The 140,521-nt window shown below is 47.4% G+C and overlaps 9 protein-coding genes across 13 annotated transcripts; 5 read left to right on the top strand and 4 right to left on the bottom strand.

The window, feature by feature from the left end:
- Positions 1-5,117: 5,117 nt before the first annotated feature.
- On the bottom strand, positions 5,118-7,021 carry SPAAR (small regulatory polypeptide of amino acid response). 2 transcript variants are annotated; one of them, XM_069474420.1, is made up of 2 exons: positions 6,820-7,021; positions 5,118-6,407 (listed from the first exon to the last, which is right to left on the bottom strand). In XM_069474420.1, exons 1-2 carry the CDS (start codon positions 6,894-6,896, stop codon positions 5,783-5,785), a joined length of 702 nt encoding a protein of 233 aa, XP_069330521.1. In that variant the 5' UTR covers positions 6,897-7,021; the 3' UTR covers positions 5,118-5,782. The 2 variants fall into 2 exon arrangements, with proteins under 2 accessions (XP_069330521.1, XP_069330522.1); XM_069474421.1 differs by having other exon boundaries at positions 6,853-7,021.
- A 2,565-nt stretch (positions 7,022-9,586) lies between these two features.
- On the bottom strand, positions 9,587-9,943 carry HRCT1 (histidine rich carboxyl terminus 1). Its single transcript, XM_069472137.1, has one exon. It carries the CDS (start codon positions 9,941-9,943, stop codon positions 9,587-9,589), a length of 357 nt encoding a protein of 118 aa, XP_069328238.1.
- Positions 9,944-33,152: 23,209 nt separating this feature from the next.
- Positions 33,153-34,091, top strand: LOC138387395 (olfactory receptor 13J1). The gene has a single exon (XM_069474419.1). It carries the CDS (start codon positions 33,153-33,155, stop codon positions 34,089-34,091), a length of 939 nt encoding a protein of 312 aa, XP_069330520.1.
- An 8,544-nt stretch (positions 34,092-42,635) lies between these two features.
- LOC138385970 (olfactory receptor 13C7-like) lies at positions 42,636-43,622 on the top strand. Its single transcript, XM_069472136.1, has one exon. It carries the CDS (start codon positions 42,636-42,638, stop codon positions 43,620-43,622), a length of 987 nt encoding a protein of 328 aa, XP_069328237.1.
- A 3,862-nt stretch (positions 43,623-47,484) lies between these two features.
- TMEM8B (transmembrane protein 8B) lies at positions 47,485-72,545 on the bottom strand. Its single transcript, XM_069474418.1, has 13 exons — positions 72,038-72,545; positions 67,347-67,536; positions 66,762-66,969; positions 59,829-59,962; positions 59,275-59,543; positions 58,348-58,673; positions 56,357-56,450; positions 56,061-56,184; positions 55,833-55,975; positions 55,378-55,556; positions 49,048-49,194; positions 48,768-48,884; positions 47,485-48,522 (listed from the first exon to the last, which is right to left on the bottom strand). Exons 1-13 carry the CDS (start codon positions 72,543-72,545, stop codon positions 48,187-48,189), a joined length of 2,775 nt encoding a protein of 924 aa, XP_069330519.1. The 3' UTR covers positions 47,485-48,186.
- Positions 72,546-75,151: 2,606 nt separating this feature from the next.
- Positions 75,152-82,696, top strand: FAM221B (family with sequence similarity 221 member B). The gene is made up of 7 exons (XM_069474417.1): positions 75,152-75,307; positions 75,416-75,884; positions 76,070-76,213; positions 81,466-81,576; positions 81,770-81,967; positions 82,161-82,280; positions 82,659-82,696. Exons 1-7 carry the CDS (start codon positions 75,152-75,154, stop codon positions 82,694-82,696), a joined length of 1,236 nt encoding a protein of 411 aa, XP_069330518.1.
- Positions 82,697-85,776: 3,080 nt separating this feature from the next.
- HINT2 (histidine triad nucleotide binding protein 2) lies at positions 85,777-87,911 on the top strand. Of its 2 annotated transcripts, none has more exons than XM_069474415.1 (5): positions 85,777-85,915; positions 87,087-87,227; positions 87,325-87,429; positions 87,534-87,606; positions 87,727-87,911. In XM_069474415.1, the coding sequence occupies exons 1-5, from the start codon at positions 85,835-85,837 to the stop codon at positions 87,816-87,818; spliced, it is 492 nt and encodes a 163-aa protein (XP_069330516.1). In that variant the 5' UTR covers positions 85,777-85,834; the 3' UTR covers positions 87,819-87,911. The 2 variants fall into 2 exon arrangements, with proteins under 2 accessions (XP_069330516.1, XP_069330517.1); XM_069474416.1 differs by having other exon boundaries at positions 85,791-85,915; positions 87,716-87,772.
- Positions 87,912-88,693: 782 nt separating this feature from the next.
- On the top strand, positions 88,694-91,483 carry SPAG8 (sperm associated antigen 8). Of its 2 annotated transcripts, XM_069476584.1 has the most exons (7): positions 88,694-89,109; positions 89,223-90,165; positions 90,289-90,463; positions 90,658-90,703; positions 90,784-90,898; positions 91,019-91,081; positions 91,198-91,483. In XM_069476584.1, exons 1-7 carry the CDS (start codon positions 89,075-89,077, stop codon positions 91,390-91,392), a joined length of 1,572 nt encoding a protein of 523 aa, XP_069332685.1. In that variant the 5' UTR covers positions 88,694-89,074; the 3' UTR covers positions 91,393-91,483. The 2 variants fall into 2 exon arrangements, with proteins under 2 accessions (XP_069332685.1, XP_069332686.1); XM_069476585.1 differs by lacking the exon at positions 90,289-90,463 and having other exon boundaries at positions 90,789-90,898.
- A 118-nt stretch (positions 91,484-91,601) lies between these two features.
- NPR2 (natriuretic peptide receptor 2) lies at positions 91,602-108,724 on the bottom strand. Of its 2 annotated transcripts, none has more exons than XM_069476581.1 (22): positions 107,242-108,724; positions 106,239-106,444; positions 100,665-100,778; positions 100,268-100,403; positions 99,955-100,049; positions 99,598-99,730; positions 99,297-99,381; positions 98,683-98,812; positions 98,447-98,521; positions 98,161-98,238; positions 97,839-97,943; positions 97,646-97,717; positions 95,738-95,897; positions 95,413-95,568; positions 95,165-95,333; positions 94,859-95,005; positions 94,284-94,407; positions 94,041-94,109; positions 92,615-92,789; positions 92,446-92,544; positions 92,092-92,183; positions 91,602-91,956 (listed from the first exon to the last, which is right to left on the bottom strand). In XM_069476581.1, the coding sequence occupies exons 1-22, from the start codon at positions 107,906-107,908 to the stop codon at positions 91,891-91,893; spliced, it is 3,153 nt and encodes a 1,050-aa protein (XP_069332682.1). In that variant the 5' UTR covers positions 107,909-108,724; the 3' UTR covers positions 91,602-91,890. The 2 variants fall into 2 exon arrangements, with proteins under 2 accessions (XP_069332682.1, XP_069332683.1); XM_069476582.1 differs by having other exon boundaries at positions 98,683-98,803.
- Positions 108,725-140,521: the final 31,797 nt, after the last annotated feature.

The raw sequence follows: 140,521 nt of genomic DNA, 5'->3' as shown, positions 1-140,521 counted from the left end.
GATTTGCCAGCCCGCCCTCCTGTTGGGGTGTAGGCGGTTTCTGACTTGTCACTATTACAGGTCCCATCTGGGGAGCAGGGGTTGCAGGTCTCTGCCTCTCCAGCTGTGTCTGCCTTTTCAAGTGTCATATCCTCAGGGGAATGAGGACCTGGCAAAGCACAATGACCCTTTTCTACTCCTTGGAACAAGTGGTTTCCTTTAAGGAAGGTATTTTTCCGGCAAATATGTTATTTCAAGGCCTTCTAGATTCCAGAATGCAGCCTGTCCCAGAGAGAAACACCACCCTGGTTTCGGGGCGGGCAATGTGGAGAAAGAGCAGGGCGGGATGGGTGAAGGGGGCCTCTACCCCCTGCCCTCCTGACAGCTGGGTGTTAAGGATCCCCCCACTTTCAGACATCCTCTAGACAAGGCAGGACGGGATTCTCATCTCCCCTGGATGACCAGGGAAACTGAGGGATAGAGGTAGGGCCAGGATTAGCCCTTTCCACCGTGCCCGGTAGGGCTGGGAGGGAACAGAGCAGGGGTCTCACTGCCCTTTGCCCCTGGTGGAGCTGGGGTGGAGCCCCAGGACATGAAGGGGAGCCAAGACCTATTGCTCAGAGTGGCACAGCCCGTCTCTGCTGGTGCAAAGCCTTGGGACTGATGGCTCAGGGCTGATGTCTGTTAACCCAGAATTCTAGCCCTCAACAGAAACGTACTCATGGGCTGCCCATTAGAACTACAGATGGCAAAGACCTCTTTTTTCTTCGAAGCCAGAGAGGCAGGTGGGGGCAGGTGTCAGCAAGGCTTTTGCTCAGGCAGAACTGGCCAAATCCGATACCCTGGCTTCCCTTCCTCCTGAACATATGAGATGGGTTCTGCTGAGGGTTTGCCTGGTGCAGACACCGTTTATGGAGGAAAATGACGGTTTAGCATTGCTCCTGCAGGTGCGGCATAGGCCCGAAGTGGCTCACATCGGTCCCCTCCTTGTAAAATGGAGGTTATGGGGTTGCTGTGAGCACTGATGACAAGATGATATATGGAAAGCATTAAGTGCCTGGTGCACAGTAAGATCCAATAAATAGAAACTAGCAACAGCGGTAGAATCGGGAGAACGCTAGATTTGGAAACTGGCAGGCCTGGGGCCAAGCCTAGCTCCAGGCGACCTTGAGCAGCCGCTTCCCTCACTGCCACCAGATAAACACTCCCAGCCTCGCTGGCATGTTGGTGCCAGCCTAAGTCTCGTCCTTGCACTGCCGCCCCTCCTGTGGGACAGGGGGACGAGCCCACCCTTTCACAGAGAGGGCTTGGGGCAGACTGCTGGGGCCCACCCTCTTCTCACACTGGGGGCTGCACTGGGGAGGGTGGCGGGAGTGCCTCGGCAGACACACACCACAACACATACAAACCACAACACACACAACACAACACATACCACAACATACACACCCACCACACACATACCACAAAATACACACACAACACACACCCACCATACACACACCACACCACAACATATACACACACCATGCACACCACAACATATATACACAACACACGCATACCCCATAACATACACACACCACGGTACATACACACCACACACACACTCACACAAACATACAACAGACACACCACAACACACACAACATACACACACACCAGAACGCACATCCCACAATACACACCACAACATACATACACCATGCCACACACAACATACACACAACACAGCACACGTGCACACCACACACACACTGACACAAATACACCATAACACACACACAACACACACATCACATACACACCACACACGCCACACACACTCACACAGACACACAAATATACACACACTACACATACCCCATATACACACATCACACACACCACACACACACCACAACATACACACCACACACACTCACACAAACACACCACACATTCACACTCAACACAGCATGCACACCACCCCATATAAATACACACGTACAACATACACACACCACACTGCACACCAAAATACCCACCACACACAACACATAACACATACACTCTAACACACCATACGCACACACACTACATACCACATACCACATACTCACACTCTAACACACCAAACACACCACCCCACTTATACACACATATACACCATACACACATCACACACACACCACTCACACTAGACATACCACACACAATACACACACTCACACAAAAACACACAGCACACGCTCATACTCTAACATAGCACACACACACCAGATACACAGCACACACAGACCCAGACACTCATACTTTAACGCACCACACACACCGCAACATACACACACACCCCCCACTGTGGGATTCTCACTAATGCCATTACCAACCCTCATAGTGCAAAAATCTAGGGACCTCTTCTCTGTGCACCTTTGCCGGCCCCTGCTGCTTTCAACCGCTGACCCTCCCCCCACCAGAACCACCCTCTCCCCAGCACCATTGCCAGATAAAATGCAAGATGCCCCATTAAACTGGAATTTCAGTTTCTGGGACATACTTACACTGAAACATTATTTGTTACCTATCCGAAATTCCAGTTGAACTGGATGTCCTGTATTTCTCTTTGCCAATCTGGCGGCCCCACCCCTCCGTCTCTACCCCCCACTCCTCGCCTCCGGTCCTGGCTCTCATCGCTTCCCCACCGTTTGTCAGCTGCTCCAGGGTGTTGGCCTTGACCACCTTTTCATCTCCAACTCCCTGCTGTCTGGGGACAGCTTCTCCAACCTCCTCCGACCCACCTCCACCTGGGGCTGGCCTCATCAGCGTCCTCCAAGGATCTTCTCCCAGCTCCTGCTACAGGAGCCACCTCTGCCCTGCAGCAGCAGCCATTGCAATGTGCTGTGTGTCGTCAGAGACTGCACCTGCCCGGCCCGACAAGTAAGGCTGCCTCTGTGCTACCGTCATCGTCCACTGAGTGGAAACATGCTGGCCAGGTGTGGCAAGATGAGCTTCCCTCAGGAGCTGGCTGCTGTCCAGCCTCATCTCCCCGTGGCTGGTCAAGCTAAGCTGCTGACTCCCTGCCCTATCTGTTCTCTGAACCTTTGTTCATGCTGTTCCCTCTGTCTGCAATACCCTCCCCCAAATTCTTATTGAAGTCCCCTTTCTTCTTCAAGTCCAGCTCAAGAGCCTCCTCCTCCCAGGTTCCCCTGAGTCTCCCAGCTCTCTGTCCCCTGAGCACCCAGAATGTGTTATCTGTAGCCTTATCCAGGAGTTCCCTGAGTCCGAATGTCCAGTTGACTCCTACACTCCTTGGACAGGGCCTGGTACACAGTCAGTGCTCAGTTAGTGTTTACTGAATGGAGGAGTGAATGACTGAATAAGTGAATGAATGATGGAATGAATAAATAAATGCATGGGTAAGTGAGGAAGTAAGACTCGGAGCAGATAGATGGGTGGGTATAGAGACGGGCGGGTGAATGGATAGATGGGTGAGTGGATGGATAGGTGGGTGGGTGGATGATAGGTGGGTGGGTGGATAGATAGGTGGGTGGGTGGATGGATAGGTGGGTAGGTGGGTGTAAGAGCAAGTGAGCAAATGAGGAGAACTCAGGGCTTGACAGATTGCCTGTCCCCTGAGCAGAGGAGCCCTACCACTGTCATTGCTTTGTTTTCATAGTCCTGTGATTCCAGCCTGTAGGAATCAGGCCCAGTGAGGGACTGACCCAGTGAGGGCTGTGGCCACACAGTATAAGAGCAGAGCCTTGGGCCTGGCTCCCAAAAGATGGCTGCCCTGGAGCAGAGCTGCCTCTGCCTGCAGGTAGGGGGAGGCTGCTGCCACCCTTCTGCCCTTCCGGATCCTTCCAGCTGCCTCTCCCACCCTGGGCGCCGTGCCCATGTTTTTCTTTGTGTCTAGACACACTCATCCACTTCTGACTGGTCTAAGTACCTCTGAGAACAGGACCATTCCGTTCCTGTGGAGACACACTGCCCAGGTCCCCTTTCAAGGAGGGACTTCAGGCTGCCTGGGTTGCGAGAGCTGCCCTGCCTGAGGTCAAACCCGGGGCTGGGGGAACTGAGAGACAGAGCAAAGGTGGGGGGACATTAAGGGCCCGCATCCTCCTCCTTCCCCTCACAGCTGTTGATCTCCAGTGAACATCTTGCTCCCAAACTTTCAGAGTTCACTTTCAGAGACACAATCTGCAACAGTTCACTCGGTCTCCATGGCCTTCCTGCATGTGGCCAGTGCCCTTCCACCAGCCCCAGCTTGGGGGCTCTAGGGTCCAGAGTGACCAGGACAGGGTCCCAGGAGTTCCTGTCCCTGGGCTGAGCCCCTCCCCTCCCCATCAGTCTGACTCCCTCCCTGTACCACCCCCGTACTCCTCTCCAGCCCCAATTCTCTCTCTCTGAGAGCCCTTCCTGTGGCAGCCACATGGCAAGGGCAGCCTATCTGGGCACCGTTAGAGGCCAGAGCCCCCCTCAATATGCAGGTCCCAGGAGCCACCCATTCAGGGCCAGATGCAGATGTAGGAGCCAGGAGACTCACAGTTTTGCACCCTTCAAACTATAGTCTTTAACACATTAACTGCCATGTGAGTTGTATACAACTCACACTAGTTTGAGCCCGGGGCTTTGTGAAACATACGTAACTCACGTCTCTTCACCTTGGGAGCCATGTGAACTATTTTTCAAGTTGCATATAACTCATGCACAGAAAACAATAAAAAAAATAACAAATTTTTTCATTAAATTAGAAAGGATCATTTTATTTTCAAAGTTTTTATTCTATTTTTGTAATAAAACTCCACCACCCCAAAGAAAAAAATCTTTTTCTAGTGCAATAGTCAATGTGTTAAATATGGCATGGCATTTATTCCATGGCCACAGAGAGAACAGATTTTCTATTAATAAAAACTGAATACCTCTTTATTTGTGATGAAAACAAGAGCTTTGTTACATGGGCTGAATGTAACATAAAATTTTAACTTTTTTGGAATTATCTTTCAGTCCATGATTTTTGTATCATTCCGAAGTGACGCAAGTCACTCACATTCTCTAAGAATAGAAGTGACCTGTTAAAATATTGCAATAAAATATCATTCAAAATATGTTTCAAAGTCTGCTTTCTGGCTTTCCTGTTAATAAAACATCTCGTACTTTCTGTGACTCTTGTTTTCTCTTCTGCTTCTTTTTGTGGTTTTCCAAACCAGATTTGGAAAGACCCATAAAAGGATAAGCACTTCCAATTACAAAATAAATCATTTGTCCCCAGGAAGCAGCTTTTTGGTTTCAGAATTTCAAGACTGATTTCAGGCAACTGGCAGGGAGCAGGGAGCAGGCCTCAGGGTTGGGCTCTGCACAATGTGCAAAATATTTCATGAAGGGCACAGATAAGAAGTGGTTTCTGAAAATGTCCACTCGGGGGCGCTGCTTCCTCTGGTGGCAACAGAACCAGTGTCCCAAGCACTCTGTTTACAATAAATCCCAGTGATGTGTCAGTGCCGGGTGTAGATCAGCAGAGCTGGCCCGCCACGCAATCCCACGCGGTGTCTGTTCACCGACTCCTGGGGCCCCTCCTAAGCCCATCCTGTGGGTGGGGCCCAGCTGAGCTTTCGGGTCAGAGCTGACTCCCACCTGGCCACAACACGGTGGGTCCCCCAGGCTGGAGGGCACAGCAAGCGGGGACGGGAGGAGACGGGGAGACACAGGATGCAGGAGGGGAAGGACAGGGATGCAGGATCAGAGAGGCGGGACGCCAGGGAAGGCTTGCTGAGGGGTGAGTGAGTGTGACCCACCAGCAGAGCAGATCCCGAGGGACTGTGAGGCCTCACATGAAGGTCCAGAAGTCCCGGGCACTGGGCGCTGGCGGGGCGTGGCGGCCGGGCCCCGTGAAGAGAGACGCCTCCTGGCGAAACGTGGCCACCGTGAAGCTGCGGCCAGGGCCCCCCTGAGGATGCTGGGTCCTTGAGTCACAGCTGAAGCAGCAGAGGACACAGGTGATGGCCACAGTGACCATAAACAGCACCACCACCACCCCAATCACTGCCGTTTCCATGGCCCGTGTGGCCGCTAACCCGCTCAGCAAACTTGGGTCCTCCCGGAGCCTCAGCCCCACATCCATCGGCGGGCTCTTGGTGGTGGGTGTCCTGTGCTCCTCCAGCCACTCTCCCTTGGCCTTCCAAGAAGATGCTGGTCTGAGGCGCTGGGTCGTGCCCGCCCTCTGCCGTGGGTCACCCTCATGTGGCCCTACTGCTCCAATCTCAGATGATCGCCATTTTCTAAGCCTCCGGCCAGGCTTCCAAAAGCTGTGGTCAACTCCATGGCAGCTTCTAGAAGCACCACGTCCTGGATGTTGTGAGCAGAAGATTCCCTGGACACGGAGGAGGTGGGGACGAGGGGGCCAAAGACGCTGCTCAGAGGGAGCCTGGCCAGTCCTGGCCCTCCGGTGACGCCTACGGATTTCAAGAGCGATTGTACACTCAGTCAAAAGACAAAATACTCCCCCTCCTGCGGATCCAGGGGGAGCGGGGCTCCTCCCTGGGAGGGACCTTGGGCCAGTACAGGGACGCAGAGGGAGAAGAAGGCAAGAGCCAGCTCTGGACAAGGTTGAGAGCGCTCACGGGTCATCACAGGCGCCCTGGCCTTCAGCAGAGGTTGGGGACAGGGGCACTTTGCATTTGGCCTCCTTCTCTGCATGTTGTAGGGCCGTGCAATTTAGACAGAGCAGGGTGTGCTCCGCTGGAATCCCGGCCCCTTCAGTGACTGCAGGGCCTGGGAGAAGCCTTCTTTGGTGCAGGCCTCGCCCAGCCCTCTTTGCTGCCTGCTCAGGCCCGCTGCTCACACCCAGGTGCTGTGGAGACTTACCCTGGACGCCTCAAGGACCAGCCCTGGCTGTACCTGGTGCTGTGGCCTCCTGGCCTGGTGGCCGCCCCAGGGACCATGACGCTCCTCCCTGGGTGCTGCAGCCTTGGTCCTGCTTGGAACTTGGCTCGGAGATGTCTGAGCAGCTGTGAGCACTTCCTGAATTCCTTCCTCCAATTGTGAGTGGGGGCCCAGGACCCGCACAGCTGCCTTCCTCAGTGACAAGCTTACCCCACCCCTCCCCACAGCAAGCCATTCCTGCTCCGCCCCCTGGGGGCGGGGAGGAGGGGAATGAGCCAGGCCTGGGACACTGAGTTCATCTGCCAGAAGGGGCTCCATCGGCCCTCGCCAGGTCAGAGCCCTCGCACACCTAACAGCTCTTGAAAGGACACCAGCTTGTTAGCTCCACTTTGTCCGTGTTCTGAGACGTGCAGTAGTAAGAAACAGTAACTCCAGGTACTGGACACAGCCAGGAATTGTCTCATGTGATCTGCCCTGTGTCTCCATCTTACAGACAAAGATGCTGATAGTCACAGAGGTTAAATGACCCACCCGCCCGTGGCCTGTTGCAAATTAGTCGTGATATCTAGAGCCCCAGACAGCCCAGGAGGGACTTCCCCCACCCAACTCCTAGCTCAGCGCTCCTTCCAGGTACCACGTGACCACACAGTGATCACCTGATTCTGCAGTTTTACTGATCAGGGTGCAAAGAAAGGCTCAGAAAGGCCCAGAAAGGGCAGAGGGCTGGCCCGAGGTCACACAGCCTGGGTCCTTTTCAATTTCTCCAAGGCCTGAGGGAACTTGCTTTAGAACCAGGGTTAGGAAACTCCTACACACAGAATGGGAGAGTTGACTTTTCAGAGAAAATGATGCCCTGTCATGTTCTCTCTCTTTGCCTTGGCTAAGGTGACTGGGCCGTGGGGGCCTTGGCGCTCCCCTATGGGCAGCCTGCTGTGGGCTGCGACAGGAGGCAGACTCCTTGGGTTACTGGCACGAACTGGGCTGCCAGAAGCAGAGGGAAGGAAACGATGAGCTGATCTGTGCCTGTGTTTCTGACTGAATTGCCAGCATCAGGTTGGGGGGTAGAGGGCACCAGGAGGCTGTGTTTCAAGCCTGATCATTTGTTCCTTTGACTTCTTTGCCTGTTCTTCGTGGGTACGTGCAGTTGTAGGCCGCCTGCTGTGGGTGCGAGTGGTTCGGCATTTTTACACTAGAATGAAGGACGATGGCTCAGCCCGGCTGTCTTCTGCCTTTATGGGTTTCCTTTTCCATTTCTGAGATTTGGAGGAACCTCTTACCCTGATTTGATTCATCTGTAAAATCAGGGTGGAGATGCTTCTGGCTGGACTCGAGGGACACTGCAGAGATAGAATCAACAATGCACTTCCCATCTCAGAAACCTAGTGTGAATTTGTGTCTGTCCCCCTCTGTCCCCCTCCTCCAGCCCTCACAGAGAATCTACTAGGAAATAGCAAGGAAAGAGGACATTCCATTCCAGGGAGTCACCAGGCCCCTGGCTTCCTGGCCGGCTCCTCAGCCCTGCCGGCTGCTTGCCTGGCCCCCGGGCCTGTTCTCCCCCCACTGCCCACCCAGCTCCCAGGCACAGGCCGAAGCCTCAGAACCAGACCTCCTTCCTCACCATGGATTCCACCAGCTGTTCACAGAGTATTTTGGGAACAAGAGGGATTTGGCAAGGGGGAGTCTTTCTTAGCCATCCCATTAGGAAAGAGGAAACTGAGACCCAGTGAGGCAAGCACTCTCCTGAGGGCACCTAGCACCCCAGCTCCCCATCCTCCAGTTTCAAGGACTCCACGCCCTCCCTCCTAGCCCGCCCGCACACACAGGCACCAGCTCGGGGCAGGCTGGCTGGAGACTCAGGCTGGGCTGACCCTGGCCAAGGAAACTGAATTCCACGCAGCCTATGGAGTGGGGCTTCCCTGAGTCCGGAGCTCAGTGTGCCCTGGACATGGGCTGGAAAAAGGACAGTAGAGCCCTGGGGAGCCAGGCTCAGCGGCTCGCACACTGCTCTGAGGCCCCAGACTGTCCCACAGGAGGCCACAGCTCCTCTGGTGCACAGAGGGCCCTCCCTGGGAAGGGCTTCATGCAATCCCTGAATCCTCCCGCAGGGCTCAAGCAGAGCCCACCCAGTTCTCTCCATTCCACGCCAGCACGGAGCCCGGGGCGCCCCAGGCTGAGCTCCAGGCAGGCACTTCACACCAGAGAGGGAGGTCACAGGGCAACACAGCCGCAGGCCTGGCGGCTCCCTCCCTCCCACTGTGTCGCAATCAAGAGCCTCTTCACAAAAGCTCCTTAGTGGTTTTTATTTTCCTGGACTAAGGCACCAATGAATTGACTGTGAGCCCCATACTGCCTTCTAGAAACCGAAAGGGCATTCTCAGGGCCTCTCCCGGTGACCGCCTGAGAGGCTTGCAGCTGCCTCTTGAAGAAGTTGGAAGATGAGCACTTCACACCCACCTGTGCGCTGGCTCTGCCAAGACACCCTTGTGACTTCTGGGGCCCACTGGGAGTTATAGTCACAAGGTGGGTGTCCAGTCCCAAAGGACCACCCCTGATCTCCACCCCCAAATCCCCAGTGTCTACAGGGCCCCTCAGCGTCCCTTGGTGCACTGGGGCATAGTATGCAAATGAAGCCCCACAGGACCCAGGTCACAGTACCCTCCTTCACTCCAGAGATGCATCCCACACGGCGGGTCCACTTGTCCTGGCAATGGATGGCAGGATGGCAGGGATGGCATCTGCGGTGGTGGCCTCAGTGAGCGTGGCGGAGGTGCTGGCGGTGCGGGTGGTGGGCGTGGGGGTGGTGATGATGGAGGCCCGCGTTCCGCACGTGAGACACATGGCCACGAGGATGGTGATGGTGAAGGTGAAAGTTTCCTGGGTGGCGCTGGCGCCGGAAGAGCCATGGCTGGGCCCACCGGACTCGGTTTCCCCCTGCAACAGGACGGTTCCTCTCCACATCATGGTCCTGCCGTCCATGGAAAAGGCAAGTGGCCAGCAGCAGCAGCAGCAGCAGGACAGCCACCACAGCGCCCAGGATCCATCCCGCGGGGGCCGTGCTCCCCAGCAGGCCTAGCACCTGGGAGCTGGATGGGCCCTCGCCGCTCATGGCTCCTTGCTCAGCCTCTGCTCAGCCCTCACAGCCACTGGACGGTGTTGTCTCAGCTCCTTTGGGCTGGACAGCAGCCAGGGAATGTGGGCGAAGTCTGTTTGGACTGGAGCTGCCGGCCAAGGGCAGGGCTGGGCTGTCATTAACCCTGCGGAGGCCTGGCAGGGAGGCCGGGAAGAGACAGAGGCACTGTCGGGCCTGGTCTGGTTGAGGGAAGAGGCCTGAGTGTAGAGGTAAGAAGTGGAGGCCTGCTCCACTCTGGCACCTGGCTAAGGGACGTTCCCCCTCTGGGCTTCAGTTTCCTCCTGTAGGGACAGTATAGCACAGAGATTAAGAACATGGGCTGTGGAACCACACAACTCACTTGCTCTGTGATTGTGCACAAATTACTTAACCTCTTTGTTCCTCAGTTTCCTCTTCTGTGAAATAGCTAATCCTACCTTGCTCCCAGGGTTTTCTGAGGATTAAAGGAGTTGAGATACATAAAGCACTTAAACCATTTCCTGTCACATGCTTGTCATTGATACTATTGCAATGGATTCAGACTAGGTTACTTGGGAGATGTTGTCATCTGAGAGTCTGTGATTCCCATCCTCCCTTCCCGTAGCCTGCAGAGTCCTCCGGGGCTAAGAGTCAGGCGCTGTCAAGTGAATTATCCTGAGTTCAGGGAGGCAGCGCAGGCAGACTTTCACTATCTGGGGAGGTCCTCCGCCCTGCTGGGTCTGGGAGGCAAGAGGGTCTGGGTGTCAGCCCAAGGTTGCTGGGAGCCAGGAAGGAGGATGCTGGGCTCAGAGGCCAGGCCCCAGTCCCAGCCTCCCGGCTGCCAGTTCGACAGTCTCAATTGGCCATAAAGGGTATGCTCCTTGCTCTGTCCCACGCTCCCTGCCCAGCAGCTGTGAATGCCATTCCTGCCTGGTGGAGAAATTAGAGCAGCCAGGATCTGAGCAGTCACCCTCTCCTCCCCTTCCTGGTCCTGAGTCCCATCCTGTTCCCAGGCATCAGGGACAGGCACTCACTCTCCCTAGGCAGCCCTTTCTGCTGCGTGCTTGTTGGGCTGTTCTGGAAGCTCTTCCTCACATGCAGTAGGGCCCCCAAAGCCTCAGCTCTGTGTCTGGCTCCCCAGGGGTCCCCCAGGCTGTGTCTCTGCCCCTCCCTCCCGGCTTCCCCTGGGTCTGTGCGCATCTCCCTGCCACCTGGAGGGATGTCTGCAGGCACCAGCAAGGCTGCTCCGCACTCTGGCAGCAACTGCACCCCGGGGACCTTGGGCAAACCCCTTCCCCTGACCCAGCCTGTCTCCTCCTCTGTAGGAGTCCCAGGGCAAGAGGTGACCTCCAGGGACCCTTCCCCGTCTGACTCAATCCTAGCAGAGTTCTCTCAGGGAGGCCTTAAACCTTTAGTGCAAACCCTCACTGGATGAAAAGGCTACGCATTCCCTTCAACCAAATTGGGCTCAGGGGGGCAGCAGGTCTAATGAACCTTAGGGCTTCTTTGGCCCTGGGGGAAGTCACTTGAACTTTTAATGATGCTGGAGTAAGAATTCCTCCTGCAGACTGCTGGGGCCCCGGGAGCCCAGCTGCCTTCCCTGTGGGGGAAGTTAAGGAAGGAAGTCCGCTCTAAGGAGGAGGAGGAGGAAGTCAAATGGAATTTTCTTCTTCAGAACTTCTCCAAGGAGACTCCCACTCCACACCAGCTGGAGTCGGGGCAGGGGCCTGCAACCTGTGGACTTGAACTTCAGTCAGCACAAATGGCCCTTGGAACCACCCAGACCCAGCCGTCACTGAGCGATAGGGAAACAGAGGCCAGAGAAGGGAAGGGACATGCCTAAGTTCCCCCAGCTTTGTGGGCTATTGTATACAGCAGGTACTCAATACAGCATCAGTGCTGCAGTGAGGGGGCTGTCCAGAGCGAGAGCCTGAGATCAGCCGGGGGCCTTCCACAGAGACAACGGGAAGAGGATGTGTGGGTGTGGATGGGCCTGAGGGGCAGGGATTGGGGGGGACCCCCACACACACGATATCTATTTTCTTAGGTGCAGGTTCACTCCCCATCTAGACAGAGGATAGGATCCCAAGGCAGACATTTTCCTAGATGCTTTGGGCACTCGGGGCGAGGGGGCCAGGCATTGAGACTACAGTCCTCCAAGTGACTTCAGAAGTGACAGAACCTTCTTGGAAGCTTGACTGGACACAAGGGCTTGCAGGACTAATGACTTTAGAGAAACCGTGGCTACATCTAGGGATTCCCTGCCTTAGAAAAGCTGTTCTGTGGCCTTGTCGTTGTCTTTCTCCCCCAGGGTGTGGCCTTCCACACACTCCACAAGCAGCTTTCCTCACTAAGGAACCAGAGTTCCAGACCACAGGGCCGATGGGCAAGCCTTTGGATGGGTAAGCTCTTATTTAGCTTCATGCCCATGCTTTCCAGGGTGCACAGGCTTGTGAATATACTTGCATGCATGTGTACGCTTGTAAATCAGCATTACACCAGCAATTGTGTGTGCCCACACTCGTGTGCATATGCACAAGTGCTTACAAGTTCCAGGCGAGCTCACAAACTGCTTGTACTAGCTGCAGGGGGTTCTTGGTTGTGCAGCAATAGCAATCACATTGTTTCCACTAATTGGTGGCACCACCTAGTGGTGACGCTGTAAATAAATCAGTTCTGTATTCTGTCGAAAGTTACTGTATCCTGATTCTTATTTATAGATCATAATTTGATCTCATGCATTTAACTCCTCTCTATTCCAAATTCCCATTGAAATGGACAAATAAATTAAAAGATGAAAGATACTATTCCACACCTAAAATCCGTAAAGAGTTGTGTAAAGCTTAACGAATTTCGACAAGATAGAGTGCAAATGGAACCAGGTTGATGGACGTATGACTTAGGAAGGGCACTCCTGGGAAGTAACGGAGGATATGCCCCAGAGGAGCCTCCCTAAAACCTACAGCTGGAACTAGGAACAAGGGTGAGGGGGGCTCAGGCAGGAAACAAATTGAGCAACATTGGGAACTGCAAGTGTCTGCTCACAGAGAAGTTGGCCAAGGTTCAGCCCATCTTTTGATTTGCACAGAAAAGCAGGGACATTGGCCAGCAGGTCCCTAACCCGGGTGCTCACGCCAGTTAGAGAAGGGAGACATCCTGCCAGTCAACCTCGGGCTGCCTCAGCAAACGCTGAAAAGAAGTTGCCCAACACAGCAGCCAACTTCTCTCCTCTTCTCGGAAGCTCTGCCTGCCCTAGTCATGGCCCACGGGATCTCCCAATCTAGAAAATTAAACTATAATCAATATTTCTTCTTTCCCCATTGTCTGGAACCAACATGCTTGAAAACAATCTATGTAATCTTTTACAGAAGCTGTTTCGAATCCCAATCCCAAATAAATTAGATCTAGGTCCCTCCAGAAAGTGAGCAAATAGAGAAAAATAATTAGACATGTGAAAAAAGATAAAAGGTGTTGTATCCTTATCACTAGGGTTACTGGAATCTAAGAAATAAAAAACAGTAAAATTCCCTAATTTATATTCTGAGTACGATTCCAAAGTTCAACCTATATATGAATATGGGAAAATATGCAAAAGCAAGAAGTTTGTTTTAGATTAAAAACCAAATCAGGCAAGGGAATCTTCCCTATAACGCTGAAAAAATAAATAAATAAATAAATAAAGAGATTAAAAGAGAGTGAAAGAGAAGAAAAGTCCAAAAATCAAATATACTTGTACAATAGACATTTTAGAAGCAGAGAACAGAGCCCATGGAGAAACAGTCATTAAAGAAATCAAGAAAACTTCCTGGCCTGAAGAATTAAGTCTTTACATCAAAAGGTACACTTAGTACTAGGCAAATTATTTAAAGAGGCCAGATCATCTACGCATATCCAGGTGAAATTTTAACATTAAAAGGATAAAGAAAAGCAAAATGCTACAGCCACTATGGAAAACAGTTTGACGGTTTCACATAAAACTAAACACACCCTACCATAAAATCCAGCAATCATACTCTTTGGAATTTATCCAAATGGGTTGAAAACTTATGTCCAACAAAAATTTACGTATGTATATTTATAGCAGATTTATTCTTTTTTTTTTTTTTTTTGAGACACAGTCTCACTCTGTGGCCCAGGCTAGAGTGCCGTGGCGTCAGCCTAGCTCACAGCAACCTCAAACTCCTGGGCTCAAGCAATCCTCCTACCTCAGCCTCCCAAGTAGCTGGGACTACAGGTGCGCTCCACGATGCCCGGCTAATTTTTCTATTTTTAGTAGAGACAAGTTCTCACTCTCGCTCAGGCTGGAGCAGTTTTATTCATAATTGCCAAAACTTGGAAGCAAATGACATATACTTCAGTAGCTGAATGAATAAATAAACTGTGGTACATCCAGACAATTGAATATTATTTTGTGCTAAAAAGAAACAAGTTATCAAGTCATGAGAAAACATGGAAGAACTTTAAATGCATATTACTAAGTGAAAGAAGACAATCTGAAAAAGCTGCATATGACAAATGTGACTATATGACATTCTGGAAAAGGCAAAATTACGGAGACAGTGAAAAGATCAGTGGTTGCCGGGGGCTGGAAGAAGGGAGGAGGCAGAACACAGAGGATTTTTTAGGGCAGTGAAACTATTGCATAAGACACTATCATGGTGGATACATGTCATCATACAGTTGTCCAAACCCACAGAATATACACGACCAAGCATGAACCCCCATGTAAACTATGGACTTTGGGTGATAATTGTGTGTTAATGTAGGTTCATTGATTATAACAAATGTATATAGGGGAGGCTGAGTGGGGCGAATCTCCGTAGCTTCCATTCAGTTTTTCTGTGAACCCAAAACTGCTCTAAAAACTAAAGTCTATTTTTTTTAAAGAAAAAGGATAAAGAAAACAATCCTAAAAACAAAAATAGGAGTTGTTTAAACTGATTAAAAAAATAGAGAAAGAAACTTCTTATTTTTTTAATTTACATCATTTCCTTTATAAAACTAGCAAAACCCTGATACCAAACCTAACAACCCATAGCACAAAAACAATACAGACAAGTCTCAAATTCCTTACAAATAAATATAATAACATATTTATATCCCTAGAAGAATATTAGGAGACTAGTAACCCATAAAATTTATTCTAGGAATGTGAGGGTGGTTTCATACTTTTAAAAATCTATTGTTGTACTTAATTATATAAATAAATAAATAAATAAAAGCACATAATCATCTCAACAGATGGCAAAAAAACTGCTTGATAAAATTCCCTCTGCATTCCTGATAAACACAGGCGTACATCATTCGATCGAGTTTCACTTTACTGCACATTGTAGATATTGCATTTTTTACAAGTTGAAGGTTTGTGGCAACCCCCATGGAGCAAGTCTATTGGTGCCATTTTTCCTAAAGCATGTGCTCACATCATGTCTCTGTGTCACGCATCTTAGTAATTCTTGCAATATTTCAAACTTTCTCATTATTATTACATCTGTTATGGAGATCTGTGATCAGTGATCTTTGATGTTACTATTATGGTTGTTTTGAGGCATCATAAACTGAACCCATATAAAATGGCGAGCTTCATCAATAAATGTTGTGTGTTCTGACTGCTCCACCAACCTGCCATCCCTCCATCTCTCTTCCTCTCCTAGGGCCTCTCTATTCTTTGAGATACAATAATATTAACATAAAGCCAATTACTAACCCTACAGTGGTCTCTCAGTGCTCAAGTGAAAGGAAGAGTCACACGTCTCTCACTTGAGATCAAAAGCTAGAAATGATTAAGCTCAGTGAGGAAGGCAGGTTGAAAGCCAAGATAGGCCAAAAGCTATTCCTCTTGCACCAAATAGTTAACCAAGTTGTGAATGAAACTGAAAAGTTCTTCAGGGAAATTAAACTGCTGCTCCAGTGAACACACAAATGATAAGAAGGTGAAACAGCCTTATTGCTGATACGGAGAAAGTTGTAGTGGTCTGGATAGAACATGTGAGCAGCCACAGCTTTCCCTTAAGCCGAGCCTAATCCAGAGCAAGACAATATCTTCCAGGGATGCCTGTATTACAAATGAGCAAAAAAATAAATAAAAAGTATACTATTAGGAGGATACTCTCTTAACATGGTTAAAAGGAAAAATATCTCAAACCAGTAGCCAACATGATTAATGCTGAAAAAAATGGGCATCCCCCTTAAAACCAGAACAAGCTAGCATGCTTGTTCTCACCATTTTTACTTAGCTTAGTACAATTAACTAAGAACATATAATAAAAGGTAGTAATATTGGAGATGATGTGATTTCATATCTAGAAAACTTAAAAGAATATGCTGGAGAACTAATGAGTTAGATAATTTAAAAATAAAAATACAAAAAGAGGCAATTTTCCTACATAATAGTAATAATTAACTCAAAAACATAAAGACATCATTGAAATTGAAAACAAAAAGTATAAAATTTCTAAGAACAAACTTAACAAGAGATGTGGAAGACCAATATGGGGAAAAAAAAAAAAAAAAGCAGCACTTCACTGAGAGTCGCAAAGGAAGACCTGAATAACTGAAGTGACACACCATGGGTCTAAATGGGAGAAACCTGTATCATAAGTCCAGGCTACACTTCAGTGGATATTGATCCTGTGAAACTTGCAAACAACCTGCTGCAAGCGTCTGTTGAATGAGTTGTTATATGTGATAGAGGTAATATTTTGAAAAATATTAACATGCTTTTTTATTTTGCCTTTCTAAGTATGTGAGTTTCTTCCTAGTTGGTCAAGGACATCCATCTGGGGAGAGATTTGAATTATTACAGAAAGAATGCAAGGAGAAGGAGTTACTATGCAATTGTTGGCCTTCAAAATAGGCCTTTGCCCTGCAAGTGAAGCCATTTTTCTGAGAAAATTTTCCAAGTTCTTTTTTCCTCCCCCTTTCAACATACTGACTCAAGGACCAGGTGAGGACCTGCCCATTGAGTTGTGTCTAATGTAGAAAGCCATCCCATCCCACGTGTGACGGCCAAGTAGCAGAGGTTTGAGGCTATAAGGTAGATGAAGACCATGAATTCCAGGCCCAGAAGGCTTGTCCCTTTTGGCCCCAAGGAATAAAGGGAAGGAGAGAGAAGAAAGAGGCATGGGGTGCAAAACGTGCAAGGCCGCCCCTGGGGGGCTCCACAACTAAATGGAGAGACCGTAGGAGGACGGGGGTGGAGATGAATGAACTGAGGCACTGGTGTTAGCAGGATGGGGAGAATGGTCTACAAAACCTGCAAAATCTGAGTACTCATGAAAACATGACCCCATTTGCACATAGGCTAGTTAGGGCTGTGAATGTTCATGTTACGAATATAAACGTGCATAGACAAAAGTCTGAAGAGCTACACAATGCACTGTTACCCGGGCTTCTCTCTGAACAGTGAGTTTATAGGTGATTGATTGTTATTTTGGCATTTCTATATTTCTAAAACGTGCAGCAATAAACATTGTACTTGTATAATAGTGAAAGCAACAAGAGTTATGGCAGCTTTAGAAAAATATTCAGAAAGAATTCTACTCAACCACCCAGATAGAATAGGTCTGAATGATAGAATAGGTCAAGTGACCCCCTGCATCACCAAAGATGAGAGCAGCCAGACACCAGAATCATACGCTCCATTGGTGTCACTTTAAAGATGCCAACGAGTGGAAGAGGTGTCCCAGATTAGCTGTCCTCAGGGACATGTGGGGGCTGATTAATCCAAGGGGACTGCTTTCTCCCACCTCTCCTGGATATCGTGGGCTTCTAGACATGCATATGCGGTAAACATAGTAAACTTTCTTGAGCCTCAGTTTCCCCTCATGCTAAATGGGGCAAAACTTGGAAACGGGTTGAATCTATGCAGTCTAAGTTTCATTGCTCTCTGATTTTGCTCACTGTAATTTTCTGAAACTATTATCTAAGGATAATTGTGACACTTAGAATTATATTCATTTATTTAACTAGTGTCTGTTGAACCAGGCCCTGTGTTTGATGCTGAGGCTGGGGAGAAAAAAAGACACAGTCCACGCCCTCCAAGAGTTTTTTACCCAAGACAGGAGACAGAAATAGAAATTACTTCGACACTGTGTACATTCTAGGACCTAATTGTTCACAAGAAAAGCACAAAGGAGAGTCATTCATAAGTGATAAACGCCTTTCCTTTTCCTTCCCAACAGACTATTTTAGTAATTGCTTCAATAATTAAATTTTACAAACTTATCTCATTTAAACCTCACAACAAACCTACTGTCCTCACATTACATATGAGGCTTAGAGAGGCAAAGCACTCGCTCTGAGTTGGACAGTAGTAAATGGCTGAGCTGCCTCTAACCCAGCACAATGTCGCGCTAGGCTGAGAGACCTGAGCAGAAAGCTTGCCCTCTGAGGGGAAAGAGAAGCCATGTCTGTCTCTGAGAATCCACAGGAAAGGAAATTCGGGCTAAGGGCACAAGAGGATAATGAAGAGGAAAAGAAAAGAACCTTTCAGATGCTTTTGTCCTAAATTTGCAAAACTCCTGATTAGGCTTTCCTAGAACAATGTTCAAAAGACAGTCATTTCCTGAGGGGGTTTTCAACCTATCCTACACACACTTTCAAAAAAAAAGTCTTCTAGAAAGTAGACAATGATCAAACAATGGTATGGAGAGATGGACAGACAGACAGACAGATATATGATGAAGCTAATGTAGCAAGTGGTTAGCAACTGTAGAGACCGCGTGTTAGCATGTGGCTATTCACTGTACAATTCTGTCAGCGTTCCTTTATGTTTGAAACTTTCCAAACACGAAAAATGTTGGGAGGAAAAAGTAGGCAATAGTCAAGTGCGTGGTCCCACCTACTTGGGAGGCTGAGGCTGGAGGACTGCTTGAGGCCAGGAATTCGAGAGCAGCCTGGGCAATATAGTGAGACCCTGTCTCCATTAAAAAAAAATAGGTAGCAATAGTTGGGGGGAAAGTAGGTGAACAGAGTTTCCTAGTGCTGTCCGATATGGTCGCTACTAGCCATATGGCTATTAGGCACTTGAAACTTGGCTAATCTGAGTTGAGATTTCTGTAGGTATAATACACATTCCAGATTTCAAAGACTTAGTACACAAAAGAACATAAAATATGTCATTAATAACTTTTTAATTCTTGTCTACATGTTGAAATGATAGCATTCTTTCATATATTTGTGTTAAATATATTATCGGAATTCATTGCAACTTCTTTTTACTTTTTTAATGTGGCCACTAGAAAATTTTAAATGACATCTGTGGCTTGCATTGTATTTCTACTGGACAGCACCACACATTGTACCTGGTGCTCTGGACCAAGCCCTGTGGTGGGGGAAGCGGAGATGAATCAAACCCAGTCACTGACCTCAGAGAGCTGAAGCTCTGGGTCCTGGGAACAAGACAGACCTAAAAACATCAGATGATTTCAGCACCTTGTTATCTCAGTGGCTTCCGTGCTTGTCGGTGTCCACTTAATGCCTTTGGATTAGGCTTGGGGCATAGCCACTTTCCTAGAGAACATGCGGATATATGTGGGGACATTTGGGATTATCAAGATGACTGGTTGAGCAGTCGTGTGCAGAAGCCAAAGATGGCAAATACCCTGCAATGAGTGTGACGGTCCTGCAGGAGGAAGACTTGTCCTTCCTAAACACCAGTAGTGCATCTGTTGAGAAACCAAAAAGTAGAGGCCAAGTAACACACCTCTTTGTGCCCTCCGCTTGAGGACTCTGAGGCCTATTCTCCAACCTGCACTGGGACATCATTTCTACAGAGGCAAGAACGAGGAACTTCCTGGGACACTAAGTCACACAATCCAACTGCATGCCTCTGCACAGGTAGGGAAAACACCTGGGACGATCCAGAACACCCAAGGGCTTGAGTCCCAGCAGGAAACTTGACTGGTTATGAAGACTGCAAATAGCAGGGTTCAATTAGCCTGGCTTAATTGGCCTTCCGGGAGGCTGTTCCCCAGAGCTCAGCACACCAGCCTTTAGCATCAGGCCCTAAAATGCCACAGCAACAGAACATTTCCGGGGGTGGTGCCCAGTGACAGCGAGTCATTCCTCTGATATAATCTTAGGGGCTGGAGCTACGGAAACTGGGGAGCTTGGGTGGGTGTTCCACGCAACTCAGGTTGAAGGACTTGGAGGTCCCAAACCTCAGCAGACCCCAGAGAGCCGTGGCTGAGGAACAAATGAGGATGTGAGGACTTAGAGAAGAGAAGAGGAGCATGGTCAGCTTGTGAAAGGATCAGAAATCCATTCCCAGAAGAAGGTACAGAGGTCCAGGCAAGAGATGATGGGCGCCTGTGCCACCACAGAGGCAGGGAGAGCAGCCGGTGGAACAGATTTAAAATATATTTTTGAGATGGAATTAAGAAGACTTTCTGACTCATTTGATGAGAAGCACTGAGGAGAAGGAGGAGCTGAGTATAGCTCCTGTGTATCCGGCTCAAGCAACTGACTGGTAGAACAGGCAGGAATAACTCTGAGAAACTTGCGGTGAAGAGGAGGAGAGCTGGGAGGCAGCAGCTGGAGGGCGGGTTATAGCGAAGAGGGTTTTATTATAAATGTGCAAGAACATTGAGCTTTATATTCTCAAGAGAGTCACCAGGGGAGAAAGCTGGGATTCAGAGAATAAGGTCCTTGAAGAAGAGAGAGGTTTTAGCGTCAGGGACAGAGGTGGGGTGGGATGTTCTGAGATTGATTTCCGGTCTCAGTGCCTGATGTCATGAGCCTCCTGGTCACTAGAACCTTGAAGTGACCTTTCTTGGGCTTCATTTCTCTCTCTTTATACCCACATTTAAAAACATTTTTAAAGCTATGTGCCGTTTACCAGAAAGGTCTAAAACACAAGTAAAATTACAGAAAAGTAGAAAGCAAAAGGATAAAAAAGATATGTAAAGCATATACTAACTCAAAGAAGGCTGGTATAATTATATTAACAATTAAGTAAATTTTAACACAAAAAAAGATAAAGAGGGTCTCTATATAAACATAAAAGATTATTTTTGGCTGGGCACGGTGGCTCATACCTATAATCCTAGCACTCTGGGAGGCTGAGGCAGGAGGATTGCTTGAGCTCAGGAGTTCAAGACCAACCTGAGCAAGAGCGATACCCTCTCTCTACTAAAAATAGAAAAATTAGCCAGGTGTGGTGGTGCACACCTGTAGTCCCAGCTACTCGGGAGGCTGAGGCAGGAGGATTGCTTCAGCCCAGGAGTTTGATGTTGCTGTGAACAGGACTGACGCCCCGGCACTCTAGCCCAGGTGACAGAGTAAGACTCTGTCTCAAAAACAAAAAAAGATAATTTTCACCAGGAAGATCTACCAACTCTAGTCTTATAACATAGTGTCAAAATATATAAAGCAAAAATTTATAGAACTATAAGAAGAATTTGACAAATTCACAATAAAGAAAAGGATTCTAACACATATCTTTAAGTAATTGAAAGCCAAAAAGTCAGTCAGGATTTAGATTTGAACAAACTAATTATGAAGCTTGATAAAATGGGCATATATAGAAACACTACCCTCAACAAACGACACAGTATTTTCAAGCACACAGAAGATAATTATGAAGAATGACCAGAGAGTAGGTCATAAAGCAATACTCAAAAAATTTTAAAGGATGGGTATTACACAAACCACATTTGATGACCACAATGAAATTACATTAAAAAGCCAGCTGAAATCAATTAAAAAAATTAAAAGATTTACCCAAAAACCTACATTTGTTGGGAAATTAAGAAATATACTTCTAAAATAATTAAAAGAAATAATAATGGGTTGGGCACAGTGGCTCACGCCTGTAATCCTAGCACTCTGGGATGTCGAGGTGGAAGGATTGCTTGAGGTCAGGAGTTCTAGACAAGCCTGAGCAAGAGTGAGACCCCCTCTATATTAAAACTAGAAAAAATTACGTGGGCGTGGTGGTGTCCACCTGTAGTCCCAGCTATTTGGGAGGCTGAGGCAGGAGGGTAGCTTGAACTAAGGAGTTGAGTTTGCAGTGAGCTGTGACGACACCACTGCACTCTAGCCCAGGGAACAGAGTGAGACCATGTCTCAAAAAAGAAAAGAAATTAATGAAATATAGAATAGTAAAACAATAAAGAAAATCAACAAAACCACAAGTTGAAAAGATCAACAAAATTTCAAAACTTTAGTTAGATTAACCAAGAAAAAAAGAGAGTAGAATCAAATTACTAGAATCATAAATGAAAGAAGAGACATTACTACTGACCTTACAGAAATAAAAAGAATTATAAAGAAATACTATAACAATTGTTTGCCAAAAAATTTAGATAACTTAGATGAAATGTACAACTTTCTAGAAAGACAAAAATTACCAAAACTTACTCAAGAATAAATAGAAAATCTGATTAGACTTATAATAAGTAAAGAAATTGGATTAGTAATCAAAAAGCTACCCACAAAGAAAAGCACAGGCCTAGATGTCTTCACTGATGAATTTTACCAAACATCTAAAGAATTAATACCAATTCTTCACAATCTCTTCAAAAATGTAGAAGTGGGTACCAAGAACATTCAATGGAAAAAGAATAGTGCTTTCAACAAACAGTGTTTGAACAACTGGACATCCAAATGCAAAGAATAAAGTTGGACCCTTATCTCACACCAAATACAAAAATAAGTCAAAGACCTAAATGTAAGAGCTAAAACTATAAAATTTTAAAAGTGCAGGAGTTTTCAAATAAAAGGAACAAAAAAAACTCAGATAAGAATGAGCTTGGGACTTCCAGTGGGGAGGGGGCAGGACCCCAACCCATTCGTGCCAGAAGTGGTAAAAATGAAATTAAAAAAAAAAAAAAAAAAAAAGAATGAGCTTGGCTTGTTTAAGGGAAGAAAAGAAGGACTATATTGTTAGAAAAAGAGAGTGGAAGGGGAGTAAACAAGCAGGAGAATGGAAGAGGTGAGCACCACCAGGCAGGTGGTCTGGGGTAGATGACACTGGATAGGATGAGGTGGTAGTAAAAAAGGAGAAAGGCAGGCAGATTCGGCACATGATTTCCTGGTGGAAACAAATAAATAACTCCATTAAAAAGGGGGCAAAAGACATGAACAGACATTTTTCAAAAGAAGAGATACAAATAGCCAATGAGCATATGAAAAAATGCTTAACATCAGGCCGGGCGCGGTGGCTCACGCCTGTAATCCTAGCACTCTGGGAGGCCGAGGCAGGTGGATCGCTCAAGGTCAGGAGTTCGAGACCAGCCTGAGCAAGAGCGAGACCCCGTCTCTACTAAAAATAGAAAGAAATTATATGGACAACTAAAAATATAAAAATTAGCCGGGCATGGTGGCGCATGCCTGTAGTCCCAGCTACTCGGGAGGCTGAGGCAGTAGGATCGCTTAAGCCCAGGAGTTTGAGGTTGCTGTGAGCGAGGCTGACGCCACGGCACTCACTCTAGCCAGGGCAACAAAGTGACACTCTGTCTCAAAAAAAAAAAAAAATGCTTAACATCACTGATCATCAGGGAAATGCAAATTAAAACCACAATGACATACCACCTTACTCCTTCAGAATGGCTATTATTAAAAAGTCAAAAAACAATAGATGTTGGTGTGGATGCAGTGAAAAGGGAATGCTTATACACTGTTGGTGGGAATGTAAATTAGTACAACCTCTTTGGAAAACAGTATGGAGGTTCCTCAAAAAACTAAAAATATGCACTCCTGAGATGTTAATGGAAAGAAAAGAAAACTAAAAATGGAACTACCGTATCATCTAGCAATCCCACTACTGGGTATATATTCAAAAGGAAATCAGTATGTACAAAGAGGTACCTGCACTCCCATGTTTATTGCAGCACTATTCACAATAGCTAAGTTATGGAATCAACATACTAAGTGTCCACCAGCAGATGAATGGACAAAGAAAATGTGGTATATATACACAATGTAATACTATTCAGCCATTAAAAAGAAATCCTGTCATTTGCAATAACATGGATGGAATTGGAGGACATTATGTTAAGTGAAATAAGTGAGTCACAGAAAGACAAATACCACATATTCTCATTCATATGTGGAAGTTAAAAAAGTTGATCTCATAAATAGCAGAATAGTGGCTACTAGAGGTTGGGAATGGTGGGGGAGAGAAATGGCCAGAGGTTGGTTAATGGATATAAAATTATAGCTAGATAGTGGGAATAAGTTCTAGTGGTCTATAGCGGCAGTCTCCAACATTTTTGGCACCAGGGACCAGTTTCATGGAAGACAATTTTTCCATGTACTTACTGGGGGGATGGTTTTGGGATGATTCAAGCACATTACATTTATTGTGCAGTCAAACCTCTCTGCTAATGATAATCTGTATTTGCAGCCACTCCCTAGCGCTAGCATCACTGCCTTAGCTCCATTTCAGATCACTGGGCATTAGATTTTCATAAGGAACATGCAACCTAGATCCCTCGCATGTGCAGTTTACAGTAGGGTTTGCACTCCTATGAGAATCTGATGCCACTGTTGGTCTGACAGGAGGCGGAGCTTATGCGGTGATGCGAGCAATGGGGAGCAGCTGCAAATATAAAGTTTCACTCACTTGTCCACCACTCACCTCCTGCTGTGTGGCCCAGTTCCTAACAGGCCACAGACTGGTACCGGTCCAGGGTCCACAGCCCAGGGGTCAGGGACCACAGGCCTATAGCATGTAGGGTGACTACAATTAACAACAATTTATTGTATATTTTCATATGGCTAGAAGAGTGGATTTTGAATGTTTTCAACATAAAGAAATGATAAATGTTTGAGAGTATGGTATGCTAATTACCATGGGTTGATCATTTCATATTACATACATGTACCAAAACACTACATTGTATCCCATAAATATGTACAGTTATTATATGTCAATTTCAAATAATAATAAAAGCAAAAGAAGAATTTTTTTGTTTAAACATGTACAAGTTCTGTCTTCCACAACTTTTCAGGAAACTCTCCAAACAGCTGTTGAGCCTCCAAACTGGGCTGGTGCCAGGGACTCAAGATCTTTCTGGACCAAAGTTGGGACATAATTTTCTGATTTATAAGTTTACTAATATGAAAAGCTATCCAGATTCATAAAAGTAAAACTACATTTGAGGGTCTACTCTCATTGGAAAAGGCATAAAGATAATTATAAAGCTTAGTGAAAAGGACATAGTGAACGGACTGCTGGATTCTGAGAGAATAGATTCCTTTAACACAGTTACGGTCTTTTCCCTCAGGGTCTCCTAGGAATGAGAAACTAGCAGAGGCCAAGGAAGCAAAATAGATAGACACCTCACTGAGGCACACAGATTTTATGTTTACCAGATTCCTAGATCTATGACACTGCTGCCATAGTCATCTGCCTGGGCAGGAGCCATGGAGTCCAGGATTTCACAGCTGTTCCAACCCCATCCCCACAGGTCATGGAGAATGGCCTAATGGCCACCAGGGGGCGCCCGGGAGCTGGAGCAGGTTAGCTCACCTCAAATCAATGCAGAGTCCATGACAAGGATAACCTGACAAGGAAGAAGGGTTCATCCCAGAAGTACAAAGAGAATGCAACATTAGGAAAAAAATACCTGGATGTAAATCACTTCATTAACATATTACAAGGAGAAGAACCATGTGATCAGGACACAATAAAAGACTTGGATTAATGGAGAGACAAACAATGCTCTCGGATGAGAAAACTTGATTTTGTAAAGATGTCAATTCTGTCCCAAATTAGCCAATAAATTAAAGGCAAAGTTCCAGAAGAATTTTTATGAAATGTGACAAGCTGATTGCAAAATTTATCTAGAGAAGAATATGTGCAAGAATAGCCAAGAAATTATTGCAAAAGGCTGGCAAGAGGGGATTTGGCCTAGCAGATAGCAACAGAAAGCTACAAATCACTATAAATCTATAGTAATTAAAACAATGTGGTGTGAGGACAGCAAGAGACAATAAAATTTCTTTAAAACGTAACAGTGCATCCAGAAAGAGACTCATAAACATACTAGAAATTATTACTACATGATAAAGGTGGCATTTTTAAATCAGTGAGAGAAGAATGAACTTTACAGTAAATTTTGCTGTGGCAAGTAAATAACCCTACCTCACTCAATAAATAAATAAATTCCAGATAAATTAAGATTTAAATTAAAAAACAAAATTTTAAAACTTTTAGAAGAAAATATAGAAACAAGGATGTATTTAAAATGTTGGAGATATGATGCAAGAGAAAAAAAAGAAAAAGAAAGAAATCTGACTATTCAAAATAGTCAAACTTCTATGCAAGAAAAGATATCATAAACAAAAGAGGCAAGTGACATAAAATGTCAGTTCAAGGTTACAGTGAGCTATGATCTGACCACTGCACTCCATGCTGGGTGACAGAGCAAGACCCCATCTCCTAAAAAAAAAAAAAAGAAAGAAAGGAAGGAAGGAAAAGGGGCATAGCAAAAATGATAAATAAAATACGTTTAACGTTTCTAGTAATCAGAGAAATGTAAAATAAAACAGCAAGACGAGGCCGGGCGTGGTGGCTCACGCCTGTAATCCTAGCACTCTGGGAGGCCGAGGTGGGCGGATCGTTTGAGCTCAGGAGTTCGAGACCAGCCTCAGCAAGAGCGAGACCCCACCTCTACTAAAAATAGAAAGAAATTATATGGACAGCTAAAAATATATATAGAAAAAAAAAATTAGCCGGGCATGGTGGCGCATGCCTGTAGTCCCAGCTACTCGGGAGGCTGAGACAGGAGGATCGCTTGAGCTCAGGAGTTTGAGGTTGCTGTGAGCTAGGCTGACGCCACGGCACTCACTCTTGCCTGGGCAACAGAGTGAGACTCTGTCTCAAAAAAAAAAAAAAAAAAAAAAAAAAAAAAACAAAACCAGCAAGACGTCCTTTTTCATCAATCATAATGCAAAATCAATTTTATTTTATTTTATTAATTCACATTTTTAGAGACAAGGTGGTCTCACTATGTTGCCTGGGCTGGAGTGCAGTAGCTATTCACAGGGGTGATCATAATACATTACAGTTCTGTCACCCCAGCTAGAGAGCAGTGGTATAATCATAGCTCACTGCAACCTCAAACTCCTGGGTTCAAGCAATCCACTTGCCTCAGCCTCCTAAGTAGCTGGGACTTTAGGCATTTGCCATCATGCCTGGTTAATTGTTTCAATTTTTTTTTTTTTTTTTTTTAGTAGAGGCAGGGTCTCACTCTTGCTCAGGCTGGTCTTGAACTGACCTGACCTCAAGTGATCCTCCTACCTCAGCCTCCCAGAGTGCTAGGATTACAAGCATGAGTCACTACTCCCAGCCTTCATGAAAATTTTTAGATTTTTTGCATCAAAAGGCAATATCAACAGAGTAAAAAGGCAAACCACAGAACGGGAGAAAATATTTTTAAATCAAATATCTGATAAAGGATTAATATCCATAATATAGAAAGAACTCCTAAAACTCAACAAGAAAAACCAATCCTATTAAATAACGGGCAAAGGATTGATTTTCAACAAATTGCCAAAACATTCAATTGTCTTTTCAGTAAATATTGCTGGGGCAACTAGATATTCACATGCAAAAGAATGAATCAGTTGGACACTTACTTCATACCGTATGCAAAAAAACTGACTCAAAATGTATCTAACACCTAAATATGAGTTAAAACTGCAAAGCTCTTAGAAAAAACTATAGGCATTAATCTTTGTGACCTTGGATTAAGTTTCTTAGATATGACACCAAAAGCACAAGTAGAAAAAAAAAAAAGTTAAGTTGGACAAAATTGAAACTTAAAACTTTTGCACTTCAAAAGACACCATCAAGAAACTGAAAAGATAAGCCAGGCACAGTGGTTCACCTCTGTAATCCTAGCTACTCGGGAGTCTGAGGCAGGAGGATCACTCCAGCCTGGCCAACAGAGCGAGACCGTGACTCAGGAAAGGAAGAAAAGAAAGAAAAGAAAAAGAAAAGAAAGAAAAGAAAAGAAAAGAAAAGGAGGGAGGGAGGAAGACGGAAGGAAGGAAGGAAGGGGAAGGGGAGGGAAGGGAAGGGGAAAAGAAAAGAAAAAGAAAAGACAAACCACAGAATAGGAGAAAATTTTTGCAAATCACACATCTGATAAGGGACTTGTATTTAGACTATGTAAAGGACTCTTACAATTCAATAATACAGAGACAAATAACCCAAATTATAAATGGGCAAAAGATCTGAATACACATTTCTTCAAAGAAGATATACAAATGGCCAGCAAGCATTTGAAAGATGCTCAATGTCATTAGTCATTAGAGAAATGCAATTCAAGACCACAATGAGATACCACTTCATTCTTACAAGGATGGCTATAATCTAAAAGGCAGATAATAACAATTGTTGGTGAGAATGTGGAGAAATCAGAACTTTCATACATTGCCAATGGGAATGTAAAATGATACGGCCATTTTGGAAAACAATCTGGCGGTTCCTCCAAAGGTTACACACAGAGTTACCATATGACTCAGCAATTCCAATCCTAGGAGAATAGCCACGGGAAATGAAAATATATGTCCACACAAAAACTGCTACACAAATGTTCATAGTGGCATTATTCATAACGGTCAAAAAGTGGAATCAACCCAAATGTCCATCAACTGATGAACATACCCATACAGTGAAATATTATTTAGCAATAAAAAGAAATTAAATACTGATACATGCTACAATATAGATGAACCTTGAAAACATTATGCTAAATAAAAGAAACCAGTCACAAAGGGACATATATCTTTTTTTTTTTTTTAGACAGAGTCTCACTCTGTTGCCCGGGCTAGAGTGCCGTGGCGTCAGCCTAGCTCACAGCAACCTCAAATTCCTGGGCTTAAGCGATCCTACTGCCTCAGCCTCCCAAGTAGCTGGGACTACAGGCATGCACCACCATGCCCAGTTAATTTTTTCTATATATTTTTAGTTGTCCAGCTAATTTCTTTCTATTTTTAGTAAAGACAGGGTCTCGCTCTTGCTCAGGCTGGTCTATCTTATAATTCCATTTATATAAACTGGAGGAGGCTTAAGAGGAAACGGGGAGTGACTGCGAATAGGAATAGGGTTTCTTTTGGAAGTGATAAAAATGTTCTAAAATTAATTGTGGTGATGGTTGCACAACTCTGTGAATATACTAAAAACTATTGAATTGTACATTTTAAGTGGGTGAATTCTATGGCATTTAAGTTATAGCTCAGTGAAGATGCTACTTTTAAAAAGAATTAATTATTGATACATACAACACGGATGATTCTCAAAAATAACTCTGCTGAGTGAAAGAAGCCAGATTTTAAAGCGTACATTCTGCATAATTCCATTTATGCAAAATGCTAGAAAATGAAAGTAAGCCACAGTTACAGAGAGCAGATCAGTGATTGCTGGTTGGGGAAAAGGAGGAATGGATTACCACGGGGCATGAGAAAAACTTGGGGGATAGTAGATAAGTTCATTATCTTGATTGTGGTCATCATGACTGCCTAGATATGTTAAAACTCATCAAATCATATGATTTAAATACATGCAATTATATATCGATTATCCTTCAATAAAGCTGCAACAAAAAACATACTAAAAGGCCCTGCATATATTAATAGATGATCACAAGACCTATTTCTATGTAGAGCTACACATATGCAAATGATCAGGAGAGTATCTGGATACAAACACATAAAACTAATAACAGTGGTTACTTTGGGGAAAGGGAGTGGTTTGAGGGGTACATGGAGGGCGTGAAAAGGGTGTGTCACTTTTACGCTACATACTTCTGGACTCTTCAAATTTTTTACAAGAATGTTCTATATGTCTTACTTGTGTAAATAAATAAAATGCTAATAAAGTTACCTGTGATTTAAAAATAGTTACATAAAAAGGTAATGACAACAATACCCAGGTCCAAAATAAAATGACCCTATTTTTTAAAAAAGCCCTTAAGGCTGCCCTGCGGAGGCACAGACTCAGAAAACAGGAAGGAACCTCCCTCAGGAAGTATGTTCCGAGCAGGGAGGAGGGGCCACGAGGAGATGAGAGGACCTGGTCAGACCAGTTTTGCAGTGACTGAGGGGGCAGGATTCAAGGGTGGACAACTCAGTGTCAGAGTCAACCCACGGCCGTGCTTCTGCATCGTTGAGTGAGGTGCCCGTCCCCTCTCCAGTCCGTACAATGAGGATCGGTCAAGACGGCCAGCAAGGACTGTAATTCTGCTGTGTCTCTTCATCCTGTCCGCTCCCCTATTCCCCCTTGTCCAGATTTTGTACTTCTGGAAGATCCCTATGAGAGTTGAGCCAAGACCTCTAACTCCCCACCTGGAAAGCAACTCTGCCAATCATTTGTTCACTCATTCATTTATTTTTAAATTTATTCATTGAAACTTGCTTCTGCATTCATGTGATCGCCCATCCATCCATCCATCCATCCGTTGATTCATTCCATAAACATGCCTGGACCAGCATGGGTTGGGGCCTGACCGAGGAGGATGGATCCTGTCCCTGAGCCACTTTCTCCGACTTTCCCACACCAATTAAGATTTCTAAATAGACTCTGTGTAATTGGGTCTTTGGGACATCATCCCTGCAGCACCCCACAGTGTCTAAGCTGGGCACATTTCCTCTCCTCCCTCTAAATCGCCTCGGGGATTGCGCAGTCCCTTGGTGCACAGAGAGCTTGGAAAGGTGGCGCCTGCACTTGGCCCGCCTGCTCCCCCGGGGGCTGTCGGGTGCAGCTGACGGCCCACAGGAAAGCACCGGCCACTCTACTGCCTAATTCTACAAAACCTGCCACACTTTGGAGAACCCTACTGACTTCGAAGCACTTTGTATAATTCTACCAAATTCTAAAAGATCCATTTAATTCTATTGAGTTGCAAATACTTCACTGAATTCTACAAAAGTCCAGGCAGGTTTTCACAGTTTGGAAAGCTGGGCCAATGTGAAACCCTGTGTCCTGCCCACCGAGATTCCCTGCACAGAGGAGGCTCGTGCCCGCTTTTGTAACCTGTGTCCCCCTAGCTCCAGACAGAGAAGGTCCCTGGTCTCAAATCCTCTGAAGCGTCCTCCAAGGAGCCGGGGACATGATCGGAGGAGCCTGAAGGTAAGTGAGGAGTGGGGACGCCGAGGCAGAGGAAGGGGTCAAGAGCTCTGAGAATTACTGTGGCCTTGGCTTCCCTCTCCAACTGACTAAGCAAAGCTGGGCAAGCCCCTTCTCCTCTCTGTGCCTCAGTTTCCCCATGTGTAACGAGAGGGTGGTCTAGCTGATCTGTGAGACCTCTCCCAGTTCTGCCAGGGTATCATCTAGGCTGGGACCAGCCCATGTTTGGCAGCCAGCTGCCCATTCCCAGTCTGCCTTAGCTACAGAAAGTCACAGCAAGACAGGGAGAAGTTGGCTGTGCCAGGGTGGGAGACATCCTGTGGCCGGCAGGAATAGGCACCTGGCAGGGAGTGAGTGAGAGAGGCACAAACACGGGGCCATGAAGCACAAAGGAGAGAGGGCTCGGGGTGGCCTGGGAGAGGTAAAGGAGGGCTGCCTGGGCAAGGTGCCATTCAAACTGGGTTTTAGGTGGCATTCAGCCAGGAGAGAGGTAAAGACAGGAAGGACCTTGTGAGCTCTGTAGACAAAGCTTCCTGGCCCTGCTTTGGGAACCAGAGTTCCACAGCATCTGGTCACATCCGTCCTCCTTCCCTCTTTCCCCAGGTGCCAGCCCCCAGCTGAAGGAGAGAAGAAAGAGCCAGGAGACTCAAGTCCTTGGCACACGGGCTGGGAAGCAGACGAGACACCGGGCTGGTGTGTGACCCCTGCTCTGGGGCTCCCCTGTCCTCCTGGCTCACTCCAGTTGGCTCCCTCCCCTCAGACTGCTCCTTCCTAGTGACGCCCCTGCAGCTCCTGCCTGGCCGTGGTCTCCATGCACCTCCTTCCAGGGATGATGCCATCTGCTTAGCTCCCTGAAGCCCCCTGAAGCCCCCTGGCCACACAGCCAAGGGCATGCACTGCAGGTTCTGGGCGTGTGTGTAAGAGAGCGAGAGAGCGGTGCCTATGCACATACACTCATGTGAATGACCACACACGTACACGCATGAGCCTACGTGTGGCATATACACTCGCAGGCACATGTGTACCTGTATGTCACACAGGTGTTTGTGCATTCACATGTAGGCGAGCGTGTATGTAGTGACCATATGTGGGTGTATGTATATCCCGATGGCTACTGATGTTTCCTGGTGACTTTAGGGGATAAAGTGTAGTGTATGGAACCATGAAAAGGGGAGGCTGTGGCCTGACCCAGTCACTGGGCAGGAGGGAAGGCACAATGCTGTCTCCGCCTCACCCCAGCCCTGACACAGTGCCTGTCTCTGTTGGCACTCTGTTAAATGGGGGTACCCCTCTGGGAACCCAGATGAGTTTTCTAGCTGTGCCTTGGGGAAAACTGGCAGCTCACACTCCTCCTGACCCCATGGTGACTCTGGACACTGTCAAGTTGAGGCAAGACCTTCTATCTGAAGCCCCAAGACTAGATCAGAGATTTCCTTGCTGCAGAAATGACCCTTAACTCCCAGAGGTAGGTCTCAGTGTGTAGGGCAGAGCTCTGGAGAGGAAGGAGTATCCACAGGGGCCATGCAGCCTGGAATCTGCTCGGTGCTGGAGGCCCAGTGACACCCAGAGAGTCCACATCAGGAAGGATTTAGTGACCCTTTGAGTGGCCTGACAGCAAAAAAAAAAAAAAAAGAAGAAGAAGAAAAGTGTATACATGTTAAAGCTTACGGACCTCTGATCCAGCCCATTGTTTCCCAAACTACGTTGATACCTGCAGTAGATTAATGTGTGTTCTGTGAAAGGGCGATGCATGGTCAAAGAAGTTTGGGGAGCATGCGCTCTACACTGCTTTTGGAAAGTTACAAATTACATTGGCATATTAAAGGCTCTGAGAAGTACTGCAGTAAAGAGCTTTATTTATTAATCCAGAGTTGCCTCAAATTGATTTTTCAGATTGCCTGCTAACATTTCCATTAACGTTCTCTTAGGGAATGCTGATCTAAATCAATCTTCGTTTTTCACATGGATAAACTGAGGCCTAGAGAGGGTAAGGGGATTGCCCACAGTCACAGAGAGAAAGTGTGACAGTCGTGGAAAAGACCCCAGCAATCCGCCCCTGTCCCAGAAGAGGCTCTGTGAGCTTCCCGCCGCCCTGCACCCTCTCTCCTTCCATCCCAGCTGCGCGTCCCTTCGGAACTCTTCAGCATGGAGCCGGTCAACAGGACAGGGGTGTCTGAGTTCTTTCTGAAAGGGTTTTCTGGCTACCCAGCCCTGGAGCACCTGCTCTTCCCTCTGTGCTCGGCCATGTACCTGGTGACCCTGCTGGGGAACTCAGCCATCGTGGCGGTGAGCATGCTAGACGGCCGCCTGCACACGCCCATGTACTTCTTCCTGGGCAACCTCTCCATCCTGGACATCTGCTACACATCCACCTTCGTGCCCCTGATGCTGGTCCACCTCCTGTCGTCCCGGAAGACCATCTCCTTCCCTGGCTGTGCCGTCCAGATGTGCCTCAGCCTGGCCACAGGCTCCACGGAGTGCCTGCTGCTGGCCATCATGGCCTACGACCGCTACCTGGCCATCTGCCAGCCACTCAGGTACCCCGTGCTCATGAGCCGCCGGCTCTGCTTACTGCTGGCGGGCGCCGCCTGGGTCCTCTGCCTCCTCAAGTCGGTCACGGAGACAGTCATCGCCATGAGGCTGCCCTTCTGTGGCCACCGCGTGGTCAGTCACTTCACCTGCGAGATCCTGGCAGTGCTGAAGCTGGCGTGTGGTGACACCTCGGTCAGCGAGGCCTTCCTGCTGGTGGGCGCCATCCTGCTGCTGCCCGTGCCCCTGACATTCATCTGCCTGTCCTACACGCTCATCCTGGCCACCATCCTGAGGGTGCCCTCGGCTGCCGGGCGCCGCAAAGCTTTCTCCACCTGCTCAGCGCACCTGGCCGTGGTGCTGCTTTTCTACGGCACCGTGATCTTCATGTACATGAAGCCCAAGAGCAAGGAGGCCCACATCTCTGACGAAGTCTTCACCGTGCTCTACGCCGTGGTCACGCCCATGCTGAACCCTGTCATCTACAGCCTGAGGAACAAGGAGGTGAAGGAGGCTGCCAGGAAGGTGTGGGGCAGGGCACAGGCCTGCAGGTGAGGGAGGGCGGGACTCTGCACTGGTGGCCTCCTGTTAGGTGAGGCCGGCACACGCCAAGGCCAGTGAGGACGAGAAAAAGGCAGCACACCGGGTCCCCCGATCCTGCTGCAGAACAGCTCCCAAATAGCCCTCTGCTCCTGCCCCGCCATCGCCCTGAGCCACACCACCCCCTGGGCCTTCACACCTGCCTCCTGCTGTCTCGAGACTCCAGTCTTTTCCCTCCCTCCAACCTGTCCCCCATGGGGCTTCCAAAGGGCGCCTTTATTTTATTTTTTTTTTTTCAATTTAATTTTACAGAATCAAAGAATCTAACAGTATATCTTGTTAGATACAGTATGTCCTCATAATGTATACATTATTTCTTGTACAATGATATGAAATAATATGGGAAATATTCATGATAAATTATTAAGTGAACAGTGCAAGTTAAAAACAATAGTTTCATATTTTTTTCCCCACCCCCCCTTTCCCGAGTCAGCACCTTCAAGTGTTACCACTCCCCAAACGGTGCGCAATGCACTCATTGTGTAGGCATACCCCCATCCCCTCCCCCACCCCCCACCTCAGTCTGATGTCCAATTGGTGTCGTTTCCAGATTTGTATTTAGGTGATGATCAGGGAAACCAATTTTCTGGTGAGTACATGTGATGCTTGTTTTTCCATTCTTGGGATACTTCACTTAATATAATGGGTTCCAACTCTCTCCAGGAGAACCATAGAGATGTCGTATCTTCATCATTCCTTATAGCTGAGTAATATTCCATGGTATACATATACCACAGTTTACTAATCCAATCATGTATTGATGGGCATTTGGGTTGTTTCCACATCTTTGCTATTGTGAATTGTGCTGCTATAAACATTTGGGTACACGTGCCTTTGTTACAGAATGACCAAAGGGCGCCTTTAAAAAGCACATGTGATCGTGTCACTCTTCTACTGAAACCCATCAGTGGCCCCTCCCTGGTCTCAGGACAAAGTAGAAGCCCTTCAGAGCAGAACCCAAGGCCCCCACGGCTGGCCCTGCCTGGCTCTCTCCCCGACCCCTCCTAACAGCCGCACAGCCGCCAAGCGTAGCCTTGGCATTCCCTGCCCTGCCCGACAGTCCCTGCCCTGCCCTCTGTGCGATTCTTGGTTCTTTCCGGGAGGCAGCACAGGCCCAGCACACAACTCCGTGTAAAAGGACTGCCTGACTCTGCAGGCCCAGTGCAAGCCACCTCCACAAGGGGCCACCCACGTTGCTCCTCTCCCTGTGCCCTTCCTTTGTTCTTTGTTTTCAATGTTACTCCAAGAGCAAGGTTCCACTCTGTCCCAAAGTCCAGGCTTGCCCAACCTCAGGCCCTACACAACTTTCCTAAAAAGATACATGAGCACGTCAATGTAGGGGTGATAATGGCAGGGCCTAGAATCCTTCCCAAATCTGAGCAGAGCTGGGATGGAGCCCACAGATGGCAGAAAAGGCCACTGCCAGGTGACAGCAGAGGCAGCAATGAGGCCCAGAATCCAAAGTTCCCAGATCTGCCTGGCCCTGGGACACCAGTCACCCAGAGCAGCCCAGGACCTGGAGTCCCCTTACCCCCACCCTTCCTAGCAGCAGCAGCAGCTTCCAGCAGCCTCACGTGGCTTTGGGAGGCTTGCTCTACCCCTCGCCATCCCATCCTCTGGGATCCCGCTATAGCTGCCCCTTCCTGGTTGGTGCTCAGGCTCTCCGCAGATTTCCTTTCTGAAAACTCAGCGAACACACAGTGGAAACGGACTCAGATCCACAGAGCATTTCCATCCCCTGCCCTGGCCTGGCCTCAGTGGCACCATCGGTGCAACGGGAGAGCTGGGCTTGGCTTCCAGACAGCAGTCCCACTCTCCTGCCCCGGCTGCAGGGAGCAGCCGCCTTGTGAGCCCTCAGTTCCCTCCCAGGGCTTCTCCTGCCTCCTCTGCTGGTGAGAACAGGCAGAGGACAGCAGCACGGCCCGAGGGCAGAGACACTCAAACCTCTCTGACCACGCCAGGCTGAAGGCTGTCAGTGGCCATGACGTTCTGTGGGTCTTGGATGCAGGACAGGAATTTGAACTGTATTCTGCGGGCATTGGGGGTTTGCAATCGGATTTGCTTTTAGCAAGGTCACTGATTAGATTCTATGACAAAATATTAACTAAGAATTTTCTCCTCTGGGTGATGAGGTTACAGATAACTACTATTTTCTTAATTATTCTTTTCAATATTGTCTAATACTTCTACAATGTCCATGACTTTGAACTTAAAAAAACAATGTTAAACATTTTTAAGAGATGGAAGATCACCTTGCCCCAGAGTAGAGGACAGACGAGAAGGGCACCAGCCTGACGACAGGGAAGAGAGGGCGCTGCTGCAGTCACCCAGGCCCTCGTCAGGCCTGGCCAGGCAGGCAGTAGACGACAGAGGGTGGCACCGAGAGACACTGGGGAGAGATACGTACATAAACATTTGGGAGACAGAGATAAAATATTGGGGGTTACAGTTGACCCTGAACAACCCAGGTGTTAGGAGGACTGACCCCTGTGCAGTCGAAAATCCATGTATAACATTTGACTCCCCAAAAACTGAGCTACTAATGGCCGGCTGGTGACCAGAAGCCTCACCGAGAACATAGACAATTAACACGTACATTGTTTGTTATGTGTATTATATTCTGTATTCTTATGATAAAGTAATCTACAGAAAAGAAAATGTTATTAAGAAAATCATAAGATAAAATGTATTTACTATTCTTTAAGTGGAAGTGGATCATCAAAAAGGTCTTCATCCTCATCATCTTCATGCTGAGTAGGCTGAGGAGGAGGAGGAAGAGGAGGGCTTGGTCTTGCTGTCTCAGGGGCGGTGGTTCACCCAGGAGTTTTTTCCAATTGTCACAAACCTCCAAAAAATGTCCCCATATATTTATTGAGAAAAATACACATGTAAGTGGACTGGTGCAGTTTAGACCTCTGTTGTTCAACGGTCAACTGTATATATATCATACGTGTAAAATAATATTTGGGAGCTAGATATATAAAATTCAGGATTATGGAGGTAGATGAGGGAGAGCGAGGGCTGCGGGTTGACGCCTGGGTTTCTGGCTTATCTGGGAGGGTCAGATACAGGTGCCACCCACTGAGACGCTGAGATGGGGGAGATGACAGCAGCGGGTGGGGGCGGGGGAGATGATGATCACAAGTTTGTCTTAGGCCTGTTGAGTTCGGGTTGTCCCTGGGGTAGCAAAAGGGCAACGTTCTATGAGCAGATGGAAAATAAGTGGCAACAATCTTCCCATCTTTTACTTTGACCTGTGTTCTTGACAAACGTTCCAGAAGAAAACCATAGTGTAATATGAAATTTTGCAACTTCTGCTGCTTTATTTAAGGCTTCTTTTTAGTCTCGAAACTGTGTCAAGTTGTTATTTTTTATTGTGAAAGAACAGGAAGGGGAGAGGAGAGGAGAGGAGAGGAAGGGAGTGAAGGGGAGAGGAGAAGAAAAAAGAAACCTGTAAAACCTCATTTGCCTGGCTACATCCCTGACTTAATGAAGTCCCTCACATGTACACGTCACATCTCACACCTTACAAAGCGATTTACTTTCTCTAAGCGTTGATGAATCCAGGTCCCCACAGCAACCCTGGAAGGAGACGACCCATTTCACAGCCCAGACACCCAGGCCTGGTGAAGGGGAGTCGTGGGCCCAGAGCCTGTGGCATCCAAAGGGCAGGACTACAGTGAGACCCAGTCTCCAGGTTCTCTGTCCAGCATCTCTCCTGTGCCCGCCTCACCCGAGCAGGGCCCCCCTGGGGCAGGGCAAGGAACCTGGAGTCTCTGAAGCCCAGGTCCCACAGCTGCCAAACATGCAACTTTCTGTACTTGCAGAGTTTGAACTTTAAATTGGGCGGGGACTGCAAGGTCCCTGAGAGCAGGGAGAAAGCGGGCTGTCTATGCAGCAGGGGAGCAGGAGGCTGGTCCTCGGGCCCCATGGGCCCTGGCCCATCCAGGCACAATGCACCTGCTGGTAATGAACTCAGCACCTCCAAGCCTCAGCTCAGCCCACCAGGCTCTAGCTCCCTACATACGCTTGGGCCACGGGCCAGGATGTGGGAGGTAAGGAGAATTCGTCTGCCATGTTGATTATTCTCATGAAATCTTTTTAAAACATTCTTAAAATAGAATATTTTCTTAGGAAAGGGGACATAATATCATCTACCACTTCCTATTTACCCATGTGCCAGGCTCCATGCTAAGAACTTTGCATGCTTCATCTCGCTGGATCCTCAAAATAAGCCCAGAAGGAAACACTATTATCCCCACGTCATAGGTGAGAAGCTGAGGCTGAGAAAACTGAGCAGGAAGCAGGGCTGGGACTTGGCCCTGGTCGGTCTGACTCCAAGCCCACCCTCAGCCCCTCTGCCACACGGCCAGGAAGCGGCGAGGCAGGACCCAGATCTAGGCCTCTCGGGGAAGTTGTAACTGAAGCTTTCTTGTTATGCCCCTTTCCTTTCTTTTAAAATAACGTATTTAAATATTTTAAAATAAGTATTAAATTGTTAAAAAATTAGATTCATCAGCCAATGAGATTGATATATTTACCTTGCAAAGTAACCCCAGGCCTACCAGACCTCAGGTTGGAAGTTGCTAGAAAGATGTGAGGCACTGTGTCAGAGGTTACAGAGTACCAGAGGTCACCTAATTGAATGGCTCCATTTTGTCAGGAGAAACTTGACCAAGGTCATATAGCAGAATAGGAACAATGGCCAAGAATCAAACCTGGGTCCCCTCCCTCCCCGCCCAGGGCTCCTTCCCACATCACTCTGCCTCTCGGGAGGTGTACAGGTGAGGAGTGGAACTAGATGACTATTTTCAGAGACACTCAATGTCCTATCACTTTGTGACTCTGGTTTTCCAGGACATGACAGTGTGTGACGTTGACAGGCAGATGCTGAAGCAGCTTTCTGAGTGTACTGGGAAGTGCCACTGTGCCCAAACGCAGAGGTGCAGTATTTCTAGTTCTCTTGCTTCTCGGCATGTGGTAGGACTCCACAGTGCCAGTGGGCTGCGGGCAAACGTGACATATGTCACTTCTGGGTCAGAGCAAGATGCTCCAGTGTGTCCTTCCCCAGTCATAATAACTGGTGATGTCCCAGAGCCTCCATCTGCCAGGGTCTCTGAAGAGAGCCCCCTGAAGACCCCCAATAGACATGTAGCATGAGAAAAAAATAAACCTTCATCATGTTAAGCTGATAAAATTACGAGGTTGTGTGTTACTGCAGCATAACCTAGCCCATCCGGAGTGACCCACCAAGGGACTAGCAGCTGCTCCCTGATGTCCCATCCTGTGCCCATGCTGCAGTCAAAGCTATTGGCAACCCGGCAGCATGGTATTATCTAGAACAAACTTATTTCTTTGGGGCCATAAGCCTGTGGTCTCATGGGCTAGCTTTAATTTCCACGAATGTGTTATGATCAGACTCTTGTGAGGAAACCCACCACACTCCTGATGTAGCTCTTCAGAGAGGGCAGCTCTTACTACAGGTAGGAGACTGGAACCCCGAAAGCTCTCCTAGGAATCACGATGGCTGCACCATCCTGTTGGGGGGGGTGTATTGAAGGGAGAAGGGGACATAGATCTCAAGGTAAGACACTGGGATCAGGATTTTTGGCAGAAGAACAGCACTGGATCTGAACAAATGGTCAGGTCAGTTCAGTTCATGGTGATCACTGACAGCTCCTGGCTGTGGCTCCCTGGCCCACAATGAATCAGACACAGCCCTTCTACTGCAATAGCTCGCAGCACAGTCAGAGAGAGACACACAACAAACTAACCACAATGCAAGGCAGAATGGAACGAGCCTGCTTCAGTAGCTGTGTGCCCCTCCTGCTGCCAGGGTGGTCAGTTCTATGGAGGCATCACAGAGAAGGTGGTGTGTGAGTTGAGCCTTGAAGGGTGAGAAGAGAAAGGCCATTCCAGCCCGAGGAAACTGCCCAGAGGAGGGATGAGCCTGGAGCATGCGGGCTTTGTCTGAACAGTGTGGGGTGGCCTGGTGAGGCTGAGGGGGGAGCGGGTGTGAGTCAGGAGGGCAGCCAGAGCCTGCGCAGACAAACCCTCAAATGCCTCCATCGCCCACTTGCTGTTTTGGAGAGAGGCAGGGGTGATGACGAGAAATGCAGAGCCGCTGGTTTCCCAGCCTTCACCTGCTTGAAATGCCCCACACCTGTGTTGATGCCAGACTTTGAGATGAACACAGGTCTTTTTGTAACAACACACCCAGCAGAAACAAAGCCCTTATAGATCTTTCCAGATTTCAGGTTTTACTTCATCTTTACATCCCACACTCAGATAGAATCTCAGAGGTCTACAGCCCAGAGAGAGGATGGGAGGTGTCCAAGGTAAGGAGAGAGTGAGTGAATGATCGTAGACCCCATGAAGGCAGAAGCCACATGTCTCTGCTATATTCCCAGTTCATAGTAGGTGCTCAATAACTATTTGTTGAGTGAGTAAATGAATGAGCCATCACACCCGGGCAATTCTTTATCTTTTTGCCAAACTTCAGCAAGAGAAACTCTACCTGTAAATGTTCACGTGGAGATTTAAGGTCAGTAACTGACCCGGATTAACCAACTGCCCCTGCATGTTCCAGAAACTGTCCCCCTCATAATCACCCTGATTTAGAGTAGTGGAAGGAAACCTGGCATAGGCTCTGGAGAAAGAGGGCATCATGAAAGACACTGGAGCCCTTGTCCAGGAGGGGGCTGGTTCAGATCCAGCAGGCACCTGTGGCTGAAGACGCAGTCTTCTATCTGTCTCAATAGCAATCTGTTACTGCACCGCCCTGGGCAGCACCTGCAAGTGTGTGTCTCCTCCGAGCTACACGGCATCCCCAACCTTCAAGGAGGAAACCGAGGCTCAGAGAGGTCAAGCGACTTGGTCGGTATCACAGGGTAGTTCGTGCTGAAGCTGGGAGGCAAAGCTGGGGTCTGGGATCATGCATCCCATGTCTGCTGAGCGTCTGCCCTTGGCGGCACTCGCTGTATGAGGGGCAGGGAGGAAGGAGGCAGAGTGCTGATCTCCAGATGTAGCAGAGAAGACACAGTGACACAGAGAGACAGTAAGGGATGCGGGAGCACAAGAAGGGAGCAGGTAACTCTGCAAAGGGCAGGAGGGAGAAGAAAAGAGACGTGGCACTGGCCTTGAAGAGTGAACAGGACACCCCACTGGGGAAGGGAGGAGGACGTGCCTCCAAATTGGGCAAAGATGTAGAGCTGGGCAAAGACATGTTTTATTTAGAAAAGGGTGAGCACTGTGGCCCCTACAAATGGTGGGTACAATTAAGCAGGAAGAATGAGAAAAAAAAATCCAGCCCAGAAGGACAGACAGGGCTCCATCACTATCAGAGAAAATTGGCCTCACAGCCAATCTAGGAATTGGTGGGGAGGCAGAATTATATATTCTGAATGAGAAAAGTTCACGCTCAGCTCCTGTTTCTCCTTCAGACCAGGGTCCACTTGGCCATGAGACAGCTTTCCAGTCCTAACAAGACTATTGTGCTTTGGAGACACTTGGGCTCCCTCCTGTGAATACCTAACATTGGCCTTTCCCTCAGAGGCAGGGAGACCAGCTCAGCAGGACGATGCTAGCTACCTGGGAGAAACTTACAGCCTCTTCCCATTCCTCCCTTTATAATTGATGACTGACCACGCCTCCGCCAGATTAGCACCTGGCTTTCCTCCTCGTGTGGCATCATTGCCGATATCACTTACCCTAGAAAGCAATATGGAAGCCAAGAAGTGAGTCACTTGGCTTTCATGAACAGGGTTAAATCCTGTGACCAGTAACTCTATTAGGATATCTATGTTTTGATGTCCTTTTAAAAATCAATGAATGGTTTGTGATTCCTTAAGGAGAGATGACCAGCAATCAGGCTTACATGTCCCGTGGAGCTGAAATGCTTGACCTGCATGACCCAAAGGAACACTAGGTGAGCATTATCCACCACGCACCTGCCTTCCAGAGCTCATCTCACTTAATTCAGGGAAGGGGGGCAGCACCTTTGACAGGTCCACTTACCTTTCTCACTGCTGTAGCCCCAGCACCTGATATAATATCTAGCACAGAGTGGGCACTCAATAAATTATATTCAGTGAATAAATGAACCTGAAATACTATGGACATAATAATTCAGTCATATGAAGTCATAACTTAGAAAAGATGCTTCCTCTTAACAGCCAAGAACACTTTAGATTCCAAAGAAGCATGTCAAACATGAATCCTACTCTGTTGTCTCCCCTGCGCCCCGGGGCGAGCAGAGACAGGACCAGGGGACTGGGATGTGCCACGTCCTCCCGTGTTTTGTGAGCAGAACTGCAGAGCGGGGAGGGCCAGCATACAGACCTGAGGTCCTACTCTCTCATTATACAGATGGTGAAACCAGATTCCAGAAAGGGAGGCTGACCTGCTGCAGGTCACACATCCAGGTCACCTGGCTCCCAGGCCAGCTGGAGCTTTTTCCAAAAAGCTCTGTGGTCCAGATGGAGAAGGAGAGGGAATGAGATGAGTGGAACAAACCAGACAGCTGTGACGGAATATGTCCTGCTGGGGCTACATGGGCACCGTAAGCTAGAGGTGGTCCTGTTTGTGCTGTGCCTGGGCGTCTACTTGGTGAACGTGCTGGGCAACTCCCTCCTCATAGGGCTGAACATACTGGCCCCCTGCCTGCAAAGCCCCATGTACTTCTTTCTCAGCAACCTCTCCCTCATGGACATCTGTGGCACCTCCTCCTTCGTGCCTCTCATGCTAGTCAACTTCCTGAAAGCCCGAAGGACCATCTCCTTCCCTGGCTGTGCCCTGCAGATGTACCTGACCCTGGCGCTAGGCTCTACAGAGTGCCTGCTCCTGGCCATGATGGCATACGACCGTTATGTAGCTATCTGCCGGCCACTTAGGTACCCGGAGCTCATGAGTAGGCAGGCGTGCATGCAGATGGCAGTGCTGAGCTGGGGGACAGGCTTTGCCAACTCGCTGCTGCAGTCCATCCTTGCCTGGTGCCTCCCCTTCTGTGGCCACAATGTCATCGACCACTTCTTCTGTGAGATCTTGGCAGTGCTAAAACTGGCCTGTGGGGACATCTCCCTCAATGCACTGACAATGATGGTGGCCACAGCTGTCCTGACACTGGCCCCAGTCCTGCTCATCTGCCTATCCTACATTTTCATCCTGGCTGCCATTCTCAGGGTACCCTCTGCTGCAGGCCGGCACAAAGCCTTCTCCACCTGCTCTGCCCACCTCACAGTGGTGGTGATTTTCTATGGGACCATCCTCTTCATGTACTTCAAGCCCAAGGCCAAGGACCCCAATTTGGATAAGATTATTGCATTGTTCTATGGGGTTGTGACACCCTCACTGAACCCCATCATCTACAGCCTGAGGAATGCAGAGGTAAAAGCTGCTGCTGTAGCTCTGCTGGGGGGCCACCTGCTCTCCAGGAAAGTGTCCCACTGTCACTGTTGCTCTCCATCTCTGTCAGTCAGCCCAGGCTAGGTTATGTGATGTCGTGACCTCAAATCTTCAGTGGTTTAAAGCCATCAAGGTTGGTTTCTCGCTCACGCTGCAGGGCCACATGAGCCTGGCTAGGGTTCTGCTCTGATCTGTGGTCTTCATCCCCCTGGGACTCAGGAGGACAAAGCAGCTACCATCTGGAACACTGCTGGTCACCATGACAAAAGGAAAAGGAGAGTAACAAAGCCTGCACTGACTCTTAAAGCTTCCACTCAGAAGTGCCACGTGTTACTTCCATTTACCTCTCATGGGCCAACAATGGCAACAGCATGGCACATGACCCTCTCTGACATCAAAGGGGAGGACAAGCACAGCTATCATGTGTCTGGGAGGAAAGAGAGAGAGGACTGAGAGCTCAGTGAATAGCCTAATGACCACCACACCATCCTCCAGAGTCGACCCAAGAGCTACTAGAGATTTTGCTTCCTTTTCCCCGACCATCCTTCAAGGACTGTCCTGCACCCTTCACGTGGGCTGCTGCCAGGTTCATTGTCCCAAGAAAGCTCAGGTTAGCTCACCTGCAGTGGTTTTGTACTGGGTCAACCAAACTAGGTTGAAGTGTGTGCTTCCCAGAATTCTCTTCCCGGTATGGGTCTGAGTTAGGGGTGACCAGAGAGACATGTGCACGAGATTTGGAAGGCAAAAGTGCAACAGCACCACACACTGCAGGAGTGTTCACATGCTGTCGCTAAGTTGCTGACTCACCTCGTCAGTGCAGCCTGTCCAGTCCCCACCAGATCACCTCCTTCAACTGTCTGAGTCCTGGGTCAAGTGCAACTTTATGACAAAAGGTGCCAGCTTCTCCTGCAGGTCACTGGTGTCACTGAGATTGAAGGCATGAGAACCAGACCAGGTTCTAGTCTGTCCTCCTGGGCTCTAGTTTGCCCTTATTCCCCTGCCTGCACATCCAGCCTTCCTTCCCGACTGCCAGCCCCACTCACCTGCAGCAGCTCAGGCCCAGCCCCAAATGCAGAGGTAGCAGCTTTGCACAGACTTCTCCAACTGCTCCCATGACAGCATAGGTCTAATTTCTATAATAAACTCCTTATATCACTCATAGTGGTTCTGCTACTTTGGTCAAACCTCATTGATTCATCACTCTTCTGATCAAGAACCTTTGATGGCCTCCATTACCAAAGCATTAAGTTCAAATTCTTCAGCTGAGTCGTCAAGGCCCTCCAGAGAATCTGGCCCCACCTGCTTCTTCAGCCTGATTTTCCACTACGCCTTTCACATGGGCCGTCCCCTCACTACGTCATCTGCACCTCCTGCACCTCCATGTCTTTGCTCGTGTTGTTCTCAGATGACACCTGGGACCAGTTTTCAAGCTAGCCTAGACACCATCTTTGTCACTCAAGCTTTCCTGTTGCACTTAGAGATTGTTCTCTTTACATCCTACAGCACTTTGTCAGGACCTTTCACTCGATACCTATCCCATCCTGACTGGCATTTGTGACATTTCACCACCATGTGAACTCCTCAGGGCAGGACTCAGGCAGGTCTGACTCATCCCTGCAGCTCCCACAGAGCTCTCCCTGTGGAACGTTTGCTGAATGGAACCGTCACTTGGAAGCCCTAGCAACATCACCATCTAGGGATTGAACCTTTTGCTGCTGAACACACTCCAGGCAATTATATGTGGTCAGGGGTCTTAGTCCAGTTGTGCGTACAGATACGTGCAAGAGAGCAGCACTATCCACTGGCCAAAGCACCGTATTCAAGGCAGGTGGGGGTTTGGATCCTTGGCTCTCCCCCATGGAGACAAGTCAGGAGACCAAGGATCCCCATTTTGGGAGCCAGGAGACCAGGGTTCCAGGCCTGGTTCAGTGGCTATGCCCACTTCCCACCCCCCACCCCAGGAATCCCAAAGGTACCTCAAACTGTCCAAAAATGAACTCATCATCCCCCCATCCAAAGTGGTGTCACCACCTCAAGGAATGGCACCATCACACCCAAGTCGGAAACATGGCGGTCATCCGAGACTTTCTATTGTACCTCATCATCCCATGGATCCAATTAGTCATTAAGTCCTACAGAGTTCATCTCCTAATAGCTCTTAAATTGGTCGTGCCTTTCCAGCGAATTAATTAAGAAGCCTTCACTATTTCTTTCTCAAATACTGCAACAGCTGTGTCACTGCGCACTGGCCCTCCAAACTCTCCCTCAAATCCATACTCTGCCCCAGCCATCAAAACACCAATCTGATCAGGCTACTCTCCTGCTTAAATCTCTCCAATGGCTCCTCATTTCTGGCAGAATAAAGGCTAGACCGCCCCCTATCTGTCCACGCACAGATGGCTGCTTTCCTCCACCACCCCACTCCACAAACACACACACACACACACACACACACACACACACACCAGGCACAGGAGTTCCCTAAGTATCAGTCTTTCCTGCTGCTCTATCTTCCCCTTGCTGTTCCCTCCCCATGTCCAAACACTTGGTGACCTTTAATGACATATATTGGACATGCATCATGTACCAAGCTAGGCACTGTACTAAGTGTTCTAAGTGCTTTGCTGACTGGGGATTACATGGAATGATGGAAAACTCAGGGGAGGGATGCAATATGGATTCGGGTGATCACAGAGAACACTGTCCCAACATCTTGGCATTATGGAAACTTATTTAATCCTCATTAAAATACCCCCCCCCCTTCTAGGGAACCCCTTCTGACTCCTCCTCACTGGGTGGGGTGTGTCCCAGCTCTGTCTCTCCTCTTCAGTGCCCTCTGTGCTCTGCTGACCCTGTCCTGAATCCCAGCTATTCATGTCCCAGCATACTAGTGACCTGGCTGTATACATCTTAATGTGATGGAATAATATTTCTGGGATAGGAACAGACACCCAGCCCACACCCCTCGCTCCTTCTCACCATTCAGTTGGCCACACCATTCTCTGCCCAGTGGCCCAAGGAAGAGATGTGATTGCAGAAAACAGAGAACAAAAGGATGTTTTCCTGACTTTTGCACTTCAAAAGCCTAGGCCCTGAAGGGAACAGAAAAGACTTAAGGCATAGATAAAAGATTTGGGAGACAGGGTTAGTGAAAGTAAGGCTTCTTCACATTCATATTAACAAAAGGGGGAGGAAGAGAGAGGAGGGAAGTAGTGAGAGTACTGGCACAGAGGGTACCCAAAGGGAGGGGCCCTGGATAGGTTTGCAGGATTTAACAGATGGAGCAACTCATGCCTTGTCTGTCAAGTAAAACCCAGAACAGAACCCCAGAGTAGAAATGGCTTCAGGGTGTGTCTGGGTAGCCAAGGCCTCAGATAACTTCATGGGTCTTTGCATGTGGACGGATGTGGTGGAGAAAACCTCAGGACTGAAAGGCTTGTGCAGATAAGAACAAGAAACCTCCCCGTACCCAGATGAGCTGTTGGGACCTCTGACTGGGGACCAGGTGGAATGATGGAAATCTCAGGGGACAAATGAAGTATGGACACTGGTGACCACAGAGAACACTCCTTAACATCTTGGCATCATGTAAGACCCTCAGAACTCAGCTATGACCCTTGTGGAAAGAGAAGAAACCCTGAATTGACCAATAATCTTTTCTGGCACTCAGGAAAAATAGGGGCTCAAAATAGAAGTCATATTGTTGTGATATTTCTTGCACATCTGAGATGTGTACCTGCTACTCCAATTTCCTGGGATCTCGGCTTCCTTCTGTGTTGGGTGTGGACATCACAAGGGAGGTTTGTCTCACTGATGTAAGTAATTTCAGCACATGCACACACATGCACACACCTCAGCTATTGCGCACTGAGATCAACAGGAATTGAGGAACAGGCATTAGGAAGTGTTTGGAAATTAACACAGGCGGCAGATGAGAGGGAGGCAAGTGCATACATGGTGGGCAGCTCCCAGCAGCTCATTCTGGCTGGACTCCCATCACCCCTGCTGATTTTCTCAGACTCCCTCTCCCCTGCCCCTTCCCCACACCTTTGACCCCAGGAAAGAAGGCAGCACACAACCAGCACATACTTCATTGGAGACACACAGACTCCACCTGCATCAACTCAGGACACCAGCCACCTCAGCCAGCCCCAGCCCCATCCATCCCTGCAAACCCTCCTCCCCAGCACAGCACAGCCCAGAAGCCACCCCTGAGAAGGAAATCTGAGGCCACAGTGGCTGAGCCTCCGGGAAAATCTGGAGACTCAGTTTCCCCAAGATGGACTCCATTTCCTTTGGAATGATGCCATGTTCCTGACGGGGCTTTGTCTCCCTGAGAAGGAATCCATGTCGTTAGGAGGGTTCCATATCCCTGGGAGGGACAACTTGGTCCTGAGGGGGCTCTGTGCCCTGCATAGGTTCCAGTCCTTAGGAAGGACTCCATGGATGCAGGAGGACTCCAAGCCCTCAGGAAGTTCTCCATGTACTGGGAAGGGCTCCAGATCCCTGGAAGAATTCTATGTCCTTGAGAAAGACTCCATGTCCTCAAGAAATACAGCTTGTCTCCTGTTCCTTGGAGGGCTCCATGTCCCCAGGAAGAACCCTAGCAAGGGTTCATATCCCCCCAGGGCCAGGCCCAAAGCCCCTCTCAGCTGGCACAGATGCTGCTGACAGTGGCCCCTCCTGGGCCCACAAGGCCCAGCTCCTCCTGCTCATTGATGCATAGCTGGTAACCACAGCCCCGGGCCCGGGCTCCAGACGGGACCCGGTGGTCAGTCTTGGCACGAGGGGGCAGCAAGAAGCCCACACTGCCAGCGATGAGCATATGCCAAATGCTGTGAATGTAGAAGTAGTTGTCTCGGGTCTCCACAAAAGCATAGAGTAGGACGGCACTGCCTGCAATAAGGCTGCCCGGGCATAGGTAGAAAAGCCAGCGGCGCCACGTGGGTGGGTAGCAGTGCCGGCGGCGGACGCTGCGTACTGTCTGGGGGAGGCAGAGAAGTGGGGCTCAGGAACACGAGGCCCTGGAACTCAAACCAGATCTGGTCACCCTCAGGCTTCCTCTGAGCCCCAGTTGTGACCTAAAGGCACCTGCCAAGACTGGAGTGGGCACCGTGAGCAGCAGGTGATGATGACAGAGTCCAAGCCCACTTTAAATTGGGGACCAGATACCCAGGGCCCTACACCCAAGCCCTGCTGAGACCCCCCCACAGCCCTCCCCACCCTTACCCAGGCTGTGGCCAAGATCCCCAGGGCGAAGAGACTGGGTCCAAGCAGGTTCCAGAGTCCATGCCGGTCAAGCTGTAGCGCCATGGACAGCAGCATAGCCCCCAGCAAATACAGCACCTAGAGAAAAAGGACCCTGGGGCTGGACTAGAGCCAGGCGACAGCACTCCTGGGGCTGGGCCAGGATGGCAAGAGGCACTCGGAAATGCCCCCAGGGAGAGGTCAGGAGTGGATTTCAATAGACTTGGCTATGGGTGCCCCCCTGGGCCCACTCTGGACTGACCTGTTTGACCACAGGCTGTAAACGAGCCATGGCAATCACAGTAACCCACACGGACATTAAGGAGCCCAGGAAATCACAGAACTGCAGCACATCGTAGTCCATGATGCAGAAAACCACAATGCCTGGCTGGTCACAGGCATGATAGAACTGGAGGAAGAAATGACAGACATTGAGAGAACTTGAGGCAGAGGTCCAGGTATACAAAACTGGAGGAGGAGGTCACAGGGGTGGTATGCTGCTGTCAGAGAAGCAGAGGAAATGCCTGACTCCTCTACTCCTGAGAAGAATGCGGTAGGGAGGCCTGGTCTGCTTCATCAGCTGTATGTATCTCGCAGCCCTGACCCTGGTCCTCCCCTTCCTCCCCTTCCTAACCTTTCTGGAATGTGCTGTGCAGTGTGCCAGGCCAAGGGGTCCAAATGACTTAAGCTGAGGCCAATTCTATCTCCTTATCATGGGCCCCACCTATAATCCCCAGCCCTGGCCCAAGCTCTGGGCCAGCGCATACCCCAAACCTCCCCTCCATGTCCCAGCTTCCCCTGATAGCTCAAACTCTGAACAGAGCTTCACTGTCAGGACTTACAGTAACTGGCCTTCTTCATCCCCCCACCCAATGCAGGCAGGGGGGTGCACAGTAAGAAAAAAGGCAGCTCCTAAGGCCATGGAGAAAAGCATGGTACTCACACCATGGGGAAGAGTATGGAGAGGGGACCATGGAGAACACAGCAGAGTAGGCTGTTGAGGAGGTTCAAAGGGGATGCAGGGAACACAGGTGGAACTGGATCAAGCTATACTGGGCATCCTAATTCAGGAACCAAGGTCTGCCATTAGCCCCCCTTGGTCTGTGGCCCCAACCCCTGTGTCTCTCTGGACAATACCATGGCTTCTGGCATCCTGCATTCTCTTATTCATGCAAAGGGTTGTCCAGGGATAACCTGTGCTGTATTTATCTTAGAACATTTGCTGTCACCTTTCTCAGAATTTCTAGGTAGAATTTATGTGATTTCAGTACTTACTGATGCCAGACAATAAGAACATGCATAGCTGTAAGGATGTCTTTGGCGCAAAGATCATGAGAACACGTATCCCTCTGTGGACTTCCTAGTGATCATGTGCCTTATGAGCCCATCAAAAAGAAAAGATACTGGACCGGACGTCTGAGGACAAACAGCTCCAGGTTGAGAACAAACATCACAGGGGCATGCTCACTCCTCTCATCTAACATCCCCTGCTCCACGTCAGGAAGATTGGGTTGTTGTGGTGATGGAAGCAGAGTTAAGAAAATGAAAAGGCTATGACTGGGGAAAAAAGGTTCTGACCTATATAAACTTTATCAAAATATACTCATTGGAGCTGACTGTGAACCATGTCAGCAGACATTAGGAGATCAAAAAAGTTTCTTAAGATTCTGTGACTCAATCTTGATCTTCGTCCCCAGCATGTTACCCCAGGTCCTCTGGGAACCATGGCTACTGAAGATATCTTGTGGCAGCAGAAACAAGTTGGTGTAGTTGCAGACAGGGTTGGGCTACAGTACATCAGGCTGAAATGAAGCTTGGGCAGAAGACTGAGTGCTGTGGCATCCAAAGATGGCCTTTGATGTGGCTTGATCATTGACGGAAGGGGTCCTTTGGGCACTGCTTTCAGCCCAGGTCAGTTTCTTTATCATCTATTAAAAGGCAACCCTTAGTCACGGGGCTCTGATCCCAGAACAGAGGTAGCCTTATAGACCTCAGTGAGACAGGTCCCCAGGCCCTCCAGAGGCATGTCCTTGGGTTGGGGGTAGAAGGCAGGGACATACAGTCCACAGCTCAGGAAAGAGATAGCTGAGCAATACCACAAGCCCTTCACTTACTGGCAACAGGGGGGTCTCCAAAACTTTGGAAAGGATGGAAATCGGAGAAACCAGTCTCCCGTTAGAATGAGTTATAGTTGAGAATGAGAAGGTGGGGGCAAGGTCAGGAAGAATGACTCAGGAAAAGGAATATTATATCCCAAACTCATATCACAAGCAATGACACCCCAACCTTAATCAAATAGCATCCCCCGCCCCTTAGGGAAAAGCAAGAGGGAAAGTGAACCAGGTTTGCTGTGAAAATTGACAGAATTAAGCCCAAATGCAGGGTTGCCCCCAGCAGAACTGGAAAACGCACCCAAAAGTCAGTCTCTAGAGACAAAGGATGAAAAAGAAGTTGCTCTTGTTTCCTTTGATCCCATTAAAGATTTCATCTGGTCATTCAAATTGCAAAAATTATAACTTCAACAGACAAAGGTGGAAAGGGAGAACTTAGGACCTTAGAAAAAATAAAATAAAATGAAAAGGAAAATCTAAGGATATTTATTGGCATTGGGAAACCTTGAGTTTCATTCCTTTAAGCTGTAAGACTTAAACATGGGAGCCTATCTTCTTTCTTTTCCTTCACTTTGGAGATAAAGAATTTTGTTCCTGCAGGATGAGACTGCCTAAGAATGCCTAGACTTCTGAAAAGGCTTGTTAGTTTGGGAACATGGTTGGTTCCTTCATAATATATTATTAAATTGAAAAAATAAGTTCTTACTGGGAAATTTTCAGAGATTTTTCTTGTGGGTCCATATCAGCATTAGAATTAATGTTTGAATATGCCTAAGAGATTTTTTTTCAATTCATTCTTTCTCTTATATATGCTGATTCACTGGGAGTTAATTTAGTTCCTAAACAAATCAATATTTGGGTCTTTTTCTATTTTAGCTATAGGACATTGATTGTTCTCTGCCTCTAAGACCAGACATAAGTACTATGGGACACTAAATTACCCAATATTGTTTTATGATCTGAGTTTTATTTTAAAGCACTAATTTTGCACTTCAGGCTTAACCAAGGACTTGGCTCCATGTGCCTGACTTTCAAGTGTATAAAAGGAAATGCCCAAAAGGTTCTGCAAGAGGGACTTACAACAAATCTTTCAATCTCAGATAAGGAAAGATATATATCAGCAGGAAAAAGCAAAGCTGAATCACCAAATACTGAAGACATATTAGAAGAATAATTAATTGAGTGCTATCTCCTAGGAATTTCTCTATACTGAAAGAAGAGGAAAGAAAAATGGAGATACTGTCTCTAGAGTGGAGAGGTTTTAGGGAAATCATCTCACTAATATTACATGACTGGTTGTTCACCAAGTATACTAAAAGGTCAAAGAGATTGTTTAAGGTTGTGAAAAATCCACAGGGGTAGAGTTAAAATCGCAGTATGAGGGAAGTGTTCCACTAAAAACTATGGGCTAATTTTTAGATTGATATTTCTTTTGTCAGCAGCAATAAAAAGTAGTAGAAACTACACAGAAAAACCAGGAAATTTAAGAAAAGAAATTTAGACTAGAAACTGGCTTCTATTAATATAATTCCAATCTAAGTTATTCCAATCTAACTTCCTCAGGTTTGGTCATTATTTATGAAGTAATTTGGGAAAATTATCCTAAATTGTTTTTTTCCTGTGGAATTCCCATTTTTATAGCTATAGTTCATCTAATGCTCCAAAATGGAGTATGCAGGCACCACAGAATGTAAAACTACACATGCAAACATATTTAATCCACACAAAGACTGGGATATTTGCACTCGAGAGATAATGGAACTTACTGTTGCTCTCTTGTTTTCTCTTGGGAGCAGTTATGGGAGTTTGCCAAGGGACACCAAGAATTACTTGTGACGGTCTGGGGAACAGCAGAGGTCATGAGGAGGTGGGCTCACAGCCAGGATGTGAGCAGTCAGCAAGGAAGGCTGATGTGGGAGCTGATTCTAAGGGCCTGAGCAGCACCGTGAAGGATCTGTGGCTTGGACTGTATGGGTTAGAGCTGCACAACCGAAATGTTTGATACATTTTCCCTGATGGTTTTTTATACTTGGTTTGGTTGCATTTTTTTATCTCCTGATTGGTGCTTATCTTTTAAGAATTTGGGGAAAGCTAATAAACCAAGGTCATGTGTTTCTGTACATAATCTAGGATTTATGGGAAACTGAAGTCAGGTTAGAAATTTATCAACGCATGCTCACTGCCCTGGTGCGAGGGGGCAATGTGGTTTAGTGAATACACGTGAGGCATCTGGAGTCAGCCTGCGTGAGAACCGTGGCTCACCAAGATTGTACAGTAAAATACTCGCTGTCTACCTCAGGCAAAGTATTTAACTTTCCCTCATCTACAAAAAGAGATAATAATAATTATAGTGCTATCACAAGAATTAAATTAGCAGTGTCTGACACATAGCACACATTCAGTAGATGCCATTTTGCTGTTATCATTATCTGAATTGTTTGGCTACAGACAAAATCAAGTGCTAAGTTTCTAGCCTGTTTTTGTTTTCTTACATATAATTGACATCTATAAACTCCTGAATTAAAGACCTACTATCTGTTCCTATGTCCTGGAGAGGAACAGATGTGCTACTCCTGGGTAAAGACTGTCCTGGATTATTTGGAGACAAGGAAGGTAATTGTCATCTACCGTCCTGGTACTGACGGCTGCAATATGACCAATGGGTCCTTAAATGGACCCTGCTGCAGAATGAAATAAGTCTCAGTGAAGAATGGCAAAGGAGGGACAACAGGGAAAACTGCTGGGGAAACTGGAGGACCAGCAGCTCTGTGTTTTGGCTCATGTGGAGAAAGAGCAGGGGTTAGAATAGGACTTAAGGCAACACCTCAAAGCCAGTAGCTTTTCCTTATCCTTTGGCCGTATTTAAGAAAGCGGGAGCTCTTTATGTGGTGCCAGGCACTTGAAGCTCTCCCAGTGTTTCTACTAAGGTCTTTTTTCTTTCAGGTTGATATGCCACTGTATCCAAATGAAGAGTCATCTAGCAGTGAACACTCTGGAGCCAAGTCCAGAGAATGAGCATGCTCTCCCCACATGCTCTAGGCTCCTGACACACTTAGGTGCTCTTACTAACAGCGAATCACATTAGATCTACATGTAGCCAAGAGTGGGCTGGTGGAACAGCTGTTGCTAGAGAATTTGGTGAGCCACAGTATAAAGGGCATCTGGCAATATGAAAATGATAGTGTCTAACATAAAAATAGAATGAGGCGCTGTCGCAGAAGGTATAAAAGGAGCCAGCCAAGCAAAATTGGAATATGTTCTTCTCACCCAGCTTAAAGGACCAAGGTTTCTCTACGCAGTATGGTTAGAGCCTACTCTTCCTCATCTGTGGGTGAACCCCTGGGAGGACTCGTGACCCTCGGTTTCAGCACATTTGCCCTCTGCTTTCTCCCAAATGATAAGTAGGATTTTAATTTGGACATATGTCTGATCTAGCAATGCTGGATGCCAGGGAGGCATGTCTTGGTTTCTGTGATATCCTTGTCGCCAAGGCCTCAGGACAGTCTGATTCCATCTAGGAGTTTCGCAGCGCTCACAGGCAGACACTGTACATCACAAGATGCCAAGAACCCAGAGATGAGATGAACAGATCCCTAGATGCGGCACCTCAAGGGGAAAACAGTCTACTTAGGGGGTTAAGTCACATTATAGACTCACTTCTCTACCTTTCCTTATATCTGTGATGCCTGCTTATAACATGAACTCTTCTGATTATGAAGGAGTGGGAAAACACAGGGAAGGGACTGTGGAAATTCTGTAATGGGAGGAGAGAGTTTAAAATTATATTAATCTTCATCAAAATATACTCCTTTGAGCTGGGATTTTATATCATACTGCCACTTTCCATAATGCCTCAGGACACAGTTAAGTCCAAAAAATTTCTCAGGACTCTTGAGAATCAGACTGTCCTATAAATTGCCCAACATAGATATCCCCTCTATCTTCCAAAGGATGCCATGAGAAATCAAGGAGGCCTGGTGACTGAATGGGGGGGACACCATTTCGTATTATAAGAACAAATATGTTAAAGATGTAGAAATCTCCAGTACAATGCAGAACATGCCAGAGCAGCTAAGCCCTCACAGCATGAAAGACGTGATGAAGGTAAAGACAGTCCACGCAGGTGTGGATGAAAGTGTAGATTTCCTGCCCCTACACAGAGAACAGGAAGGTGTAGACATAGTTCCATACTGTAGGACAGTTTCTCAGCCAGTGTGTTGAGTAAAGGTCTCCTCAGCCCTCAAGGTGGACAGAGTGTGGGGCAGCTGGAGGCCTACACGAATTACATGAAGTTGCAAACAGCTGTGTTCATTTACCCCAACGTGCCTTACACAACTTACCATTTTCTATGCATGCCACGATAGGTTAGAAGCACTGCTGTAGAAGACATCCCCAAACCCATGGAGAACATGGTGGAAATGTAGACTCTCACCCACCACCACGTACAAGGACACAGTGAAGACAGAGACGCCACCACATACCGTGGAGAAGAACATGGTGAAGGTGTAGACAGCAGCTTCGAGCACATATCGGCTCCGAATGGCCAGGACCACAGGTGGCAAAAACATGAGGTTGCTCAGGCAGAGCAGGAGTGTGGACAGCAGCTGGAATCCATAGGAGAGCGCGTCCGCACTGTCGGTACAGCCCCAGCCCCGCCACCCTGCGGGTGACCGTAACGGTGGAGAGCGCACAGGGTGGAAGAGGACAGACGGAAGCCACGGGTTCAACAGACACTTCTGCTCCTGGCCTCTCGCCAAGCCCGATGCCATGGGTATCACCCTGGCTCTGGGCTCCCATTCTCTCCAAACCCATCCCAATTCAGGTTGGTCCTCCCCGCCCCTCCGGCCTGCCCACAGACCCACACGTCCACCCCTGCCCAGGCCACCGAGGTCACCCCCAAAGCCCACACGGCCCACTCCCTCGCCAGCCCGCTCACCAGCCTTGCACTCGCAGGCCGCGTACAGGTAGTTGTGCGTGCGCAGCAGCTTGCACTGGCCGTAGGGCCCGCAGTCGTCCACGCACGGGGAGAGGAAGGTGCGCAGCCGCACCTCGGCTGTAGCGTTGCGGCACCGCACGAACCTGCGCACACACGCAGTCACCTGGGGCCGCAGGTCGCCCCCGCCCCCGCCCCGCCCTCGCCCTCGCCCTGCCCCGCGCAGCTCACCGAGACCCCATCCCGCACAGCGAGCGGAGGGCTAGGAACCAGGTCCCCGTTTGCGGGAACGGGATTCGCAGCCTGGCCACTCTGGAGGTGGCACTGACGGAGAGGAGGAAGCCGGCCAAGGACTCTGAAGAAAGAAGGGAGAGGGAACAGTGCGGGAGGGGGGCGGTTAGTGTAGGGTCAGGACCCAAGGACCCTCACTCACCTGCCCCCACTTCCCTGAACCCCCCACCCCGTTCCGCCTCCATCACCCCCACCCCCACTTCCTGCCTCCTCTCCTCCCCCATTCCTCACCCCACCTTTGGAACAGGTCACTGCTGCATCCCCCAGGCTCAAGGGCACCTCGTGAGTCAAGCATCCGAACACTGTCACATTTTCCTGGTGCACGGAGCTCTGGGAAGGGCAGGCATGGAGGTGACCACCACCACCCCCGTTCCACCCTCCAGCTCCGACCACCGCCCCCGCCAGACTTCTACACCTGTTAACCCACACCTTCCTGGGCTCTCCACACCAAAGCTGCTCTCTCTCTTCCAGCCTTGGAACAGAAAACCTGGAAAACACCAGATCCTCCACAGCAGAAATCTTTCAAAGACTGATGAGAAGGCAAAGACCAATTTTGAATCTTTTCTTTGGGCAGAATTGTTTCAATTCTGTCCAAGCAAGAGAGAACACCCTCTTTTTCAGTCCTATCTAGCTTACTGGGGGAGAGGTGGGGCGGGAGTTGTTGCTGGATTTAGAAACTTAAATAGTTATGGACAAAGTAATTGTCAGGTTTCCCATCATCTTCACCTGGACATGAAGGCAGGAGGAGTGTAAAGAAACTCACTCCTCCTTGGGTGAAATGATCCTAGACACAAAACGGTGGTAACAGAATGCGCAAGAGATTAAATGTAGCAACCTGGCTGGGATTAAAAGAAACCAGATATCAGCAAGAGTGAATGTAAGGGGCTGTCTACAAGAATAAAGGTAACAGGATGCCATAAGCTCACCTCAGTCAAGAAAGATTTGAGGCAGCTTATTAAATACATAAAACAGGATAAAATAAATGCATGAGGGAAACTTAATTAGGATAGGAAAATAAAGTCTTCCTTAATGTGGGCCATATATTTGATACTGACTTCTAAGAAACCAAAGTAAAGGAGGAAGATTCGTGAGTACATGAGATAAAAGTTAATCAGAGTCTCTGGAAAATCGCAGCATCCAAAGGGCAGCTTCTCAGATAAATTCTTGTTGAAGGAGCACTGTGAGTTGTTATGAATTCTGTCCTCAACCACAGGAGTTTCATACAACTTGCTTATAACTTCCCTTAATGCAAACCCAGAGCAATATGCCAAAGTATTTAGTATTATTCAGTGAAAGTCATTCTAGGAGGAAGCCAAAAAAAAAAATGTCCTCTAGCTATGCAGTTCTCTGATCCAAATATCCAGTCTGATCCAAGGGGAAAAAATCAAAATATTTGGAGGGAAAGATAAGAGCAGATGTGCCAATATACCTTTCAGAATAAATAGAACAGGCTGTCTGAGGTGTGTGGCAATGTCATGGCATACAGACAGGTGGAATGTAAACATGCTCATTAATGGGAATGGACAAGAATGCAGAGAGGGAAAGGGTGAGGGGCTGCAGAGGGGCTGGGCCTCTATTCTCAGAGTACCGAGAAAGAAAGAATGCGGGTGAGGCTGTCCTCTAATTTGGGTTCTACAGTTTCAAGGTCAAATCAAGACCTCACTGTCATTGCCCAAAGGCATGGTAATAAGCAGACACAAAGTACATACAGTCTTAGCCAGAACAGAGAAAGAATTTGAGTACAAAAATAAGGAACATCTTCAGATTGAAGAGCCAGCTCCGTCCTGACTTAGCAGGACCACTACAAAGTTTGAGCCATGTCCCATAAAAGACCATACCAAGCCACAGACCAGGCCTCAGACTGGTTAATGGGAAAGTGGTCTTTAGCAATCAGAGCTGTTCAAACACGGACTGCATGGCCTCGAGAGGTGATGAACTCCCCATCACAGGAGGGATGCAAGAAAAAGTGGAAACTACCATAGAGAAAGGCCGTTTATACTTGGGAGGTAAGCCTACAAAATTGGGAAAACTCAGATTACTCTGACTTGACCATTCATAGCAGAGTCAATACTCAGAGCATGTTTGTTGACCGGAATTGGACTAATTGTCAGGATGGGCGGAAGTAACCTGGACAAGCTTCCTGGAAGAGGTAAGGGCCCCCACACCCCTGCCACCTTCCCCTCCGAGCTCTCCCACAGGGCACCTCCCGGCTCTCCACAAAGAGTACCACGTTGAGCTGGAGCTCCAGGCTGAGGACGCCTCCGCTGTCCAGCACTGGCAACAGCCTCAGGGCGAACACAGCCGGGCGCTCCGGGGGAAGGGCCACGCTGGGGCCAAAGAAGATGTAGAAGTGCACGGAGAAGGTGTCCAGCTCATTGCGCAGAGTCGGGCGCACCGGCCAGCAGTGCTCAGGTGGGGATGTGGCCCCAGGCCCTTCCACAGGAGTTCCGAGGGATGGCGGCTCTGGGGGCAGTGGCTGGTTGCCCAGTGACTGGGGCATGTTCATGGCAGCTCCAGGGACTAGGGCACGGGACAGGCTGGGCTGCGGACATTCTGTGAGCAGAGGAAACCAGAGCTGAGGTCTGCGGCCCGCAGAGCCCCAATCTGACTCATAACCCAGGTCTAAGCCAGACAAGATTTAGCAAAGGGTGGGGAGGAGTAAGAATTAGAAGCCAATGTCCCTTGGGAGTGTAGGGCATCCACAGTCACAGGGGTTTCCTAGTGACAACTAATGTTACGTCATGTTGGAGGGACCCAAGGTCATCTACCCCTCTCCAAGGGCAGTGAACACACTGGTGGGACAGATAACTGTGACGGGCTGTCTCACTGCCTTGCACTGGTTTGGGCAAGGACAGTATCCCAGAGGTCCTGGCTGTCCCTGCCTATCCCAGGAAACTGAAACAGAGATTAAATCAAGGAAAGTAATGAGGTCCTTCAGTTGTCCCAAGTCAGGTACAAAAAAAAATGATCTGAAGGCCTTCCCTTGACTTGGAGCTCCAAGTGGCAGGACTTCAGGGACTGTGATGGAGCCTGGGCACAGTAGGGGACATTGTAGGGATGTGGCCGAGGATCACCGAACACAGCCACCCAAGTCACTTCCCAGCCATGGATGTGTGCACAGCCTGGGTGGCTGGGGCAGATGTGGGGTTCTGACCTTGCAACCGCACACACAGTTGGAAGCGGATGGTCCTGCCAGAGCCCCGGGATGGTGTTTCCACACGCACGTAGACCCAGTGTCCCCAAGGGGGCAGTGCCAGCTCCAGCTGGCATACTGAGGCACTTCCACAGGCCACAGAGCTTGAGTTGTGCAGGGGTGGGGCCTTGGGACGTAGGCGCAGTGTCAGGGGACAGGCAGACACCCCACGGCCCCCCACACACACCAGCTGCGCCGAAACCCTGTACGTGAAGCTGGGCACGAAGACCCTGGGCAGAGGAGAGGTTGGGGGTAAGAAAGGACAAAGAGAGGTGAGAGGAACGCCAGAATGAGGGGAACGCTAGGAAGAAGGGGGCACGGAGAGGGCAGGGGACACAGGGATACAGCAGGCCTTGTCAGGTCTTTCCCTCCGGGAAACAGGGAGGCAGGGATCCCGCCCACCCTGGGGGGTCTGGGTCCAGTCTGGCCAGAGGGAGAGCAGGACCAGGCAGGCAGGCTGAGAAGCCAAGAGAAGGAAGAGGGAAAGGGCCAGGTTTGGGGAGTAGTCGACTTACTTGTACAGGGCTGAGCGATTGTGGGGGGAGAGGGTTTGCTCTGAGGGACGGCCAGGAACCAGCACAGCCACGTCCAGCAAGCGCCGGACAATCAGCTGCGGCTGAAGCAGGTACTGACACTCATCCTGGAGACCCTGAGACAAAAGCAGGAGTGGCAGAAGGAGAGACAGCAGAGGTGCTGCTAAACCAAGGCAAACAGAACCTGCTGGACTGGCCAGGGAGGAAGCCCCTTTGGCCTCCTGCTCTGATGGAGGTCTCTCTAAGCTCTGGGTCCTTCCTGCCTGGGCAGTCATTTCTGATCACCTCTGTCCTACCTCAGTCTGCAGGGTCTGCTGGCTGTTTTTGGACTCAAACCCAGGCCCTCCTGACAATAGGCCTCGCCTGCCCCTTACCCCAGTCTAACCCCTCCTCCCCGAGCATTCCTGGCCAGCCCCACAGCACTGTACTCTCTAACCAGCCCATTCTCCCACCAGGGCCTCAGGAATTCAGAACACCGGCTCTCTGAGGGGCACTGGAAAGCTCCTTCAAGGCCTCCAGTCCAACCCCCTCCATCACCACCACCAATCAGACCCTTCAATTCCCTTTACTCCTCACCCTGCACCCTTCCACGTGCTTTAACACCCCTGATGAAGGGCCATTCACGACCTCCCAGGCCACCTCCAGACTATTAGCAGTTTGAGAACATGAACCTTGTCTTATTTTATTTTTGTTCCTCCACACACAAAGCCTAACAGAGAGTGCACACCTCACAGATGGATGTAATAAATGAATCGGCCCAGCTGGGAGCAGCTCTGACCTTAAGGAAGCCAGAGCCCAACATCTTTGACTCCCCTCCCTCCACGCTGCCCTCAGGGAGCTCCCCCACAGTCTGCTCCGTCAGCCTCAGACTGTGTTTCTGCTCTTGCTGGAGAAGAACCACCATGTCTCCCCCAGCTTCTCCTCTCCTGGATAAACCCCTGGCTCCTGCCCCTCTACCCTGCTGACACCACCCCTGGCCCACACAGCCTCCTCACTCCTCAGTGAGCACTTTTGTTACTGTTCCCTTCTTCAGCGTTTGCAGCTATAAAAGCCCTACAAACCTCACAGTTTAGAGGAGGCAGGGACTCCTAATTAGGCTTCTCTGACCTTCTGGACAAATGGCTTCATGCTGGCCCAACAAACCAGAAGCCACTATTCACTTATGTGGTTATTCTGACCAGGACATACTCCAGACTCTGTTCTGGGACAAAAATTCCAGGCCCTGACATCCCACTGAGTCCCGAGGCATGGAATAAGCCGGCCAAGGCACTGGCTTCCAGCCAAGCTCCACAAGGCTGGAAGGGGGTCTGTGCCTTTTGCTTCCCAGCATCCCCAGTGCCTAGCACACTAGCTGGCTCACGCCAGGTGCTAAAGTAGCTGTTGAGTTAAAGAAGGCTGACCTAGTTGCTCAGAAACTTCCATCTCTGATAGCCAAAGTAAATGTCCCTCATCTTTGATGTCAAACCCTAAGGACCAGAAATACCCTCACAGGTCATGTCATTGACCCCATCTCCTAAGGCAAGAATCACCACCACAACAATCTTGCAGTGAATGAGTCCCAAGGGTAGGGGCTCACACTCAGGAGGTGGCTATCTCCTGGCTAGACAGTCCAGGGGAAGAAACACTTGGCTCCACGTTTTGCTTATGGTTGACTTAACCAAAGGATCAGTGGACATGACCTATCTGGTTAAGATGTGCTCCTTCCTTAAACTGTATAACATACACATTCAGTCCCCCTCTCTTTATGTGGAGGGAGTGTTCAGTCAGTGGATACAGGGACCTTCAGCCTGTGATGGGGCCAGAGAAAGGCCACCAGAAGTCAGGTCCTCAAGAGCTGCCAAGGCAGAAGCCAAGTGAAAGAGTCCAAACTGAGTCAACAGGCTAAACCAACATCAGCCATCATAGAAGGAACAAGGCCAAAGCAAGGAAGCTCAAGAAACCAGGAGGAGCAAAGGTGAGAAATGGATACAGTCTGAAAGATCCTGGAGTCGAAGGCAAGGTAGATGGATACCTAGCATGTCCTTGTATGGGTGGACTCTGGGTTTCTTTAGAAAGGCCCAAGTAGAGTGGCCAGTGCCAGGCTCTGGGTGGGGCTTGCAGACTGGAGATGCCTTCTCTGTGGGAACAGCCCAGGACCCAGCAGAGCCCCTGCCCACAGCCAGCCAGCACCAATCAACATGGCAGTAAATGAGTGCTGGACAGACTGCAGGGAGACTTAAGGCCACTGTGGTGGCCCAGGAGAAAGCTGGGGGAAGGTGTGCTGAGAGTGGAAATGGACAGGAGTAGATGCTTTCAGGGCATGCTTTAGAAGTAAAGTCCATAAGACTTTCTCTTTATAGACCCATTGTGAGAAAATAAGGGATAAAGAGAAATCATGGATCGCACCTAAATTTTGAACTTGTGCAATTGGTGGATGACAGTGTCATTTACTGAGAAGATGACAACTAGAGTAAGAAGAGGCTTGGACTGGGAGAAGTGAAATGGGAATTGAAGAGTTTTTTACTTTTAGCTTTATTTTAATTTGTATGTACTAAGTTTGAGACATTTCTTAGACATCCAATTGGAGATGTCAAGTAAGCAGTTGGATATAAAGTCTGAGATTCAAAGAAATTAGGACTGGCTGAATACTCATGGAAGGCATGAACTTACAGATAGTATTTTAAACTATTATGCTGGAGACACCAAGCAAGAGAATGGAAAAATAAAAAAGAAGTTGCCCTAGGACCAAGCATTGGGCCACCGCAAGTATAGATCAAGCAGAGGAGAAGCCAGAAAAAGACACAGAGGAATGAGCAGTGGGCAGGAGGAAAACCAGACAGTTCTGTAAAGTCACAAAGGCCAAGAAGAGAAAGTATTTGAAGAAAGAAATATAAGGAAGTAGTTAAAAGCCAGTCACTAATTAACTCTAAGGGGGACAACTAGGGACTGGAAGGAGAAGGGAAGAGGAAGACTTACTTTCCATTGTATATGCCTTTTGTACCTTTCAAATGTTGTACCAGGTACATATATTACCTATTTGAAATATAAATAAAATAATTTAGGAGGAGGAAGAAAGCAGAAGCAGCACTATCAGCAGATTTTTTTTTTTTTTTTTTTTTTTTGAGACAGAATCTCACTCTGTTGCCCAGGGTAGAGAGTGCCTTGGCGTCAGCCTAGCTCACAGCAACCTCAAACTCCTGGGCTCAAGCGATCCTTCTGCCTCAGCCTCCCGGGTAGCTGGGACTACAGGCATGCGCCACCATGCCCGGCTAATTTTTTCTATTTTTAGTTGTTTGGATAATTTCTTTCTATTTTTAGTAGAGACGGAGTCTCGCTCTTGCTCAGGCTGGTCTCGAACTCCTGAGCTCAAACAATCCTCCCACCTCAGCCTCCCAGAATGCTAGGATAACAGGCGTGAGCCACCACACCCTGCCACTATCAGCAGATTTTAACCACTTCAGTTGAGATACTGAGTCATGCTTGGTGCTAGGGGGTGGGTTCAACAGAATCCTTTCTTCTGTACAATTTGCTTTCCTTGCAGTTGTTTTTCATTATTTTACCTACTTTTATTTACTTTCAAATCTGAGACCTCGGAAGAGGAAGCTTCAAGCAGAACCTGTGCCCCAGTGTTTGGGAGAACTTCCCCCCATGAGCCATTTGGGTGCCAAATGGTACCCACAACCCAAAGGCCAGCCCCTCAGGGAAGACTGGCAGCTGGGCACCTCAGAATGAACACGTGCTCCAGGACAGGAAAGACAAGGAGATGGAGGCATGAGGGCAAGACACAAGTGGTTGACAGAACCAAGGGGACAAGGCAAGGCAGAGAAATGAGATCAGTTTGTGACACTTTGAGTTTGAAAAGCTGGCAGAAGGGCAATAAAAATTTGCCAAGCCCCCACCACATGCCAGGCTACGTGCTGGGTGCTAGGAATATGTAGAGGGTAATACAGACACAGGGTCTAGTGGAAGTGCGGGACTAGAGCTCAGGGGAGTGGCCTGGACCAAATAAGTCACTTCCCTTTTATAACCTTTCAAGGCTCCATATACACAAGAAAACAGTTCAAACTTCTAGGCCCTTCATCATGTGGCTTCCTCTCACTCCTCCACCTCCCTCACCCACCCCAACACCTGGCCCACACCAAACCACTTCAGTTCCCCCTGCTAAGTTTTGGCCCATGCTACTCCCACCACCTGGAATGCCATTCCCTGCCTTCAGGCCCCACTTCCTAACAGTATCCTAATACCACCTCCACCAGGCTAGCAAGCTGAGTTAGCCATCTCCCCTTTATCCTCTTAAAACATCTCCTGTATCTCAGTAATACAGGAGATTACCCGTCCCAAGGCCTGGCACAAAGCAGGTACAAAAGGACTAAGGGTTGAAGGGAGATCTAGGCTCATCCCCAAAGCTGAGGAGGGCCCTAGAAACAGCACTGCCTTCTTATCGCTGGGACTCTTTAGTCCCCACCAAAGGATATCCCTGAACCTACATAACTTCCTGTGTTTGCCAATCCTCGAGGAAGTCAGGACCATGGTACAAGGAGGAAACAAGTTGAGAAGATGGAGGCATGCTCTGGACAATGAACCGAAAGGCTTGAGTCTGGGAAACTAACCAGGGTCTGGAGAACTTAAGAATGCCTAGAGGCCGGTATAAGATTCCAGAAGTTAATCAAATTCTTAGAAGAACCAGACACAAAATCCTTACCCCATCAACCTCTAGAACAGGCCTAACTGAAGAGCTACATCTCTCATCGTGTCCAGACCCACTGCCACTCATGGGCAAGGGGGAACTGTGCCCTCTTCTCTGTAGTCTCACCATGACCCTGGGGAGCTCTGCTGGCCAGTGTTCCAGTTTTAGCACCAGGCCCCACTTGCTGTATCTAGATGCAAATGGACATGTCAGGCCTCATTCTTTTCTCACTGTCCAGCTCTCTTTGATCTGGGCACTTTGAATCACCCTTTAGGTTTTGAGCAGCCGTTCTCTGTACTGCTACCTCTGATTCCCCATTGTTCCATTCTGGCAGCCATGAGCAACCCTGACCACTCCCAGCTAGGCCTCAGCTCCCACAATCCCAGCCCAGGCCTAGGCCCCAGGTTCCTCCAGCTCTGGGAATGGTTTTTATATAACTAGAAACGTTTTTATATAACTAGAGCAGGGCTTTAGAAGGATTTTTCCTATCAGCTCTTACAAGGTAATAAAGAATTAGAGTTAGATGGCCGGGCGCGGTGGCTCACGCCTGTAATCCTAGCACTCTGGGAGGCCAAGGCGGGCAGATCGTTTGAGCTCAAGAGTTCGAGACCAGCCTGAGCAAGAGTGAGACCCTGCCTCTACTAAAAAAATAGAAAGAAATTAGCTGGACAACTAAAAATATATAGAGAAAAAATTAGCCGGGCATAGTGGCGCATGCCTGTAGTCCCAGCTACTCGGGAGGCTGAGGTAGGAGGATTGCTTGAGCCCAGGAGTTTGAGGTTGCTATCAGCTAGGTTGACGCCACGGCACTCTAGCCCGGGCAACAGAGCAAGACTCTGTCTCAAAAAAAAAAAAGAAAGAAAAAAAGAATTAGAGTTAGAATCAGGGACAGGCTCATTGGGATTTGGCCAAAAACCTATGAAAGCATTCCTTCTAACAGAAGATCCCTTAGTTCTGATGGGAGCCAAGGCCTACCTAGAACCCAGAGCCTTTTCCAGGCAAACTCCCAACATGCTCTCATCCAGAGGTTCCCAGGCCTTGACAGGAGTTCTCTTGTAAATCACTCTCAGGAAAAACAGCCCTATCGCTGAGGGCTAGAGATGCTACGTTAGCCCTAGCAGTGCCAGGCACTTGTCCTTGTGCGTGTATCAGCCCATTCAAAGGCACTATTAACACTTGCTCTGAATGCTGGGCCACAACAGGAGGAAAAGAGGTGAGTGTGACACAGTTATAGAGTCCCTGCCCTCAAGGAACTCAGCCTGGAGATATATCCGAGTCAAATCTACACTTGATTGGGAATTTCTGCTCCTCTCAATTCTCAATGACCAAACCCCACTAGCTTTCTTGTTCTACAATGTCCTGTGCCTTAAGTCCCCGTTCTACTCGTGGTTGGTCCTTCACCCTTACCACAGACCCCACACATGGCCATTCCACTCTGACAGTGGCCAGCTCATCATACCCTCCTTCTCTTCTGGTGAATGGGAGTAGGAAACTTCTAGATCCCCTCACTACAAAGAGGGAGTCTGGCCCGTGTAACACATGAGAGTGGCAGGAAAACATTGTAGCATTTCCTTCCCCTCCAAACCAGAGAAGTGTCTTGACCATTGAACTTGCCCTTCAGACTTGGACAACCTCTGCTCTGTGAAAGCAGTGCCTGGGTAGTTGATATTTAGAGGAAAGGGAGGCAACAGTCAGGATGAACACCAGCTTCCCAAAGCCTCCTTTTAATAGGAAAAGGCTTCTCTTATGGTCTTCTGTAGGGCGTGGGAAGCTGCCTGAAATTATGATGGAAGAGGAATTCTTCCGGATGCACTAAAGACTGGGCTGTGGCCTAAGAGAGCCTTCAGAGCTATCATCGATCAAGATGTAGACTAAGACCAGTTCTGGGTTTGTGCAGCAAATCTGACCAGTCTGTAGTTAGCTTCTGACCACCTTGATTAGCCCTTGTGCATTCCCATAGGAAGGGAACCTACTCCCAGTGCCAGAGCCTCTGATTCCAAACTCTTGACATTCCCTTCAGCTTACCTGGGCCCACTATGTCCTCCTAAGGTTCCCAAGTTGCCTCCTGTAGATTGTGGCCTCTGGCCCACCAGGTGACCTGCTGGCCTCTAGCCATGTCCCACCCCAGCCACCCCTGTGCTGTTGCCCACCCTGGCACAAAGCTGGTGTGCCAGAGAGCCTGTGGAGGGAATTCAGCAGCAATGGAAGGGCAGCTCTGGCCCCTCCTGCCCTGGGCAGCATCAACCCACCTTGACAGAGATGTGGCCGTGGGCCTGGGGAAGGTGGGCAGCCAAGAACCAGTCCCCAGGTAAGGGGCTGCTGACGTTAAAGATGCCTGAGGTGCGGTTGGGCAGTGTCCAGCTGAGAGTCAGTGAGAAAACCCCAGGCACAGCTGTGTCCCCTGGGAAATGTGTGTGCAGGGGATTGACGACAGGGGGTGCCCCGGACCGGAAATACCTGGGGGACCAGAATTAGGAGAGGAAGAAAGCAGGCAATGGGGTAGGAGGCAGGAAATGGGGAAAAGAAAGGAGAACTGTCACTCATCACCAGTAAAACAAGTGGATTCCCTGTACTGACACATACAACAAAGTGGTTCCAGGTTAGGGTTCAGGCCATAAGGGGTGAGAGGTCAGCTCAGGCGCTCACACAGTCATACAGTAGTCAGGAAGTGGTTAGGGGACAGAGGTCATGGCCCTCACTCAGTCACACTTCAATCTGGACAGGGGTGGGGTCAGGGTCAGGAGGTCAGTTCAGATACTCACAAAGTCACACTTTAGTTTGGAAAGTGGTCTGGGGTTGGAAGCGGGGGTCAGGAGGTTAACTCAGGCACTCACACAGTCACACTTTGGTCTGGGCAGTGGTCCCCAAAGGTTCCCCCCTGCTCCTTGAAGATGATGAGATTCCAAACAGCCAGGAACGTGTCCTCGGGAACATGGAAGTGGAAGAGCTCGGTGCTGGCAAAGGAGCGGAAAGGACTCAGCTTGCGGGGTGAGCAGGTGGAGTAATCAGTCAGGAAAAGGCCTCCTGGGAAGCAGGAGAAAGAGAAAGGAGCAGGGCGGGACAGAGGGCATTTCCATTAAGCAACAAGCATGCCAGTCTCCTCAGCAATAGCACCAACTCAACAATGTCTCTGAGCCAGCGACTGGATCTCGTGCTGCCCTGGCCATCACCTGGCTTAATCCTTGTAGTGACCTTCTAAAAACAATAATAACCTCTTTTTACAGATAAGGAAACTGAGGCTCAAATCTAGACCAAACTGAGGATTCAAACCTAGCTCTGTCTAAATTCAAAACCAGGACCCTTTCTGTGACTTCACAGCTGCCCCTCACTTAGGAGCCATTGTCTCCTCTTACCAAGCCTAACAAAACAGAGGTGTGGAAGGGGCGTGTGTGTGTGTGTGTGTGTGTGTGTGTCTGTGTGTGTGTGTGTGTGTGTTGGCATAGACTCCTAAGCCACTGAGCAGGCCAGAACTCCACCTGTGGAGCTTGGGAGTCAGTATGGAACTGTGTGACTTCCTTGTTTATTTTCTTCCCCTTTCTGTTCCCCTGTGGTCAGAAGCTGTAAAAACCCTCAGAAGCCTCACAAGAGCTGTCTGTATGCTGGCTCAGGGCAGGAGAAGGGAGGGGAAAGTGTGGTAAGGCTGCAAGGGGCCTGCTTGGGTGGCAGAAGCAAGGACAGGAGCTGGCAGGCCACCATGAGAGTCCCCAGGAAAGGCGGAAAGGAGAGTCATCAGGCCCTCTAGGGTCAGAATGTGCAGCCGGGGGCGGGGGCATTTCTCCAGCGGGAGGCCCAGGGAGGCAATCAGTTGGTGGCCCAGTGGAATCTCAGACCACTTGGGAATATTCTCACAGCAGGCCAGGTTGGGAGGCGGGGAGAAAGTGGTCATCTCCTGCTGAAATGCAGAGACCTGATTATGATTGTCAGGAGCGGAGCCCAGGTGAACAGAAGTCGTGTCAGCAGCAGGCCAGGCAAATGCATGGGGGTAGAACTGCTATAATAGTGCAGGTAACCCAGTAGCTTAGCAGCATGGGGATAGAGGAGCCCAAATGGCAGGTGAGGTCCCCAGAGTAAATCTCTGGGGAATCTGACTGCTCTGGAGACTTCAGACAAGCCCCTGAGAAGCCCAGGAGGATGGCTCCAGGACAGGTGAGAAGGCGGGCAATTCAGCAGCTTCAGGACAGACCAGGGGCCAGGGGTAGGGGAGCCCCTGGAGGGAAGTTTTCAGGCAAGTAGGAAATACCCAAAAGGTTTACCTAGTCTGATAATCTCTCCCTCTGCAGATGGGAGAGATAACTCCAAAAATGAAGTGTTTTTGAAATAACAGAGAAAGGGAAAGGGAGGCTGCTGAAGGAAGAACACTGGTTAAGCTTGGCCGCACTGAACTGGAGCAACCTCAGGAGTCACCCTCCAGGGAGCTGCCCTACATAAGTGGAGGGCCTCAGCCCTAGACTGGCCTGTGCTTATGCTCAAAGGCCGTACTTACACCCAAGGACAAGTCTGTCAAGTTCAGATCACATGATCAGTCTTAACTGTCAGCAAGGAAGACCTGCCACCTTGCAGGCTGAGCACTGCCCCGGAACCCAGAGATGCTCACAGAGCCTGAGAGGGATGAAGGAAATGGAACCAACTGATGGGGAGGATGGGTTTCCTAGGAGCCCTGGCTGTGACAACTGGGGAGGCAGAAGGCCAAGAGCTGAACAGCCTGGATACTATTGTTAGAAGAAATTAGAACTTGGAGCATCCTCTGCTGGGGTTAGGGGAGGGCTGCTCCGCCTCAAAGCTGGTACCAAGGATGGGTCATCTGATCAGCCATTGCTACTGTTAGGAGAAATGTTGGTCAGTCCCTAAGTGCAGACTCTCAGAGAGCTTGTGACTGATTTTTGGGAAACATGGATAGACAAGCACAAAGATCTCTGTGCTTCAAAGGATCATGGTAGGCCCTGGAGAATTGCAGAACTAGCTAAGACATCCCCAAAGTGGCCAGGGGCTACGGAGGTCACAGAATAGGCTAGTGGGAAAAAGGAGTGAGCAGGAGCTGAGAATTCTGGGAGGAACCTGGAAGAAGTTCTGAGGGCAGATGCTTGAAAAAGGGTCCACCAGCCCCATTTGCCTTTGGTGTGAGATGTGAACGGGGCCTACCAGGGCTGTGTCCAGAGGAAACATGAGTAAATCTTCTGGGCCAACCTCAAAAGAACGTTTCTTGGAGGTCCCAGTATTTCTATGATGAAGCTAGGGTGATTCCCTACCACCACCCAAAGCACGCACACACATGCAAGCACATGCACACACAGGCTGAGGCTGGCCCTGCTAGTGACAGCACCAGGTAGAACAAAAGATCATTTTTTGGAATGGCAGGGTATGCCTGGGTTATCAACTGCAGTCAACTAAACCCAAGGAAAAGATCCAAGGATTAGGCATGGGGCTAGGAAACCCAGGAGGTAATTTCCATTCCTGAAATGAGATCGAAGTTAACAATAAGCTTTGTGCAGCCTGTGCTGTGATGGTCCTGCAACACTGCCAGCCTCTCCTCAGACAAAACAGCAGCACCAGGTCACAGAGCACCCTGCGCTCCAGGCCACAATTGCCAAGGCACTGACCATTGACGGCACTGACCATTGACAGCACTGAGGGCAGCCCTGCCTGCAGTTGAGCCTATTTGGTACTCTTTTCCAACTTCACTACAATTCTCCCCAAAGCACCTGAACCTGCTTCTGGGCAACTGTGTTTTTATTCACAACTTGCAACTTTATATGCTCTACGGCAATTAGTCACTCTGCTTCCCTAGCCAGCCCAGTGCTTGCTCAATGGGCTCATGAACAAAGAAGCCATGATGGCAGGGATGGAAGCTATGAATTGGGCTCAACAGTATGGACTCCCCCTCATCAAAACTGAAAACCTGACTGGCTCTGCCTCCACTGAGTGACCAACTTGCTAGCCGCAGTAACCAATGCTGAGCACCCCCATGGCTCCCTCCTGCAAGGAGATTGGCTAGGAGTGGATGGATTATTTATATATGTTGTGGGAGGCACCCAACACTGCCTTCATCCTAGGAACTATCCACCTCTGAGAAAGGGCCCACAGCCCCATTCACAGCTTCAGGGATCTGTCCATACGAGGAGCAGATAGAGCTAAAGAACATGCATGGACCATAACATGTCCCCTCCCCTTCACACAATAACATAGGCACTCAGAAGATACACCAGCTCACATGCACCCTGCACACATACATGTTTCTACACTCACCAACACATAGCACGTACACATGTGGCATATGCCAGCATTCCCACAGATCCCTCAGTTATACACAGACACATTAGTTACCACACATCTCTGCAGGGGCTGTGACCTTTGATGTGCATTGATCTCCTAAAGTTTGTACAATAAACCAGGCCCTCAGAGCTCAATGGAACCCACCCCTGATCCCAACCTGCTCTGTTAGCTATTATTGCCCAGACTCCATCAGGTACATCTCCATCCTAGCCAGAGTGTCACTCACCAGTGGTGGCTGGGGGCTGGGGTCATGAAGACTATAGTTTTTTCATGATGTGGCCATTGTTATGGTACATCCCCTAGACCAGGACCCCCTTCTCCTCCCACATTCCACCCATTAAAAAATTGGACCTCTCCCTCTCCTAGCCAAGTCACTTCCTCATCGGATGGTGGCCCTTGGCTGATAACCTGGCAAATGAGGAACAGTTTGTGGATGAAGCCACCTTGTGGGCAGACAGGGGAGAAGAGATGTTGTGCTTTGAGCTTTTCCCTACTTGGGCCTGTTTTTCTATGAGGCATATATTGCAGTACAAAAAAAAAAAAAAAAAAAAACCACTAGTATGGGATAGGAATTAGGAAACCTCTTTTTCTAGCCCCAGCACAGCTATTTACAAGCTGTATAACCTTGGACAAATTGCTCCCTCGCTGAGCCTCAGTTTCCCCATCTGTAAAATGGCCTCTGAGTTCCACCCCTGCTCTAAAAGTATCAGGAATTATTCGTAGGCAAATCAAGCTTCTTTGGAACAGGACTCATTACATGAAGAAACTCATTATAACAGCAGCTAATCCATGTCTATCTGTTTGCTACATGTTATCTTCAAAACTGTTTTCTTAACCTCATTTGAATGCCTGCCCAATAATCTCAAAGGTTTAGGCTATATCTTCCCACACTGGATTAGAAGCTTCTGGTACGGGACTATGTCTCTCTCATCAAACTCGGAGAGCAGAAGCAAAGCCCTCAAGACTTCCCTTGGAAAGCAAGAGTCAAAATGGGGTCAGGATAGACACCAGAAAAGAAAATCTTGGAGTCTCTGTCCTAGTAATTATTAACCACCTGCTGAGCCTCAAAGCCAATCACCCACTCTCCTGACCCTGCCAATCCCTTTGTTGTGTAAGACCTCTCTCCTCCCTATTTCTCCCCACTTGCTCCCCAACGACCTAGTTGCCCAGGTCCCACCTCTCCTGTATCTCTCCAGCCCACCCCTCCCTGCCGGAACCCCATTCCTGCCTCAATCTTTCCTGCTTCTGCACTCACCAGCCCCTGGGCCAAGGACAGAGAACAGCAACAGCAGCAATAGGGCTGGCGGCAGCTGGAGCCCAGACCTGAGTCTAGGCTGGGAGAGGGGCAGAGTATGAGAGACGGGGGGTGCTAGTGGGAGAGACTTGGGTAAACACAGAGATGAGGGCAAAGGCTGAGATAATGGGTTGGGCTGGGCTGGGCACTGGGGCTTGAACAAGGGCAGGGGGTGGGATGGAAGCAGGGGCTGTGATGGAGACTGGAGCAAGGGCCGGGGTTGAGCCAGGGCCTTAAGTAAACACTGGGAGTCGGCTTGGGACAGAGACTGGGCTGGGATTTGTGACAGGGAGAGGAACAGGGGACGAGTCGGGGAGGGGGGCCAGGTCAGGGACAGGAACTGGAAGGGGGGCTTGGATTGGGACCCTGGCCTGGGCCGGGGCCGATCGGGGAAGCGGGGCGAGGGCGGGGCCGGGGGCCAAGGCCGGGATCGGGATAGGACGAGGGGCCGAGACAAGGGCTGGGCCATGGCCCGGGGCGGGGGCGGGGCCGGACAGGCCAGCGCGCGGCGCTCGCAGAGCTGACCCGCGGCTCCGCTCCCCACCCCCTGGGGGTGGCCTCCGGTGTCCTCGCGGGCCCGGGGCCGGGGCCGGGAACCTGGGTAGGAGTTCAGGCCTGGGCGACTCCGGGCTGCGCTGAACCGGCGATAACCAGGCCCCGCGGCGGCGGCCTCGGCCTGACGTCGGTGTGACGCTCCGCCCCCCGACCGGTTGGACTGGTCCCTCTCAGTAAAGCCCGCCCCCTGTCCTATTCTATTGGTCTCTAACTTAGTCCTGCTCGGCTTGGAGGACAGACTCCGCCCCAGCCCCAGCTACCTGAGATCTGCCCTTCCACCCCAAGCGCGGAGCCCCAGTGCCCACCTCACAGCCTCCACCGACCGCCCCACAGCTATCTCAAAGGAGTCCTACAGAACCTTCACAATCCCAGACTCCCCACGGACGTACCTACACATATCCGCAGATCCTACCCAGAGACTTGCTCACAGAGATCCCGCAAAACCCCCCTTTTCAGAAGTGAACCCTCCGGACCCAATGCAGCCCACTCAGGAGACCTCACCCGCTAGGGAGGTGACCGGACTGCTGTTGCCCTGGACACTACTAGGCGTCCCGGTTGCTCTGGTGATGGATCCCTCCTCTCCCGGCAGGGGTTCCAGAAGCTTCAGTCAAGCCCCTCCTTCATCAGCCCCGGACCCCCTTGTCCTTCTCCCTTTTCACCCTTCCCCAGGTCAGGCCAGAGCTCCTTTGTGAAGTTGTGCAGATATCCAAGTCCCCTCCCTCAAATAGTAGACTTTCAGGCAGGGTTTTTCAACACGCAGCACCTGCAGCTGAAGCTCCTCCACAACCAAGAACCTTCCCTCTTTCGGGACCAACACTTTCCCTCCCATCCTAAGGCAAGACCCTGACCTAAGGACTTGTAAAAACCAAGCCAAAGCCCAGAGGTATGTAGTTTCTCCAACGCCCCTCCCCCCCAAACTTCCATCCCGTTCTCCCTCCTAACACCTCTGTCCTCCTGCCACCCCTCAGTCCAACCCCTCCCCTCTGTACTTCCCATCCTTACCCTCCCCTCTGCCCACTTTCCTCCTCTCCTTCTCTTTTCCCTTCCTCTCCTCCCATTCTCTGGTTCGCCACCCTCAGGTCTCTTTTCCTTCTAGCCAACTCTGGTCATCTTCCTCCCCATCATCCTACCTCTGCCTCTACTTCCCTTCCCAAACCTCCACTTCAGAAAGGTTCTGATCAGTTTAAGAAAGGATGTATCTAGAGTCTCTGGAGCATGGGGAGAAGGTAGAGAACAGGGAAAGTTAAGGCAGAAATGAATCCTCAGGCAATGTTGCAAATAGTGACAGGCCCTGAATGTAAGGGCCAAGAAATTTGGACTTAATCCTTTAGGCTGAGTCACTGAATGTTTTTAAGCCATGGGATGCCAGTGTTGGGTTTGCATTTTAGAAAGATCTTGATTGGGTCAGGAAGGAAGACTATATCCTTCCAGCAGAAATTAGGCATACCCGCCTCCCCACAGCATCCCAATCTCACCCCAGCACAACATCAATTCATTTGTATTGTCATTGTTGGTTAACCTGTCTCTCTCCCAGACTCAACCAAGTCCAGCTCTTAGCACAATGCCTGAGTAAAATTGTATGATTAGGCTCTTTGTAAAGGTGTAAGTTACATAAATGAATGAAAGAAAGGGGGAATGGATTAATATGCTGGGAATGGCATTGGAGGGGCAAAGTTATTACTCAACCCAGGCTGAAGATGATGAAAACTTGAATAAAATTGGAGGGAAACAAAAGGAGAAAATGCATTTTGGGAATATTTAGAAGATGAGAAATACAGTTCTTGGTGCCTATTTGAAGATGAGTGCTTGGGGAAAAGGAGACAATTAGGATAATTCTCAACATTCTGTTATAATGCCTGTGGGAAGACCCAGTTAGAAATGTCCAGCAGGCGATGGGGTATGAGTGTGAAGTACAAGAGTTGAAAAAGATCTGAACTAGAAATATGGATTTAGGAGTCATCAGCATACAGCCAGAAGTAGTTGAAGCCTTGAACATCAATGACATCATCAAGGGAGGATGTGTGTGGTCCCTAGACAAAACCAGACTATATACAGGGCTCTGACTTATGCATCATTGCATTCTCCTGCACTCTCAGGAGCCAACCTCAACTTTGGCTTGGTATTCCCAGTCTCTGGAATTCCACAGCCAGACTTCCAGGGTCTTAAGGTATGCCAAGGACCCTGCTCTTGGTCTGGCCAAGTGGCTCTGTTTGGGCTCCCTCCTGGGGCATGGTTCTCTGCTACCATCTACTGATGGGATTCTGCCTACTTCAGCCTTTCAGTCTTTAAACTCCAACACCCAAACAACCCACAGCAGCATGCCACATGAGGTCTGGACACATGGGTGAACCTCCTGGCATCATACCCTAAGACTCAGAACTCGTTTTGTTTCCCTCTTGTATCTCAGGTGCCCTGAGAATCTTATCCTAATTCCATAATGTCCTGTGAATCCTAGGCTCTGCCCTGAATGCCTACCCTCCAATCCCAACCTAATGAAGCCTTACACTATTCTACCACTAGATGGAAGCAGACGAGGTCACAGAAGAGTCTCATGCCACCATGGATGCAGAGGATCATCCCTCTTCAAAGGAACCCTCTGCTGAGGACTTACAGGAGGACCCTCTCTCTGAAACCTTCTTGGAGCCTTCCATCTCTGAGACCCCTTTGGAGCCCCATATGTCTGAATCCCCTTTGGTGCCATCTCCTTCCCAGACCCCATTAGAGACCCACACCTCTGAATCCCCTTTGGTGCCACCTCCTTCACAGACCCCATTAGAGATGAACACCTCTGAATCCCCTTTGGTGCCACCCCCTTCACAGACCCCATTAGGGACCCACACCTCTGAAACCCATCTGGAGCCTTCCAACTCTAAGACCTCTTTAGGACACTCCATCTCTGGGATCCCTTTGGAAACCCCTACCTTTGAGAATCCATTGGATAGTCACATCTCAGTGGTCCCAGAGAAACACCTTAGTCTTCATCTCCCATCAGTAGGCCCTGTCTCTGTGTCTTCCTCTGATGCATTGGGGGAGGACCTCTCCTCTGAGTCTTCTTACAATCAGGCCTCCCAGTCAAGGGTGTCCACCCAGGTCTCTGAATCTGAAAGCCCTCCAAAGCACTCCCTTCCAGGTCCTTCAAGCCAGGTCTACATGGACACATCTGCAAAGCAGAAGGAAGAGGCAAGAGAGGATGAGGAGGGAGTGGATGCCAGTGACAACACTGCTCACACAGCGCATCTTGGACACCAGCTGAGCAAGAAGAAGGGGAAGAAAGGAGCTAGCCGTAATTGCTCCTGCCCTTTCCCCTGTCCTCACCACTGTCCACAGTTCTTGACCTGCCCCAGAAGGAGGATACTGAGTTACTCTTGGACATGGCCCCTTCTCTTAGGTTTAGGGCCTCCTCACTTTCCACTAGTTACTCAGACCCTCCCTTCCCAGGTTACACAGTCCGCCCAGTGGTCCCTGCTAAGCAGGCAGAGCTGGTGGCAGTGGCTAAGACAATGCACAGAAAGGAGTTTGATACGCAGGTGAATCATCTTTTCCAATGGGAGAAGAATGCTGCCCTGAATGCCATCCAGACAGGTGAGCACAGGTGGCCTTTCAAAGGCCTGTGACAGGCCCATGGACATCCTCCAATCCAAAAGGATCTGGGAACCTGCCCATTCAACAGATGGCTGCCCCATATGGAAATGGCAATACCACATGCCTGGGATCTGGAAGGGGAACAGGCAGGTGGGCCAAGGAATACCAGGACACAGACAAAAAAGTGAGGGTATTCATATAAAGCCCAGATACGGAGAGGCGACTGAACTAAAACTGTTAAAAACAGAAAGATGACAGGCCCACCCCAGATATAGGGCCCAGACAACCTACACCTAAACAAGACCCTAAGGCAGAGATGACCCTGGACCCTGGAAAGTCTCCAGGAGACTTACTGTTCTGACATGTCAAAGGCCTTAGTCCCTTTGGTGGCACTCCATTAAAAGGCTGCCACTCTTGCATGCCAGGCCCATGCTGGGTAACCAAAAGCTTTGGGTCTCCTCACCAAAGAGGAGAGCCAAGTCCTCTGGCCCTGTGGATTCCAAGTCTCAGCCCACAATTAGTACTCTTGACAGTCCTGTTAGTGCGTGCTGCGTACAGATGAACTGTGTAAGTGCACATGTCTACCTCTGTTACTGACGTCATATCTGTAGGGATTACCTTCAGGAAGAGGGCCACCCTGACCTGCTGCTATAAGGATTCTGGGATTTCTAGATTGAATTCAATAGATGTCACTGGATTTATTTTGGTCTTTCATATCCCTTCCCCTTATGATAGGAATAGAGCGGCCTAAGATATAAAGACAACGAAATAATTCTATATCCTTATCCCTCCTCTGTAATTTACTTTCCCCATTCCCATGCAAGGACCCTCCCCCCTGCCCCCCAGCCAAGGAAGTCACAATGATCTCATTTGTTTCTCAGTTTCAACTCAGACATTGAAATGGCTTTGTTTGCCTAACATCTTCTGTTACACTTATTTTCTTGCAAAGGCAGGGTCTGTTCAGCACCCCCATTTCCCCTCTCAGAACCTCCTATCCGCTCTACCTACTCTCTTCAAGGTCACTGTATTTCCTTTTCTTCTTTGAACTGAACTTCTTCATTTTCCTGTTTAAACAGGCAGTTTTATGCAGAAATTTAAGTGTCATTCACCCTGAACAAAAATATTTGGGGCTGGGCGTGGTGGCTCACGCCTGTAATCCTAGCACTCTGGGAGGCCGAGGCAGGAGGATCGTTTGAGCTCAGGAGTTCAAGACCAGCCTGAGCAAGAGCAAGACCCCATCTCTACTAAATATATATATATATATATATATATACACACACACACACACACATACACACATATATATATATAGAGAGAGAGAGAGAAAGAAATTATCTGGACAACTAAAAATATATATAGAAAAAATTAGCGGGGCGTGGTGGTGCACGCCTGTAGTCCCAGCTACTCGGGAGGCTGAGACAGGAGGATTGCTTGAGCCCAGGAGTTTGAGGTTGCTGTGAGCTAGGCTGACGCCATGGCACTCTAGCCTGGGCAACAGAGTGAAACTCTGTCTCAAAAAAATAAATAAGGCCGGGTGCGGTGGCTCATGCCTGTAATCCTAGCACTCTGGGAGGCCGAGGTGGACGGATCGTTTGAGCTCAGGAGTTCGAGACCAGCCTGAGCAAGAGCGAGACCCCATCTCTACCAAAAATAGAAAGAAATGATCTGGACAGCTAAAATTATATATATATATATAAAAAAAATTAGCCGGGCATGGTGGCGCATGCCTGTAGTCCCAGCTACTCGGGAGGCTGAGGCAGAAGGATTGCTTGAGCCTGGGAGTTTGAGGTTGCTGTGAGCTAGGCTGATGCCATGGCACTCTAGCCTGGGCAACAGAGCGAGACTCTGTCTCAAAATAAATAAATAAATAATATTTGAGATCCCTCCTAATATTGAGAATCTTGAGTCCCTGGAGAGTCAGAAATCCATAACATTGTATGTGATGTGTAGAGGAATATCAAGCATAAGCTTTTCTTTTATTCATTCAACAAACATTTATTGAGCACCAAGTATCTACCGGGCACTGAGCTACCTGTGGAGGCGGTGGTGCTGGTAGGGGTTCAAACACAAAATTCCTCAAATAATTTACACTCTAATGAAAGATGCCAATAAGTAAAAGGACAATTATAATTCACTCTAACAGTTACTATAATCAAGGTCAGCCCAGACTGCTGCATGAAAAAAACAGAAAAAGGGGGCACTGAATCTGGAGTGCTTGAGGAATAATAAGCTTTGGAAAGAATGACTTCTCAGCTGACACCTGTAAGATGAGTAGGAAGAGGTAGCCAATTAAAGAGTGGGGTAAGGTGAGACATGGCAGGGAAAGGCACCACAGGAAACTGTAGCAATGCATTATGCCTAGTGCAGAGAGTGGTGGGGCGAGTAGCCTACTCAGCTCTAGAAGAGTAGAATTGCACAGGCATTTCTGTGCCAAGCTAAAGAGTTGGGATTATATCCTGAAGGCAACTGAAAATCACTAAGAGATTCCAAATAGGACAATCACATGAACAGATTTGTGTTTTTGAAAGATCACCCTGGACCTGGCTTGGTGGCTCATGCCGTAACCCTAGCAGTCTGGGAGGCCGAGGCAGGAGGATCGCTTGAGGTCAGGAGTTCTAGACCAGCCTCAGCAAGAGTGAGACCCCATCTCCTCGTCTCTACTAAAAATAGAAAGAAATTAGCTGGGCAACTAAAATTAGGAAAAAAAAAAATTAGCCAGGCATGGTGGTGCATGCCTGTAGTCCTAGCTACTCTGAAGACTAAGGCAGGAGGATTGCTTGAGCCCAGGAGTTTGAGGTTGTTGTGAGCTAAGCCGACACCACTAGCCCGGGCAACAGAGCAAGATTCTGTCTAAAAAAAAAAAAAGAAAGAACACCCTGGCAATAGGCTAGACCAGAGAAAGACAAGACTGGAGATGGGAAGAATACATTGTGAGGCACTGGGAACAATCCAGGTAAGAAGCGAATGGGTATAGGTGGGGAGAAGTGAACAGAAATACTAAGTTTTACAAGGTAAAACTGACCCTTGGACCACTGGATATGTAGGATAAGCAAGAGAGAAATGCCTAGAATGGTTTCTGACATACATAACTGATTGATGGTGCCATTAAACGAATGCCTAAAACAGTGTAGCTGCTTGGTAAGCATGTGTTGGATGAACAGAGGACAAAGGATGAGAGCCAGGTTTGAAAGGAATAATTGGATGTAATACATGTACTCATGGAACATGCTGGTGAAAGAGTCTAGTAGACAGCTGGCCCTGTGGGTCTGAAGCTCAGGAGAGAGGTCTAGGCTGGAGACATCCTTCCTGTAAAGACAACTGTATGTTGTATGGAGACATTCCATGCATAAAGAGATGTTATCATGCAAATGTGATTATGTGATCATGGAATTAGACTGTGTTGTACATAATTAAAATGGCATCCCAGATAACATCTCTTTCCCCTGCCAGTCCTTGTCCACTCATAACAGGAAGGGAGTTTGGAATCAGGGCAGAGGGTAGAGGGTCCCACACTGGAATCTACTGCCAGATGCCAACTGTCTCTCTTTAAGAGCACTGAAACCTGTAATAGAATCTGAGGAATAGTTGCCAATCTCCCTGTTCAAACTCTAGTCTTCTTCATCTGAATGTTGGGCTCTGATTCCCACACCAGTGCTTAGACTTTACTGCCCCGGCCCTCAAAGCAGGCCTTGATCTATGGGCACTGACCCTGTTCACCTCTGCACATCACCTGCTCCTTTAACAGATCCTGCTACTGCAGACAGAATTCAGAACTCCTCCAGTGGAATCCTGGCTCCCGCCCACCCCCATTGTGACTGCCTGTACGCTGTCCTCTCAACCAGGCCTCCCTGGTGTAATAGGACACTGACACCACAGGCTGTCGGTATCAAGCAGTGAAGCCAAACGCCACATCTGGACAGGATTTAGATCCTGAGAGGCTATGGGTAAGACAAGAAAGCCTAGTCTGAGGCGCAGAATTGTGGATGGTGGCCCTGGCCAGAGTGAAAGACCAGGGGACACCAAATCTTTCTCATCTTTCTTATGGAACATCAGGGTTATGCCTGGAATACTGGATCTCTCTTCCCTCTTGAAGGAACCTGCTCATTCATTTAGTCAGGCAGTCTACATTCTTTCAGCACCTGTTTTATGCCAGGCCCTGTGGTAGGATTAGAGATGTGGATGAAAAGACAGACCCTTCCCTTGAGGAGTTCATAGACTAACGGGAATACAAGTGAACAGTGCATTATAATGCACTGTACGGTGACAGGAACAGGTTTCTGGTGGACGTGACATTTCACCTTTAAGTGGGAATAAGAGTCCTACAGCTGAAGGTCCCACTGCATGGGGACTTAAACAGGATTCTTGGCCAGAAGTTAGGATGCTCTCAGCTCTCATGGAGGATGAGAGAATCTGAATGGGATAGTGCTGTCTGGTTCTCCTCTACATTTACACAGCACCTTGTGGTGAAATTGGCTGTGAAGCCAAACAGTTTCAGACCTCACTGCTGAACCCAGCCTCTTGCTGGTACCTGCTCTCAGGGGTACTTCTTAGCCTCACCTTCCTTCCACGCCTCCCTTCTTGGCCTGGCAACTTGTAATTTTTGGTCTTTACCACCTATGACTTCTGACCTATCCCTTTCTCCTGGTCCTTGGAGAACCTTTGGCAGCACTTCTCAGCTTCATAGAGGGCATTAGCACCAGGAACACAAAAGGGAAGTATGAAGGTACCAACTGGAAAAGTGAGGGAAGCCCTCCTCCTACCTCCTGGCACCGGGTTGCCCAACCTCCTCCTCCTCTTCAGGCACCTTCAATAACCATGCTGCTTAGGAGCCAGTCCCCAGCCTCTTTTGTACACCTGGCCAATCATCTTCCCTGTCCCCTGTGGCGAGGGGAGGAGATAAGAATCCCCATAGCCACAGAGAAATCAGTGAGGCTCATGTTCATCTTTAAACAAGATTTAATCTATAATCTTCCTGCTCAGAAGCTGAAGACCATCTCGGGTCACTCTGACAGGCTGACAGAGATGGAGTGGATCCTGGGTAGGAAGGGAACTGAAGACACTTGTGGGGTAATGAGAAAATCTTGAGGGGAAAAAAGTCTAAAGGGGCAGAGGTGAGGATTTTCAGGTGGAGATGAATACACCCAAGGGGAGAGGTGAGCCCACTCTGCAGGAGATAGGTGAGAACACTTGAGGGGAGCTTAGGATTTTTTCTCTTTTCACTTTTCCTTATTACTCAATCCCTCCACACCTAGGTCTTTACATTGGCTGGCGCTGCCCTCATTACCTATGGAACTGTTTCCGGATTGGGGATGAGTCCAAATGCTTTTGTGGACACTTGTTGAGAGAGCACAAGATTATCTCAGGTAGGGGAGACATGACCAGCCCCTGTCATGTGTGGAGAGATAACTGTACTCTGTCACATCTTGGGATGCATGAGAGAAAGTGTGTGTGCGTATGCGTGTGCACACACACGTCACATGGGGAAAGGGGTTGCCATGGGAAGGCCAGGCCCTGTCAGGTGCTGGTCTCACCCTACCACCCACCCCAATCCCACAGACATATCTGTGCCCTGCAGTGTGAGCCAGTGCCGCTGCCTCATGTTCTGCTTTATCCCGTCACGCCCAGAGGAGGTGGGTGAGTTCTGGCTCAGGAGACGGGCCACCTTCGACCCCAAGGCCTGGAGGGCCCAATGTCGCTGCAAACACAGCCATGAAGAACACGCGGCCACTGGGTCCCATCCCTGCAAGCATCATGGTAACTTCTAGAGGGCAAGGAGCATATTGGGAGGGGCACGAGTGGAGACAGGATACAAATGGTTTGGGGGTAATGATAGGGAGCCGGTAGGAGAGACTTGGGTGTGTGGTTGATGAGGAAGAGATGAGAATGTTGTTGGCCCATGGGGATACCCCAATTTCCTATACTCTTTTTGGCTGCCCTTTTGCCCTAGGTTGTTGCTGCAAATATTTTGAGTCTAATTTTCTCTGTGTGGCCTGTGACCGGCGCTGGGAAGAACATGAGACTTTCTTTGAGACAGGGGAGACCCGGCGGCGAGGAGGAAGGCCTCACGGTGAGGCAGCAACCTGGGATGGGGCCATTCAGGGTCTGTAGTGAGAAGGCCAGGCAGGAAGGCACCTCCATCCTCAACCATCCCCTCCAGGACTACCACACTCCCTTCCCTCACCCCTCCCACCCCCACCCCTCACATCCATGCCTTCACTGGTTTTCACCCCCAGGAGCAGACTATGTGCCTTTTGCAGAGATGCCTGTCCTTGGAGAAGCCATCATCCACAACTCTGACTTCGAGGCCCTGCAGAGGCAGGGGCCCTCTGGCCTTCCCAGCCCCCACCCTAGCCCCCCTGGGCTCCCTGACCCACGCAGCCCCCAGCCTGGCCCTACATCTGACCCCCATACCTGACCCTTTCACTTCTGCTCTTCCCTCCTCCAGGGACAGATACTGTCAACAATTGGCGCAGGTCTGTGTGAGGCTGGCCTATATCAGCAATAAAGGGGAAGTCACTGGAACCTGACATGGCTCTTTATGGGGCAGATAGAGTCTAGCCCAGGGACAGACAGCCTAATACCTTAGAGTCAACGCCTACTGGGGGCAAGAGAGAAGCTGGATCCAGCCATCTGCCTCCATCACACCCACATTCAACCTGCTGGCTTTGATATCAGAAGGAGAGTAGCTTCAAGGAAGCCAAGAAAGGAGGAAGTTTCAAGAAGAATAGAGTGGGAAGTGATGTTAGATGCAGCTGGGACACCAGTAAGACAAAGACTGAAAAGTAGCCATTGGGTTTTGCAATTAGAAGGTCCTTGAGGACTTCAGAGAGTACAGTTTCACCCTGGTACAGGGGGGATAGAAGTCAAACAGCAGCGAGTCTGAAGGAGTCTCTTCAAGAAGCTTGGGTGAAAAGTGCAGGAGAGAAATCAGACAATATCCAGAGGGAGATGTGGAGTTAAGGAAGCACTTTTTTAGGAAGGAAAAGAGGAAGAGGCTGGTAGACAAAAAGACCTTGAAAGATACAGAATAGAGAGGTGAGATGCCTGGTGAGTTTAGATCCCAGAGATGAAGGGAGATGGTGAGATCAAGGCAGAGGTGAAGGGATTTGCTCTGGACAAGAGAAACACTACTTCCTAAGACCACGAGGAAGGCAGAAACGATGGTGCCTTCACTGAGCTTCAGGGAGTGGGATCTTGTTCCCCTCTGATGGCTTTTATATTCCTTTTGAAGTAGGCGATAAGGCCAATTGCTGGTGTGGAATGAGGGGCAAGAGTGGGATGGGGCCATTTGAGGGTCTGTAGTCAGAAGGCCAGGGAGGGAGTAGGGGAGACAGGAAGAGAAAGGTGAAGGTTTGGGAAGGCTAATGTAGGGTGTTGGAGAAAAACCTGATCAGTGGGTAGTTCAGGATTCAGGTACAGTTGAAAGTGAGAACCTAGTTAGAGCAGACAAGTAAAATATTTAGGTTAATACACGAAGGTGTAGGAGAGTATGAGCAGGAAAATAAGGCAAAAGAAGGTATGAACATGTGAAGGCAGTAGACCACACACATAGGGAAAGAAAGTGACGCCAGGAAGCAATAGACAGATTGAAAAAGGGAGCAGTCAAAAAAATAGAAGTCTCTAATGAGGTCCTGCAGCAGATGTAGCGGCAGGGATTGAAGTACAGGAGACAGTGGTCAGAGGCTGCAGAGCATTGCAGCTTTCAGATGAGAACAGCTGCAGGTGATGACAAGTGCTTGGAGTAGAGAAGACTGGGCCAGGGGTCAAAATCAGTGAATATGGGGGAGTGACTAGGAAGGCCACAGATGATTCTTAGGGGAGTTGGAGCTTCTGACACTAACAGGCTAGCCCTAGGCAAGTCACTTTCCCTCTTTGAGCCACAGTTTCTGGATCTGTAAAACAGGAATAACCTCTGTGTCGCCTGCTCTCTATGAAAACCCAAAGAAATAAGCAGCTTCAAAGTGCTTTATGCTCACCTACTCCTCCAGACTGGTTTTCTTCCACTTCCTAGATCCCAGATCCACTTATCTCTTGCCCTCCTCCAGGGCAGCTCTAGGGTCTCCCAGTGTCCCAGAGGCACACAGAGAATTGCAGCCTCTGGGGCACAGCAAAGAGGCCATTCTACATTTCCTACATTTAGGGAGGCCATCTGTCCTTCCAAGGGAAGGAATGCAGCCTGGACTTCTAGGGGAAAATGACAGGATCAAATGTCTGCCCTTAGGAGGAGAAAGAACTTTCTAACAATAATATAGCTATATAAAAGAGATTGTACTATCTCTAGAAGCAAAGATTTCCTCAACACTGGTTATATGCACCATGACAACCATTGACCTATAACTAATTCAACTAATAGTCAACCATAGAGGAAGGGTTACTATGATAAACTCATTCATGGAAATATTATGCAGCCATTACAAAGCATATTTACATAGACTATGTAAAAATATGAAAAATTGATTATAAGTGGAAGAATAATATAATATGAAATATATATTATGAAAGGAAATGAAAGGAAACACCAAATGTTATTCATTCAACAATTATTAAGCACCTATATGTGTCAGGCCATGTGCTGAAAAAAAAAACCCTAAAGATAACAGTGGTAACGTGTTCTATGTGATATTAGACTAAAAGTTACCCAGTGCCTGAATATATCAGCATTTTGAGACACCATGTTTCTTATGTAGAAATATATTCCAGCAGAGCAAACCTGATTCATGGAAAATGCCAGGCACCGAGCTAACTGTATCACACATCTTTTCTGATTAGAAAAAAACATTTGATGCATACTCTTTTGCTTATTAGTAGTGCGGCAAAGACAGGACCTTCCCATCTCTGCCCGTTTACAAAATCGATGCAAAAACCGCAAAACTGTAGTCGATGGAGTGAATATGTTAACAAAAACATAAAATTAAGGCGGAATTGCCCTTAGATAAGTTAAAACCTCTGAAATGTTCAAGGGGCTGAAACTGCCCCTGGGAAGAAAATGCTGGGCATCGATCCCACCAGTTAAAAAAATGACTCTGTCCCAGTTCACCTTTAGCCCAGCCCGGGTAGTTCCTGGAGCCAATGAGCGCCGAATGCCCTCAGAATCCCGCCCTCCTCCTGACCAATGCAGTGAAGGGGTCTAAATGACTTAGTCCTTTGTGCAGCAGGTGACCGAGCCCCGCCCCCTTCCTCCCGGCCCACCAGTTGGGGCCAGACCTGAAGAGGACAAGCCTAGACCCAAAAGCCCCACCCACTCGGGAGCCGCAACCTAAGCCAAGCCAATGTTGGGCATCATATCCAACGAGGAGAAAATCCCACCTCCAATGGAAACTGTTACACTTAGGGGAGCCAATGGGGAAAGAATGTTCACGCTGACTAGAAGAAACCAATGGAGTGGAAAATTGTCCCTGCGTTTTCAGAAGCCAATGGGATAAAAAGATTTCGCCTCTAAAGTGGCGGCGGAGCCAATGGGGGTGGATCGTGCCCAGGAGCGCGCTCCAATGGGACGACAGGACTCGCCCGGCCGCGGGTGGAGCCAATGGCTGCTGCTCACCGGCTGCTTGACTGCCCGCCTCCGTCCCGCCGCAGAGCCAAGTGCTGGCCCGGGCGGGAGGTTCCCGCGGCTCCGGAAAGATGGCGGCAGCCGTGGTGCTGGCCGCCGGGTTGCGCGCGGCGCGCAGGGCCGTGGCGGTCGCGGGGTCGCGGGGGGCGCAGGTGAGAAGTAGCGTGCGGGCAAGGAGGGGGTCTCGCGGACTCTGACGCCCTCCAGGGCTGGGGCCGCATTCCTCCCGGCTCCCGAAAGCGCGCGGGGCCTCAGCCCGAGCGCCCGGCTGTGGCCGCTGCCCCCCCTGCCCAAGCTCCGGGTCTGTTCGGTGAGGTCGAACTGGTGGCTCCGGAGAGCGAACTAGCGATGACCGCCGCCCTGTACAGTCCCGGGCGCGGAGGTCAGGACAGGGTTACCGTAGCAGTTGCTGCCTTCGCCTGCCTGAAGCCCAGCGGGCCTGGCACCTGCTCCAGGCAGCCTCCTCGGTGCCCCCTGCAGGAAGTGAGCTAGTCCTCTACCCCTATCAGACCTTTGGCCTTCTAATGAGTACTAGTGTTAACCTCTCATTCTCCCCTACTTGCCAGAAGCGACTTAGGGATCAGAAAAAAATCATCCCGTCCCTTTCTCCCCCAATGTGACACACTGACGTCGGCCTTCTCCGAGTCCCTGGGAAACTGGGACTTCCCTACCTCCAATTTCCTGGGACTGGGGGAGCTAAGATCATTAGCTGAACTCTTACCTCCATTGATACAAAGGACAAGAGTTAAAATCCACAGTCAGGTCGGATGTGACACTCAGAGGCAGGATCAGCTAGTATCAAACAGAGCAATTGCATTAATACCTAAATAAAACAGTCAAGGCTTAAAGATCAGAAAACACGAAATAAGTGGAAATGTATTAACAAGGTGAGAGTATATGGAGCGTCAAGACATCTTAAGAGATAATGCAGACCATCTATTTTATGAAGCCGAGAGAAGGGGGTTATCTGAGGTATAATTCAGTGCTAAAAAAGGAACTGAGACCTAAATCTCCACAGTCTCATTCTGGATGCTTTCCCTTGAACAGTGCTAGATTTCATATACATGTTAGCAGGAATCAATTGCACTGCTGAATGCTGGGAGTAATATTGCCTGTTATCTAACCATGCGCAGTACCATCTGACCCTACCCTTTGCTGCTTGTGCTCTGAAATTCAGCAACTTTTCCCCTGGGTGGGAACCACAAATAGGTTCTTAGAAGGATAAAGTTAATAATTGTCAGTCCAGCTTTTGCCAGCCCTAACCAAGTACATGGAAGAGGTGTTGCCAATCCCCTCCCTTGGGTATGTGTGACCCACCTTCAGGTCCGAAGAGCTGCAGGTGCGACTGATGGGAATGAAGTGGCCAAGGCCCAGCAGGCAGCTCCTGGGGGAGCAGCCCCAACCATCTTCTCCCGGATCCTAGACAGAAGCCTCCCAGCTGACATTCTATATGAGGACCAACAGGTGGGGTGCCCTTAGGACCCATCCCCTTAGGAATTTCACAGATACCATCCTGCCTGTTGAAGTAACATGGTGGCCTCTGGCTTGTCATTGCTTCCAGTGTCTTGTGTTCCGTGATGTAGCCCCTCAGGCGCCTGTGCACTTCCTGGTCATTCCTAAGAAGCCCATTCCTCGGATTAGCCAGGCTGAAGAAGAAGACCAGCAGGTGGGAAGAACAGGTCCAGAGTTTGGCTGGGAGAAGCTCTAACTCAGCTAGAGGTTTTGCTTCCTATGAATGAAGCCACTTATGTCCCTCCCCTCTCCCTATAGCTTCTAGGACACCTACTCCTTGTGGCCAAGAAGATAGCAAAGGCTGAGGGCCTGGGAGATGGATACCGACTTGGTGAGTGACCCATGGCTCTTGGTCCCTCACCTATGAATTCTAATTCATACTTCTCAGTATGATCTTCATTCTTTAACCTTTGCTGTGATCCTGACCCTCTAACCCCAAGCTCCATTTCAGTGATCAACGATGGGAAGCTGGGTGCACAATCTGTGTATCACCTGCATATTCACGTACTTGGGGGCCGACAACTCCAGTGGCCTCCAGGTTGAACCTACAAACTGACCAAGGATCTCAGACCTGGATGCTTGGATGGGGAAGGGAAAAGGGGACTCCGTGAAGCTAATAAACCTGCTCTTCCTCAATTTTGCATCCCTGTCTTAAATATACAAAGATTTATATCACAAAAAGGAAAGAAATCTGATTCAGGGTTATGATCCCCCTTGAATATGGTCTGAGTGAAAGACCCTCAGGAGGCCCAACCCAGGGTTAAAGGAGCACCTGCTGGCCAGCACTGTGGCTCATACCTATAATCCCAGTGCTTTGGGAGGCCGAGGCAGGAGGACTGCTTGAGGCCAGGAGTTTAACACCAGCCTGGGCAACAAAACCAGACCCTATCTCTGCAAAAAATTTAAAGATTAGCAGGGCCTAGTGGTGCACACCTGTAGTCCCAGCTACTCAGGAGGTTCAGGCAGGAGGATCGCTTGAGCCCAGTAATTCAAGGTTACAGTGAGCTGTGATCCACCAGTGCTCTCCAGCCAGGGTGACAGAGCCAGACCCTGTCTCTAAAAAAAGAAGTAGAAGAAAAAAAAAGAAGCACTTGCCAGCAGATCATTGAGTCCTCATGACAAGTGGTCTAACCTAGGTCAAGCTTCTAGGAAAGTGGGAGTATAAATGAGCCTGAATGAGTAGGAAGAAAGTGAAACTGAGGTCTAAGACCTTCTCAGTCCTGGCCTTATTCAGAGGTCAAACCAGGTTCTAAGGGGGATTGGGAGGAGGGTGGTCCATGAGGGCCTTTTATTAGAGAAGTAATCACACGGAGGGGGAAAGCTGCTACCTTTTCACTACTCCATATGTCTCATCATTTTGCTCTTAAGCTGGCTCATGTCTTTTCATACTTAAAAGTTTTTTAAAGACTACCTGCCCTCCTTTTGAGAATGAACTAGGCAAACTAAGAGGAAGCTATTGTTGCCCCTCCACAAACACACCAAGTACGCTTATTGTCTGACGCCACAGCCCTGTGCCTGTCTCTAACATATCCACATAAAGAATCACCTCAGAAAGCCGCAAAGAATCATGCTTGGGCTTGGAGGGCGAGGGCTTGGCCCAGCGGAACTTTAAAAACCCGGCTAAGGCAGAATGGAGTCGGACTGGAAAGCGGACTTCCCAGACCGCACCAGATTTAAGACTTCCGCCTCACGGAGGACCTGCCTCCACCTTCACCCTCCACATCCGCCCAGCTTAGTTCTGCGCAGTCGCCAGGAGTTGTTTGCCGTCTCTATGGCAACCCGGTAGCTGGAGTCTGAAGATGGAGACCGAGTCTACGGAAGGATCGCGGTGGCGGTGAGAGCCGCAGCTCTGGCTGCCGGCATAAGGGGACGAGGACTTCCTCTTCTTCAACGGACTTCTGCTGCGCTTTTGACAACCTTGTAGCTTTTGCTTTTGCTTTCTTTCAGGTCTGTAGACGTAGAGCCCAGCTCTGAAGCTCAGGGGCCCACTTCGGAACCGTTTCCGTCTTCAGATGGCGGGCCTAGGTCTGCTCTGGCAACCGCAACCACAGCAGCTGCAGCGGCTACATCAGCTGCTGAAGCCACTGCAGCCACCAACACTGCCAAAGCAGGAGCATTATCTACACAGGCCCCAGCGCCCTATTCTGAGCTCAGGGAGCCCTCTGATCTCAGTCTCATTGGGGAGCCACAAGCAGGACCCAGCTTTACCCACAAAATAGGCCATGGGAGTCTTGGCTTTGAACCCACCCATGTTTCCTGTATTACTGGGGATCCCTGTACTACAACTGACCTTAATTCTATCCCTAGCCTCATTCCAGGCTCCAGCTCTGCCCCTGTTCCAGGCTCCAGCTCTGCCCCTGTTCCTGGCTCCAGCTCTGGCCCTGTTCCTGGCTCCAGCTGTGGTCCTGGCCATGGCTCTGTCTTTGACTCTGGCTCTGGCTCTGGCTCTGGTCCTGGCCATGGCTCTGTCCCTGGCTCTGGCTCTGGTCCTGGCCGTGGCTCTGTCCCTGGCTCTGGCTCTGGTCCTGGCAATGGCTCTGTCCCTGGCTCTGGCTCTGGTCCTGGCCGTGGCTCTGTCCCTGGCTCTGGCTCTGGTCCTGGTCCTGGCCCTGCCTCTAGGCCTGGTCCAGGCACTAGCCCTGGCCCTGAGCGCAGCCCCTGCACTCATTCAAGGTTTGGAAATCTCACAGCAGATCTCATCCCTGATTATACCTGCTGGAGTCACCACTGCCATTGGGAGCCTCAGAAACAACCACCCTGGGAATTTTTGCAAGTCTCAGAACCTGGTGCCCGAGGGCTATGGAAACCCTCAGAGGTTAAAGGGAAACCCAAGGTTTTCTGTGAAATGTTGCCACGGGGCCAGTGTCTCCTCCACAACTGGGAGGAAGAGGTATTAAGGTTTTGGCCTGCTCCCTTTTCTTGAAGGCTTCCCTGTTTCCTAGGGGAGGGAGTGGTTTATGATAAGGGTAAGTATTAGAAGGGATATCATAGTCGCTGAACTTGGGACCCACAGAGAGCCACCAACCACCTGGATCAAGTTCCAAGGATGCAGGATGGCTCTGAGAGTTATTTCTTCCGACATGGACACCAGGGACTGCTGACCATGCAACTACAGTCACCCATGCCCTCCAGCACCACCCAGAAAGATTCATACCAGCCCCCAGGAAACCCCTATCGGCCACTTAGAGGTGTGAAGTATGAGAGGGCCAGAATGAGTCCATTAGAGAAAAAAAGAGAGGAAGGAATTTCTGGTGGGACTGTGGATTGTCTGATGGATATAAGGGCAATAACACAAGGTTTTTCTTGCTTTTCTCAAATTTGTTTCTTCTGGGCCTGCTTCTTAACCAGACCCGCCTTCTGCCGTCCCCCTTTCCTCTCACAGGGAAGCGTGAAGCCATGCTGGAGATGCTCCTGCACCACCAGATCTGGTGAGAGACTGAGGGAAAGGGAAGGGGATGGGGGAGGAGAAAAATTGGGGGAGAATGGCCTTGACACCCTTGCTGCATAGTAAAGAGGTGCAGGCAGAGCAAGAACCCACGAAGAAGCTCTTTGAGGTCGAGTCTGTGACACACCATGACTACCGAAGGGAGCTGGCGCACGCAGGGCCTCCTGCCCCAACAAAGGTGAGAACCCGTCCCACCCCACTGCACAGCTGGGCTCTGACAAGCTGTGGGAAAGCGTCAGGCCCAGAGGTTGAGAGAGAGGGCTGAAGGCCAGGAGTTACTCAGTACTATCCCTTACAGCCTCACGACTACCGTTGGGAGCAGCCTGAAACCTTCTGGATACAGAGGGCACCACAGCTACCGGTGTGTGAGGGTGACTAGGAGTTGAGAATAGGGACGGGGTGGAGAAGGCGGGGCAGAGACTGTTCTGTTCTGACTCGGGGAGGGCGGGATCCCTCCTCATCCTGGCACTCCTCCAGGGTGTCAGTAACATCAGGACATTGGACACACCATTCCGGAAGAACTGCAGCTTCTCAACACCAGTGCCCTTGTCTCTGGGGCAGCCTTTGCCCTATGAATCTGAGAATTATCTTCACCAATTGGGAGAAATATCTTCCCTTGCCTGTCAGGGAAGAGGGCAGGGTGGTGGAGCAGGGAGAACGACTCCTGTCTAAGGGTTGAGAAGGGAAGTGGAATATAGCATATGGAATCTATTTCTGTCTGTACTAGAGAGGTTGGGAGGAAGTTAATTCTCTCTGTACTTGATGAAGGGGCTTTACATAAAGGGTTCTCTCTCATCCTGAGACTGCTAATTCAATGATTCTGTGAGTCACCGTGTGCATACCCCATAACCTTTCCTTGGGGTTATCCCTAATCCAGACTATGACACCATGACTTATTTTTTGTTGTCATTTTATATTTGGCCAAAATATTCTGGTTTAGATACAGATATTTACAGAAGGTAAGTAGGAAGGGGACCAAGCCAGAGAGGGGCAGGTATATGTACAAGGCTGAGCTACAGAGGGCTACAACTTCCATATAAGGTAGGTTTTTTTGGTGCATGTTTTCCATCTCATGTGAATATGTCCATCTCCGATGTGTGGAGAGATGGTGGCCACTGCCCACCCAGGTACCAGCAGCAGGAGATTGTCTGACTTGGGAAGAAGTGGGGTTTACAGGAGTCCAGGAGGTCCTTTCCGCTCTCCTAGGAGCCAGTAAGTTCGCATCTTTCCTTTTCCCTGGAAGCAGGGCAGTAGACATAATTCAGATTCTTCTATGTTAGTACCTTTATCTCCCTCTCTTCCTCCCTGACTCCCCCCATGATCACTTTCATCCTCCCTTTCCATGACCCTCTCCCCATGGCCTGCCATCACCTTCATCTCCACATCCCCCCGAAGTTCTAGCTGGAAGCATCCTAGCTCATCCAAGGCATCCTTGGTGGTAGAGGAGACATGGATCTTCAGGGCTAGGATGGGATGTGGGGTTGAAAGAAGAATCAAAGAAAAGGCAATAGAAGAATTGGTGGTATTAGAGAGCGCTTTACTCAACCAACCACCCCTAGGAGGCTCCCAGACCTCCCAATACATGTCCACTAGAACCAAAATATGTCCAAGGATGGGGCACTTAGGAACTGTGGTCTCTCAAATTGAGAGACTTGAAGGAACTATGAAAAGAAGAAAAGGGCAGGATAAATTGAGGCCAATGAGGGTTGAGGGCTAATGTCTTACCTTGGCCGTTAGACTCCATTCGAGAAGCTGTATTCACCGTGTCTCCAAAAAGACAATAGCGGGGCATCTTCAGGCCAACCACCCCAGCACAGACTGGCCCTATGAGAAGAAGCTGGTTGGGAGAGCCTGGGAAGGGTGGAGACTAGGGCTGGGTGAGAGTCAGCCTTACCAGTATGGACCCCTATGCGTAGCCTCAGCTGGTCATGGGGTCGGTGGCGGATGCGGAAGGAAGAAACTGCATCCAGTAATGCTAGGGCCATACGAGCGATTTCTGGCGCATGGCGTTGACCATTTCGGCCTGGGAGGCCAGATACTACCATGTAGGCATCCCCAATCGTCTCCACCTGATTAAGGGGAGGATTGAAAAGTCACCTCTATCTTTATCAGTGGGCACGGGGAAGAGTTGAGGAAGACAAGCTGGACACCACCATGATCATCCTGACAGCCTGGGAGGCCAGAACACTGACTAGAAAACAAGTACCATGGTCCTGAGAGTCTCGGGGGAGGGAGATGTCAAGGGAATCTTTAAATCCTCCTGCCCCCAACCCCAGCACCTGGTGAACACTCAGTAAGTGTCCTGCAACAGGACATGGACAGATAGGCTCTGCTGTCAGGAAATGGGAAGCAGGAAAACAGGCTAAACTGAAGAGCTGGCGAGGAGGCAAGACAGGCCCCATGGAATGGGCCACACAGCCCAAACTGTTGGAGAGAAGGCAGGCTCTTGGTTCTGGTAATGGGACTGAAACTACACAGGAGAATGTCATTGTTTTTAGGAAATACACAGTGAGTTTTTAGGGAATACACACAAAGTATTTAGGGATAAAGGAATAGTATGCCTGAAACTTAGTACTCCTTTCAAATGGTTCAGAAAATAATTATATGGGTTGATTTTTTAAAATAAAACAAATGGGGAAAATATAAACAATTGATGAATCTGAGTAAAGGGCTTGTGGGAATTCTTTGCTACAGAAACAGCAGCGATTGTAGAGTAAGTCCAAAAAGAAGGGACAGGAATAGATATTCATTACCTGCCATGTGCCAAACACAGTGTTAAGCACTTTCCATACAGCAAGTCTATTATTCCCATCTTACAGATAAAATGACTGAGGCTCAGAGAGATTCTGTTACTTACGTAAGGCCACAACAAAGCCAATATTCAAATCCAGATCATTTTTACTCTCAAGGACATTAAAGCCAACCCTCTCCCAACTCAATGGCTTCAACAAAAAGCTTTATATATTTTTTTCATATCTTGCCCCTTACCCCACTAAATCTGTACCTACATCCTGTATGATTCTTCCATGTCTGGAGAGGACTGAAAAGAAAAGATGGATAGGCTGTATTTATACCCCCAGGGAGACAGGAGCTAAATCTTATGAAGGTTCTGATTAGGGAAGTCTAAGGATTCACAAGAAATTAGACTGGCATGTACACTTACGGTGCCAGAGCCACATCTGTCTACAAAGTACACTCCAGCACTAGGATGCTGGAGACCCTGGAGGGAAAACTGACCATGGAGAGCAGGTAAGGTATGTGGGGTTCAGGGAGACTGGGTTTTAAAGCAGTCTTAGTAGGAGGGCAGCCCCAGCTCTCACCTTGTAGACGTCAAAGTTGTCAATTATGGCATCAAAGCAGGTATACAGGTCATTAAGAAGTGTCACCACCTGACAGGGATGGGAAAGCAGAGGCCCTGAGACTTGTCCCCGACTTTCTAAGAATTCTTAACCCACGAGCCATCATAAGATGTGGGAACTCTTGAACAAACCAATTTTACTTGTTGTCAGTGAAGCTCCTCCAGGTCCCTAATCCCACCCCTGCCTCTCACCCACGGCTCTCACCTGCATGGGGGTGCTCTCTGCTGACAATGCTGTGAAGCCAACGATGTCACTGAAGTAGATGGTAACACTGTCAAAGGCCTCAGCCTGTACAGTCTCTCCCCGTTTTAACTGCTCTGCCACTGAACTAGGAAGCAAGGGTGCAGTGTGAGCCAAACTCCAAGAAAGAGGGTAGGAGTGGAGGAGGGAGAGGAAAGGGGTATGTGGCTGCAGCAGAGATGAGCTGTAACATGAAAGCTGAGCTCGGTAGAGGAAAAGGAAAGCAGCTGGGAAGACGTTACAGTCTGGTGCAGGAGGGGTTGAGAGGGGATCCCTGCACGTGGGAGCTAAGCGTCTCAAGTTGGGACTGTTTTACACACTTGCTGGAGCAAGGGCATGGTAGAGCAGTGTCCTAAGAAGGTAAGTCAGAAAGAAGGCAGCACAGCTGAGAGAATGAGAAGCATGTAGTCTACATCGGGCAGGCTCACTGTGGCAAGCAGGGTTCTGAGGGTTGGAAGTCAGTTCTCAGGAACCTGATGAGGCAGAACCAGACAGAGCAGAATCCCAAAGGAATATTCAGGAAGGGGAAAAGGTCTCACTGGGGTAGGATTTGGTAGAGCAGAGCCTCAGCCTTGCGCTTCTCCTCCAGATAGGCCTGTGTGCGTTCCTCCACCAACTTCTCCAGGTTATTGGCATACTGTTCCATGCGCAGCAGGAGGTTGTCCAATATGCTGGTGCCACCCTCCCTGGGGGGAGGCCAGGATATGGCACCTGCTGCAAGATTCTAAAGACTCCCAGGACTTTCTTCCCAACCCACCCTCTGGCCCCACCAGCCCCACTTCATCCACTGAAGACTGACAAGGCTTCTATCCCTGGGGATCCCCTGCCCCTTAGTGCCCTCTCACTTGTTAAAGCGGCGAATGAAACCCTTAATCTGTCCAAAGTCTGGCCGCTCAGCTGGGTCCTGGGCCCAACATCGCTCCATCAGCAAAACTAGCTCTTCATTCAGTTGGGTCCGGTCAATGCTTGGCCGGAAATATGGCCGCTGACCATTTCGGACCTTCTGGACAATCTCTGAGGGTGATAAAAGCTTCAGATGAAGAAGAGGGTTCCCCCAGGAAGAAGAAGCTGTGGGTAGTGGATTGACTCTCACCTTTGGGGCTGAGGTCCAGGCCCTCCAAGTAGAAAGGACCACTGCGAAGTGCTATCTCCTGTAGGATGATCCCAAAGCTATAGACATCAGCCTTCTGCATGCCTGTGGTTGGCAAGGAGTTCTCACTGAGCAGTTCTGGGGCAGTCCACAGCTTCTCTGAAAAGAGAGAACAGGCTGGCCAGTCTCCAAAATAGGGTAGCCCCAAGCCCACCAGGGCTCATTCCCATATTACTGTCAACTCCATCTCCCTCTCCCACCCTCCCTAGGTGGAAATGATCAGGGCCAGAGGAGCAATATAAAAGTGGGTTGTGGGGGTGGGCCTCACTGGCATAGAGGGCGTGGCTGTCCTCCGGTTCAGCAGTTGATCGGAAGCTGGCCAGGCCATAGTCTGTGATTTTGAGCACAAAACGACTATCCACCACACAGTTGGAGGACTTGAGACTCCCATGGGATGAAATAATGCTGTTATGGAGAAAGGCCATACCCTGCAGGATACAGATCAAGTTATGGGACTGGACCATATCTGGCTCAGAATACTCCCTCTGTCCATGAAATGGGTACTGGCTAGCTAGCTAAAGACCTTGGGACCATTACAATAAGGTGATTTTGGAAGGCATCCTTTGCAGTTTCTACCCAAGGAAGCAGATAGACTAGGAAAGTAATCCCTTCCTGATACCTAGGTACCAGAGGAGGGATAAGAGGAGCTACCAGTTATTACCTGAAAAGGGCAGTCAAGCTCCTGAGTAGTGAAGGGAACAGAACTTGCATGATCTCTAAGAAGGATATGACCATGGTAGCCTCCAATGCCTGGCCGCTGATTATGAAGAGATAAGGCGTAAGACCCAAGTATCTAGAGTAGCTAGAGGAACCAAGGAAGACTAACCAGTTGTAAACTTTAATGCATAACCATGTGTAGGTGAGCAAGTCAAAGTGGAGGAGGACTGTGATCTACTAGAGGGGATGTTGGACCAGAGAAAAAGTGGAGAAAACAGCAAATTAGAAAAACCTGGAAAATGGACACAAGCAGGCAACAACTGCTAAGCCAATATAGAAGCCTGAAACTACTGGCCCCATGGGGCCAGTGAGGAAAGAACTTTTGCCTCTAGGGACTATAAGACGGGTCTTAAGAGGACAGGATAGTGCTTCCCAAAATGAAACCCTAGGAGCCCACCCAAGTCAGTTCAGGTGGGACAGAAAAGGATACAAGGTTCAGTATCCTAACCAGAAACACCTGTCTAAATGTTTAGCTCTGGACTTAATTCATAATTCTAGTCTCTGTGAACTCTTCCTTTTTATTCCTTTTGGTATTAACAAAACCTTTGGGAATCTCCAAATTTGTGAATTTACTTGTGTGGAAACTGTACAAAAGATGCCTTCCAAAATCACAGAAATGATTAGGCTTCTGGCTTTGTTGTAAATCACTTTTCCAACATTGTTCTCTCAGGAGTCATGTTTTTCTTATATTTATCATAACACGTTTACTTAAGTACTACATTGACTTTACCTAATATTTTATATCTCATTTGATGGCAAACTTTCACCAAAAAAATTTTTTTTAAATAACTGAATGAGAATTTAGCAGAAACCCCAAGCCAGCTTCAGGGACGGTATAGGGTAATGCACGGGCTTGCTCACTGGCTGTGAGACTTGCTTCTAAACCCCTGTCCAACCCAGGCAAGATTCAGTTTTATGATCCAAAAATTTATGGGCCTCTGGCTCATTTGAAAATAGCTGAAATGGAGTATATTGGAATATACCAAAGGTTTTGTACAATATTCCTTGGTTTCTCTTAGTTTTGTTTGTAAATGTTCCTGTTTAAATTTCAGTTTTCTGAACAAAAAAGCAGACATGCCAAATATTGGTTAGAGGGTAAAATGATGAGAGGAAAAACAGAAGACAAATATGTTTGGAGACTCCACTCATTTTTTTCTTGCTAAGGGATTTTAATATGAGCTCTTGGAGGTAAAAGAGATGATGGAAAGAGATCTGAGATGTCTAGGGCAGGAAGACAAAAATTCTCTACAGTTACAGGACTCCTATGGCAGATAAAACTTACTCCCCCCAATCATAAACCGCAGACCCCTTGTTTACCCATTATTACCCAACCATAGGAATGAGGGGAGATAGAGAGAACAGGACTTTCAGAGGACTAGAAAGAAAGAAATCACAAGCAAAGACAGAATAACAGAGACTTCTAAAGCGGGTGAACTCTTAAGGAGTGGGGAAGACTCACCTTAACAAGGTCATTAATGAGTGAATAACGAAACATCCAGTCCAAGTTGATGCTGTCATTTTCTAGAATATCCTGGTAAGTGACATGGAATAGATCATCTGTCCTAGTCCCATTAGCTGTCAGCTGGCATAGAGTCAATGTAACTTTGGGCCTATCCTCCCCACCCCTGCCATAATCTGCACCTGTCCCTCACCTGTAAACTCCCACGAGGACAATATTCAGTAATGATGCAAATGTTGGGAGGGTCTATGCAGGCTCCAATGAAGCGAGTGAGATGGTTGAACTGAACATCTCTCATCTAGCAGAAAATGGGAAGGACAAGAGAATTGAAAGAGTTAAAAATTAGATACAGAAACCTACAACTACATAAGAGGACTTTTAGTTGCACCTGCAACTTAAAATCATCTATAAATAATCCCCTTGCCCTCCTAGGCAATTTCACTATTCTATAGTCTTTCCCTTTCCTCTTCCCCATTGCTGTTCCCCACCCCCCCAATTCAGACTCCATTACGTACATGTTTGAGTTCAAACAGAACCTGTCGGGTCAGCTCAATGCGCTTCTTATTCACATGTTTGATGGCGACAACATTTCCCTGATGGTAGGAGAGAAAGGGGAAAGGAAAATGAACATCAGAAGAAGTTTCCGGGTGCTAGGAAATACTGCAGAACTGTGGAAGCATCCAGGAGCTCAGTGGGGCATAGAGGGGGGTGCTGAGGGGCAGAGGTTCAGGGGCAGAGCTGGCAGATGGGGATGAGACAGGATGAAATGGTGGGGACCAGAACAAGCAGATGACTGTTCACCTTGAAGTGACCGGTGTTGGCAAAGATCTGGTATTTCCCATGGGCTGTCATGAGCGAGCCGTAACTGGATCCCCGCTGGGGCCAAGGGCAACATGGAGGCGGAAGGATGAAAGGAACATTAGATGATGGTGGTGGTGCGGGGCTATCATTACAAGCCAATGTGCTGGGAAAGGTCCAGGGTAAGAAAGGACAGGAACTCAGAGGGAGGCAGGGGGGCAGCTGAGACAAGGGCTCACCAGTGACAGTGTGAGGCGACTGCCTGCACCTTTATGATAGCGCTCTGAGTTGCCAAACTGCAGTTCTTCCCAGCGAATGCGCCACAACATGCTGGCCAGCTCCTTCTCCAGCATCAGTTTTCTGTAAGGACTGCACACCTCAGTTGACTGGCAAGCCCAATCCTGCCACCCCCAAGCCAACAATGGGGTTGCAGGGGCTTCCCTGCAGCTCCTGAAGCTGTAGTTGTTACACCAGAGAGAAAGGACTGGAAGATAAGGATGCATTCTCTACATATCTGGCATGTGCCCTATGTTCACTTACAAAGACAGAGGGTGAAGGTGAAAGTTCTTTCTTAAAATGGGGGTATTCACGGAAAATTCACCTTTGACCTTAACCCTACTCAAAAACACTAGTTAGTATATCCAGTCTAGAAGCAAAAGTGGAGCACACACCTTGGCTAAAAGACAGCTAAAGAGAAAGGCTAGAGAGGAAGATGCCATTAAATCTAGGAGATAACCACCAAATTAAGAGACCTGCTACCCCTACCCCATGTTATGGGACCATCTGGCCTCAGCCAGAGGCTGTGTGGCAATGGGCAGGTGGAGAGGAGGTCAGTGGAAAGCCCAGAACTCACCGGAAAATTAGGAAGCTGGAAACACCAAACATGATGAAGGTGATTCCTGTGCCCAGAGCCACAATTGCCAGGGTTGAAAGTGGAGCTGAAGGGGAGAGAGAGACCCTGAGAAAGACTGTAGGGGGGCTGTAAGACTGAGGAGGGGGATGCACAGGTGCAGAGAGCAATAGGTCTCGAGGGTGAAAAGGAGGGAGGGGTGTAGACGTAAAGGTAAAAAGATGACTAAGAGTGGCAGTCAGTGAGGGGCAGAGACTGGAGAGTGAGGGAGGAAGGACTGCTCCCAGTCCCTGCACACACCCACTTTTATCACAGGATGGGTCGTCCAAGTCAAAGGCACAGGGGGGATTGTCCAAGGGGGGGGCCCCCTTCACCCAGGGAATAGGCCGTCCCGTCCACCAAATCTGCTTCTCGGCTCCTGAGTAGTGGGCTGCAGGCTGTGAGGAAGCAGAAAACTGGGCCCACAGGCCTGCTCCCACCTGTCTCCCCTGAGACCCCAGCTATTTTGCTGCTTTTCTCCCCAGCCTACCACCCAGCCAGGATGCAGCTCTGGCAGAGCAAATAAGTCCCTTCTCTAGTACCTTTGATTCTGCCCCCACTGAACCCTTGAAAGCTGGATTTTGCAGGGCCACATGTTCTTCCCTGCCTCCTCCCCCATCACCTGAAAGTCCCCAGAATCCAGGTCTCCCATGGCCCACAGGACAAAATCAGTCTCCCGGTCATTGTTCTTGTCCATAACAACCAGTCCAGTTACACCTAAGACAGAAAAGAGCACCCCTTGCTGTAAGCTCTACCCTGGGCTCTTCTCCTATCCTCCCAGCCCCTCCAGCTACCTCAGCCTGGCCCCGCCCCCATTCTTGAGGTGTGCACACTTCTGCCATGTTCGCTGACCCCTACTCACTCTCCCTGCTGGCCCTGGCATTGCCTCTTCTGCCCACTCCACTCCTGAGCCTGACATCTGCCCCCTTCATTACCGTGGTATCTTCGTCCCTGCATCTTCTCCACAATTCGAAGTCCATCTTCTCGGGTGCCTCCTTCCTGTATTGTCTCATTCAGGACTTCAGCATATAGCAGGATCCCATCATAGAAGCAGCCAGCGATGAGGTTCATCTGGGGGTGGCAACTTCAGCAGTGCTCTCCACACATCCTTGAGGCCCCTTCCCCAGTCCCCTTTTCCCATCTCCGGGGTCTCCATCTACCTCTCCTCTCTTCTGGTTTACTTTCTTCCCTCTTGTGATTCATAAAGTGCCATCCCTACCTAACTGCTCCTTAGGGCAGAAGGGCATACCCTGGATGGCAGCCATCAGCCTCCAGAGTGATGTCCTTCCTCAAAGCCTGACCTGACACAAGGTGGGAGAGAGATCTACTTACCAGGGAGGGGGCCAGCTCCACACCAAAATCTTCCCGGGCTCTTATCAGCAGACGATTCTGGAATTCCTGATACTCGGGATTTGGGGGTTCTCGATATGTGATCACCAATACAGTCTGTACCAACAGCACATGGAGAAGAGTGAACAGGATTCAAGATGGGCATTAGGGGAAGAGAGAAGGCAGAATAGGGGAACTTGGTAAAATACACATGATATAAAATATACACAGGTGAGTGTTAAGGCTGCATGTGTGTGTGCGTGTGTGTGTGTGTGTGTGTGTGTTTAATACCTCTGGGGAGACAGAGTGGCACTCCTCCTGAAAGGCAGATAGGCCTGGTTCTGGGAAGGTGCAGACGGGGAAATAGTAGAATAACAGATGAAGCCAAGTCCATCCCCAAACCCAGCCCATCATCTCCCTGAACTCCCTAGCACCACCAGCCATCCGCCAGACCGCCATGACTCTCACAGCTCCTCTGTCCCATCCTTCCTACGTACCGGTTCACTATCAAAGACAACACTCATCAACAGCTCCTCTCTGTGGTGTCATCACTGTTAATATTACCAGTAAAATGTTGACATTTTCATTTGGGCCACTTAAACACAGTGCGTCCACCCAGTGAGTTAAGGAGACTGCAGGCCCTGTGACAACTGGGGAAATACTCAGGCAGGGATTCCACTGGTGAAAAGCTATGAGCTCATTCATTTAACACGTATGGAACAGCTTCCATAAAGCAGCACTGTCCTGCTTACTAAGTAGCAGACGTGCGTCACAAACACAGTGTCACATGCCCATACACATTTCATAGATAAGCAAATGACACATGAGGTCCTGCCATGCATGCATCTTACTGGTGCACGAGTCAGCGTGTGCCTGTCTCCCCAAAGTGCCTGCCCAGCTCCCATTGGCCACATGTGTCTCCCCTTCCTTAGCTGCAGGACCTCCCAGCCTCTGCCTCTGCCTCTGCCTCAGGCCACACAGTCACTGAGAGCAGCCTCTGCTTCGACAGGAAACTGGCATCACAACTTCAGGTAAAGACTTCAGTTCAGTATATTCTGTGACACATGACTGTGAAATGATAGATTAAAATCTAGTCATTTCTATCAGTTTTGCTCATTCTTATCATAGAAAGTAGTGTGGACCCATAGAGGTAAACTGTACTAGATACATCACATATGATCTCTTGTATATCAGTTTATTCCAGGTAGGAAATAATGAAGTCAATTTCTAAAATGCATTCATTATATTAGACTGGAGTTTGCTTCAAGATGTAATTATTCTTACTAAAGCATTTGGATGCCTGATTCTAATATTCTCCCACTCTCAGGCAAAACAGAAAAGGAGAGGGGGACCGAGGAAAGGGTTGGAAGGGTTCATGCAGTAGCACCTGTTCCAAGAATAAAAGAAAAATAGAGCGGTAGGACACTGCCGACAACAATGTAAAAAGTCAGCAACGAGCTGAAAAAGATCAGGTTGAACACAACTTATATGTCGATAAAGACTGGTGGTAGGTTTGGGGCACTTTTTTAACCACTTAGTAATACTCTAGGTTGGTTGGTTTGCTAGGCTAGCAGTTATCAAATGTTTTGGTCTCAGATTCCCTCTACATTCTTAAAAATTATTGAAGACCCCAAAGAATTTTGGTTTATGTGGATTATATCTATCACTATCTACCATCTTAGAAATTAAAACTGATAAATTTTGAAAACACAAGAATACACAAACACGCCTCCATAGCTGTTGGAGTGATGACATCATCACACATCATGTGGCATCTGGAAAACTCCACTGCACAGTTACGGAAGAACAGGAGTGACAAAGGCAGATAACATCTTAGTACTATTTTTTAAATAGTTTTGACCTTGTGGTCCCCCTAAAAGGATTTCAGGGGCCTCCAGGATCCCAAGACCACACTTTGAAAACCGCTATGTTAGCCTGTTTTTGCTGTGGTTACTAGCTACAGTACAAAAAAATTAAAAACCTCCAAACAGTTTCTGTGCTTGCTCAGGGGCTAGAGAGAAGGTGATGGTAGGTATCGTGTCCCATTTCATAGTGGACCCTTGGTGGAAAAAAAACAAGCAAAGGCTGCCAAAAATGGGTGCAGCGGTGAGTGGAAGCCAGGAATGTACCTACAAACTGTGTACTGGCAGGAGGCGCCTGCCTCTGCCTGTGGGCCCACCCACTCTGAGACCTGCTCCGGCCACAGCAGGAGGTGCTGTCAACAGTGTCCTAAACAGACAACGAATGGTCTCCAAGAAGCGAGTCTGCCTGACACAGCCCTTTGGTCAGTGCTTTCTTCCCTTGCTGGTGGTGTTCCCTGTCTGTAACCCAATCTCGTGCTGGTCACCTAGACTGTGACCTCTGCCTGGGTTTCTTACCCTGTAGTTTCTAACCCTCAATTGCCCAGTCTGGGCCCCTGGATCCTCGGAGCCTGGTCATTTGCTTATTTAGTTCCACTCTATCTGGTTTTTCTTCCCTATCCTGGTTGATCACTTGGTTTACAGTACCTGCCAGCTGTACTCCTGTCTAGACGAATTCCTAGAATTCCTAGTCCTATCCCTGCTCTCCCCAACACACACCTTAATTGAATTTAACAAATATGTATTAAACGCCTACTATATGCTAGACATGTGGAGTACAAAGATGAACATGATCCCTGCCCTCGAGCAGCTACGGTTGAATGGGAGAGGAAAATCCTACCAACATACTTGATGTCAGAGCCCTCACCCCCGAGTAGCTGGTATCCAGCATGAGCTGGGACCTTTTCCTTGAGCATGACACCTTCCTGGGAAAGCTTTGGGCAGCTGCGTCAAAGCCTCCTCGCCTGTCCTGCCACCTTTTCTAGGCTGGCCTGGTCTGGGACCCCAGAAGGCCAAGTATCTCTGGGAGAAGGGCTCTCTGCTCTTTCATTCTTGGCTGAAACTGACCACTGAACTTCCTTCAGCCTCCGCCCTGCTTCAGCACTGGGAAAGGACGAGTGTAGCTTTGCCAGGGGACACCTCATCGCCCCTCATCCCCACCCCCTCAAAAGCCTTGGTTTGCCCCTCTACATATTCCTGTGCCTAGTTCCCTTCCTTGTATTGTAGCAAAATCTCCCTCTTTATTTTTCTAAAGTGAGGGGGGGACTGAGAGTTAAGGATATAATTGATTGTTGGCTAACTAGATCCCTCTTCCCCCTGCCCTAAATGCTGGGGACCCTTGGCTGGCAGGAATTCTCACAGAAGAAAGAGAGGTTTTTCTTCTACAAAAAGAATACAGACCAGCACTTTGGGAGGCCAAGGTGGGAGGATCTCTTGAGGCAAGGAGTTTGAGACCAGCCTGGGCAACATAGTGAGATCCTCCCTATAAAAATTTTTTAAAAATTAGCCAGGTGTGGTGATATGCACCTGTAGTCCCAGCTACTCAGGAGACTGAGGTGGGAGCATCGCTTGAGCCCAGGCGTTCAAGGCTGCAGTGAGCTATGATTGCACCACTGCACTCCAACGTAGGCGACAGAGCGAGACCCTGTCCTTAAAAAAAAAAAGAAAGAAAGAAAGAAAGAACACAGGCCAGAAGGTTATGGAGTTCTCCCATCTGCGAGGGTCACAGACCTTCCCCGACCACACTAGCTAAAGTACAAGCTCCTTGTTATTCTCTTCTCATACCACTCTATTCTTTTCCTTCTTTTTTCTTTTTACATAACACTTACCACAATATGTTCCTATATTGGTACTTTTTGCTCATTTGTCTGTCTGTCTATCCTACTAAATGTAAACTCCAAAAAGGCAGGGACTATACCTGCTATGTTCTCCACCATATGCCAGTACCTAGCACAGTGATTGGGATGTAATAGGTGTTCAGTAAATACTAATGGAATGAGTCAGTCTTTAAACGAATCAAACACTGACCAAATAATACGGTTAGTTCTATGGTAGACAGAATGAAGCACAATAGTAGGAAACTCAGTCCCACCTGGGGATTCAGGGATTGTTTCCTAGAAAGGAACATAACTGGTCTGTCCTAAAGAATATGGAAGCATTATACAGCTAGACAAAGGGGAGAAGCTTGTTTTAGGAGAAAGTTATAGCATAAACAAAACCTGTCCCACTCCCCAGGTTCAAGTGTGACAGTCACAGACTCATACTCAAGCATGCAAACAGACATGTCATTCACAGCCAGACACACACTCGTCAGTCACAACCAAATGTATAATCACAGCCACATAAAACCTTACTCATTGGAGAAGAATGGCCACCCAGGTCCAGCTCTTATACATGTCTACTTAGAACCAAAGAATCTCAGGGTTTAAAGGGCTTTAAGGTTATCCCATAAGCTACCTCAAATTCTTTTTGGAAAAAAGGAGGGATAAGGATAAATAAGTAGGAAACACTATGTACTATGAGTTAGTGAAAAAGTGGTGGGGAATCAGGGAATGATTCATGGGTATGATTTTGAGAGGCAGAGGTTTGGGTTGAGGGAAGATAGAGCACACCAGACAAAGGGAGAAAGAGCACAAAACCATGGGGGCAGGAAGGCCCAGGGGTGGGGGTCTGAGAGAGGGCCAGTGGGCTGCAGTACTCAGCATGAGGGCACTAGGAGGTGAGACTGGAAAAGCGGGTTGAGAACAGCCTGCAGAAGGCAACAAGTCATTGAAAGTTTTGAGCAAAGGAGTGAAATGAACAGAGTCATGCCAACCTTCCCCACAAATTTTCTCAAATCCATTTCTTACCATTCCTGCTATGATCACCCTAGTTCAAGCCATAACACCGCACTCCTTTCTAACCTGTTACAATTGGTCTCACTGCCTCTAGTCTCCCCCTCTTCTAATCCAACCTGAGTTCTGTCACTACTGTATATTCATCTTCACAGAAATATTTCCAGGACCCCAAAATTCAAGTCCTAGTGTCTTAGGGTTTAGGGCTTTCCTTAATCTGATTATACCTTTGTAACTTTATTTCCTATATCTGTTTTAAGTAAACCTTTTTTCTTGTCAGGTCAGTATCTTCTTGGTCTCCCCAGTGTGCCCATTCCTATCTGGGTTTTTTTTTTTTTTTTTTTTTGCTTAGGCTGCCTGGATGCCCTCTCCCACTCTGACTATGAATATGACATATATCTTTAAAGTTTCTCTTGCTTTATAAAAGCCTTCCTTAAACCCAGCTCACATTGGCTCTTCCCCCTCTGCACCACTAAAGTTCTCAGTGTCTGTTGTGGGACATGTGATCATATCCTTTCTTGAACTTTATCTAACTATACCGCAATTATGCCTCGCCTTTCCAGAAAGGTAGAAGCCCACCCAGGGACCAGGATCAGATCATTTCCTTAACTGTCCTCCCTACAGTATAGCCTAATACTGGCACTTAGGAAAGCCAGTGTTACTAGGATCTTTGGAGGTAGCCAAAGTCCATCTTGGCAGCAGACTCACTAAGAGTCACGACTGTGAGGAAGTAAGAAAGAGTGATACTAGACATGGAAAGCCTCTGTTCATTTCACTCCTGTAGCTCACAATTCCTGGGGTTTCTGTGGGGTTTTGTGAGAGACAGCGAATCTCCAACGAACCACTTCTTCCCCCTCCTCCTTCAGATTTGGCTCAAATGATACCTGAAAGGCTTCTCTGAGGGCCTGGGCCTGTTCCTGGGTGCGATTGTCCTGCCAGGGCCGGCCTGTAGAGCGTGTGGGGCCCGCACGGAGACTCTCCCCAAAGACATCCAGGTAAAAGAAGACATAATCCCCATTGGTCAGATTCTCCCTCTGAGCCTGAAGCAGGATCTCATGCAGCATCTCCAGAGGGCCGCAGATATACACAACTGGGAGCAGGTACATGACAGAGCACCCTGAGAAAGTATCCAAGGCCCCCAACAGTCCCCTCTCTGAATCATCTGCATTTCCCTCTTTCGCAAGAAAGAGAGTGCCCTAACTTATCAACCCCCCAGCAGATGCTCCCCAGCCCGCTCCCTTGAAATCCATATCATCAGCACCCTGGGGCCATATGAACCATCTGGCAGGAGTCTGAGCTGGATTCCAGACCCCAGAGGAAAGGAGCTGTCACTCTCAAGTCCCTTCCTTCCCCCAGAGCCCTGCTCACTGCTCCTCATCCAGCCCTCCTTAACCCCCACCCAACTCTTTCCTGCCCTTTTCCTGGGCTCAAAGACACTGATTGCTCAGAATTTCTGAGCGTGAGCTCCACCTGTCTTTTTTCACCAAATCTGCGGATCCCTGAGCCCCTTTATGGAGTCCTAGCTAGTTTTACACCACTGAGGGGTCTTGGTGCCCAGTCTGGGAGGCAGATCTACTCACAGGCGCACATATCAGAGTGGCCATCAAGCACATTTACTCCTCCAGGGCACTCACATTGCTCCCCAAACTCAATATCCACCCCCCACATTCCTCCCATACAAGCTTCACCTCCCCTGCGCTCTTCTTCCTTGTTCACACCTGCCTAGGCTGTCCCACAAGCTCCCTCTTAAAGGCCTGGCCCCCTCATCGGTGCTCTGTCCACATGTGCTTCTTGATCCCAACCACCACACACAGCTCCTCAATGCCTCGTTCCAGGGACAGTGCGACCCTCCTCCCCTGACCCTAAAATAGCCCGGGCCACACTCACTGCGCCCGTTGGCCCGGATGAAGTGGGTGGCCTGCTCAGGGCCCCCTGGCTCGCGGGCATACACCTGGTGCTGCACACTGAGGTTGCTGCCCTGCAGGGCCTCAAAGACGCCCTCGATGGTGAAGTAGTGAGGCCGGTCATCTGTGCGAGCATCCAGATACAGCAAGGCAGCACGGGCAGTCCAATTGAAGTGCCCGTGTAGTGTCACTACAAACTCACCCAGCTTGGGAGCAGAGGGGCCAGTGCGAACCAGGGTACGATAATGCTCATTCTTAGCTGCAAAACCAGAGGCCACAGCGCCCGCAGTCAGCAGGGGAAGGCGCCAATGTGAGGCAAAGCGGGCCACAGAGGCAGCAGGGTACACGCAACCAGGGCCCAACAGAAGGTCAGGGTCATGGTACAGCTTGAGGTCCACAGCGCGCAGCGGTGCCAGGTACTCAGAGCAGGCGCCATCTAGTTCAGAGCTGACAAACCGCAGGTCCACGGGCAGTGCCCGGCCCAGCGCCTCCACAGCTAGTGCCACAGCAGGACCGACCCGTGGCCAGGCCCAGGCATAGCTCAGGTTGTGTTCTGGCAGCACCACCGCCAGCGTCAGGTTCCGCGCCCCGGGAGGACGCACCCCACCTGCCAGGGCTGCCACCAACAGCAGGAGTGATGGCAGTGCCATGGGGATAAAGCAGCAACCCCACTGCCCCCAGAACCGGGGCTGCTCTGGCCTGCAGGGGAGGCACAAGCACCACCCAACCTGGAGCCTGGGGAGGAGGGCCAGGGAGAGCGTAGGGATAAGCTAAGTAGGCTGGGATACAGAAATGCTGGGGACCAGGGAGAGGAGGAGGAGATGGGAGGACGCCTGGTAGGTAAGGAATGGGCTTCCAGCCTAGGGCAAGGGCTGCAGACTGAGAGCAGGGTGGCAGGAGAAGGGAGGGACCAAGGGGGCCTGCGCCGTGATGGGGACAGTGAGAGGTGGAGTGGCCTGATGAATCCAAAGCTTAGAAGGAAGAGGGGATCTGAGGCTGGGACGGGGTGGGGGTTGGGGGGAGGCTGATACAAAGAAACGGCCTGGGGGAACCTCGCAGCTGAAGAGGCTGGGCGGGCAGGGAACTGGGGAAAATAGGCCCAAGGGGGGTAAGGTGGGAGGGTGCCCGCGCCGCGGAAGGACTGGGACCATGGGCTGGCGGGGAGCAAAGCGAGGCCTGGGCCGGAGGGGAGGGAAGGCAGGGGTAAATCTCCCTGTGAAGGCTTCTCCCGAAGCTCCTGCTTGGACTAACGGGCCCCGGGCGCTGGTCCCATCCGGAGCTGCGGCGGCCCCGCCCGTGTCCCCGCTCCTCTCCGCTCCGCTTCTCCTGGGCCCGGCGGCCGGCGCTGCCCGGCGCTTCCTCCCGCCCCCCGCCTGGGCCCCCGCGCGCGCCGCTCGTCCGGGTCAGGTCGCCTCGGCCCGGCCAGTCTCCGCTCGCTGCGCCGGCGGCGGCCGAGTGTGACTCCCCGGGCAGGCCGCCTGCCCCCGCCCCCGCCCGCGCCGCCCCTCCTCCTCCCCCTCCCGGCCCCACCCTCCGGCGCCTGCTGTCTCCCCCCCACCCCCTAGCCGGGCGCCCAGGGACCTCAGACCCACCCCAGTGAACGCTTGGGGGCTCCGCGCAAGGGCCTCGCGGGCCGGCGAGGTTCCCGGGCGTTCCCTCGCTGGGAGGGCCTGCCCCTGTCTCCCCCAAGCCCGTGGGCCACCCCTCCGCTCTCTTTCCATCTCACATGTTCCTGCGACCCCGGGGCTTGTCTTCTCCCCCTTGCTTACCCTGCTCTTCTTAGGGTCCCCTCTCTTAACTCTCAGAGTGCCTCAATGGCTCCAGTGTCCAGGAAGCAGTCAGAAATCCCCATTTGGTATCCTCTCCAGTCCCCCACCTAGTGAACCATACCACCCTCCTAACTGCCAGAGACCTCCCACTCCACCAGGAAGACATGCCTGTTCACTGGGCAGGTCCCTCCAGCAACAAGGGGCTCCCATGTTCCATTTTCATGAGTCCTTATGAAGTCCATGAGGCTCCTTCCCCGGGACTCAACCCTCCCATTCTCCTTGTCTCCATGCCCCCTCTTGTGCCCTCCCCTCGTCCTCAGAGGCCCACCACACCCCACCCAGCTTCCAGCACACCATCTGCTCAGGGTCTCTTCTTTCCTTTGTCTCCCTGCACGGCAGAAGCTAGCACCCGATCAAAGCTTATGGATTAAGCAGAACATAGCCCCCAGCAATGGGAGCCCATTGGACCCCACTTGGGTTCCACCCCACTCCCAAGCTTCCAACCTAGATAGGAAGTGCACCCCAGGCACCCCACGTCCGGAGTGCCAATCTGATCCTGAGGAACAGCTTGTGAGGGATGATATCATGGTTGCTGGAGAGGCTTGCTATGGGACCTTGGGGACTTTTCTCCAACTGTCATAAAGGACATGCACATCTGCCCATTCTCCTCCCTGTGCTGAGAGCCACAGCTTCTCTCCCTCTTCAAGCCACTTCTTCAGAAAGCACAGTGCCAAGAAGCTAAGAGCGCTCCTTGAGTTCTGGAGACGAGTGGGAGTGTAGAGCGAGGGGGGCCATAGTTTCTCTGAGATGAAGGCGACACCTAGTGGTTTTGGGGAGGAAATTAAGAGCAATGCCATTTTATCCTTCCGCACGATATTTATTTATCGAACACTGGCTGCCTTGCACAAGCTGTGGGGGCGAATACAAAGAAAGCCAAATGACACAGCTCTTACCTTTGCGGAACATACAGCTGGAATCCCTCTAGGGTGCAGAGGCTGCCTCTGACAATGTCTCTTGTCTCGAGCCCTGCAGAAATGGAAGCCTTAAGACATCTTCAACACTGTGAGATGGTAACTCTAGTTCCAGGCTTGCAACGCTGTGAGTGAAAAGGAATTTCATCCTATATGAGCAAGGCCGTGAAGGCTGCAACAGTCAAAGGGGTGACAGGACAACCTGAAAAAGGCTTTGGACCAAGTCAACCAAATAATTGCTTTTTAAAGCAACTGCACACAGCTTTATAAGACAAATTCAAAATGACAAAATCTCTGAGAGAATTACAGAATGGCAAGGCTAGGAGGAGTCTTATAAACATATTGTTCAATCCTCTCATTTAAAGATAATTGAAAATTGAGTCCCAGAGAAGAAAGTCACATAGCTTCCTTCCCTGCCCCTCTTCCCCAACCCCTCTGCTTTTTAGTTGTATAACAGAGACTAAAATCCAGGCTCCCTAAGGTGGAGCTCTTTACAGATATTCTGCTAACTCATGGAACTTGCTGTATAAAGCCATGCTTACAGTGTAATGGCCACCAATAACCCAAATGAGTCTCTCTGGAACACTTGCAGACCCCAGTGAGGACCAGCCATCACTGTTACCCAGACTCCCAGACAAGTTCAGGTACAAGATGTCATTATTCTGAATATGAAGGATGATTCTTCATTATTAGGGATTAAACATTCAAGCATCTTACCCCTTCCCTCTTCCTTCCAAGTGGCCACTTATACTAGAAAGTGGGAAGGGGTGAGAAGATAAAAATCCCCTAGTGAAGTTTTTTTTTTTTTAACATCCAATGAGGCCGGGCGCGGTGGCTCACGCCTGTAATCCTAGCACTCTGGGAGGCCGAGGTGGGCGGATCGTTTGAGCTCAGGAGTTCGAGACCAGCCCGAGCAAGAGCGAGACCCCATCTCTACTAAAAATAGAAAGAAATTATATGGACAGCTAAAAATATATATAGAAAAAATTAGCCGGGCATGGTGGCGCATGCCTATAGTCCCAGCTACTCGGGAGGCTGAGACAGGAGGATCGCTTGAGCTCAGGAGTTTGAGGTTGCTGTGAGCTAGGCTGATGCCACGGCACTCACTCTAGCCTGGGCAACAGAGTGAGACTCTGTCTCAAAAAAAAAAAACATCCAATGAGAGGTTTTGTTTTTTCCTTTTTAATTTTGAGGGGGGATCTGAAAATATTACATAAATAAGATCTTTGGTTACCTATATATCCAATGATCCATGCTATCACTGTTTATTGATGGGGCAATAAAATCTTGGCTGTATTTGGTGACCCTGCTGCCACACATACAAAGCTTAGGAAATCTACAGACTCTGTTGGCCTACACGGCACCCAGCTAGGATCAATCTTTCTCTCTGTAGGGTTGTTATGGCCTCCTACTGCTCCATAGACAGATACCACTTCTAATTTCTTCTGGACAGGGTTGGCCCAAACACCTCATTTCTGATCCAAAAATAAACTGCAGAGCATCAAATTATTAACCAGCTGCTAGAAGCTGCTGTGGTTTCCAAGATGCCCTGTTCCTTAGTGGAAAGAAATCCTAACCCCAGTCACACTCAGGCCAAAGGAGCCTCAAGACCATAGCTGAGTTCTGAGACCACCATGGGATTCAGGCCCATGCTAATCTTCTCCATGACAGGCTCTGATGCCCCAAACTGACAGCACTGAACAGTCTTATAACTGACCGGATTCCACAGCTAAATCAGGACCTTCAGGTTTGTTCTACACCAGACATGCCTCCCAGGCCTATAGGATTCCAGAGAAGCAAAATATCTTCCAGTCTTCTCTCTGTTGATCTGACCAGCAGAAAAGGGTTTTGACAACATGTGATTGTCACCTGCACACAAGACAGACAGGTCCACAAGAACGTGCTAACAGAGGGCAGAGAACAGCCACAGAAAGTAAGATCAAATAAGGCAGAAAAGATACATTTTAAATGACACATTTCAATGGGAAAAGGAGAAGGCAATGTAAAAAGAGGAACATAGACAAATATATAAAAAGAAAAGAAAGACTTTTTTTAAATTCTACATTATTTATTTTAGCCCCAGTGAGGGAGAGACAGAATCCGAAACAGTTTTCAGAATCCTGAAAACCACCGAAGGACCCATTCCCCTCCTCTCCCTTCTCTCCTCCCCAGCACGTGCCAGTGCACAGTATGATTCTACACCTGGGGTCCAGTTCACCTCCTCATAAATATTCAACAGCCTCCGAGGGCTGCTATGATTGTGTAAAGGGTCAAGGGTTTTTACTTTGAATTCACACATCTCTTTCTTTTGTAAATTAAAAAGGTTTTAAATTTAAAATATTTTCAAATCAGATCCCAGCTTCCAAATCACTTGTCTAGATATGTGTTCTAAAAGGTGAACTGGTACCATACTCTGAGGGCCAGAAATACCAGCTTTGTGAAAACAGTCCAAAAAAATAGTTTTCCAATGGAAATTGCTTCATAGAGAGCCAATTATTTGTAAGAGAGTAATTTAAGAATTGTCAAGAGAAGCAACTATGTACATTTATTTTATTGACGATTCAAGCTCCAGGTGAACCATATTTCACCTGTCTGCTCCATCCAGGCCTTCAAGTGTCCAGGAAGGCCCCAGTGGTCTCTTCTGCTCTCTCACATGGGCCTATGTTCCTAGGTACATATACTGCTTCCCTATGTTCCTATTACAGCTCTTTGCCATTACAAACCCCAGTAGTTACTTACCACCTCTTGGGAGCATCTGATAGCATAAAGTCTCAAATATAATTTTCTCTGTCCTATAATGTAATAGAACTACCATATGATCCAGTAATCCCACTACTGGGAATTTATCCAAAGGAAATGAAATCAGTATGTCGAAGAGACATCTGCACCCCTATTTTGATTGCAGCACTATTCATAATAACCAAGATGTGGAATCAACCTAAGTGTCCATCAATGGAGGAATGGATAAAGAAAATGTGGAATATTTACACAATGGAATACCATTCAGCTATTAAAAAGAATGAAATCATGTCATTTGCAGCAACATGGATAATCTTGGAGAACATTGTGTTAAGTGAAATAAACCAGACACAGAAAGACAAATACTGCATGATCTCACTCATTTGTGGACTCTAAAAAAAAAATTATCTCATAAAACTAGAGAGTAGAATAGTAGTTACTAGAGGCTGGGAAGGCTTGGGGGAGGGGAGGATGAGGTGAGGTTAGTCAATGAGTATGAAGTTATAGTTAGATAAGAACAATAAGTTCTGATGTTTCACTACACGGTAGGGTGACTACAGTTAACAATATTATATTTGAAAATAGCTAGAAGAGAGGATTTTTAATGTTCTCACCACAAAGAAATGATAAATGTTTGAAGAGATGGATATGCTACTTACCTTAATTTGATCGTTACACATTGTATCCATATATCAAAACATCACATTGTATCCATAAATATGTATAATTATTATGTGTCAATGAAAAATAAAATAAAAAATAAAACAAGCAGAAAAAAATGTAACTGAAAAGTTTTACAAGCCACCAAAAAATTTTAGATATACTGAATAAAATCCATGGATGGGGGGAGGGGAGGCAAGGGCAATATACGTAACCTAAACTTTTATACCCTCGTAATATGCAGAAATAAAAAAAAATCCATGGATAAAAAAATTAAGTAACTTATTTCATAGTTGTGTGCTTTAGTCAGTAAGAGTGAAAAATCTGCTTTATCAAATCATCAGGAAATATTTATTATGATTACACTCAATCTGGAGCTTATTTCAACTTATAAAATGATTAAGATCTTTTAGCTCCTATTAACAATGTATACATTTTAACTTGTGGTAATAAATGTTAGATTCCAACTCAAAACTGTGTTAGTGGATTATTATTTTAAGGAGCTCATGAGCAAAAATGTTTGAGCTCTGCAGCTTAAAATAACACTGAAAATCAATGGCTCCATAGTGACCCTCAATCCTATCAAATCTAAGTCTTCCTTCTAGTAAATATTTTGTAACAACACCTTTACTAATCTAAACTGAAATTCATAGATAATGCAACCTATCTATACATATAATTTCAAAACAGCAATAAAAGTCCTAACTGTAATATAAGAGAGAAATAAAAAGACAATAACTTATAAAAAATAGGCATTTCAATAGATAAATGGTTAGATGTGACTGTGATAGAAGACAAGGAAACACTCAGATGCTTCCACCTAATTATAAGGAATGAGTAAATTAGGATTAAAGAGGATACCAGAAGCAATTTCATAAAGAAAGATACTAGATTAAACACCAGTGTTAAGATAAGTAATAACAGACCAGATTTATTTCTATGTAACACCCTACACGACTGTTTGGTGGAACACTCAAAGATTGTTCAGAACTCGGGATATCTAAATCATGCAGAATTCAGGACATTTATGACATCTAAAATGTAGTTCCAGTGTCAAGGTATAAAGATAAAATTCCTTCTCTCATGGACTACATTCTTAATTATGTGAAACTGTTCTCACATTGCAGAGTCTAGCATCCCCAACTACTAAAATGCCAGTAGCACCCAACTCTCATCACTATAGCAACCAAACATGCCCCACACATTTCCAAATGCCCCTGGGGGAGGTACTACTGTTGTTAAGAGCCACGAGCCTACAGGACAGAGAAATAAGACCACCAGGATCTGGCTCTGCCTTCCTCTCCAGACTCCTCTGCAGCCACATGTGCCTTCTGAACACACAGAACTCTTTGTAGTTCCCTAAGCGGGCCACGTTTCTCCGCGCCCATGGGTTTTCCATCAGCCCGAAAGTCTTCTCTTCCTTTGCTTTCTAACTATTCTTCTTTGAGGCTTTCCCAGGCCATTTTTCATAATCCTTAATTTAATACATTGGTTTTAAAGAAGGTCTTTCTACCTACCTCACTAGATTGTGTATTCCATGAGAAGGAATTTTATCCTGCTTAATCTGTGTACCTCAACACAGCCAAGACATTTTAGATGTCAAATAAATGTTTTCTCAGTGGATAAACAAGAGTACAGATGAAGGGATTCATTTTCAAGGAAAAAGAAATAATTCCTCTGAAGCTGAAGGAAAGATGGGACAACAGATGGATATGGTGATAGGTAAATTTAATGTATCTGTTGTGCATTGAACCTGGTAGGCCAGACACATAACCTCCCACCCCATCAGTCTTCATCTGTGCCGTGAAAAACATCTCCTTTTTACCTCTTCACAACATCATGGACAGAGTCCATAACACTCTCTCCTCCCTTTTGATCATTTAAAAACTCAGTCCAAAAAGAAAAAAAAGTAAAAATAAAAATAAAAAATCCAGTCCAATCTGGTTTTAAAACTCCAGTCTCAGGTCCAGTGCAGAGCTCATCCCCTTCCCTCTTAAGCCACAGCTTGGAATTGTAGGCGAAAATGGTCCCCTCTATCACTTGGTGGAAAGGAGGGAAAAGTGCTCTCTGCTAGGTCCATGCCTCCCTCCCTTAAGTCATCTTTTATCTTATATAGACTGGCAACGGGCCGGGCGCGGTGGCTCACGCCTGTAATCCTAGCACTCTGGGAGGCCGAGGCGGGTGGATTGCTCAAGGTCAGGAGTTCGAGATCAGCCTGAGCGAGACCCCGTCTCTACTAAAAATAGAAAGACATTATATGGACACCTAAAAATCTATATAGAAAAAATTAGCCGGGCATAGTGGCGCATGCCTGTAGTCCCAGCTACTCGGGAGGCTGAGGCAGTAGGATCGCTTAAGCCCAGGAGTTTGAGGTTGCTGTGAGCTAAGCTGACGCCACGGCACTCACTCTAGCCTGGGCAACAAAGTGAGACTCTGTCTCAACAAAAAAAAAAAAATAAAAAAAAAAAAAAAAAAAAAAAAAAAAAGACTGGCAACGGAGGTGGGGTGGTAAGGTATGTGTTGGGGTTGGTTAGTGGTCAGAAGTAGCAGAGCTAGTTCTGCTCTTTGTAAGCCCTGGAGGTGTTGGACCCCACTTATTAGCAACTCTCTCTAGAGTGTCTGGTACTTAGCACTTCCTTGTCCCCAGCTTTGGACCCTAGTCACCAATTCCAGGGCAACAGGAAAAATTCTACTCCATATCGTCTACAATATACTGAAATGAAGGGAAGATTATATACAATAAGGAATTCAACTACATTCCTAGGTGAGCAGGCAAAGTCATCTTTTGAGTGAGAGAAAGGACCAGGAGTTGCAGGTTCAGACAGAATAAAGAAGGCAGAGATAGACTAGGGATAGAACATTGGACGAAAGCCATGTATACTTTCTTCCCATTAAAAAAAAAGGCACATATACATATTATACAAAATTTTACGTTTCACTTCAGGTACCCATGGATCATCTGGAAACCCTCAAAGGGGCCAAAGAATCCCAGACTAACAAGACTTGGGCTAAGAGAAAGCAAACAGAAAGGTTGAACAAACAGTTCATTATTATTACAAACAAACAGTCCATTGTTTGTATAATAATGTGAGAGAAAGGAGTGGGTATTTAGGCAGGCAAAGAAAATACATGTAAGGAAAGCCCAACATCTAGGGACTTCTGTACACCTAGAAGCAGTCCATGCCAGACACCAGTTTTCTAAATGTAATGTTATGATCCTAAGCAGTCTCTGATTGCTTGAATACTTTTGTATATTCAACTTATTTTTCAGTATTATGCCATGATATATCCTATTATGTAGTAAATATGATTAATAATTGAGGGAGTTGGAAGAAGGAGCCAGAAAATTGATTATACCTTAAAATGTAAAAGTTGGACTAGAAAATAGTAACACTGATTATGTCCTTGAAGGGGAACAAGGTATCTGAGGGAAAAGACAGGAGGGGGAGTTTTTTTCACTATCATTTTGTAACGTGTACAAGTATTACCTATTCAGAATTTTTAATTAAAAATTAACATTAATCAAACAAGAAGGTATAAAAATATATAATATTGTATAGAGTGTTTGGATATTTTAAATGTCGTAAAGGAAGGCAATGGGACCTCGAAGGGAAAGATGGGATTTCCTTGAATAGATAAACCCACACGATGAAGCCCTCATAGCTGCATCACGGAGATTAAAAACATCAGAGGGCCGAATGGTGACATCAGAGCTAAGAGGGCTTTTCTGAAAACCAGTAATTTGGGACCAAAAGATAATAATGAAGTATTTATTACAGAAAGCGTAATCCAAGATTAGTAGGTTTAAAGAAGAGTTAGAACTATAACATAAGAAACAGGTACCAGAAGAAAAAATAACCCCACGAAACCTGATATAGATACTTTCATGTATAATGCCATAAAAACAAAGGTAAGATTGGTTGGGGTATCTCTGACCCAAGAATAAATAAAATTATTAACATTTTGATTTTCCACAAAGCAAATCTTGACCAAACACCAAAGATGAACTGTAAACCTGACTTAGACTCTTCCTTGATGGTAATTTAAAAACAAACAACCAAGATGTTTATTTAGATGAGAATAGGGTTTTAAAAACCACAGGCATGATCTATATGACTGCAAAGACTCCATGTGAGTAGATGAGTCAGTCATTGTCCTCAAACACCTGCTAGGTCACCAAGAGTAATGTGATGCCGGCCTCTACCACCAAGTGACAGCTGAGAACATCTCCCATCAACAGTTTACTGAGGTAAACTGTCTAACAAAAAGGTCAAAGAAGTTTTTCCATCATCTGTGGTTCAGAGGAAAACAAGTAAGAACACTAATGTTTTTTCTTTCAAATCTAGGCTTTTTAAAGTACATGATAAATGTAATACGAAATATCTAAAAAAGAAAAAAAAAATCTAGGCTTTTAACTAACCTGACAGAGGTATAGTAAACAGATTCCAGGATCCCCAGATTAAAACCTATTTACAACAAAAATAAATGTAAAAGTACCTTGTATATTGAAAAGTATTATGTAAATGTCAATTACTACAGTAATTATTAGGGGTCTTGCATATCCAAAAGTGAACTAGATCCCACCATCAGCAGCAGTTTGAGGCCATTTTCTGGAAAGGTAAAAAAAATAAAAAAGAATTTACTTGTTTTTATAACATTGTGTAAAAATTTTCAAATTTTTCATCTCTTCATTGAAAACTCTAATAAGAGGAGCTGATCATTGATACATGATCAAGGAAAAGAAACTGTTCAATTCGGGTCAACGTAACAAATATTTATTGAGGGGCCTTTAGGGGATACAAAGCGAAGTCAAAACATAGTTCTCTGCCCTCCCCACCCACAAAAGCAAGCTCACGTGGCGGGGCGATGATGTGAAGTCATCAATGGCTGTGCTTCCCGTTCCACTGGCTGGCGCCGAGCCTGGCAGAGTCCTAGCTCTGTGTAAGATCGCCTTGCTGAGTTCAGACAACAGGAAGCACTGGCAGAAGACTGGAAGGCAGGAGGAAGAGAGAAGCCAGATTTGCCTTTCCTTTGTTGGTGTAAGAAAAGAAAAGAAAAAAAGAGAGAGAGAAGCCAGAGTATCTCTTCCTCTTCTCTCAGCCTTGGCCAGCATCTGGACAGAAGCTCTCCAAAATTCCAGATGCTAAATTATCCTGGCCCCTGGACTTCCTCTCCTGCCTTCAGCCTAGGAATGATAGTCGATTCCTGCTGTTGCTAATCTTCCCTTGAATTGCCTCACCTTGCCTCGAGTAGCTTCTCGGCTCTTCCATTGCTTTGACAGCTACCTAATTCTCTGTATTAACTTCCCTCTGTTTTTAAATACTTAGAGAGATTTCTGTTTTCCTGGCTGGACCTTAAATCTGGCAGCTAAACCAAAAATGAGTTTACTGTGTTGAAAGCAAAGACCCTGACTCAAAAATTGCCTAGTTCAAAGTTCACTGCTATCACCGTGAGTCCAGACTGAGTTAAACAGAGTAAACAGAGTAAAGAGACAATTGATTTGCCTCTTCTCCCAAAAAGACACAAGAGAGAAAATGAGTTTGAGGAAAACAGAGAGAAAACAGCATTATGGATTTCCTGCTTCCTAGTCCTCAGGACAATATGGGGAGGGGGCTGCTGACAAGGACAAGGACATGCTTGAAGCCCTCTTAAAATGTGGGATGAGGCCGGGCGCGGTGGCTCACGCCTGTAATCCTAGCACTCTGGGAGGCCGAGGCGGGTGGATCGCTCAAGGTCAGGAGTTCGAGACCAGCCTGAGTGAGACCCCGTCTCTACTAAAAATAGAAAGACATTATATGGACAACTAAAAATCTATATAGAAAAAATTAGCCGGGCATGGTGGCGCATGCCTGTAGTCCCAGCTACTCGGGAGGCTGAGGCAGTAGGATCGCTTAAGCCGAGGAGTCTGAGGTTGCTGTGAGCTAAGCTGACGCCACGGCACTCACTCTAGCCTGGGCAACAAAGTGAGACTCTGTCTCAACAAAAAAAAAAAAAAAAAAAAAAAAAAAATGTGGGATGAGTCAAATAGGAGAATGGACCTGTATAAAAAACAGAATACTGAAAAAATTGTGGTACTCCCCCACCCCCCAAAAAATTAATCCTAAACTAAAATATAAGTGCAAAGAAGTACAATAAATTCAGATTTCTTTCCATAGTAATTACTTCTATGTTTTTAAAAAATATATCAAAATCTTTTCCTCCAATTCTATTTGGTGCCCCAGCTTTGCTGGTGCCCCTAAGGGCACACTGAATCTGCCTATTGGCTCATGCAGCAAGAGGTCTGTCCAGCCTGCCCTGTCCAGAGCCCCAGCAGTCAGCCTCTCAAGGAGGGTGGCACGTGCTTCTACGGGGAAGCAGGGTGCTGAAGGCTGAGTCTCCTAGGACCCAGGAGTGGCAAGAAGCAATTCTCAAGTTTCACATGGGCCCAGAGGGGGCTGTGGGCTTTAGAAGGGAAGGAGAGCTGGCCTCTTAGAAGTGCCAGGCCTAAGAGGCTTCTCTGGGAGAGCAAGAGGATGTGCAGGGTTCACCTGCTATTGACAAGGCACACCGTGTATGGCAGAACTAGGATGTGACCCCTTCACAGTCACATCAACATTTGGCCAAAACCAATACGACCCAGATTAACCATTCGCTTCATTCAACCAATTTAGAATAGTTTTTGCCTGTTTCAGTAAAATTTATCTTCAAAGAGTAAGTTTTTGCCACCACGCAATATATATTTATAGAAGTGGCTATAAAATTGAAATAAAAATGAAGGCCTATTTTTTCACCTATAAAAAAAGATTTTTGGAAATAATCATACCTGATGTTAGCAAATGTGCAGGAAAATGGTACCCTCATACACTGCTAATGAGAGTACAACTCAGTACAACTTTAGAGAGCAGCTTGGCAATCGCTGTCAAAAGCCTTTAAAACAGTTTTACCATTAACCCATCAATCCCACTTCAAGAATTTAGCTGAAGGCCGGGCGCGGTGGCTCACGCCTGTAATCCTAGCACTCTGGGAGGCCGAGGTGGGCGGATCGTTTGAGCTCAGGAGTTCGAGACCAGCCTGAGCAAGAGCGAGACCCCGTCTCTACTAAAAATAGAAAGAAATTACATGGACAGCTAAAAATATATATAGAAAAAATTAGCCGGGCATGGTGGTGCATGCCTGTAGTCCCAGCTACTCGGGAGGCTGAGACAGGAGGATCGCTCAAGCTCAGGAGTTTGAGGTTGCTGTGAGCTAGGCTGATGCCACGGCACTCACTCTAGCCTGGGCAACAGAGTGAGACTCTGTCTCAAAAAAAAAAAAAAAGAATTTAGCTGAAGAAAACAATCATAGATTAAGCCTCAAAGATACTCATCACGGTACTGCTTATAATAATGACAAATTAGGAAAAGATCTAAATTTCTATTAATAGGGCACTGTATAATTATGTTACACTCATACATTAAAATCCAAGCAGCCCATTAAACACTGTTCCAGAGATGGATGATATTCAAAGATTGTTCACCATACTTCATTAAGTGAAAACAGAAGGTTGAAAAATGTGTGGAACAAGCTTACTTTCATTAAAAATACATACATGTACACATACAAATACATAGTAGGAACCTGACACAACATAAATCAAAATGTTAAAAGTGGTTATCTTCTGGGGTCAATAAGAGTTAGAATTTATATATAAATATACATATTTATATATAATCTGTATTTTTCAATAATTATGTATTACTTTTATAATAGAAATTAATATAAGCATTTTTTAAAAGGTACCACAGGGATGAAAGAATAACAAAAGAGTTTTTTAAAATGTCACTGAAATAGGTCTGTAGTTTCCATTTAACAAATATTGTAAAAATTGATAGAATTTTATGTATAAATTACCAGTGTATTTGTTTATAAATACGTGTAACTTTAATTCTGATCTCGGCACCATTGCTGGAGAAGGAAAAAAACAGACACATAACTTTAAAACACAACTTTATAGCTCTTTTATACAACTCCACCACAGTTAGTATTCAGCTCAATAAATACTTGTGGAATAGATTATAAATGATCTAGAACAGGAAGAACACAAGGAAGTTGTTAGTTCACAGATGACAGTAAGTTCCTCCAGTTACACCTCAATCACATTTGACACTATTGACTGTCACTTCCCTCTTAAAAGCCTTACCATGGCTTCTACAACAGCTCATACACCTAGTCATCCTTCTATCTCAATGTCCAACTGATATGTTGCCATGATAATCCTCTTCCTCCTCCGAACGTGGGCTCTAGTCCTCAGATTTTTGCATTCTTTTTTCCAGACTCATTTCCTTGGTGAGTTCATCCATAATCATGGCCTCACCTATCACCTCAATGGACATAACTGCCAGTAGAAAATGGCCTTGTTTCACTGGGTGTGGGCATGTGTACTGTTGTTGTTACATATATAAGGTATTTTGATATTGCACAACAGTCATGATTAGAATTTTGCAGTACAAGTCACCAAGGAAAAGATTACTCAGAAGATTTGAGGAAGAGTTGTTGGCACCGATGGCAGTGAAGTCCTTCCCCCTCCACAAAAAGCAAACCAAATAAAAATAATATGTAAATAGAAAACAGTCAGCAAAACATGTGTTTCAAATTCTCAGGTTAATTGTGTCATACCTTGTTTGGGGAAGGAAGAAACTAAGTAAATGCAATAATTGGACAAAGTAAAAAAAAAGATCCTAGATTCTATTAATACGTTTAGAAAACTCACTTATATGAACGACGTACACATTTTTATTAATCACATCTTTGTTTTTTATTTTTCTGGTGATCAATCCTAGCCAGCTAATCACATTACTCTTGTGGACTCAACTTCAAGGAAAATCTCACTGCCTCCCTCCCCTCCTAATCAGATTTCTGCCCTTAAGCTTCTCTCATACAGAAATTACAAGCCACCATTGGGCTGCAGATTCATTATTTAGACTCAGAGTATGTTAATCATAGGCCCTGAAATAAGCTAAGAGCTAGAAGCATCCCTCAGACTCAATACACAGAACATAGAGATCATAGACTTTTGGAATAAGAAGACAGCAATTTTGGGATAATTTTTGGCCAAGTTTCAGTGAGCCTTAACATTTACCTAATAAAATGCTTCAGGCAAGCAAAACAGGAGAGGAGATGGCTGAGGAGAAGAACAGAACTTCCAACTCAGAGCCATTAACACCTTCAGCAGGGGGACAGGAAGCATCTACACAGTATTGAGGCCTATAAAGCTGGGCCATGCTCTGTGGTGCCTGCTTATTAGGCAAGTGAATACAGACACAGGTCCTAGGGCTTGCCAGCCAAGAAGAGGGGTTATTATAAATATTTGTACATGGAAATTACTCCTCCGAAAAGGAATGCTAGCCAAACTAAACCAAGATGAAGAGCCAAGGACAATCAACTGGGCAAGAGAATCAGAGGCACAAAGATAAGGGCAAAGACAGAAAAAAGGGTGAGGAGCACCTTCTAGAAAGTGACAAGAAGTCAACAAAATTTGTGGGATGGTTCAGGTTCATAGATTGGAATTCACTCTGATCCTAACAAACCTCACCAGGTTAAAGGCAGATCCTTGAAGGTAATACACCTGTGTGGTACCTTCTCCTTCCTCTGAACCCCTGCTACTTCCTGGAGTCCAGATTTTCTTCAGATTTGATAGGCTGAAGGATGCTATGTTATTAGGGAGACACTTAGGGCAGGCTGGGAGCACCAGGTGAGCTCCTCTGATCCTCTCTAGCCTATCCACTCCATAAAATATTACAGGTGACTTTAGCACCACCAGAAGTACAGCCAAAGACTCTGACACTTCTCCACAGCTGACTATAGTGGGACACCTTCTGTGACCTCACACTGTCCAGGTCTCTTCCAACCACAATGGCAGCTCTTTCTCAGTCTCTTATGGACTCTTCCTTATCTACCTGCCCTTGGGTTGACTTATGTTCCTCAGAGATCTATTCTAGATTTTTTTCTACATTCAACTTTCTTTCTACAATTACACCTATACCCATCGCTACAATAACCAATTTTTATATTCAAGAATGAATCACCAGTCCATTTCTGCCAGCTCTAAAATCATATATCCAACAGGATCTCTTTACTTGATGGTCTTGCAGGCACTTCAAACTCAACATCCAAAACCAGACACATGACTTCCCTCCAAAATACCTTCCCACTCCAATATTCTTTTACTCAGTAAAGGACATCACCATCCACCTAGATGTTCAAACCAAAAACCTCAGTCATCCTTGAATTGCCCCCTCATTCCCCACATCCAAGCCTTGCTGAATATACCTCCAAAATATGCTTCAAATCCATCCACTTCTCCACAGCTTCTTCCCTACGCAGTCCAAATCACCATCATCCTTCACTTGGATCAATGTAACAGCCCCTTAACTTGTCTCCCAGCATCTAGAGTTGATTTACTCCAATTCACTTTCTATAAAACATTCAAAATGCAATGCTGGTTAGGAAGGCAGAGAAACTGAAGTAGTCCCTTCCCAAGGTTTGGCAGTGAAGGAGCTAAAACGAACCAGACATGCTGATTTAAACTGTATTAAAATTTTTAAAATTCGGCCGGGCGCGGTGGCTCACGCCTGTAATCCTAGCACTCTGGGAGGCCGAGGTGGGCGGATCGTTTGAGCTCAGGAGTTCAAGACCAGCCTGAGCAAGAGCGAGACCCCACCTCTACTAAAAAAAATAGGAAGAAATTATATGGACAGCTAAAAATATATATAGAAAAAATTAGCCGGGCATGGTGGCGCATGCCTGTAGTCCCAGCTACTCGGGAGGCTGAGACAGGAGGATCGCTTGAGCTCAGGAGTTTGAGGTTGCTGTGAGCTAGGCTGACGCCACGGCACTCACTCTAGCCTGGGCAACAGAGTGAGACTCTGTCTCAAAAAAAAAAAAAAAAAAAAAAAATTTTTAAAATTCTTTTTAAAAAATACAATGCTGGCAAATAGACCCTTGAATGAATTCCCATTGTCCTTCGGATGAATACAAACACCTTGTCCTGGATTTCAAGGTGCTCCATAACCTGGCCCCTGCCTCCTTTCAGCCTCATCTCACATCACACCCCTCCTCCCCACTCTCCATGCTCCAGACACACGGAAGTTCTTTCGTTCCTTTCATCTCTCTCACCTTTGCATATGTTGTTCCCTCTGCCTTTCCTGGGAAACAGTCTTCCCACCTTTCGCCTGATCACCTAAAAATCATTCTCAGCTCAGAACATAAACATCACTAATTCCTTTACAGACTATGTCCCCCTACCAAAATGTGTACTTCAATAATACTCTGTACATTCTCAGTAATAGTTCTCAAACTTAATATTATTCAAACTTAATAATATTTATGTGTGTTTATTCCCTTATCTTTACAAAATACTGTATCCCCAGTGCCTAGCACAGTGTATGGCATAACAGACTCTCGATTAATATTAGGATGAATGAGAAAAAGTGAATAAATAACAAAATCCACATGGGTCGGGTTCCTCAGGGTAAGGAGAGTTAAGGTGGCTGCCAATGAAAACAGCAGACCACAAGAATCTGTCTCACAGGTTTGACAGGGCCAGGTATAGTGGATGCATTTCAACAATATGGCTCTTCCTTGGCAATGGCTGCAGCCAGTGCAGGGACACTGGTGGTGCCAGGCCAGGTACACATGAGCAAGAAGTTCCCCTGCAGCTAAGGCACTGAGCTACCTGCTCAGCTTGGCCACATGCCTCTGGAATCTACCCTAACTTAGATGAGCCCAGTCAGCCCCTCTTGGAAACAGGTACACAGGCCTGCATCAGTCCCCATTCAGTCTTGCATTACCTTGCCAAAGGTGGTGGGTGAGCTGACTGGCACCCTCTACTCACATGAAGTACATCTTATACATCTTCACAGTTGCCTATACCACATCCTTCATAAGCCTACAAACCAGTTTAACATGGTCTGATCTTCTCACTTAAACAGTCTTTTTAGGTGTTGCTCAAACTCTCTTGAATGAAAATTGCTTAGTCTCTCAGACAGCCACCCCTTTCCTACTTCTCTACCTGATTTGGATCTGGATGTGCAAGGTGAGGGGACTTCGTAGCAGCAGGAAAGAGTTGGAGCCCTTCAGCAAGTGGTCTTCCAGCTTCTTAGATCTCCAGGCAAATGTTCCTTTGCCCCTGTTTGCTGCTTAGTCTGCTGGCAATCATGGTCCACTTCTGTGCTGGGTCTCTCTCAGCTTGGAAATAGCCTGAGTGACACCCTCTGGCAGAACAAAGTACACTGTCTTCCCCTGGCACTATTTTTCTGAGTGTGGTTGTGATGCCTAACACACCACTCAGATGCTTGAATATTCAGCACAGTTGCAACGGAAACCCTTCATAGTTTCTGCACCAAGGGTTTCCCTGTTGCACGTGGAAAATGTATCTTGACCTGCAGCATCAGACATTTCCATACAGTCTCACTGGTGTCTCTTTCAAAATCTCTCCATTTCATGTCTACGTTTCTTTTCCTATTATCTAGTTTTAGTCTTACCAGGCTGTGTGCAGGCTCAGAAAGAAAGAATGCTATAATGCATTTAATGATGTCTGCTATGGGCAGATGACAAAGGACCACATCATGACTGGCAATATTTGCTGATGTTTTAATCTCTCCTTCCTCAAATCCATTAATCCAAATTAATCTGCCCTTTTTATTTGGACATACTTAAATCCTACTCATCATTCCAAGACTAGGCCATCATGATCTCATTCTTCTCAGACTTAACACCATTTATTATATGGTTATTTAATATTAGTATTAGTTTATAAATGTTAATAGTAAATAGAACTTATTACTGATACTTGAAGCATTGTATTACCATCATCACAAATAAAGTATGACTGGTTTTAGGGAACATATGAATGGTTAGTTATAGAAGATATCTAGTCCCCTGGCTATCAGAAAAGAGATCTAAAAGTTATCTAAAGATAGTATCAGTTAACTCTTTTGGAAAGAAAAAAAATCAAAAATAGAACTGGAGACGAAAACAAACTATTTTGCTTAAACCAAAGAAAGAGCATTAAGTCTGATCATTATATCTCAATAGTAATAGCAGCATAAGATCATTTGATATGATTCTCCATCTTGTACTGCCATTCCACAACTGACATTACATCATAGTTGGCTGTATGCAGCCCAAGAGTCCCTTTGGTCTGCAGATCAGTGACCCTTTGTGGAAAGAGGTTCACACTCTATCATATAATAACATTAAGTAAATTACTAACAATCTAAAATGCTCCTTTCAATTGAAGATTTGAGAAATCAGATACAGGCAATAACATTTTCTTGACTTTACTATATATATTAATACAATGGATGCTCACTAAAACACAACCCAGGAAGAAGGAGTGAGAACATTATTTAGTCTTTTCATTACTGTATCTCCTGTGGCTGACTCACAGTAGATGATTGATAAATATTTTACTAATAAACAGTTAATTCTTATTTAAATATTAGACGAACATAACAATACACAGAACAAAAGTTTAATATTTTTATCCTACAATCTGCTATTGAGAGAGGTAGTCATCTTTATCGCAGATTCTTCCTTTCCTACTGTGTCTGTTATGCCAAGAAAACAAAGTTAAGGAGGTGATCAAAATGGATCATAAGCATAAAAAGATCTAAATGTAAAAGCTAAATAAAACTTGAATAGGAGAAAATCTTCATGATGTTGGTATAAGCAAAGATTTCTTATGTAGGACACGAAATCACTAGCCATACAAGAAAAAAGTAAAAAATTAGACTTCACCAAAATTTAAAACTTCTGCTCTTAGCCAGCCAGGAGCAGTGGCTCATGCCTGTAATCCCAGCACTCTGGGAGGCAGAGGCGGGTGGATGGTTTGAGCTCAGGAGTTCAAGACCAGCCTGAGCAAGAGTGAGACCCCGTCTGTACTAAAAATAGAAAGAAATTAGTGGGACAACTAAAAATATATATAGAAAAAATTAGCCGGGCATGGTGGCACATGCCTGTAGTCCCAGCTACTCTGGAGGCTGAGGCAGTAGGATTGCTTGAGCCCAGGAGTTTGAGGTTGCTCTGAGCTAGGCTGATGCCACAGCACTCTAGCCCGGGCAACAGAGTGAGACTCTGTCTCAAAAAAAAAAAAAAAAACTTCTGCTCTTCAAAAGATACCATATTTGCATCCACTAAAGCATAAGTTTAAAAAAAGAAGGAAAAAAAATTTTTTAAAAAGACATCATACAGAAAATAAAAAGGCAAGACACCAACTGGAGGGAAATATTTTAAATTCATATACTTACAAAGGATTTGTATCCATAAAATAAAGAACTCTTAAAACTCAAAAACAAGAAGCCAAAGATTCCAATTTTTTAAATGGGCAAGTGATTGGAATAGACTTCATCAAATATGAGATGCCAGTGACAAATAAGTACATGAAAAGATGCTTCATTAACATTAACCATTAGGAAAATGGAAATTAAAACCAGAAGACACCACTACACACTTACTAGGATGATTGTTTAAGAAACTGACAATACCAAGTGCTGAAGAGGATGCAGAGCAACTAGAATCCTCATGCAACGCTGATAAGTGTAAAATTGTGCACTTTGGAAAACAGTTTGGCAGTTTTTTTCTTTATCAAGTAAAATATCCACTTACAATAGGACCTAAGATTTCACTCCTACGTATTCATCCAAGAAAAATACAAACACGTCCACAAAAAGATTTGTATGCTAATGTTCACAGCAACTTTCAAAAAGTAGAAAACAGCCCAAATGTCTATCAACAGATGCATAAACAAATGTGGTATATCCATACAATGAAATATTGCTCATTAATAAAAAAATGACAAACTACATACACAAAACATGAATATTTTTTAAAATATGCTGAATTAAAGAAGGCAAACACAGTATACATACTCTGTGACTTCATTTATGTGAAACTCTACAATTGGCAAAACAAATCTACAGAGACAGAAACCAGATCAGTGGATATCTGAGTTGGAGCTGGGGGAGAGTGACTCCAAAGGGTAATAAGGAAATTTGGGGGGGGGGGGACAGAGATTTTCTATATCTTGATTGGGACGATGATAACACAAGTACTTACATCTGCCAAAACTCAGTGAATTGTACATTTAAAATGGATTCATCTCCTTGGATGTAAATTATATTTCAACAAAGCTGAAAAAATAATTATTCTGGAACAATTAAGGAATTATTTTAAAGTCTTTTTTATTATCAATACTGGCTGGCCAACAAATCATTACAGAGGTTAATCAGTCCATTAGTAAGATGGGATTGTCCTTGCTCCGTCAGCCTTCTGGAACCACACCAGAGGAACGGGTGCTCTGTCCAGTGGAAATGGCAGTTAGGGAATTTATTTTCCAATTCACTGGAGTTAGGGTGAATTTGCATACCTCTCATGATTGACTTAAGTTAAATTTTGAAAAATTAGACCAAGCTATGATAAGAATTGAAATAAATCATTTTTTATCATAAGGTTTATGATTCAAAAGTGAAGACTCTCCATTGTGGGAAAATGGAACACTTCTAGTGCATAATCTGATTAAGGCCTGGACCTTCCATATGACACAGGGAAGAAAGGGTCCACCATCAGAGAAGCAGGTTGTTAGAACAGCCAGATAAATAAGATTTTTATCTTCACTTAATTTGTAAGTGTTTATTATGATCACTTTTAACTGTCAGGCACTGAGAAGACTTTCTGTGTAAGCATAGGGAGGGGACAAAGCAAAGGTAAAACCTGCTAACTACCCTCTCTACCTGCCCCATCTTAAACTTCTCCTCTCCCCCATCCCCTTAACTCATTGCCTCTCAATCTCCAGTGTTGAAATCACACCAGAGGCCCTGGGTTGGGCTTAGGATCAAGCTATGGATAAGAAGTAAAGGGGAGAAATAGATCAGTGAACTGGATATTTGTCATTTTTAACCCCGAGCATCCATGTCTCATTTCCCAAAGTCCTCTAATGTCCTTTCAGTCAATTAACTCTCCCCCCTGTGCAGTCTTGTTGGAACAGTAAAACCAAATGTTTGCCGTCTCATAACAGAAACCAAGGGGATCCCTAGGGGCCCCTTCCCTCAGATCCTTTCTCTATGTGTCAGTAGAGCTATGGATGGCACTTGATTTAAGCTTTACCGATCAAATTATCTGCTGGGGTTTTACTTACTTCTTTAGCAGAATGATGCAGAACCAAAGAAATGGTTAGCAGTGGAGCCAGGCAAGACAGTTGAGCAGTTCTTGCTACCAAGACCTTCTCTATCTGTCAGTTCCAAGCCTGGTCTGGTTCCTTAGGTTTCCCTTCCATTCTGTGAGGCTTCTCCTCAGAGGAGAAACAAATATTTTAAGTCCCCCTTTCTCCCTTACCTCCCATCCTTTCTCAATCCCTCTCCTCAGAGTTAATGTCTGTTAACTGTTCGATGTGTTTTCTTTCAGACAATTTCTCATTCTTGTTTTTAAAAATGCATACATGTGATATAAATAGGATTACATTATACATAGTATTATGCAACTTGCTTTTTATGGGCTGTGATTTTCTATTTCCTTTATATCTTCTCATCACACCTGATTAAAACTGTACACTAGGAGTGGGGGGGGACTCAGTTAATCTCACTATTATATAGCCCATTAGTTACCCCATAATAGAATGGATTTGGGCTCATACTCAGCTGAACAATGAGAATCCTAAAGAATGCTAACAGTGTCGGCCTGAAAAGTTCTTATGGCCAATAGGGAGAAGGTTCTTGAGCAGGGAAATCTCATGATGAAGACAATTTTTCAAGAAGAATAAAATGGCAATACTATATATAATATAGACCAGAAGAAGATGAGATTGGATAGCAAGGAGACCAGGTCAGTGGCCAATACAGAATAGTAGATCTGAAGAAATAAGATTTTGGATTACAGTGGCGGCCAGTGAAATGGAGAGAAACTTGTACTGAATTATAAGAAGGTAGACTAATAGAGTGAAAGAAATAAATTAGAAGAGCTAGATTTGAACCGCAACTCGGAAACTTACTAGCTGTGTGACCTTTGACAAGACACTTTCCTATTCCGTAACTCAGTTTCCTTGTCAATAAAATGAAGATCTTGGAATATCAGAGCCTTTAACTTTTTCTTCCAGCAGAACCCTTTTTTTCTGGAAAAAAAAAATCTTCAAGGAAATCTAATTTGTAAAACAAATAAAAGCAAGATTGTTCTGGGTGAAGCACGGGTAAAGGCTCAGAGTCCCAACTATCCTTCTTGTGACCCCTCTCAGCCACTTCTAAGGCATTTTTGAGCAATCTCCAGAGGGCTAAGGAACAAGGTTTGAGAAATCTCTAAAGACCTTACTACCTACTCTAATATTCAATGACTTGAGGGGGTAAACATGGTAGAGATGCCTAAAAAAAAGAATGACTTCAATAGTTGCCACAGAATCATATTAACAGAAAGGGTAAATTGATTTTGCTAAATTTGTCTGCCTTTCCTTACATGTTAATCCCAATTTAATATCCAAAACCTCATCCAAACCTTGTGCAAATGGTCATCTAACCTCTATATAAATAATAACAATTTAGCTTATTCCACTTTGAGGTTCTCCAATTATTCAAAAATTCTTCCTTATCAAGCCAAAATTTGTCCCCCTATCACTATTATCTAAAGAAACGTTCTTATTCCACCTTCTGGAGCTAAACAAGTAAACCTAATCCCTTCTCCACCACAACAGCACTTCCACTGTTTGAAGAGAGCTACCAAGCCTACCTTATTTTCTATTATTCTGTCTTGCTCTGGCCTGCCATGAATGTTCCATGGAGGTGGCCTGCTCCAACTTTGGATCAATTCAACATTTTCAAGCAACTAAGTACAAGATTTTCATTTATTCATAGCTTTCAAGGGACTTAATCAAGCCATATGATCTTCCTTAATGAAGTGTAAATAGAACCCAAATTCATTATTTGGTAAATATTCTTTTCTTGCTAAACATTAGCTGCTCCCAGTGTATCAGAAGTAGGTTGCTAAACCTTTTGGCCCAAAGAAAATTGTGAAGATATTTAGCTGGGGATGCCAAAACATGTAAGACTCAAGGTCCAATGAAGTAGGTATAAATAATATAAATAAATAGAAGCATCCTGACTGTAAAGCTTGCAATCTAACCAACTCTCAGAGAAATGTAATTCTCACCATTACAAAATTCAGTTAACACCAAAGTGACATGAAATATCAATGCTAGAAGGAAAGCTTCCTTCACCACTCCTCATCCTACCCATTCCATATTCTACAATCAGGTCTGCAAAATCAGAGTCTGTGGCTCAGGCCTGGGTATCTGCCAGTCTGGGTAGTTTGGGGGATGGGAAATAGGAAGTATGACTGAGTCCCTAAGGAGAATGCAAGCCAGCACAGCCACAATCCGTGATGCCTGTGGGAGCATTGAGCCTTTACAGTTTCCTGTGCTCCAGTTGTCCTGGTAACCTAAGGCCTCCTTATTTGTGTTGGCATATGGGGCCAAGAGCGGAAGCAAAGCTGGAGCACCAGGAAGACTTGCAGGAAAAAAAATGTGGCTAATTCTGCAGCTATGCCACAAGAGGGTCAAGCCTAGGGCATAAGAATTACCCAGTTGGGGGTGGTAGGGTAGTGTCTTATAAAAATCAGATCTCTGGATTCTACCTCCAGGTATACAATGAGCTCAGGAACCTGCAAGTTTAAAAGGCTACCTCCTACCAAGTAAGTCAAAGACCATACTTCCAAAACCCAGGCTAAACAAACAAATCAGCAGCTGGGGTGAGAAAGTATAACCATCTAATCAATTTCAAAAAGCCAATATTCTAGCACAGTAGTTGTCAACATGGGTGGGGGGGTGCTGATTTTGTCCTCCAGGAACATTTGGCAAGGTCTGATGACATTTTTGGTTGTCACACCTGAGGTGTAACACTGGCATCTAGTGGATAGCTGCTAAACATCCTACAATGTACAGGATAACCCCCCACAACAAAGGATTATCCCCCCCAAACATTAACAGTACCAAGGCTGAGAAACTCTTTACATGAGAGAATATTTTGCTCCCTGAAACCATGGCCTCCAATCCATGAGAAGTCAATGCTGCACACACAGTTTTAACTCACAGTACAGAGACTTACTTACATGCAATCCTCTGGAAAAACTGAGACCCCCAGAAATGATCTTTTTTAAAATAGTGAATTTCATTAAAAAGATGGATAAGGGCAGGTACAGTGACTCATACCTATAATCCCAAAACTTTGGGAGGCTAAGGCAGGAGGATCACTTGAGGCCAGGAGTTCAAGACCAGCCTGGGCAACATAGCAAGACCCCATCTCTAAAAAGCTTTTTAAAAAAAATTTAGCTGGGAGTGGTGGTGTGCACCTATCATCCTAGCTACTTGGGAAGCTGAGGTGGGAGGATCACTTGAGCCCAGTAGTTGGAGGCTGCAGTGAGCTATGGTTGTACTACTGCACTCCAGCCTGGGCAAAAGAGTAAGACCTCATCTCAAATAAATATATATGTGTGTATACACACACACACACACACACACACACATACACACATATGGATAAGGAAAAGATGAGAATAGACAATAAAGGGAAGTGAGTATGGACAAAAAATGGTGAATCAAAGAGGGAATCAAGGGAGGATGAGGCCCTGGGTGACAGCAGTGGGAAATAAATGCTGCCCCCTTAGTGGACGCAGCCTATTTATGCCTAGAAGACTGGCAAAGAGATGATAAACCTACTAAAAAGAACACAGAAGCAAAAGATGAAAAACAAAAACAAAGAAAAATGGATAAAGGAACTGTGTAGAAGTAGCTTTAAGATTTGTCAACTGTTCACGCCTGTAATCCTAGCACTCTGGGAGGCCAAGGTGGGCAGATCGTTTGAGCTCAGGAGTTCGAGACCAGCCTGAGCAAGAGCAAGACCCCATCTCTACTAAAAAATAGAAAGAAATTATATGGACAGCTAAAAATATATATAGAAAAAATTAGCCGGGCATGGTGGTGCATGCCTGTAGTCCCAACTACTCGGGAGGCTGAGACAGCAGGATCCCTTGAGCTCAGGAGTTTGAGGTTGCTGTGAGCTAGGCTGACGCCACGGCACTCACTCTAGCCTGGGCAACAAAGTGAGACTCTGTCTCAAAAAAAAAAGAAAAAGAAAAAGAAAAAAAAAAAAGATTTGTCAAGTGTTGATCTGGATTGAAAAGAAGACATTAGAGATGGTTCTGCAAAGGAAGGCTTAAATAAAGATTCTTCTGCAAAGATGAGAGGACTTCTAGAAGGAGGTTGGGAATTATGTGAGAAAGGAAAAAATTATAAATATTTTGTAAGTATTTACAACCCTCTAGCCCTTATCACTCCCAAGAAGGGTGGGTCCAGAAAATGCTTCTTGGTTTTACTGAACAGAGATAATGAAAGGGAAGGGAAAGTGGAGAAGCAATAGCACACCTAAGAACTCTCTTAAAGAAGAAGAGGGCAGATGGTGGTGCTCAAAGTGAACGGAGAAGTACGGCTCAAAGAGGAGGAGGAAAGATGTTTTTGAGAAACAGGGGAAAAGAGGAGGGAGACTTGCTAACCACTATGGGAGCCACTAGGGAGAGGGACTTCAGGGAGAGACTAAATGAGGACTTTTTAAAAAATTCTATTTTGGAGATACGGGATGGGAGATATAACCCTTATCTTCTACCCCTTCTAAGAAAACTTTAATAAAAACTGACATTATTCATCAGGGCTTTGGGGGTTGCATTTGTGCTTTTCCTAGTTATGCCCATGTGAGACTGGTCTCTAGACAGATCTAAGGCATAGTTACACATTTTTGCCATATTTGATAAGATTTCTGAAGCAGCCAAGAAGATAGCCACATGACAATGTACTAACTCCCAGAGAGTTTAAAGCTGTACTAACAAAGTAGCCACTCACCTATCTGGCTATTCAAATTTAAATTAACTAAAATTAAATAAACTTTAAAATTCAGTCCCTCAGTCTCACTAACTACATTGCAAATGTTCAATAGCCACACGGAGCTAATGGCTACTGATTAGACAGCACAGGTAAAGAATATTTCCATCATCGCAGAAAGTTCTATTGGTCAGTGTCGGAGTAAAGAGAAAGAAGGCTTAGACAAATAGCTATCAAAAAACAAACCCTTTTCAAATCTTTAAAGAGCTGCCACATTGAAGGAGTAGATTTCCTTCATATTGTTTCAGAGTAGAACTAATGGGGAAAATGAGTGGACGAGCAAGACAGATTTCAGGTCAACAACTCTCTAGTAACTACAGCCAGACAACAGTAGAATGGGCAGCCTCCACCTCAGGAGGAGGGAACCCATTCCATTCAGTAGAGACGGTCCAACAAAGACCTACTTGGTCATTGCTCAGAGAAAAGCGGAACTATAAGTCTCGCTTTTAGTAAAACACACACACACACGTCTTCTAAGTATCTAGTTTTATGTCTATAATTTTAAGAAAAAAACAATTAATAAGTAAGATAAAGGCAAGTCACAAATGGAATTTTAAAAGTCACTACTCCCACAAGTAGATTGTGGAGGAGGCAAGAAAACTTAAAGCATGTAAGTATGGGGAATTTACTCAAAAGTAATGGTGGTTAGCTGCGAGTTAATTACTGATGGCAGGGGCTACCATGGATGTGATAATTTATAAGCAGAAAAAAATAAATATTTTGGTAGGAATAGTTTCAATGGTGCAGAGACAGAGTAGGAGAACTTCAATATAGGTTTCTTTATATTCTATGTCAGAATACTGGGCTGTCTGGGAATAACAATTTTATGTTCTCAGAACTTTGGTTCCCCCATCTCATCCTTCTGCCATTTAAGTCATCTTTCTCACCTCCTATTAATAACACTTAGCCTCCTTCCTGAGGTCTCTTCATCTTCATAGGAGTGACTCTTTCCTATCATCATTCTCCAGTCTACATACAGAATCCCAAAGGGTGCTGTTAAACACCTGTCCTAGCTATGAGTTTACCTACCCATCCTCATCTTCCACCTCAAATGCATTTCATTTGATTATATTGTAATATACCTGGGTGACTATGTGCACTGTCAATGAGCAATAATATTTTTAAGACAAATTTTTTCTAAGCAGGTCTCAACAGTGAGCTTAAAATATTCAGTAAACCACACTATAAACAGATGTGCTGTCATCAAGACTTTGTCACTCAATTCACAAAGCACAGTGTAAATTTAGCATAATTCTTAAGGACCCTAGGATTTTCAGAATGTTCAATGAGGCATTGACTTCTCCTCTCTGGCTATGAAAGTCCTAGATGGCATCTTCTCCAATAGAAGCTTGTTTCATCTACATTGAAAATCTGTTGTTTAGTGTAGGCACCTTTGTCAGTGATCTTAGCCAGATCTTTTGGATAACTTGCTGCATCTTCTATATCAGCATTTGCTCCTTCACCTTGTACTTTTATGTTATGGAGATGGCATCTTTCCTTAAACTTCGTGAACCCACCTCTTCAAGCTTCCAACTTTTCTTCTGTAGCTTCCTCACCTCTCTCAGCTTTCATAGAATTGAAAAGGGTTAAGGTATTGCTCTGAATTAGGCTTTAGCCTAAGGAAATATTGTAGCTGGTTTGGTTTTCTATCCAGCCACTCAAACTTTCTCCATATTAGCAACAAGGCTGTTTTGCTTTCTGATCATTCATGTGTTCACTGGAGTAGAACTTTTAATTTCCTTCAAGAACTTTTCCTTTACATTCACAACTTGGCTAACTGGTACAAAGGCCTAGCTTTTGGCCCATCTTGGTTTTCAACATGTCTTCCTCACTAAGCTAAACCATTTCTAGCTTTTGATTTCAAGCGAGAGATGTGCAATTCTTCCTTTCACTTGAACACTTAGAGGCCATTGTAGGGCTATTAATTGGCCTAATTTCAATATTGTTGTGTTTCAGGGAATAGAGAAGCCCAAGGAGAAGGGAGAGAGAAGGGAACTGGTTGGTGGAACAGTCAGAATATACACAATATTTATGCATTAAGTTCACCATCTTATATGGGCATGGTTCTAGGCACCCCAAAACAATTACAGTAACATCAAAGATCACTGATCACAGACAACTGTAAGATATAATAATGAAAAAGTATGAAATACTGTAATTTCAAAATGTGATACAGAGACAAAAAGTGAATACATGCTGTTGGAAAATGGTGCCAATAGACTGGCTCAATGCAGGTTTGCTACAAACCTTCAATTTGCAAAAAACGCTGTTATCTGCAGAGCTGAATAACAGGAGGTATGCCTATATCGATTTATAGTTCTGTGATCTGTGCATTTTAGGGTGTGTACGTGACAACATTCACACATACACATATGATAGCATCTATTGTCTGTAAATACTTAGAAATCTCACACCAGAATTATGAAAGTCACTATACAGTGCCTAGCACAACACCAAGCTTAAATGGTCACTCAGTGGACTCTACAATAATGGCCATGTCATGCTTCTGGATGCAGGATGTTAGGAGAAGACACTGAAGTAGATGTGAATTTGAGAACTTTTTGTCTTGTAGGAAAAATAACAGAAAATAAGCATCTTTTACTGTATCAAGAGGAAGAATATTTAATCACATGGAAAGGTTAAAGCTTTGATGAAAGCAATCACAATGGAGTTTAAAAAGTTAACCTGGGGCCTTCTGATTTCAAGATCGTGCTCTTTTAAGCACCAAAGGAGGCAAGAAAAGCTTCATCTTTCTCTGCTGCACCCCTATTAATAAAAGGATTTGTTCTGTAGAATTTGGATTCAGTCAAAAGGCAACACACTTAAAGACCTTGAAGGGCACAGGTTCCCCACCCCTGGAAGAGTGATAGAAGAGGAAGGAAGGCAGAAGTGGACCATGCAGAATAAATAATTGAAGCCTAGCCTTTTAAAACTTTGAGGTCTTACCAACGAGAAAGGAGGAAAAAGAGAAGATTTCAACATGAGAGTGTTAAAGGTGGAAAAGAGCCAGAAAGCGCTGTGGGCTTTAAAAGAAAAAAAAATAGTGAAGAAGTAGTGGTGTATGTTGGCAAAGTGAAGTGTAGAGTTGAAAGGAGGGAGAGAATTTATAGTAGAGGAAGTTGGTGTGAAGTTTTCCTCTAAAGATGCCCAGCAGGGCAAAGAAGGAATGAAAGTAAAGGCCACTGGGAATCAGGCAGGGCCGGGACTGAAACAGCATGGGAGAAAGCAGCAGGGCCCAAAATAAGAAATTATTTTCTTTTTAAAAATTAACTGACCCATATTTTCTTATTTGGGACCAAAGGCAACTGCAGAGTTTAAGGGTCTTTAAAATAGAGATCCCAATCCTTGCAACTGGCTTTGGCCCAAGATAACACAAATTATGAATTAGTCAGTTTCTGAGACAAGTACCAAATACCATTTTAGCATTGATTTTAGAAGAGAAATCATATTAATAAATTGCTATATTGTAAAAATACTCCCCTGAATTAAACAGCTTTAGCTTTCTCTATCAACCTTGGGGTAAATATGGAAACTTTATAGTTACATACAGAAGATAGTTAGTAACCTAAATGGTGAAACTGTGAGTTACTTGTCTTTGTATACTGTAGCCCAAGGCCCCCCATCCCTAGAAATATTTTACTTGGTTCAGGATACATATGGCAGGTTAGAGCTTCGGAGAAAAAAGTTAAGGTTAAAAATAAGAAAATAAGATGAGGGAGAGGAAAAGTGGAAGTGCTATGCTACTGATCTTGAAGAACTGAGGCATTTACAAGGCAGAATCCAGTCAAATCAGTGAGGGAAAAATGGCACAAAAGCAAGTCAAAGAGAAAGACTCAACACTATGTAACTAATCTTGATAGCCTCACTTTGGGTTTTAAATTAAATACTGAATCAGATTTTTCAACCTTTCTATTTTTATTCAAAATTTTTTTACTTTTAAAAATTCAACAAAGTTGTACTTCTATCACTTGATAGATGCAGTTATGCAACTTTAAATGACTATAAAAATTAGCAGGTTAGTGCCTGATTTTTTTGGCAAAAACTGAATGGCAGACAGTAATGTTAGATACAGACAACACTGTTTTTAAGGGGCCCACTACTTTTCCTGCCCAGAGACCAACGATAGCTCCATTCTACCCGCTCCCGTTACTCACTAAAACCTACCCTTCACTGTCCACACAGGCCTCTGGACAGACCTTAAGTCTGGGGTTTGTCCATGTCTACCTTCCCACCTGATGTGGATCTTTCTCCTTCACTCTAAAGTCTCTTGGTTTTCCAAGGCCTAACTCGGCACTTCCTTCCTCAGTGACTCCAGTCAACAGACCTCCCTTCCCTTTCTGGGCCTCGCCACCCCCCCACTCCCGGTTTTCTGCCCCGGCCCCTTTCCGTCTCTACCTGAGCTCTCCAGGGGCTTTGCCCTGCCCCACGAAGTTCTCCCGGGAGCTCTCTCCCCACCTGCCTCCACTTAGTCACAAACTATGTATTCAGCGTGTTTTGCCCTTCGTGCCATAGCGACACCAGCTCGGAAACCCGCTCAGAGACTCCTCTCCCCAGAAGCTCTCCCGGAGCTCTGGTTCCCCAAATGTCCCCGCGCCGCGATGCTCAAAGGCCTCTCTCCTGTCCCTCCTGGCCGCAGCGGCAGGCGAGCGAGTGGGGATCGGCGGTGACTCACCGCAGGGCCGGCCGGCCCGGGGGCCGGAATGCGCTCACTTCCTCGCAGCGCGCACCTGCCCGCGCTGCTGGAGCGTCGCCCGGCCGGGTCTCCGGCGGATGTTTTCCTTGTCCCCGCGCAGGCGGTGCGTGCCAGCCGCCTCCCCCCCGACCCCACGCACCATCCGCCGCCGCAAACGGCCGCTCCTCCAGGACTTAGCGGGTTGGCCCCCGACCCCTGACACCCTCCTCAGCAGGCATGTATGTGGGTTCGACCGACACCTCCGTGTAGCCCCCTAATTCTGGAAGATGCATCCTGGCTCAGCCCAGCCCCACTCTCCCAAAGCCCCCTACCCCAGCCCCCATTTGCCTACCTCATCTTCATTACAGGCGGCTAACCCCCACTTCTGTCCCCACTACCTCACACAAACCAACGCTCACTGGGCCCCCTTCACCTTGGCATCGCCACCACCCTCTCCGTGCTCCCTGACTCCCCACTCACGCCCGCCCCTATCGGGCTGGCTCCAGCTTGCAGGAACAGAAGGGAGTCCACGGCCTAAGCCTTCCAGGGTGACCGCAGGACCCCTTCCCAAAGAGGCAGCAACAGGGATGCTGACGCTGACAAGACCTCTGGGCCCTGGCGCTAGACAAGCCTTCTAATTCACCCGCTCCGCTGAGAGGAGTCCAGGGCCATGCCTCCCATGCACCAGCCCACTTTAGGGCGCCCTGCTTCAATTGTGAGTTTTCCTGGGTTTTTTCCCCCTTGGCACTCCTCTGAAATGGAAAAGGCATCAGACCTGACTAGTGCAAACGTGTGCTACATCCTGCAGCTCCATTCACCTAAGCTGTCTTCTTGGAAGAGGTCAGCTAGGGAGTCTGAGGTGCACTGTCATTTCTGAATGGTGAAGAGGAGACAGGCAGGGTGGCCCTCTGAAAAAGTCTGCCTGTAGTTATATCTGAAGCACTAGGTGACATGGAGCAAGTCTTGTAAATGGGACCAGAAACTTAGAAGGAAAAACAGAATAAATGCCAAAGTGATTGGCCCTGTGGGTAGAAGGGGGAATAGCTGGAACATGGGTCTTTGAAGTGTGGAAAAGTGAAAGAAATCCAGTCTGACCAGAGTCTTTAGTGCCAGAGATGGCTAGCATTAATAGCATTAATTAGCAAGGTCAGAAAGGAGAACTTGAGATTTCAGGAGCGGGGATGGGCAGAAATGGACCAGAATACTAGTAAGAAAAAGGAGGAGACCTGAAGTTAGCTGGAAGGATGTTGGGAAGATGATAGCTCCTCCCAGGATACAGATGAGGGTACTGATCTGGGGAGTGCAGGCTTATCAGCAACAGTTGCTCAAACCAGATATTCAGAATTCAATACAAAGACCAAAACCAAAATGCTGGAGGTGTCTGTTTTTGAAGGAGGTGGTAGGGATGACAGAGAGCATGAGTGTGAAAGGGGTGGGAGTCTGTCTATGCCAGTAGACCACAGTCCCCAACAGAAGCCCTCAGCTGTGCACAGAGCTGCTCAATGTTATTCAATGAAAAGAATGTC

This window comes from Eulemur rufifrons, chromosome 7 (genome assembly GCF_041146395.1).
Source record: "Eulemur rufifrons isolate Redbay chromosome 7, OSU_ERuf_1, whole genome shotgun sequence".
Lineage (NCBI taxonomy): Eukaryota > Metazoa > Chordata > Mammalia > Primates > Lemuridae > Eulemur > Eulemur rufifrons.
This window is presented reverse-complemented; position numbering and strand designations above follow the sequence as displayed.

What these genes read in the sequence shown, in the direction of transcription:
- LOC138387395 (XM_069474419.1), top strand. Translation starts at nt 33,153, where the DNA reads ATGGAGCCGGTCAACAGGACAGGGGTGTCTGAGTTCTTTCTGAAAGGG.
- LOC138385970 (XM_069472136.1), top strand. Translation starts at nt 42,636, where the DNA reads ATGAGTGGAACAAACCAGACAGCTGTGACGGAATATGTCCTGCTGGGG.
- SPAAR (XM_069474420.1), bottom strand. Translation starts at nt 6,896, where the DNA reads ATGGTCCCTGGGGCGGCCACCAGGCCAGGAGGCCACAGCACCAGGTAC. An exon ending in TGGTCCTTGAGGCGTCCAGG is followed by an intron (nt 6,408 to 6,819) that starts GTAAGTCTCCAC and finishes TGAAATCCGTAG; the next exon opens with GCGTCACCGGAGGGCCAGGA.
- HRCT1 (XM_069472137.1), bottom strand. Translation starts at nt 9,943, where the DNA reads ATGAGCGGCGAGGGCCCATCCAGCTCCCAGGTGCTAGGCCTGCTGGGG.
- HINT2 (XM_069474415.1), top strand. Translation starts at nt 85,835, where the DNA reads ATGGCGGCAGCCGTGGTGCTGGCCGCCGGGTTGCGCGCGGCGCGCAGG. An exon ending in CGGGGTCGCGGGGGGCGCAG is followed by an intron (nt 85,916 to 87,086) that starts GTGAGAAGTAGC and finishes ACCCACCTTCAG; the next exon opens with GTCCGAAGAGCTGCAGGTGC. An exon ending in GGGAGATGGATACCGACTTG is followed by an intron (nt 87,607 to 87,726) that starts GTGAGTGACCCA and finishes GCTCCATTTCAG; the next exon opens with TGATCAACGATGGGAAGCTG.
- FAM221B (XM_069474417.1), top strand. Translation starts at nt 75,152, where the DNA reads ATGGAAGCAGACGAGGTCACAGAAGAGTCTCATGCCACCATGGATGCA. An exon ending in GCATCTTGGACACCAGCTGA is followed by an intron (nt 75,885 to 76,069) that starts GCAAGAAGAAGG and finishes CTCCCTTCCCAG; the next exon opens with GTTACACAGTCCGCCCAGTG. An exon ending in AGAGCACAAGATTATCTCAG is followed by an intron (nt 81,577 to 81,769) that starts GTAGGGGAGACA and finishes CCAATCCCACAG; the next exon opens with ACATATCTGTGCCCTGCAGT.
- TMEM8B (XM_069474418.1), bottom strand. Translation starts at nt 72,545, where the DNA reads ATGGCCCAGCCCTTGTCTCGGCCCCTCGTCCTATCCCGATCCCGGCCT. An exon ending in CTGTGCGGGATGGGGTCTCG is followed by an intron (nt 55,976 to 56,060) that starts GTGAGCTGCGCG and finishes GTGTGTGCGCAG; the next exon opens with GTTCGTGCGGTGCCGCAACG. An exon ending in GGATCTTGGCCACAGCCTGG is followed by an intron (nt 48,523 to 48,767) that starts GTAAGGGTGGGG and finishes TGCCTCCCCCAG; the next exon opens with ACAGTACGCAGCGTCCGCCG.
- SPAG8 (XM_069476584.1), top strand. Translation starts at nt 89,075, where the DNA reads ATGGAGACCGAGTCTACGGAAGGATCGCGGTGGCG. An exon ending in TCCACAACTGGGAGGAAGAG is followed by an intron (nt 90,166 to 90,288) that starts GTATTAAGGTTT and finishes TGGGACCCACAG; the next exon opens with AGAGCCACCAACCACCTGGA. An exon ending in CTCCTGCACCACCAGATCTG is followed by an intron (nt 90,704 to 90,783) that starts GTGAGAGACTGA and finishes CTTGCTGCATAG; the next exon opens with TAAAGAGGTGCAGGCAGAGC.
- NPR2 (XM_069476581.1), bottom strand. Translation starts at nt 107,908, where the DNA reads ATGGCACTGCCATCACTCCTGCTGTTGGTGGCAGCCCTGGCAGGTGGG. An exon ending in CATCCGGGCCAACGGGCGCA is followed by an intron (nt 106,445 to 107,241) that starts GTGAGTGTGGCC and finishes ACCTGCTCCCAG; the next exon opens with TTGTGTATATCTGCGGCCCT. An exon ending in CTCTACCAAATCCTACCCCA is followed by an intron (nt 94,408 to 94,858) that starts GTGAGACCTTTT and finishes CTTGCTTCCTAG; the next exon opens with TTCAGTGGCAGAGCAGTTAA.